Here is a 125,326-nt window from a genome sequence, read left to right on the forward strand (position 1 = left end):
CCATGAACAATGCCTAAAATATTAGCAATTGATAGATGGTCAACACTGATACATCCACATAAATCACATATTTATGTCATACAACTTATGAGTCTAAGTTACCTTTCATTTTCCCTTTTTCAACAGATAAGCATGCTAGCTCTATCATCATTTCCACAGATATGTATAAAAACTATATCTCACATTCAGATAAGCATAAAAGCTATATCCACATTCTCAACAGATATGTATAACAACAATATCCCACATTCACAGATAAGCATATAAGCTGTATCCACACTTCACAAAGATAAGCATATGAGCTCTATCTTCACTTCTCTAGACAAGCATATGAGCTGTGTCTACGGAGTTCATCCCCTATCTTCTCCCAATACTTATCCGGTTTAGAGGTACATCCCCTATCTTCCCCTAAACCGCGGAGTACATCCCCTATCTCCTCCTCTACACATAACGTATATAAACACATTGGTTCTATATACAATCACCCAATACATACAATTAATGTATTCTATCAACAATCAAGTTCCATGACACATTTCATTGATTAGTTTCAGTTTACCTAACCATCATACATTGTCTACAACAATCACGACTATCCTCCACCGATAGCCCAAAGCATTTATCTCTAAACAGAAAATAAATGCACAAATGGATATTCAATCAACATTTCATTTCCTCATTTCTCACCAATTAATTATCCCAATTAATTAATCAATGTAATTAGGCCATTTTCCATAATTACCATTTCAACCCTTAGGTCCCATTTTCATCAATGATTTAACATTCATTCAATTTCTCTATGCCAAACATGCATCCAGGTTTATTATGAATAAAACCCCAACTTTTGTAAAATTACGCAAAAGCCCCAAACTTTCACAAATTTACCAAACCAAGCCCAACATCTCAAAATACCAAAATTTAAAGACAAAATCCATAGAGAGGAGTAGGATATCCCTACCTCAAATTCGGAGTCCCAAGGGAGAAGACGACAAAACCCAACGTGCTCCAAAACCCGTGATTTTCAGATTAAAATGAAGCCCTCGACAATCAACAACTTTTTTGTAAAGGCCAAAGGTGAGTAAATCACTCCTACTAGATCAAAACCTATAGAGAAGGTAGAGTCTAGAGTGAGAGGCTCAACAATGGTGTTTTTGGAAAAGTATGAGAGAGAAGAGAAAGTGAAAAAGTGATTTGAAGAGTCACAAATTCGGGACTTTAACCCAGGTCTCCGCTCGAGCGTAAAACACCCCGCTCGAGCGGCCACTCACAGACTTCCGCTCGAGCGGCCAACCGCCCGCTCGAGCGCAGAATGCACTCGCCCAGCACTTTTGCAGAACCAGGCCTCCGCTCGAGCTCCTAACCCTACGCTCGAGCGGCCACTCACACAGATCCGTTCGAGCGGCCAACTCCACGCTCGAGCGTACAACACTGCACAACAAATACTGGATGGGTGTATTACCCGCTCGAGCGCCAACACCTCCGCTCGAGCATACAGGCCAAAAATCTGGGCAACTAGTTTTGGTTTCTAAACTCAACCAACCTGAAACAAATCCGCCCATCACATCCTATAACCCAAATACAGAGTAAAAAGGATGTAAACAAGATAATAATCAATGACCAACATCCACGGACACATGTCCGGATCTCTGTACAACAAGGATAAACCCGGGATCGCTATACATCCATTGCACCTTCTCTCATCTGGCAGTACGAGGAGGGATTTTTGTCAGGCAGCACCGGGTCAGGTAGTGAGCCGGAATCTAATTCCACCGAGTCTGTGGAGTCGAAATCAGGTTCCAGCTCGTCTGAGTCTGAGTTCGGTATTCCTGGGGGTGATAACCTGGATGCCACAGTCCTGTCTAGGTCATCTTTTTCTTTCTCTTTTGAGTCTGTTGTAACAGAAGAATTGGACGATTTGGAAATGCTTAATGATAATGAAGTGGCTGTGGCTTTTGATTACTTTTCTGTGCCTTTGATTTATTGCATTAATCAGGAATTTCAAAATTTTGATGAAAATGACGAGGAAGAAATTCCTCCGGTTTTACAACGTTTAATTGATCAAGAGCAGGAGAGATTTGTTAAACCCCTGGTTGATGAAATCACTACAGTTAATGTGGGTACTGAAGAGGACCCGCGGCTGGTCCAGATCGGGTCCACGTTGTCTTCGGAGGAGCGCGAGCACTTAGTCGCTTTATTAAAAGATTTCAAAGATGTTTTCGCGTGGTCCTACGAAGACATGCCTGGAATCGATCCTGAGATTGTATAGCATCGGATCCCTCTTGACCCCGAGGCCCGACTCGTTAAGCAGAAACTCAGAAGAATTCGCCCGGACTGGGCTCTCAAGATTAAGGAAGAGGTCACCAAATAAATCGACGCAGGGTTCCTGTTGGTATCTGAATACCCGACTTGGTTGGCCAACATAGTTCCAGTGCCGAAGAAGGATGGCAGGATTCGGGTATGCGTGGATTTCAGAGATTTAAACAGAGCCAGTCCAAAGGATGACTTTCCTCTACCGCATAGCGATGACTTGGTGGATTTTACTACGGGGCACGCATTGCTCTCATTCATGGATGGCTTCTCAGGCTACCACCAGATTGTGATGGCACCCGAAGATCAGGAAAAGACTGCTTTCACCACCCCGTGGGGGACTTATTGCTATAGGGTGATGCCATTTGGGTTGAAGAATGCTGGAGCTACATATCAACGGGCCGCAACCACGATATTGCATGACATGATCCACAAAGAGGTGGAGGTGTATGTGGGCGACATGATTGTCAAGTCCAAGGAAAGAGAGGGCCACTATACCGCCTTGCAAAAGTTCTTCCAAAGGATCAGAGAATTCCGGTTGCGGTTGAATCCTCAGAAGTGTACGCTTGGTGTTACAGCAGGGAAAATGCTGGGGTTCTTGATTACACAGAGAGGTATCGAAGTCGACCCTTCCAAAATCAAGGCCATCTTAGAAATGCCACCACCAAGGACTGAAAAGGAGGTGCGAGGCTTTCTGGGTAAAGTGCAATTCATAAGACGGTTTATCTCAAAATTAACCTTGACTTGTGAACCACTTTTTGGTCTTCTGAAGAAAGGAAAGAAATTCTAATGGGACGGTCGATGCCAAGCAGCTTTTGAACAAATTAAGCAATACTTACAAAACCCACCCGTGTTGTCACCGCCTGAGCCGGGAAAACCGTTGATTTTGTACCTTTCAGTGACTGAAACTACAATGGGCTGCATGCTTGCACAAGAGTCTGAGGACAAGGTAGAGCGAGCTATCTACTACCTGAGCAAGAAGATGTTGGATTACGAGACCCGCTACACTCCACTCGAGAAGGCTTGTTTGGCCTTGGTGTGGGCTACCAGGAAGCTGCGGCACTACCTGTTAGCTCACTCCGTAATGTTGGTTTCGAGATTAGATTCCATCAAATATCTCTTCGAGAAACCGGCACTTACGGGTAGGCTAGCTCGTTAGTTGCTTCTACTTTCCGAATTCGATTTGAAATATGTGACTCGTAAGTCAGTAAAGGGGAGAGTGGTAGCAGAGTTCCTGGCCGATCACCCAGTGGAAGGGGATGAAGTAGTTGAGTACTTATTCCCAGACGAGGCCATCCTGCATGTTGAAGAAGAATTTTGGACGATGTACTTTGACGGAGCGTCAAACCAATACGGATATGGGATAGGGGTGTTGCTAATAGCACTCGACAATTCCCGTATCCCTCTAGCATTTAAACTATGGTTCAAAGTCTTGAACAACGAAGCAGAATATGAAGCATGCATTGCTGGTTTAGAAGCAGCCCTAGAACTAGGGGCAAAATGGTTGGACGTCATCGGGGACTCGAACCTTGTTGTATCCCAAGTTAAGGGAAATTGGAAAGTCAAAGAAGAAAAGATGAGAATGTACCATCAGACCTTGGACTTGCTGATTCCTCGGTTTGAGAAGCTGAACTTCACTCACCTACTAAGAGAGAACAACAAGTTTGCAGATTCACTAGCAACTCTATCATCTATGATAGACATCCCTTTTGGAGTCCAGATGCGTCCGATCATCATTGACTAGAAATTTGTGCCAGCATACGAGCTGATCGCTGCCATAGATGAGGTTCAAGATGAGAACCTCTGGTATTACGATGTTTAGAACTTTTTGGAAAAAGAGACGTATCCACCAGGGGCAAATGCCAAAGATAAGAGGGCAATCAAAAGAATGACTGCTCAGTTCATCATATGCGGGGGTAAACTGTACAAGAGAGGTCATCTGGGAATGCACAAACTGTGTATTGATACCGAAGAATTGAAGCGCCTAATGGAGGCCATCCATGGAGGAGAGTGCGGAGCGCACATGAACGGGGTGATGCTAGCCCGGAAGATTCTCAAACAGGGTTACTACTGGTCCACCATGGAGGAGGATTGTATCGGCTTTGTTCGGTGATGCCACAAATGTCAGATCCATGCAAATCGTATGAATATTACGCCGTCGAAGCTGTACAATATGACTTCACCATGGCCATTTTCAGTTTGGGGAATCGATGTAATCAGGGCCGTCACTCCAAAGCGGTCGAATGGGCATGAGTTCATCCTGGTCGCGATAGACTATTTTACAAAGTGGGTTGAGGCCCAATCTTATACGGTGTTGAAGGCTTCACATGTTGCGAAGTTCATCAGGAACAACATCATCTGTCGTTATGGGGTCCCGAACGAGATCATTTCAGACAATGGTTCCCACTTCAAGAAGGAAGTGATTGACTTGTTAGAGAAATACAATATGACTTTTCATAAGTCGTCTACATATCTGCCGCAGACCAACGGAGCAGTTGAGGCCACCAACAAGAACATCAAGCATATTTTACAGAAGATGGTGGAAACCTACCGGGACTGGCCAGATAAGATGCCATTTGCTCTGTGGGGCTACTGGACGTCAATTAGAACTTCTACTGGGGTGACTTTGTACTCATTAGTTTATGGGATGGAAGCCGTTCTACCTATCGAAATTGAGGTTCCGTCATTGCGAGTACTGGCTGAATGTCAGATAGCCAAAGCAGATTGGCAGCAGAGCATATTCGAAGAACTCATGCTCGTTGATGAAAGAAGACTGAAAGCACTGTACCATGTTCAGGGTTATCAGCGTAGAATTGCCAGGGCTTTTAACAAGAAGGTTAAGTCCAGGAATTTGAAAGAAGGAGATTTGGTGCTCAAAGACAATCGAGCTCACATCCACGACCCTAGGGGCAAGTTCAGACCTAATTGGACTGGTCCTTACATCATCAAGTCTATCTGGTCGGGTGGAACTGTCATTCTCACAGCCGATCAATATGCGCAAGTTGAAAAAATATTACCCCTGAGAGGCTCGCTAGGCCGAAAACCCGAAAGGGCGACCTAGACAAAAGTTAGAGCACAAAAAATTAGGAATTATAAAAACTGAGCTCGCAAGGTTGAAAACTCCCAAAGGGCGGCCTTGGCAAAGGTTAGAAGGTAAAAGTTGAGGGTTAATACACGAGTGAACCTGAGCCGAACTATGTAAGGCTTGATTCCCATCTTTGGGATACGTAGGCAACTTCATCTTAAAGTCTAGCCATAAACACTTCCCCGATCAACTTTGTCCATTTGATCATCTCGGTCATCTTTGTTTATCCTGCATTCAAGAACTCGGTTGTGATCTCCAGTGCAGTGCTATTCAAACTAGGGGCAACTTTCCAGTTGCTGGAATCTGGGGTTATACATCTCAATGACAGATCTCAGGCGTGTCTAGTTCTGATCCATTTCGAAAATGGTTTTGAAAAGTTTTAATAAAAGTTGATTTTGTTCAAATTAATCTTTTTACAACTTAGACCATTTTTGGACCAAAGCGGAAAATTTTTAGTGCCCACAACCTTCAATTACATTGATTTCAGTACAGAGTTCTCTTGCTCTTGAATACAAATTGAAGTTGCTTTTTATTACATTCATAAAGAAAACTTGAAAGTTCTAATTAAAGCAAATAAATCAGGAGCATATTCAGGTGTTCCCGTGTCCTCTCCCAGAGTTGGTCGAAGCCTCTGATGCCAAGCTGGGCCCAATCTATGCCTCTTCATTAAGCCAGTCTATGCACTCATCAGACAAGGTGCAACTAAAAGTGGGAGCGGGGGTCAGAAGCTCTCTCGTCCTCCATCCCGTGGCATATCGAGCTAGCTATGCGCCTCGGACCGGAAATGCAGCTGGGTATTCTATCCACTCTTCCAGGAAAATCTGATCATGGCCGAACTGGCGCTGCAACAGGAAGGGAAAGTATAACACACAGTGAGTCAAGCCAATCAACTGAATCCCGGTTTGCTGGGACATGTTGTAGCTCATTGCCGGTAGATTGAGCCAAGGGTAACGCCAAGCAGTACGGTCTGCGGACAAACTGAACATCCAGTCGAACCACCACCCCTTATCAAGGGCATCGACTAGACGTTGTCGGAAGAAGTAGCCGCGAGCTGAGTATGTTGGGCAAGAGTCCACAACCCGCAATTTGTCCATCAACCATACTTGGGAAGGGATGAAAAATGAGAGAATGAAGAATAGAGAGGTGTACGTTGAGAGAAAAGTGAGAAAAGGGTTTTGTGAGGAAAATCGAGTCTGAGGGCCGAGTGATGTGAGTAATATATGTGAGGAAGGGTGGGAAACATTACCTGCAGCAGTAGTGGACTCCCCGTAAATCTGGTCGTCTCTCGGCGATGAAAAGCATCCAAGCCCATCAACGTCTCAGCTAGTGTCATGGCAATGCGGCTCTTGCCCTTCTTTAAGCCTTGGGCAACCTCGATCAACCGGACACTAGACCCTCCGAAGCCCGAGGCAAGCAAGAAATGTGACAACATGCGCAGGCAAAGGGCATGTTGCCGAAAACCTTGCCAATGATGATCACCGCAGACACCGACATTAGAAAAACGATGAATCAAGTTGAGGATATCTAATTCTCCATCACAAATCAGAGATCGAGCATCGTGCATAGTGAGGCCGCACATCTGTCCTACGGCTTGGACGTGGCCGAACCAGAGTTGAGGCAAGATTTCTTCATTACGCTTGGATTCCATCAAAGCTTGGAAATCCTCGTAAGTAGGACACATTTCCTGACCGCAAAAGCTAAAGACGTGTGTTATCGGATTCCAAAATCTTGCCGCGGCAAAGAGGAACGGCAAACGCAGCGGGGTACGACCCAACGTGAATAATGCATTTATGCCGAAACCCCAGAAATTCAGTTTTTTCGAGCCATCCAAGTGGGCAATCCAGTTTGAGAGATTTTGAACAAGGAACTCTTCCATTTGGTGCAAATCAGTGTTGAAATGAGCAAAACTACGAAGCTGGGGCTTTTGTAGAAGATAAGATGTGAGTGGAAGACAGGTGTCAACATTCTGGTGGTTCGTGCCATTTTTGGCCAATCGGCCAAAAAGAATGCCGACTGACCACCATTTTTGGCCGATCGGCTAGTAATGATGGTCGATGGCCATTTCTTGCGGCCGGTGGCATTTCCCTTTGGCCGGTGGCCTTCCCTCTTGTTCCCCTAGTTGTTTATGTGTTGAACATGCTGAGGACATGTAGCTGGTTCTACTTCAAGTGCCTTTCGGTGTTGATTTTGCGAAGTCGCGCCTGTTTACTTATTGAGTTGTTGTACATTTGTTTATCGAGTTGTATTCCGTCCTCTTTAAGTCTTTGTTTTGCTTATCGAGTCGTATTTACATTTGGTTACATTGTTAAGGCCTTTGTTTTGCTTATCGAGTTGTTCTGTCTTTAATCAGTTCACTACCTGATTATTACGATGCAAGTGCTTAATTTTCAAACAAAAGTTCAATCTCATTTACATTGTTGTGTAATGTGATGCGATGCGATGTGATGTATGAAATGTGCAAATGTAACACTTTTTCAACAAAAAGCTTGTTTCATTTCCATCATCTTTTCAAGTACATAGTTTTGAAGAAAACAAAAACCTGCCTGAGGTAGTGCAATGTGCTCAGACAACTAGCAAAAAGGAAAATAAAACAGAAAAGTAAAAAAGAGAGCAACAAATTGTCTGGACAGAGCAAAAAGAAAGAAAGGCAGCAAAGTCTGAATCAGCATCAGTCACATCAGGCCTGAGAGTCTATCCTCGTCCTCTTCCTAGACGAAGGCCTAGGAACATCACCGTCGGCTCCATGGTCTGAGTCTGTACCATCTCCGGTCCCCTCCTCGGACGTCTCTGCCTCTGCCTCTGCCTCTGCCTCTGACTCGGACTCATCATCGTTTGGAATCGGCACCCGTGAGCTGCTCCTAGGGAAAGTACGCCCTACTTTCGTGCGGGGGGTACTGTGGTCCCTCATCCTGCTCTCCCTGCTCCTCGGGCAGATACAAGCGGTCCTCCTGCGGCACCCCCTGCAGTCGGTATCTGGAATGGGGCCTGAAAAGGACAAATGGTAAATGCATCAGTTATGCTACGCAAAGCGGAGTATGAATGCCGAGTACAGTGTATGAGTACAGTGTATGAACGCCATGAGTAATGCTGTGAGCAATGTATGATTATAATGTGTCGGTGCCGTGAGTGTTGTGTATCAAGTGCCGTATTGATGGTACGATGCATTAGATCATGTATGGAACAGTTTTTACTACGTTTGGAACTGTGGTTGAAGGAACTCACCGGGATGCCATAGATGGTCAGTAGATTGATGCTCTGCTATAGCATCCCCATCACGGAGGCAATCAACTCCAGAGACTGGTGAGTGTACTCAGAAGAAGCCTGCAAGAGTGTTAGAAGCATCAGTATTCTGCGGAATATCAAGAGAAATGAAATGAAATGACTGTACAGGATGCAAAATGTAGTAGTATATACCGGGGGCAAGCCATAGAATCTGACTAGCTCGTGATCAGCCGAAGGAGGAGCGATGGGGATCTGGTACGTCTCCCCACCCTGCCTTCAGCATGTCATCATGGCAGGCAGCTCGGGCCACCCAGCTCCCCGCCCTCTCCGGGGCCCGCTCCTATCTCGGGCCTGAGGTGCCCGCGATGCTCCTGCTCTCACAGCTGGCGCCGCTGGTCTCTCTCTCTGAACTTAGCCAGCATCGGTTAGAGGCCGCATGATATAGGTCAGGATGAACTCCGTATAGTCGCCCTCGTCTACAAAGCGCTCATGGCTCCAGCCAATAGTGTAATCAGTCATCTCCGCTAAGGTATACCTCTCGGTGTCCCTCGCGTGGGTAGGAGGAGGTGCTGGAACCGGCTGCTCTAGCACGCCCAAGGTCTGCCGCAAGAAGCGCTCCCCAAAGTACCAGACACGGCAGACCGGGCCCTCTAACAAGACTTTGAATTGGGCAGTCTCCTGAGCGCCGGCATACCGCTCCCGAACTGCGATGGACAACGAGGCCCACGGCTACCAGGTGATCTGCAAATGGCAGGAAATACAGTTTGTTATCTGTTATTTAAAGTACATTGTAAAGCAAAGCCAATAAATTGAAATGTTTGACATACCTCGGCTGCAGTGATGGTGTCAAAGTAGCGGCAGTAGAACATGAAGGACTCCCGCGGCCTCCATTCGCATCTCACGTCAAAGCGGTGGGAAAATGGGACCATGGGGGGCATCTCCTCGTTCGGTACTAGGGCAAGCCTAGGAAAGTAGGCATACACCCACAACTACAGAACGTAACAGAGCAGACATGAGCAGGCTTATCAGATAAAGCAGTATACAGATAAAAGCAGAAATCAGAGAACAGTGTGCAGTGTATGGCGCAATGTATGCAGCGAGTGGTGCAGTGTGTGCAATGTACAATCAGTGTGAAACAGATTACGTGCGCGCAGTGTGTATGGTGTACAGATAATAAAAAGCAGAATTGGAAAGGTAAAAAGGGAATGTGTACCCCCCAGGCTCGCCAATAGCCTCCAAGTAACTGTCCGCTGCAGCGAGACGATGAGCTCATGTAACCATAGAGAGTGGCCAAGTCGGCACCACCCCAGTCGTAGCCGCGGATCTGCGTCACGTCCACGAGCGCGCTCAGTAAATAAAGGGGGACGGTGTTAGCCCGGTCGGTGAAAAGCGTGGTCCCCAGCAGAAAATGATAAAACCACGGACGTACTGCTCCTCCTCCTCTCGAGTAGTAGGGGTCTCGATCCGGAAGTGATCCTCGAACCACGATTACCTCACAAACCCTGGCCGGGCAAGGGCTGGCTGAGTGCCAAGCAAGTATACCTGAGCAGCGTCCCACTCCTCCATATCGGCATCAAAGGGGATCGGATCAGCCCCTACCGCGCTGCTAGTGAGCATCGATAAATCAAAGGGAGTCATCGTCATCTCCCCAGTGGCAGAAAGGTGGAAGGAGTCGGTGGTATCCAACCACCTCTCCACCAAGGCAGCAAGAAGAGGCCTGCTCGTAGTATGGCGCGAGAGTCCCATGCAAAAGGTACCAAAACCAGCCTGGTCAACAATTCGGCGGACTGCGTCGGGCAGCTCCATATACCATCCTCGGGCCATGACGTTCCCATACCCTCGGAAGGCATAGGAATCTCCCTGTGATAAAAAAAACAACGACAAACAAACAGTTGCGAAGCAATGTTAGAAATACAATGTATGAAAATGTTCAGAATTTTGGGAGAATGCAGTGTGTGTGCATGTGTCTGAATGCCTTCAGAATTTTGGAAAATGCAGTTTGCGCACATGTGTTCAAGTTTAAGCAAATAACGGGTGTAGGTGTGCTCACAGTGAACTACGGCATGTGGTGCATCGGTGTATCCAGGCCAAACAGTTAAAGAACAAAATCAACTATTGCAGTTATGTATTCTACGTTGCGGAAAATAAAACAGGGAAGAGTATACCTCAGAAGCGCCATGGGACAGATGTGACTCTGGCTCGTGCAGCAAAAGCTCCAGTGGAACGCGTCACTCATAGCTCCTGAAGTGACAGAGGCTGTCAGGAGGAAGCACGTGTATCGCCGGCCTGTAGGCCGCCAGATCGAATGGCCGTATGTTAAGAGGCAGAAGCTCGGCCTCAGGGTCCACATCCATCTCCGAAGGAGCCCCACTGACTGGAATGTCGTCTGCCATCTCAAGAATAGTATGAAAATGGCCGAAAGTGCGAAAAACAAGCAGAATGCAAAAAGTCAACTGAAAAGTCAACCCTGAGAGGGTGGAAAATGGGTGGAAAGGTCAGAGTGTGGGAAAGGGCACGAAGACCGAGGAAAACTTGGGAAAAATAAGCCCCAAGTGGTGGAAACCAAGAAAAAGTCACCGAAACCAAGATTTGTTCTGTTCGAAGTGTGTGAAATGGGGAGGGTTTCGCGAATCGAACGATGAAAAGGACCCGAAAACCAAGGAAAAGCACGGATTGAAGGTGGGAAAATCACCTAGAGAGAAGGGGGAAGGGTTTTCGAGCTTGGGCAAGTGAGAAAATAAGGGTTTGAAGCCTCATATTTAAAGACTCGTGGCCAATTGACAAAACTGCCCTGACACAGCCATTGTTGGCTAGTCGGCCACATTTTTAGCCAGTCGGCTAAATATTTGGCCGATGGTCCATTTTTGTGGCCGATGGATGGCCGGTGGCCTCTCCTGGTGGTCGATGCACCTCCTTAACCCTTGTCTGGGTCAGCTATGATGTTTGGGACCTCCATTCCTCAAGACAGTGCAAGAAAGTGCATTTTTGGAACTCAACCAGCCTCCGTTTTGACCTCGAACCGTGTCAACCGCGTGCGGTGCTCGGTACGTACAAGGTGTATCCTTTTTTGTATCCTTTTGTACCTTGCGAAAATCGAAAACTGCTTTGATGGCGTTGTGGTACAATGTTTTGTCTTGCTTTTGATAATTACGTGATCCTTGCATTGGTCTGCACATCTCTTATACGTTGTAGCACACACCATGCTTGCACTAACATGCACATTCCTCAGGTTGCATTTGTCTTACATCTCTCCATCCGCGTTATTCCGTATGTCTCAATGGCATCATCATATACCTCATCTCACATGCATTGTCGTGCATGTCTCAGTTCGTGCATTGTCGTGCATTCCAGTTAATGCATTGTCATGCATATTTCAGTTCGTGCATTGTCATGCATTCCAATTAATGCATTGTCGTGCATATCTCAGTTCATGCATTGTCATGCATTTCAGTTAATGCATTGTCATGCATCTCAGCTCATGCATTGTCATGCATCTCAGTACATGCATCGTCATGCATCCCCTCATACGTTGTACCCTCCTTACTATACACATTGTATGTGTTGTCGCATGTACTTTACTTATATGTGTTCAAGTTCCTTATTATACACATTGTATGCGTTGTCGCGTGTACTTTACTTACATGTGTTCAAGTTCCTTATTATACACATTGTATGCATTGTCGCGTGTACTTTACTTACATGTGTTCAAGTTTCTTATTATACACATTGTATGCGTTGTCGCGTGTACTTTACTTACATGTGTTCAAGTTCCTTCTTATACACATTGTATGCGTTGTCACGTGTACTTTACTTACATGTATTCAAGTTCCTTATTATACACATTGTATACGTTGTCGCGTGTACTTTACTCACATGTGTTCAAGTTTCTCTTACACACATTGTATGCGTTGTCGCGCATGCTTTACTTACATGTGTTTGTGCCCTTTTTGCATTATTATGTTTGTTTCAAATTGCATTGTTGTGCGTCCTACTCGGCTTGTGTTGTCACGCACCTTTCAATTGCATTGTTATGCATACTTCTAACAATGTTATACATGTTAACTTTTCTTTCTCTTTCAGGCACGATATTGTATGTACGGTTCATTTGAAGCTGGCGCAACCAGATGAACCGAACAGGTATTGTATTCTCCTCGTGAGACGTAGCGAGAATTGAATAATTCTCTTACATCCTTTCTGCATTATAATGTAGTTTGATTTTTGCTTGCTTAAAACTGTTGCATGTTATGCATCGTTACAGCTCTCTTTGCATAATCATAAGTTATGACTCGGCTTTGTGTATTGTTCTTGCATTTTGCCCCTGCCCTCGGGCACGTATCTGTATTTTGCATGCTTGTCTAAGTCTTCGGCCTTGTCAAAAATGGGTCGTCTCTGGGCTTTGACATTCACTCCCGTCATTTTATGACTTTCGAGCTCTGTCAAAGAAGGGCAACTGTAGACACCCAATTTTTGACCGTCCTCAAGACTTGGACATCATCGTCGGAACACTCGATGATCATCCATGATCGTGTTCGTTTTGAGTTCCCGAAGTACTCGGCTGCGCGCCTTGCCTTAGGATCTCTCAACCTGACTTTTTGTCTTTGGTTGTGCACCAAGGGCTTGTTTTTTGTGCTTCTGAGTGTGGGAAGTGGCTTGTTAGCCATCTCTGAAACCCATCGGCTATGGCATGATGCCATCGGCCATGCATTATTACTATCAGCCAAATGTTTGGCCGGCCAGCACCCTTTTGTAGTCGACTGGCCTTTGTTTTAGTCGATCGACCCCTTTTCTGGCCAAGACCTTTTCTTTGTCTTTTTCAGGCATTGTGGATGCCAGTTGTGCCAGCTGGTGAGCCCGAACTCTGCCCTCCATACACGTGTATGGAGGGATTTCATCCTTGAGCTTAACTTCCCTTGGAAGCTTTGAATTTGATTTTCTATAAGAGGAGGACCTCCTCTCCCTTTCCAGGGATTGAACAACTCTGAGATAGAACTTATATATCTATATCTCTCTATATAGTTGTGTGTGTAATAGTGTTCTAAAGGGGTTTTTGTTCTTAGTTTTGCACTAAGACACCTAGTGTTACACTTTACTTTGGTTGCTGAGGTTTTAAGGGGTTGAATTCAGATTTTTTAAGTTGGTTTTGATCAAAAAGAGGTGCTGGAGTTGGTGTTCTTGAAGTGTTCTTCAAGGGTGAGAACTTACCCTTTTATTCCCCATTTTTGCTTAAGGTTTTTGACCTATTTGCATATTGTTTCGAGCTTAGTGTATAACTGATAAAAGTTCTATATTTTCATGCTTGTTATAGTTGCTTAAGGTCATTTTGGTGTTGGGGGTTGTCTACCCCCTCTTAAGCCTTGTTTGACCCCTTTTGTGCCTTCCTCTTTGGGCTTTGGAACCCTTCGTGTATTGACCTTCTCACCACTAAAATCCACAGGATTTTCAATGGTGGAGAAGTGGTTTTGAGGTCTTGTATAAGGGAGGGACACCTCTCTCCCTTTATGACTCATTTGCTTACATTTAGGGCTCATAAAGGTAGCATGTTTGCATAGCTTTATTGAGCTCCATTTTACAGGGTATTTGGTGTTAATTTATCATGTTAGACCTCTGTTTCATGTTGGTTCGATGGCCTATTGTATGCATCATGCACTTGCTTTGTAATCCCCTCTATTTATTTTATTTTTATTTTTTTTGCGAGAATAAGTCATAAAATAAAAACAAAAAAACTTACACAAAATACAAGGGGCATACCCCAGGCCCTAACAGAACTATACATGTACCATGCATTTAGACCATCATGCTTGCATGTTTTAGCTTGACTTCATGAAGCTTTTAGCCATGTTGTGACATGTTTAAGTTCTGTTTGGTGTTGATTCAGTCATGTTTGCCATGTTTTGTATAGCCACCCTGTATCCTAGCTTGTTAGCTTTGAGTGTGTGAGTCATGAGCATGCTTTATTTGGGTTATTTCAGTGATTTGGAATCACTTATCATGCTATTTCAGTCCATGCTCCATGCTTATATGCTTGCATTTACCATCCTTCCAATGCTTTGAAGAGTTGTTCTTTTGTGCCTTAAAATAGGTCATTGTGCATGCCACTTTGTTTAAGTCCTTGGGCTGCCATATCAGTGGGTTTTGGGGCTCCTTTTGGCATATTATAGCTCTGTTTTTCTTTGAATAATCCATGCCATGTGTGGGTGAGGTAGTTGTAGTAGAATGCTCTCTTTGTGGCCTTGAATGCCCTTTGTTTTGCGCCCTCTTCTTAGCATGTTTTTGGCCTTGTTCCATGCATGTTTTAGCCTTATTTTGGTCTGCCCTGGGACTATTTTAAGTCATCTTGGCTCTTTGGGGCTTGGTTGATATGGCCATGCTTTGAACCCCTTTGTTAGTCTTGAGTTTTGGGCTTTGTTGCATGCCTTACTTGCATGGCTTGGTTGATTTGGTATCATCCTTTACACATTTTCAGAGCTTGTCATGCTTGTGATTTGTCCATATTTGTCTCTTCTTAATGTGCTTGAGAGTCGACTCTTTTCATGCCTAAATGTTGGACCTTCACATGTGCACGTTTGGGTGTGTGTTGTCCATCATTTCTTGGCACTTTGGCCACTGTTTTGGACACGGCTGAGGCCTATCCATCCTTAGTGTAAATCCATGGATCATGCATTTATGTATTGTTGTAGGCTTACCGCATTGTATGCTGTCGCATCCTTGTGGTTGGTATCATTGTTGCATGTCTATGACTTTGTGTATTCCCATATCTAGGTTGCATTGTAGTACTGCATACTCGTTGCATTGCCATGATGTTTGTATGTTAAGTTGCATCACATTGTATTTGACATGCTCATGTTATATTGCCTTACATTCCCATGTTGCATTGCATTGGTTACATGCTTTGTATTATATATGGCATACGTACATTGCATTATGTTTGGTTTGGGGTGTCAAACCAAACATGAGGAATGAGAGATGTTCATACTTGAAGTGACGAAATATACTTCAATCCTCGGTCATCGACACTCTTAATTCAACATGATAGAGTGTGTAGCATTCATTTGTTTTGTTGCATTCATTCATATTGACTTGCACACTTGACATCTTTGGCCATCATGCATCGAAATGCGTGATTGGTGGCCCGAGAGTCGAGAGCCATACTCCCTTAAGTTCTTAGTATGATAGGAAGGGTGGTCGTCCATATATTGTCTTGTAAATGCCTTGCCATGCACTGTTTGTCCTCTGCTGCAGCAAAACCAATGTTCTGTAGGAATAAATGGCCGGTCGGCCACTTTCAATGCCGGCCGACTACCAAAACCAAGCCGGTGATCCCATTTTTGGTCGATGACCATATTTCCATGGCCGGTGGTGTTTTCTCTTGGCCGGTGGCATCCTAAAGTGCTCAAGGAGTGGTTCAAAAGCAACCTTAAGATTTTCACAATTCTCAGAGGTGCCGAACAGTGCAAACAGAGGCAACATGTGGCATGGCAACGGGTTTCCGAGCAAGACGAATTGAGCATGCATCATCCAATCATTTCGAGGCGGAGCTGCGGTGGCCTTTTGAATTTCATACTTAGTTTATTTTGTAATTAATTTGTTAATTAATTAAGGGTCTATAATAATTAATTAGCTAGAGTAGTTAATTATTTATTTGGTTTGTATTATTCTTTAAGACCCTTCGTCGAGAGGACAAATTTGTAATAAGCGTGCGTGTGTGTGATGCATGTCTTCCAACCCCCATTTATTTCTCCCTTTTACTTACCTGCTTTCGTTGGTTAGTTTTAGGGCATGTTTCGATTAACATACTTATGCTTTGCATGTTTGCATTCATCTGTCTTGCATGCACCAGGCTCGGCGTATCATACTAACTGCATTGTATTTCAATTCCAAGTTGAATACATGTTATCTGTAGCATCTCATATGCCATCTTAGAATAGCCAAGCGTACTTCTAGTTGCATTTTGTATGTGTTGCATTAGGCATTCCTAACATAGCTAGGATCATGCATTGATTTCTAACATAGCTTTTGTTTTGGCTCGGAGTACTCGGTAAGTGTTTATGCTTTAGCATCCTTGCTTGTGTGTGAGTGACTGCCATGATAGTATGCTTGCCATGAGGCTAACTGCTTATATGATATAACTGCTTGAATGACTGTGGGTGAAGGTTGGATTATCTGAATTGGAACAATTCATTGAATGCAAGTTTTAAGCCCACTTGAGAGTGGCAAAATCATGTTTTTCTAAGCCCACTTGAGGGTGGCAAATCCACGTCTTAGCCTACTCGCGGGTAGCACCATCAAACCATTTTCAAATAAACAAACATGAAATATTTTGTTCCAACTTAGGCGATCCAGTCTATACTTGTGTGTTGTGCGCATCACATAGCAATTTTAGGCAAATAACCAGAATAAGAGCGCATATGTTTTCAAAACAAAATATCATGTTTAGTAGTGGCCGATCTTTGATCGGGCGAGTGGGGGTGCTCATAGCTAACCTTCCCCAATCGTACCCAAGTTCCCGAGCCGAGGCAACTTTGGTGATGATGGACACGTGGCCTTAGGCACGAGTCAGAGTTTCCTAAATTCCCCCAACAATAAAACATTTAGGTGGCGACTCTGTATCTGGCAAAGCAGTCCATGTTTGGTACTTCTTTCTAAAAATCAGTTTTTCAAAACGATTTGCCGGATTTAGACTCTTTGGTGATTTATCGGTCTTGCATTGCACTTTACGAGATCAGATTCAGAACCGTGACATTTGAGTCCTAACTGTAGTGAGCCTAATGAACAAAACGGGATTGTCCTGGGACACTCGGGGCGCGTCTACAGTGGGTTCCACTCATTCGGAAGCATTTGTTGGGATAGGCTGAAGCAAAACAAGGGGGAGGTGTAAGACTCGTCATGGTCGTGATCAAAGCCGTGACAAATCAAAAGATGGTTCTTTTTCAAAGAAAGACATTGAGTGCTATTATTGCCATAAGAAAGGGCACATGAAGCCAGAATGCCAAAATCTCAAGAATAAGAAGAAAAGGCGTGACAAAAGTGTAGATAAGACGCAAGAAGACACAACAGCCGGTACTACCAATGGTGATCTCATGGTCGTTTGTGAAGATGATTGTATCAATTTTGTGGGCCAAGAGAGCAAGTAGGTGATTGATTCTGGTGCTTCTTTTCATGTGACTTTTCGAGTTGATTTCTTCACTACCTACACCAAAGGAGATTATGGTTCTATTCAAATGGGTAATGAAGGTTTGTCCAAGATTATTGGCATGGGTGATGTTTACTTTGAAACAAATTTGGGCAGCAAGTTGTTGCTTAAAGATGTGAGGCATGTTCCCAACATTCGCCTCAATTTGATCTCTACTGAGAAACTAGATGATGAAGGCTTCAACAACAAATTTCGTGATGGAATATGGAAGCTCACAAAATGTTCTTTTATGGTGGCGAAGTGCAAGAAAACTCATACACTTTATTTGATGCAAGGAAAAATTTGTAAAGGTGTTGTCAATGCACTTGAAGATAATGCTTTTACCGAATTGTGGCACAAGCGGCTTGGGCACATGAGTGAAAAGGGGCTACAAGTTTTGTTCAAGAAAGAACTTCTACCCGGTTTGAAAGGTACACATCTTAAAACTTGTGTTCATTGTTTGGCGGGTAAACAACATAGAGTTTCTTTTCATAAAATGTTGCTTCTAGAAAAAAAAATGTTTTGGAGTTGATTCATTCAGATGTTTGTGGTCCTTTGAAAGTTAGAACACATAGTGGTGCACTTTATTTTGTTACTTTCATTGATGATTATTCAAGGAAAGTTTAGGCTTTTATACTAAAAACTAAAGATCAAGTTCTAGAAGTATTTAAGCATTTTCAGGCTATGGTTGAAAGAGAAACATGGCAGCAATTGAAGTGCATCCGATCAGACAATGGTGGTGAATACATTGGGCCATTTGATGAGTATTGCCGCAGCCAAGGTATTCTGCACCAAAAGACAGTTAAAAAGACTCCTCAACAAAATGACATTGCCGAGAGGATGAACTACACCATTGTGGAAAGAATAAGGTGTTTGCTTTCACAAGCTAAATTGCCAAGATCCTTTTGGGGTGAGGCAATGAGGATAGCGGTTGACATGATCAATTTGTCTCCTTCCTATCCTTTGAATGGTGATGTTCTAAAAAGAGTTTGGACCGGCAAAGATGTGTATTATGAGCACTTGAGAGTGTTTGGTTGCCGAGCTTTTGTTCACATTCCAAAGGATGAGAGGTCTAAGCTTGATAGCAAGTCAAGATAATGCATTTTTCTTGGCTATAGGCGTGATGAGTTTGGTTATAGATTGTGGGATCCGGTCAACAAAAAAGTCATTCGAAGCCGTGATGTTGTGTTTCTTGAAGACCAAACAACTGAAGACTTTGGCAAATGTGATCAACCGGAGCCAAAAACTAGTGATCTCATTGACATGAATCCATCTCCTTGATCTTCAGTTGATGATGAAAATGGAGGAGATATGCAGCCACCTATTGAAGATGTGGAGGATAATTCTAATGCTAATGAAGTTGAGCCCGAAATTAAGGAAGAGCATCCAACTCAAGAACCACTACCACAACTTGAGTTGAGGAAATCTACAAGGAACCGACAACCTTCAAGAAAGTATCCTCCCAATGAATTTGTGTTGATTTCTAATCAAAGGGAGCCCGAGAGCTACCAAGAAGCAATTAAGCACGCAAAGAAAAATAACTGGAAAAAGGCCATGGAAGAGGAGATGAATTCCTTACTTGAAAATCACACTTACGATTTAGTGAAGTTGCCTAAGGGGAGGAAAATTCTAAAAAATAAGTGGGTTTTCAAATTGAAGAATAATAATAAGAATCTGAGGTACAAAGCACGTCTTGTTGTGAAAGGTTTTAGGCAAAAGAAAGGTATTGATTTTCATGAGATTTTCTCGCCGTTTGTGAAGATGTCTTCTATTTGGGTTGTCCTTGGCATGGCTACAAGTATGAGCCTTGAAGTTGAACAACTTGATGTGAAGACTGCATTTCTTCATGGTGATCTTGAAGAAGAAATTTACATGGAACAACCAAAAGGTTCTGTCGAAAAAGGGAAAGAGAAATTTGTTTGCAAATTGAAGAAAAGTTTGTATGGTCTCAAGCAAGCCCCGCGGCAATGGTACAAAACATTTGACTCTTTCATGATGAATAATGGTTTTTCTAAAACCACTTTGGACCATTGTGTGTTTGTGAAAATTTTTCTGGATGGCAAATTTATTATTCTTTTGCTTTATGTTGATGGCATGTTAATTGTGGGTCAAGATTCTACCATGATTGACAGTTTGAAATTGGTGTTGAGCAAGTCTTTTGCTATGAAAGATTTGGGACCAGCAAAGCAAATACTTGGTATGAAAATTGTTCATGATCGCAAAGAGGGGCTGATTTGGTTATCTCAAGAAAACTAGATTGAGAAAGTTATTGAGAGGTTCAACATGGATAAAGCAAAGCCGGTTGGTTGTCCACTTGCGGGTCACTTCAAGCTTAGTTCGAATCAATGTCCTACAAGTGAGAAAGACAAAAAAGAGATGTTGAAAATTTCTTATGCTTCAGTAGTTGGTTCTTTAATGTACGTCATGGTTTGTACAAGGCCGGATATTGCTCACACCGTTGGTGTGGTGAGTCGTTTTCTCTCTAATCCGAGTAAAGAACATTGGGCAGCAGTTAAATGGAAGATATCTTCGAGGGACTTCAAAGGTGTGTTTGTGTTTTGGGGATGGTAAGCCGATGCTTGATGGGTTCACAGATTCTGACATGGCCGATGAGGTTGATTCTAGGAATTCTACTTCGGGGTATTTGATGGCTTTTGCAGGGGGAGCTGTGGCATGGCAATCAAAATTATAAAAATGTGTTACTCTCTCAACTACCGAAGCTGAATTTATTGCCATTACGGAAGCTTGCAAAGAAGAGTTATGGTTGAAGAAATTTTTGCAAGAATTGGGTTTGAAGCAAGAAAGGTGTGTGCTTTATTGTAATAGTCAAAGTGCTATTCACTTGAGCAAAAATTCTACTTTTCATTCGAGATCGAAACACATTTATGTGAGATACCATCGGATTCGTGATGTGTTAGATTCGAAATTGTTGCAACTCAAAAAGGTTCACACAGATGATAATATTTCGGAAATGTTGACTAAGACTTTGTCGAGGGACAAACATTTAAATTGTCGAACTTTGGCAGGTATGGTTGATGTCTCCACCTAAGTCGATAGGAGGAGAATTGTTGGGATATATCTCCTTATTGGAGTTTGAGACCCAATTGGTTTGTTAAAAGAATTTTAATTTGGTTTGGTTTAAGTATAATATATTTTATATATTATATCTAACTTTTGGAATCCTAATAGGTATTGGATATTCAATTTGGTAACAACTAGGATTTTATATAAAAAAATCCAAGACTCAACCATATATATATATATGGCTTTGTTTTTCCAAATACATAGAGGCAGCCGTTTGGCTTGGGAAAAAAGCAGCAGTTATATGATTTTGGCGATCCTCGAAGACAGTGCAGCAGTAATTCAATTTATTGAATCATAGTGTGTGTATTCACTTTTGGTGGCTAAGATTAGTCCAAGGTTCTTGACTGATTTGGTTCGTTATTTTTGGGTCTTCTATAAATCTGTTTCGAAGACTTTTGTTCATCTATTTGGTGAGGTCTTTCCTCTTATTTATTTGTGATTATTTGGAATTCACCTAAAAGTGATTTTGTGAGACCATTCGTGTCTCGGTTATAATCGTTTGGAAACTCTTTGGTTGATAGTGGAATCGGATTTTGATCCCGTGGGCGTACCTCACATTGAGGAAACCACATAAAATTCTTGTGTTGCCTTTGATTTAATTTTTCCGCATTAGTTTTTATTCCCATTGATTGATTTACTTGTGGGGAATCATATATTTTACCTAACATCTGAGGCGTACATATTTCACTAATCCATGGGCATTCATAGCTTTCTTGGTTGCCTTCATCGTTTTGGCATCCAAGTCGCACAACTCGTTCGTAATTTCCTTCGTTGAGGATTATTCCACTAGAATTACTTACTACTCCCATTTTAGGGCTTCTTAGTATTCGGTTATGAGTCAAAATGGTGTTGGTTATTATGAATATGTGGTCTTAATTGCAAAATATATGGTAGTGGTTGTTAAATATATGGTATTAATTGTGAGATGTGTTGTGTTCTCTTCTTGTACCATGATATCTCCATCAATAAAGTCTTTGCTAATAAATAAATAAAGTCTTTACTGCCATTTTTTTTTTTTTTTCTCTCGAAGGCAATGTAGACTGTTTGCCCATAGAATTTTTGAAACTCTGGACAAGCAACACAAAGGCAAAAGGCACAAGTAAAGCCAAAACAGCTAATGCTCAGAATGTCCTGAAATTTGGCCAATCCAATGTTTAGACCTTTGATTTCACAATTTTATTCTTTTCAGACTTCGTTTTATCTAATTTATGTAATTTTCATTATAGTTTTTAAATGTAAGCTTAACTCAAATCATCTCACTTTTGGTAATAATTTTAATGGTGTAAGACAGAGGACAATTCACTTTTGATATAACTAGTTTTTTACACGTTCTTTTGCACAGGTTGTATTCGAATTTTTTTTATTATAAAAGTGTAATATAAATAACTACAAATAATAAAAATTAAAAATTGAGAAATTGTGAAAATACGGTAAAATAATACAGTAAAATTATAAAAGTTCTTTCAAGTTTTAAAAATAAGTAGAAAAAATGACTTATCAAAATTGTGAGAAAATAAAACCTATGAAAAATGATTTCTATTACAATTTATATTCTTAGTTACAAAGAAAAAAAAAATTGATGAAAAATTGTACAAAACTTAGACAAATAATTTAAAATATACAATATCTATTAACCTATCAAAATAAAAATTAAAAAATTGCAAATCATTTTAAATAGACATCAATCATAAGTTTGCAAATCATTTTTTGGACCTAATTCCACAGAACTAATAGAGCAGGCCCAATAAGCTCAGAGCTTGGTTTGGGCCCTTTTTTTTTTTTTAACAAAAACCACAAAATCACAATTAGTATATGGACCTTAATGGATATCCAACACAGGCAAGTATCTCTTCAAGCTCTCGACGAGTCACTATGCATGTAGAAAGCGAATAACAGCAGAATTGTACAACAAAGAAAGTTACTATACTTTTACAATATGTTGATATCATATATAATACAAGAAGTAGTGCCTTTAATTGAAATGTTCTACAATTATGGCACGTGGCATACTCAAAGTTTGCCATGTGTCTTATTTATTTTGTTTTATTTTTATTATATTTTGGTTTTCTTTTAAGTTTGTTCAATAATAAATCTCTTCATGTATCATATATACACATAAAATCAAATTTTAATACTTTATAAAATATTGTAGTGCATTTTTTGAGTCTTTTTGCATGTGTTATGGGACAATTGTATCTTAAATTTTTTAAATAAATTAATTAACTTCAAGAGAAGAAAAAAAAAATAAAAAAGAGGGACCCTATTTTCAATTTGAATATGAATTCATTTTAAAAAATATTTATAAATACATAAAAAAAATTATTTTAATTATCAATGTATATAAAATTTTCCACGCGTGATTTTTTTTCCAAATCGACAATGAATTGCATTCTCCCCAACACCCCCCCCCCAAAAAAAAAAAAAAGCTTCAAAGATGAAAATATATATATATTCAAAAAATCGTTTTCATGGTAGATTTAAACTTAATATGATTGGGGGCTACACTTAAAATAAAGGTTATTTGGACCATAAATCTAAATTTGAAACTTTTGGAACAATTACTTCAAATTCTATTCATTTTTGTCAAAAATAACAATAAAAATTTTAAAGATTATATTACCTTTACCAATCTATGGATCAGTTCATCTATTTGTCCACTTTTCTACCTATTTGTCCACTTGTCCACCACTATTGCCCTACTATTGCCTACTGTTGCTGGTTGCTACCGGCAACTTTTTCTTCAACTTTTTTGACAAGTAGCCAATGACAATAAGATGCGATTGGTAATATTGCGTGAAAAAAAAAAAAGAAAAAGAAAAAGAAAAAAGAAAAAAGAAAGTAGAAATAGAACAAATACAAGAACAAAAATGGAAAAAAATTGTCTTTAAAATAATAATTTATATTTCATACGAATATATTTCATCAACCATATTTTTATAACATTAACTTCAAGGTTATGGATAAAAGGTTTTTAAAATCTAATACATCAGGTATCCTCACCATGAAATGCATGACTTTGAAATAAATTTGGTTCAAAATAACTGTTGTGTGCTTCAAAAGAATGAGGAAGAATTTCTTGGAGTTTGAAATGTTGCTTTAGAGTAACCGTCCAATGCTTGAAAAGATTGTACAAGAATCAAATAGGGTTGAATTCTTGCTTTAGAATAACTATCAAATGCTTGAACATATTGTGGAGGAATTCCTTATGTAAGTATTTCTCATGTTCCAAATCTTGTTTCCAAATAATGCTTGAAAGAATGAGGATTTTTTCTAAAAGATCTCTTGAAAGCTTGAATAGATTATGGATGAATTGCTTTAATTAGTTTTGAATGTTCATTAAGGGACATGTGACCTATTCAATTTATCGTGTTTGTCACCCAAAAAAAAAAAAAAAAAGATGTTTTATTTTTAAAAATACAATTGTCGTCCATTTTTTTTTTTTTTGTAACAAACGCAATAAGTCAAATCACAACAACATATAAGAGTTTTAGAGACTAAATATTTTGATCTTTAAAAGTAACGATTTCTATCGTCATGAGGATAGTTGCTAAAGGGTCGTCCCGAAAAGTGAAAAACAAGCTTTTAGTGAATTTTTTTTAAAAATGTCACTAATAAATATACTTTTAGGGACAAAATAATTTGGTCTCAAAATGGTTTATTTTTTGAGACAAAAAATTTGGTCCCAAAAGGATAATAATTCATCACTAATGCCTAATTTTGGTTGCTAAAAATATAATAATGACACTTTTCGCAACAAAAATATTTGGTTGCTAAAAGATAATTTTGTCTCTAAATTTAGTTTCTAAAACCTTAATTTTTTGTAGTGAATAGATCATAATTAACATGGCGACATTTTTTTGTGATAAAATACACAAGAATCCGACAAAATAAATAGTTCAGATCATTAAAACGGGATCCGTGGTGTGACTCAGAAGCCCAAACAACACCTTCCAATTCACATTTTGGCCTAGAGGGGATCTCTTCCTATAATAATTGCCAACCTTTGTTTTTTTCTTTTCGAATTTGGAAGGTTTGACCATAGAGTTTTTAGAACTCGTTGACAAACAAAGCAAAAGTAAAAATATACAGCACTAGTGGAGGCAAAACAACTAATGCTCGCATTGTCACGAAATTTGGCCAATCCAATGTTTAGGCCTTTGATTTCACAATTTTACTATTTCAAACTACGTTTTTTCTAATTTAATTAATTTTCATTATAATTTTTAAATTTAAGCTTATTTTTTTATTTTTTTTATTTTTATCAGAAAATTTGAGCTTAACTCAAATCATCTCATTTTTGGTAAACTTCACGCTAATATAAGTAATGGTACAAGTTTAAGGACAATTCACTTTTGATATAACATCAACATATTTTAGACGAGTATTAATTATTTTTACTATACGATTATGTTGTTGTTATTCATGTTTAACATGCATCAGAATCTTGTCGAGAGCTTCAATAGATCATGGAAGAATTGCTTGAGTTTTAAATATTTAGTTAGAATATGTTGGTCACAAATTTCCAGCAATGTGGGTATGCCAAAAATGGCTTAAACCTCAAGGCAAAACTTTTGTTGATTAAAGAAACAAATAGTTAAAAACCATCTGTTGGTGAAAATACTAAAAAAAAATATATTTGATAAATAATACAAAGAAAATAAGATACAAATAGACCAGGCCGAAGCACGAATATCTTATTTTTTTTAAGGAGATCAAGTCCATTGCAGTAGGAAAAACCCAAATACTGATGCAGCAGTCACTAAACTATGACTTGTCCCCTCCAGAATACAACAGCTCGACCACTTGTCGTATGGTTCAAGCCAACTCTGCACAAGATGGTGAACCCAAAGCTCTACCAAGAAAAAACACCCTTCTTTGGCCAGTAATCTCTCAAGTATAAAAAATAGTTGGTGTAGAAAAGAGTAAATGAGATGAACTATTTATAGACCACTAGAACCTTACAAATTACACCCAAAAAAAAAAAAAAAAAAAGATAATGACCATTAAACTAGAGAAAAATGAGAGTTTTCAAATATTAACTCACCACCAAGTCCATGAACTTTAATCTACATTCATGAACAAGACAAAAGGTCACCAAAAACAAATGAATCTCCATTTACCAAACAAAATGAGATTCATGAACAAGACAAAATAAGATTCATGAACAAAACAAAAAGTCATATTAAAAAATAAAAATAAATAAATAAATAAATAAAAGATATTAAAATAGTCCAACAATCTCCACTCATTTTAATATCAACAAGGACAAGAGAGATTACTAAATAAAGATAGACGAGTATGCATCATAAAGGTGTGCCTTGTATTGAACCTTCATTAGTGAAACAACAACCTCTACTCCAAAGTCAGTAGCGGTCTCAGACTTTAACTATGACTACTTAGGGGAAATAAAATATTACTGCTCACACATAATAATCCAGGTGTTGACATGAGCTTTTAATAGCCAGCACATTATGGCCCTGTGCCTATCCCAGCTTTCATGAGCATATTTGAAAATAAGCATTGTTTTCATAGAAAGCAGCCCCACTTTCATGCTCACATAGGTGAAATCTGTTAAGAATGTTCCTGTAGTTTACACACCCCACTCAATAGGAGCTACAAAATTTCATTAAGAGTATAAAAACTCAACCCTCCAACATTACAGGACAAATGCACTTACATCATAGGGATGAACAACAAAATATTAAGGAATACATTTTTTACAACCACCATATGATTCGTTCTCCCCATTGAACCTAGTTACAAGATCTCTGGTCCCTAGGTTGGGTGTCCTCATACATAGTTTATGATTTTATAAGCTTCAAACCCATCCCCCTCGATATATTCCAAACCCTATCTCTCGTCAAGGCCTTGGTTAACAGATCTGCAAGATTATCACAAGATTTTACATAATTCACAGTTATGATGTCATTACTCAAATAAGATCTCATATTACTGTGTTTCCTTCAAATAGATCTGGATTTATCATTATAAAAATGGTTGTTCACTACCAATAGCAGTAATGTTATCACAACGAATTAACATAGGAGAAATTGGTTTTCTCAAAAAGGGATTTCATGTAATAAATCTCTCAACCAATTCGCTTCTTCATATGCTGAAGCTAACGCTATAAGCTCAGCTTCTATTGTAGAATTAGCAATTATAGTCTACTTTTTAGATTTCCAACATATAGCACCATTACCCAAGGTAAAAATAAAACCCGAGGTAGAGAGAGAATCACCTGACAAAGTGTTCCAATAGCATCACTATATCCCTCAAGTACCGCAGGATACTTGTTATAAAACAAACCATAATTTTTGGTACCAAATAAATATCTGATAATTCTTCTCATGGCTAGCTAATGATCTCGACTTGGCTTGCTAGTAAATCTACTAAGTGCTCTAATAGCATATGCAATGTTCGGTCTAGTACAGTTAGTAGCATATCTCAAACTACTAATCATGCTAGCATATTCTTTTTGATTAATCACTTCGTTTTCATTTGTTACAACAGATAAATATATGCTTGCATCAAAAGGAGTAGCAACATGTTTACAGTCTAAAAAATTACATTTCTTTAAAATTTTCTTAACATAATGCGATTGATCAAGAAAAATGTCATCAGTAGTCTTGGTAATTTGAATTCCCAAAATAAAATTGGCTTCACCAAGATCTTTCATATCAAAGTGACTATTAAGCATATTTTTAGTCCCATTTATAATATGTAAATTAGAGTTGAAGATAAGTAGATCATCCACACATATGCTAATAATCACATGTGCATTCTCACAAGTTTTATAATATATGCACTTATCACATTCATTAGTCTTATAGTCATTCTTAAGCATGCAAGAATCAAATTTCTCATGTCACTGTTTAGGAACTTGTTTTAAACCATAAAGGGATTTAGTTAGCTTACACACCTTGCTTTTTGGCTAGGCTCCACAAAGCCCTTGGGTTGGTCCATGTAAATCTCCTTATCTATATCTCCTTTCAAAAATGCTGTTTCTATATCCATTTGATGAATTTTTAAATCATGAATTGCAGTTATAACACCCCAATTTTTATACCCAAATGATAATACGATAACCATGGTTTTTTAAAGTAAATCTGAAAATAAATCCCCACACTTGCATTACATGATACAAATAGTCTTCAGATGATAATACATTCACTTCAAATCAAAATAACATAAACAAATAGATACCCCAAAGGGTTTACAAGTTTCCAAGGCTTAGGCCTGGTTACACAAAATAGTTATTCAAACCCACACAAATACAGCCTTTGGCTTACAAACAGAGTTACAGCAAAATGAGAGTCTTGTGCTCTCAACACATATTTCCTCGCCTTTAGTTAGGCGGAATCATCACATCTTTTCCTGCACAAAAATCCCGTAGGGTGAGCATAAAGCCTAGTAGAAAATCCTTAACAAAGTATATACATTTTGTTCAAGTTTCAAGAGATGAATGCACATGCCATACTATGTCTTTTGCAAATAAATCATATCTTCATCTTTTGAAAACCATCATGCTCAATGATGCCATGAAATGTTCATTATTCAAAACTTAACAATTTAATTCAAAGGACGGTAAATACAACTCTGGTAATCCCTAGATCGGTGTCTGCAAGTAGACTATACTGTACTACCAAATTGTCGTTTTCCGTCTTTCACCTCGGACTCTCAGGCCAACTTATTCAATATCATCTACACCACCTATCAAGACTTGTCAACGTATTTACCCCAAAACCATTCCATGAAAACTTGTTTCTCAACATTATTTTCTCAATGCAAGTTTTCAAATCAACTTTCAAAGTTTAATGTAATCAAATGAATTGATATGTCAATTTCACAAGATGAATATAAATACTTTTATTCTAATTCATCATCCAAGGAATAACACAATTCCTTCTTCTCAAGTATCCTCAACAATTAGTCAATTCAAGACTATTTCAATGTTTCAAACAATAATTTCCAAAATGAACTACAATTCTCATATTCCAGGAAATTCATCATTTATATAAATATAAATAAGAAATTTTCCAAACATCCATTTATTTTGACACACAAAATAAATATAACAATATCATTCATGGATTTTCAATCTCTTTTAAAAATCTCCAATTTCTAGGTTTTCTCAGCAAAACTGTACAACTCAAATCTTTTGAAAGAAAACTTTCTAAAATCATCTTTTCTTTAATCAATGAAGATCAAAACCCATAAGATCATTTTAAAAAAACAAGAGACAAACCCACTTTCAAAAACGCTCAACTTCTTGAATCAACAATCAATTTTCAAAGCTATCGAATGATGATTTCGAAATCATCTAGGTCTTGCAAAAATATATATATAACTCAAAGAAAATCCCCATCTCAAGTTTTGAAGAAGAAATGAGATGAAACCCCCAACATCAACGGTGTCGAAACTCGATCTTCACCGCACACAACGAAGCCCTCGAGAAGTTAGCCAACTTTGATGAAAAAACTATGGCAGAACTCTAATAGATCTTGAGAAATCAAGGGTTTGATCCAATTTGGCATAGGAAAATATAGAGAGAAGGGAGAGGAAAGGGTTTTTAGAGAGAGAGAGAGACCTAACAAGAGTGAGATACACTCAGCCTAAAGAGAAGAAAAGACCATAATTTCGGACTCACCTACCACCACACATGCGACGCTTCTCCCGCACTTGCACTCCCGCACCTACATTTATTGCAGTAGCCAAACAAGCCCTCCCATGTTTTCCGCATGTGCGACTCAAGCAACTTCAAATGCATTTTGCATTTTTACTTCGGGGGCGCTGCCCTCGGACCCACCAAGGGGCGCTGCCAACATACTTAGCGAAGTGGCAAAACATGAAAAAATTAACTTCCGATACAACTCTGCAAAGCACAATTCGGGATTGGATTCACATCTAAAGGTTTGGAGACATTACCTATTCCAAACACACCACTATAACCCGATAATCAAAAATAAGGGAAATACAAGGGAAACTAAGATACGTAACACCGTTCAAAACTATAACAACCCAAGCCCAGAACACCACAAGAGATGGGTCAAAACCGGGATCGCTACAGCAGCCACTGTTATTAACAGTCTAATGGATGTAACTCTAGTAACCGGAGAAAAAGTATCAAAGAAATCAAGATCAATTTGTTGCTTAAAACTTTTAGCGACAAGCCTCGCTTTATATTTATATATAGTTCCATCCGGTTTAAGTTTTTTACGAAGGACCCATTTACACCCAATAGTTTTATAACTTGGAGGTAAATCCACTAGCTTTTATGTTTTATTTGAAAATAGTGAATATATCTCATCATTTATAGCCTCTCTCTAGAAAATAGCATCAGGTGATGATAAAACTTCTTGCACCATAAGAGGAATTTCTTCTACATTGTAAAGATAATAGTCAAGGCCAAAATATTTTTCAATTCTAGCTCGTTTACTCCTTTTTGGTTGGATTTGAAAAATTTCTTGTTCTTGAAAAACTTGAGATGGAGTAGAAGAGCTAGGCATGGATAAAATATTTTCAAAAATTATTTAACCCCCACTATTTCTAGATTTGAAAGGAAATTTATTTTCATGAAAAATAGCATCACCTAATTCAAAAATAATATTATTTTTCATATCAAAAAATCTATAAGCTGTACTAGGCAACGTATACCCAAGAAAAGCACAAGTGGTAGCTCGTTCACCCAATTTAGGTCGTTTAGGATCTGCAAGCCTCACAAAAGCTAAACAACCCCAAACCCTCAAATAACCTAGATTTGGTTTATGCCCCCGTCACAACTCATAAGGTACAATTTTAGTCTTTTTGTGCGGCACTCTATTTATCGCATGGCAAGCTGTCAAAATAGTCTCGCCCCAAAGATTTGAGGGAGCACTTGAATTAATAAGCATAGTGTTCGTCAAGTCAATTACCGTTCTATTTTTTCTTTCAACTACGCCATTAGATGAAGGTGAATATAGTGGAGTAGTTGTTGGAAAATTTGGTTTTTATAGGCTTATTTTGGGCCAACTTTGAGTCTAGTTTTGAGTGGGTCCCAAACGTCATTTGGGATGGGTCCGAAGAGGTGATGTGTTCCTTGCCGCATGGCAAGTCACACGGTGAAGACGGTTCATCAAAACCATTTCTGAGTGAATGGGAACTTGACATCGTTTTTGGGTTTGTGGAATAGACAATTAAAGAAGTAAATGTGGGTTTCCTTAATATGGGTTATCCCACATTGAAACTTAAAGATAACTTATGTTTTTATATAAGTTCTAGGTGATAACACTTGGGTTAGGCCCCAAGGTGCATCCCAAGTTTGTAGAAGAGAAGAGTTATGGACAAATTGAACATTGGCTTAAATAAAGGTTCAAAGCCAAATGCTACCTATCCTTTGCAGAATATTCCCAACTTCTGTACTGTCTATAATTAGATCATGTTGTTGCATTTTCTCTCCGTCAAATTCCATTCATATAGGGGATAGCCCAATTTTGAGTGGGACCCAAACATCTTTTGGGGTGCGTCTGAAGAGGCGATGTGTTCCTTGCAGTATGGCAAGTCACACGGTGAAGACGATTTGTCAAAACCATATATGAGTGAATGGGAACATGACGTCGTTTTCGGGTTCGTGGAATGGACAATTAAAGAAGATGGGAACATGACGTCGTTTTCGGGTTCGTGGAATGGACAATTAAAGAAGTAAATATAGGTTTCCTTGAAATGGGTTGTCCCATATTGAAACTTAAAGAGAACTTATGTGTGTATATAAGTTTTAGGTGACAACACTTGGGTTGGGCCCCAAGGGCACCCCAATTTGTAGAAGAAAAGAGTTATGGACAAATTGAACCTTGGCTCAAACCAGCACACTCGTCCGTCCGACCAAGCCGTGCCGGGCGCAGGTGTGGGTTATGGGTTAAGTCGGTTCTAACATTAATTTTTTAGACAAAATTTATTTGAATTTTTTCAAATTCTTGCATAAATTATTTGAATTTCAAATTGGAATTAATTCAAATTTGAATTCAAATTCCAATTTCAACACACTTCTAATGGAGAGATCTCAGATATGGTTTCTTCCTCAAACATTCTTTGGCCCATTCCATTAATGTCAATAATCATTATAATACTCCTCTCCTTGAATTTGTTCTTTCGAAAGTAACGTTATATAAACAAAATTTGTATATAAGAATTTCATTCAGTACGATATGTCACGTTCATATCTATACTCATTTGTACGTTAAAATGTCTATCATGGTTCGTAATTATAAGAATACTATTATCACATTATTCTGGTATTAAATTCTATTTGTATATCATTTTTTTCAGCTATAACATGTATTTTCTCAGTGCATTGTTCCATGTTTCTTTTCTTTAATGTAGTAACAAAAAAATAAAATATAAAAAAATTTAATTTTGTTTCCAACAATAAGAATCTCACTCTCTTAACAATTTAGGATTATAGAGTAACATTAAAAACCCGTAAAACATCCATGCTAGATGTAGCCCTGTGATAAACGTGGGTCTTATTATCCTTTAATAGTAGTGATAGAGAGCTCTAGTAGAGCAGCTTTACTGAGCTGGCAATGGCAAAAAAAAAAGACAAAACATAGTAATAAAGAAGACAAATTAGAACTCTTTTAGAACCTTTCTTTTAGTCCTTTAAAACAATTTTCATCCTTTAACTAGATTAATAACTAATATGCAATAGTTTAGTTGGTTTGTCAATATGGTCATTCCCTTCTGACCTACTTTTTATGGGTACTTTTCTCCCTTTTTGGCCTAAAGGAGGAGGAGGAGATAGGGGATTGGGGTTTTGATCTTGGGCCTAAACTTCGAACCTATTCCAGTCAACCCAACTTTATGATTTTTACTCTCTTCACTACAAAAAAAAAATTGCTTTTTTGCGACGGCAAAACGCCGTCGCAAATACCCTAAATGCCGTCTCAAAAGGTTTTTTGCGACAGTAAGTGGCTTTTTGCGACGGCAAGTGGGGGGTCGCAACAAAAGGGGTTGCAAAAGGGTTTTAGCGTTATGCCGTCGCCTTTTGTTTACAACGGCAAAATGCCTTTTTTGCGACGGAAAAATTCTATCGCAAATAACGGGTGAAAATCTGGGTTTTTTTTTAGACGGCACTGTGTTGCCGTCGCTAAAAGGGTTTTTTGCGACGGCAAAAACACCGTCACTAAAAGTTTATTTGAGACAGCAACTAATGTCGTCGCTAAAGGACTATTGGCGACGGCAATAACACCATCACTGAAGGCCCCACTTTTCAACCAATTCCCCTACCTTTTGCGACAGTAAAGCTGCCATCGCAAAAAACCCTGGTTCAATTTTCTTTTTGAGACGGTGTGTGTGCTGCCGTCAAAAAAAAAAACTGTATTAAAATTATTAAAAATATGAAAATAACCTGTATTAAATGAAAAATAACTTAAAAAAAATCGATAATTACATTGTAACGCCCTCATAAATAATACATAAAACCCAACAATTTCGACATGCATTGATATAAGAGAATAAAGCATTCTTCCATTCATCAGAGTATTCTTACAAAAGATATTACATGTTGATAACCAAAGTAAACGCCCTACGAGCTTACACCTTTCCAAGCCACCACTTGGATACAAAAAGTGAGTACTAACTCAAATACATATTAAGCCCTTGGCTTGAATTTACATGTAATATCAAAATAACAAAACAACCAAAAAGAGTCTTCAACTCCAAATCCTCCCAAGCTAAGTCCTTGGAAGTAGCATATCACCTGGACCTGAAAATGATATCCCATATAGGGTGAGCCAAAGCCCAGTAGAGATATACTAAACCAAATATAAGCAATGACTAAAATAATAGCATTTGATAGATGGCTAACACTTATAAACCAGTTATATCACAATACGGTTACATGACAATTATGTCCATGTTATGTTCCACTTTCCTTTATTCACAATGCAAATGAGTCTACAACTCATATCAAAAACACTTCCAATATTTCAATTTAATACACACATTTGTTGTATTAACATTTCAAGTGATACACGTAATTGCTGTATCCATGGAGTCCATCCCCCATCTCCTCCCACACAGGTTTGAGAGTCCATCCCCTATCTCCTCTCAAACCATGGAGTACATCCCCTATCTCCTCCCAAACCATATGCCTATACAATATATTTAACACTTGTTATACACAATAATCAATCAATACACACACTTGCTGTATTAATTCAACCGTCATATTCAATGACATATTCAATGTGATTAGTTTCAGTTTTCCCTAATCAACATACTGTGTCTACAACAATCAAGACTATCCTCCATCGATAGCCCAAAGCAGTTATTTCTAAACAGAAGATAAATGCATTAAACAAATATAATCTCAACAATTACTTCGGTGAGTGATAAATTAATTCAACTACACCATTCAATCCCATAATTTCCCAATTTCATGGATGTCAACTCAATTTCATATTTTCCCAAATTAATTATGCTAATTAATTTATTTCAATAATTAGGGCATTTTCCCCATTTTCTCAATATCAACACTAAGGTTCGATTTCACCATTTCAACAACAATATTACCATTTTTCCAAGGTCTCATACACCCATGGGTTTAAACATTTGAAAACCGCTCTTTATAAATTACAAAACCAAACCCTAACTTTTCCAAAATTACCCAACATCACCAACAAATCAAAATGATCAAAATTAAAGACCAAGCTCATAAGATGGAGTAGGGTATCCCTACCTCGAAATTAGAAGCTTAAAGGAGAAGGTGATGAAAACTCAAAGTGCTCCAAATTCACAAACTTTCAGATTAAAAGGAAGCCCTAGACACCCTCTACCTTTCTTACAAAGAGATTAGGGTAGGAACTCACTAGAAGCAGATCAATCCCTAGAGAGAAGGTAAGTGTAGAGAAAGAGAGAGAGAGAGAGAGAGAGAGAGAGCCGAATTCTAGGGTTTTGAAATCAAAAGGGATGAAAAAGTGAAATGTTCCCCGTTGCTACCTACTGATATAATACAGGCTCGCTTGAGCGAAGGATTGGTCGCTCGAGCGACCAGACACAAAGAACCCTCGCTCGAGCCAACAATTCGAAGCTTTAGGTCTGCAACCCAGAAGCATGCTCGAGCGAAAGAATGCTCGCTCGAGCGAAGAAACCCAAAACATAGACCTCGCTCGCTCGAGCGAAGGAAAGCTCATTCGAGTGAAGAACTGCACCCTTCAGATCCAGTACTAGACGCAGACGCAAGCTCGAGCGAAGGACTTCTCGCTCGAGCCACCAGACACAAAACTCAACTCTCACTCGAGCGAAGGAATCCTGGCTCGAGCGAAGGATCTAAAACAAAAAGCTCGCTCGAGCGACAAAAGCCTCGCTCAAGTAAAGAACCAAAATTCTGGGCAGCAGTCATTTGCTCCTAATCACACCCAACCTGAAACAATCCTGCCTAAAACATCCTATAACTCAAATACAAAGTATTGAAGGACGGAAATAAGATATAAACCACAACCGACATCCACGGAACCAAGTCCGGATACAACAACAAAAAGGAGAAAGAACCGGGATCGCTATAACCTCCCCCCTTAAGGAATTTCGTCCCCGAAATTAAGCACAAATTTTCAAAAGCAAGTTTGTCTCAATTTTTAACAATGTTACCAACCAACATTTCACAACATGACCCATTACCAGTCACCCTATCTCTATTCAAGAGGCAGTTTACAAGATATGTTCCAACATGCATTATCAACATGCATCTTTTTCAATTCCAATAATTTTCAATGTACATGGTTTACAATTCCATAACATATTCAATGCCAATAATACATTTGCATTTCTATAACACATTTAACATACACGATGCTAAAATAAACTTCCATTTTTTCAAGGGACATACAAAAATACCTCCATAAAATGAAACATATACAATGTTTTACAACTTAAGACATACACAATGCTCTTAAGGTTTATCAATACAGCAAAATATACAATATATGCTCAAACATCCACAAATAGATCCAGATATTTCTCTCGGACCTTCAACTCACACTCCTATGTGGCTTCCTCCACTCCGTGATGTTTCTACAAAACATTTACTAAGGGAATGGTCTTGCCTCGCAAGACTTGATCCCGCCTATCCAAGACCCGAACCGGTCTCTCCTCATACGAGGCATACTAACATGAAACACGTCATGCACTCCGGACAACTACGGCGGCAAAGCTAAACAGTAGGCAACCTCGTCAATCCTCTCAAGGATCTCAAAAGGACCAATAAACCGAGGGGACAACTTCCCACTCTTACCAAACCTCATCAAACCCCTCCTGGGTGATATTTTCAAGAAAACATGATCACCCACCTCAAATACCAACAATCTCCTCCTACAGTCGGCATAACTCTTTTGACAACTCTGGGCTGTAACAAGCCTCCTACAGAGTGTTACATACATAATAATATAAATACATACATAAACAAAAGTTGGCACACAATGAAAATTCATAATGTTGTTCCATTCATAACAATACATAAATAAAAATTCATAACAATAAAAATTATCCCACTACATAATATCGCATAACACATACATAATGTTGTTCACAAATCTAAATAACGTAAATCAAAACCAAAAGTTTTCGTCATGATTCTTTCATGGGTTACAAAAATAAAAGTTGGTCATAATCTTTGCACGCCCGCATTCCACAAGAAGCAAACTGCTACTCAGGAAATATTTGAAAATAACAAAATAAAAATAATTAATGACAATATAATGGTGTTAATATTTTAATTACAGAAAAACATAAAAAATTAACTACTATATAATTACAAAGATAGTTTAGTAAATAATTTTGGCTAGACAGAAATCCGGCCCTAACTCCCAAACCGAAAACCCGATTGGAGTCCCGTTTTCTCCCACAAGTCTCTCGTGCCTAGGCGGTCGTGTGTGTCAAGTTTCGTGCTCAACCGACGTCGTTTGGTCATTTTGGGGGGTCAACACCTCGAATTCAAGTTTTTTAAGGAACTAGTTTGCTTAGACCGAAATCCGGCTCTAACTCCCAAACTGGGAACCCGATTGGAGTCCGGTCTTCTCCCACAAGTCTCTCGTGCCTAGGCAGTCGTGTGTGCCAAGTTTCGTGCTAAATTGACGCCGTTTGGTGATTTTGGGGGGTCAACACCACGAATTCAAGTTTCTTAAAGAACTAGTTTGCCTAGACTGAAATACGGCTCTAACTCCCAAATCGGGAACCCGATTCCATCCCCGTCTTCTCCCACAAGTCTCTCATGCCTAGGCGGTCGTGTGTGACATGTTTCGTGCCAATCTGACCCCTTTTGGTGATTTTGGGGTATCAACACCTCAAATTCAAGTTTCTTAAAGAAATAGTTTGCCTAGACCAAAACACGACTCTAACTTCCAAACCGGGAACCCAATTGGAGTCCCGCCTTCTCCGACAAGTCTTTCATGTCTAGGCGGTCATGTGTGCCAAGTTTCGTGCCAATCCAACCCCGTTTGGTGATTTTGGGGCGTCAACACCTCGAATTCAAGTTTCTTAAGGAACTAGTTTACCTAGACCAAAATACGGCTCTAACTTACAAACCGGGAACCCGATTCGAGCCCCGTCTTCTCCCACAAGTCTCTCGTGCCTAGGCGGTCGTGTGTGCCAAGTTTCGTGCCAATCTGACCCCTTTTGGTGATTTTGGGGCGTCAACACCTCAAACTCAAGTTTCTTAAGGAACTAGTTTGCCTAGACCGAAATACGGTTCTAACTCTCAAACCGGGAACCCGATTGGAGTCCCATCTTCTCCCACAAGTCTTTCGTGCCTAGGCAGTCGTGTGTGCCAAGTTTCTTGCCAATCTAACCCCGTTTGGTATTTTGGGGCGTCAACACCTCAAATTCAAGTTTCTTAAGGAACTAATTTGCCTAGACCGAAATACGGCTCTAACTCACAAATCGAGAACCCGATTCGAGCCCTGTATTCTCCCACAAATCTCTTGTGCCTAGGCGGTCGTGTGTGCCAAGTTTCATGCCAATCCGACCTCGTTTGGTGATTTTGGGGCGTCAACACCTCGAATTCAAGTTTCTTAAGGAATTAGTTTGCCTAAATTGAAATCCAACTCTAACTCCCAATCCGGGAACCCGATTTGAGTCATGTCTTCTCCCACAAGTCTCTTAGCTTAAAATGCAAAGAATGCAAAGATACATTTTAACTTAGAATGTAAAGATACATTTTATACCTGATCTTCTGGTGGTGGTGTATTTGTTTGGTATTAATTCAAACAAAAAAATGTTTGAATTAATACCCTTTCTTGCTAATGCCAATAGAAAAACAAATGCCAAAATTTTTTTAAATCGCAAAGATAAAACATTTATCTTTTTAAATCACAAAGATAAAACATGTTTTTTAAATAAATGAATCCCCTCAATATAAAACTTTTTTAACTCGCAAAGACAAACATGTTTTTTTTATAAATAAATAAAAAATAATAAATCACGTGCTCACTACAACTGCTTAAGCTATGTTATTCATTGCATAGACTACTCCATGTTTCAGACTACTATATCTACAAACCATATATAGCCTTCATCATCATGAAATATAATCAACAAAAATGTAAATTGGTTTAACCATGACGTCATATTACCACCATGTCCTACTGCAGGTCAAATAATTGGGATTAAAGTTTGGTAAGTTGAGTTGAGTTATCTTGCCAATGCATATCAAGTTCACTACTGTCAAATGACAGCAATTATTTGTTAAAAACCATTTCTAGTTTCAATAATGTCAAATGACAACAACTATTTGTTATATTTCAAAATCTTATTTCCAATATGTTTTGTTAGATAGCCCGCATTTATTGATTTCTTATTACTTCACCCTAGTACCACCTTTCAAATAAATACTAGTACAACTATTTGGCCAGGTCCCATATTCCCATGTGTACCAAAAGTTGATGGTTAGACAATCCAATCACCAACACAAACACTCCCATGTGTACCAAAAGTTTGGTTAACATAGTAAATTCATATTCACGGGAAAAATACTAACTTCAAGGTGTGAAAAATCCCAGCTTGCCTCTTATCATCTCATCCAAAGTTATAGATGCATTATATGTACGGAAAACCTTTGCTGTGAGACCAAGCATGAGTTCCTTCAGATGAGCATTCAATTTATTGGTATCCAGATTGTCAAAAAGATCATCGCCGCCACTTTTTCCTGTAGAAAAATAAGGTCATGTGAGCATGTCTTTATCATGAAATGCAAAAAGAGATATTTTGATACAAAAGGCCACGCATCAACTAACCAGTTTGGAACTGCTGAATTCCCTTGAACACAGGAAGTTCAACTTCAACCTCATTTTGGTATCTAATTGAATCTTTACCAAGGAAGTCAAACTAGAAAACCAGAAAAGACAATGATTTGTTATTAATTGCAGTCAACGAAAAACCTTTGTATTGTTACATGTTTCTAATAGGTTCAAAATATTCCAAAAACTGATTCCAGTTTCACATCATGCAGCCCCCTTTTTAGTCATTTAAAACTTCAAAATCTCAATATAATAACCCACCAAACTCACAAATATTATTATAACCAAATCCAATTGTAAGTTAAGGTTTAAAACCTTTCTATCTGAGACATAAATGCCATTATACCTTCAGAATATTTGGAGGCATTGGTTCTACATTTTCTGCTTTCAATGTGCAGCAACAAACAGTATCAGTTTCATCATCATCCTGCAAGATCAAAACAATTGTATGAATAAAGGCTCCAAAACTTGTTTCGTTTTTTTTGTTATGTTTCTATTTACTTTCTGAGCAAGATCGCAGAGGACTCATCATATATACATAATACATGTGTTTATAAGAATGCATCTATATAAAGTAAATAAAACACTATTAGCATCTGTAAGATTATCTACATCACTATGTTTCCTCCACAGAGAAGGTTGTCCACCCCATCCAACAGAGTCTTAACCAATTCCCTGTTGTCAGATTCTCAACTATGCTTCTACATTGGGAGGAAAAAGAAAGAGGATGTTCCACGAACAAGAGAGTAAAAGATAAACATAAACATGATGAAAACAATTACATACACCATACCTTCTCATTGCCTGCCCTGAGAGCTAGTTTATCAATAAGATAGGTAGCAACTGCTATTTGCCGCCTTGTGATATCCTTACTGGCAAAATCTTTAGTATAAGCTGCTCTGATGCCTTGTATGTAGTCCTACAATCAAACAACGAATTATAGTTATAGCTAAAGGACGGGAAGTTACTACTACATTGTCTAACACAAATAGAAATGGCATTCATCAGATGTGTAGGTAAAATTTTATGTAAAGTACCTTCAACATCCATGATTTCTCATATAAACTATGTGAAATTGGATGCCTCTATTTGTCCCAACAATCCATAGTTGAAAACACAAAGCAGAATTTGCTAATTGTCTAACAGAAAAACACAAAGGTAGACACTGTGGTATTGGAGCCTGAAACACTGTTTGAAATACACATCCTGAGCTAAGATAGTTACTTTGTAATGCCCACTGATTCTCCACATGAGTTAATTTTCCAAATAGTCAAGTAATCAAGTAATTAAGTCTACTAGAGTTCGGACAGATAAAAAAAAGTGGGTTAAGGTTTAGAAGGAACCATTTTTACCTGAGGCTCACCTGGACATTCCAATGTAAGCATATCAAGGAAAATGAATCTTTTGTTATCTCTTTGTACAACTAAGTTGCAACCCTGTCACATCAACAACTTCAGATATTAGAATCACAGAAATATATTTCCATATATTAACTGAAATGTATCATTCATTTCACAAACTTACTATGAAAATTTGAAGACCACAACATTAATCAAAGATGAGGCGACTATAGGACATCAATGTATATTAATTGCAGTGGAGGACACTCAAGGTTATCAAAATAATCCACAGCATATTTCCAACATTTATTGTTTTTGAGATCTTAATTGAAACATTTATTATTTAATAGGAATGCTGGCAATTTTTTCTTGGTGTCACACACTCGAGCCCACACAACTTAATGCATTATAATTGAACAACTTTGATATAAAATGAAATAAGTTTCATATCAACTGAAGCTACATATACACCAGAAGCTTGACTCAACTAGTCAGCTACACTAGAGATTAGCAATTACAAAAGTGGAAAGATCAGTACCAAACTGAAAAATGCTAAAAAGATTAAATATCTTCATATTGCCAAATTTTTAGGTTTCACTCTGATAGTGCTAGTCGAAGTGTAGATGAACCATTTTACCATATAGCAGATGGAGAGCAGCATTATCCTATTCAACTATAAGATTATAAGAATCCCACAAGATATGCCAATACGATTAAAAGCCCAAGTCAGCTTAATCCTGGATGTAACAGTTTGAAACAAGTGCAGAGGCAGAGTTATCCATATAAACTATAAACACATACACAAATATTTGCAATCAGTGAAGTATCTGTCCATAAGTTGCCTTTATTGCGAAACATATAATTGAGTGCCTAATGGAATTTCGACATCACTAATCTCACAGAATTAAGATCATTGATCATTTTGCTTGCATACATATGATCCATTGACCACCAAAGTACCATTAAAATAACAAAATATATTATCTAAAATCAATTGTCCACTCCATTTTTCTAATGGCATATCTTTTACTTTCCAGTCTCTAAATCCAACAGTTCACCAACATCAGTGTGAGATAATCATACAAATCCTAACCCAAATATTCCCTAGCTTATCCTTGCCTCCAAATGTCTCCAGATGAGGCATTATTGGAAAAAAAAAATTCCCAACCACCAACTTCAACATCATCAACTCCAATAAGAACCCCACACGGCTAAACATAGTGACCAAAAAAAGAGTAGACATCAAAATCAGATATTACTTATATAGAACAAAAAATGGAGTAATCTATAGTGATCCCGGTTGCTCTTCCTTTGATTGTTGTATTTCGGACTTAGGTTCCGTGGAGTTGGTGGTTGTATATCTTGTTGTTATCCTTTAATTCCATGTGTTTGAGTTTTAGGATGTATTGGGCATGTTTTGAACAGGTTGGTTGAGCTTTAGTCCCATTCCTTGTTCCTAAGAATTTTGGTGGTATGCTCGAGCGGGTCCCTTTGCGCTCGAGCGGAGTTTGATTTTTGGTTGTCCGCTCGAGCGGGTCGTCTTGCACTCGAGCAAGGTTTACACACTCTCAGCATTTCGTGCCTCTACAAAACTTCTGCAGATGTGTTTTTCACGCTCGAGCAGGTCGCGCTCGAGCGGGTATCTTGGCGCTCGAGCAGATAGTTCATTGTCTGTAAAAGTACTAGAAAGGGGAAATCTACGCTCGAGCGGCTTTCCCTTTGCGCTCGAGCGGGTGTGTTTTGCAGTTGTGTCTTGGCGCTCGAGCGGGTACCTTCACGCTCGAACGGGTCCAGTTTTTGTGCTTGACGCTCGAGCGTCCTATTGTCCGCTCGAGCGGGTCATACGTATATCAGATATCAGTTGGGTGATTTTAAACCACATTTCAACTTCCACTCTCTCTCTTACTTTTCTAAAAAGCCATTTTTGAGAGCTTCTCTCACTACTTTCTCCCTTCTCTCTTAGGATTGATCTAGTAGGAGTGATTTTCTTCTTCCCTTGGGCCTTTGTAAAAAGTGTGGGGATCGTTGCGGCAACATTTTGATCCGAAAATCTTGGGATTTGGAGCATTTTCGTTTTCTTCATCACCTCCATTGAGTCTCATCTCTTGAGGTAGGGATTCCTACTCATCTCTATGGACTTTAACATAAATTTTGAGTATTTTGTACAAATGGTTTGATTTTGGAAGTTAGGGTTTCAAAATGTATAAAGAGGGGTTTAAATCTTTGAACCACAAATGTATATTATGGGTTTCAAAACAAGGCATTTGATACTGTTGATAATATTTGGACCTTTGAGTCAATATTGAGAAAAGGAGGAAAATACCATGTTTGGGTATATTTGGGTCATTAGTGTAAATAATGACAACTATTGTGGAGATATGAAATTGAGATAGAAATGTTGAAATTGGCTTAACATGAGATAGAATGGTGGAGGTGAATCGATTAATCACTCACTTTTGATAATTGTTAATCAGATTATCTGTTGATGCATTTATTATCTGTTTAGAAATAACTACTTTAGGCTATCGGTGGAGGATAGTCTTGATTGTTGTAGACAATGCATGATGATTAGGAAAACTAAAACTAATCTATTGGTTATACCATCAAATATGGTTGCGGGAATAATACATTAGATTTATGTATTGATTGATCGTGTATATGATATGTGTTTATATACATTGCGTTGTGTGGGAGGAGATAGGGGATGTACTCCACGGTTTAGGGGAAGATAGGGGATGGACTCCTAAACCGAATATTGGTTGGGAGGAGATAGGGGATGGACTCCATTGATACAGCACTAAAATGTGTATCACTTGTGAAGTATGGAAGTGTTTGAATTTGATATTGATACAGCACTAAAATGTGTATCATTTGTGAAGTATGGAAGTGTTTGAATTTGATATTGATACAACACTAATATATGTATCATTTGTGAATTATGGAAGTGTTTAATTTGATTTATTATCTCAATTGAAATAGAAGTATCGTTGATATGAGACGTAGTCTCATTTAAATCATTTGGTCAGCTTTTGAGCCATAGTTATGATTTGAGAATGGAATAAGAAATGGAAAAATGGAACGAAACATGGATACAATGGTTATGTAATTGAAACGGGTTATGAATTGAGTTATGCGAATTAAACATTTATCTAATGCCCATGTTTTAGTTATTGTTCATATTATGTTTAGCATATCTCTACTGGGCATCGGCTCACCCTATATGGGACATCATTTTCAGGTGCAGGTAGCATGCCACCTCCAAGGACGTAGCTTGGGAGGCTTGAGGCTGTTGGACTTTTGTTGTTTTTCTTTGTATTACATGTATATCAAGCCAATGGCTTATTTGTGTAGAGCTAGTACTCTCCTTTTTGTAACCAAGTGTTGGCTTGGAAAGTTGCAAGCCCGTAGGGCATTTACTTTTGTTGTCAACATGTAATACAGTCTGTAAGAATACTCTGATTTATGAAATGTGATATCTTCTTTTGTATCATGAATATCTGTTTACGAGTTTATTTTTGAGGGCGTTACAACTTGGTATCAGAGCGTATCGGGTTTGAATACTTTGGGTACGTGGGAAGTGATTAGTATCACAATGGGTTTGTCTCACTTGTTAGAGACTTATGTGTAATGTTATGTGCTTATGTGATAACATGCTTATGTGACTATATGGGTATGAGATTTGGTTTCTAGGATGTTGATTGGATTCTTGAGTTTCTATGAGTCTTGTTGGAAAAGCACTTGAGCAATGCTGTTTCTAACCGGAACTCTAGGGACGCCTCGGAACTATCATTATTCGGAAATGAAATTCGTAAGTGCTTATGTGATTATGTGCTTACGTGGAGCGAATTACACTTGTCCATGCATTAGGATGCGAGTATTGTAGCTTCGGCACAATTGTGAATGTGCTAATGTCTTCGTTACCTTTATTAGGACGTCAGGACGAGGACGGGGTGGTAGGCGTGGTAGGCAAGAGATGCCTATGCCGGAGGATGTTCTGGCATAGCAGGAGGGGGTTGGTCAGGCCAATGTGGCCGAGCCAGCAGGTCAGCAGGCTATGGGCCCCTTAGCCCGTGGGATAGCAGATGCTTTGAGGGAATCCATGGGCATTCTTAGAGCTGAGAATCCAGTTCAGGCCCAGGTTGTTGATGCAAGACCTTCCTTTCTGAAGAGGGAGTTCTTCCGGTCTAACCCGGATGAGTTTGTCGGGGATCTGAAGGAGCCACTTAAGGTGGACGAGTGGTTGGAACAAATGACAAAGACGTTTGAGATGCTTGGCATCGAAGACGGAGCATTGCAAGTGACCTTGGCATCTTTCCAGCGTAAGGGGGATACGGGTCAGTGGTGGAAGTTCATGAGAGGCCGTATTGGTGGCACATGGGAGGCTTTTGTGGATGCTTTCTAGGAGAAGTACTTATCTCCAGCTGTCAGGGAGAAGCTAAGAGATCAGTTTTGCCAGCTCAAGCAGCTGCGTTTGTCTTTGGCCGAGTTTGAGGCCACTTTTAGTCGTTTGTCCAGGTTTGCACCTGAGCTTGTGGCGTTCGAGGAACGCCGTTGCATTGAGTTTGAGCAGAAGTTGAGGTGCAGGCTCAAGATGAAAGTTGGAGGGTCTATGACTCGAGACTATGGGCGTCTTGTAGACGCCACGGCGCATATGGAGATTATGATGCAGGAGGAGGAGGAGGGGCAGAGAGGCTCCAAGAGAAGTCAGGACGGCCAGGGTGATGGTAGGAGACAGAGGGATTCCAACCCTCAGCAGTCTCAGAACAATTTTGTTAGATCTACCTTTCCAGTACCGAGTGCAAATTCTGGGAAAGGCAGTTAGGGAGAGGTGACCTGTTACAAATGTGGTCAGCTGGGCCACAAGTCTCCAGCTTGCCCACAGAGGGGAGAATGTCAGAGATCAACTTCTTCTTTGGCTCGACCTCAGGGCCAGAGTCAGGGTAGAGGTCAGCCACTGTCTTGCTATCAGTGTGGTCAGGCGGGGCACCTGAAGAGGTACTGCCCGCAGTTGAGTGCCGTTTCGGAGGCGTCTGGTTCTAGACAGACGCAGAGTATTCAGCCAACACAGTCAGTTCAGGCCTTGACGGCCAATCGGGGGGCTTCGTCGTCCCAGTCTGTGCAACAGTCCTTTGCTCCTAGAGGTGAGTAGGTAGATCAAAGGCCTTCAGGGCACGTGTATCCTATTACCGCGCAGGATCTTGTACCGGCTCCATCGGTTGTGAGAGGTACCTTATTGTTTTACAACTCGATTGCCAATGTGTTGATCGATACAGGTGCATCCCATTCTTTTATATCTGCTGCATTTGCATCTGTTTTGGGTTTGGAGTTAGCACAGTTAGCATCTCCTATTTGTGTTATATCACCTGTTGGGGGTAAGTTGATTTTGAGACAAGGATGCAGAGGTTGTGATATAGAGGTAGCAGATCGCCGACTTCCATTTCCTTTTGTAGTTATGCTTATGTCGGGTTTTGATGTTATCTTGGGCATGGACTGGCTATCGTCATACCAGGCTGTTATTGATTGTTACCGCCAGAGGGTCACAGTATGTACCTTGAGCGGGGATTGTTTCCATTTCTTGGGGGATCGGGTTGGTAGTGTGTTGCCGCCGGTGTATGATCCGCGAGGGCGGAGTAAGCTTAGTGGTCTTCTCGCTAGCCTTATGAGTAGTGAGTGTGATGAGACCGGGGTTGAGTTGCCGAGAGTGGTTTGCGAGTATTCGGATGTTTTTTCCGAGGATCTTGTCAGTTTGCCACCTCATCGAGAGATAAAGTTCTCTATTGATTTAGTGCCCAGCACAACGCCGATTTCTATGGCACCTTATCGTTTTGCCCCAGCCGAGTTAAGTGAGTTGACGATTCAGCTCCAGGAATTGCTAGATAAGGGTTTCATTCGCCCTAGTGTTTCGCCGTGGGGAGCACCGGCCCTCTTCGCAAAAAAGAAAGATGGTGCCTTGAGACTTTGTATTGATTACCGGAAATTGAATCGGGCTACGGTTAAGAATAAATACCCTATGCCCCGTATAGATGATCTGTTTGACCAGTTGAAAGGGGTCCCATTGTTTCTCTAAGATAGGCTTGAGATCGGGTTACCACCAATTGAGGGTCAGGGAAGAGGATATTCCGAATACGGCATTCCGTGCACGGTATGGCCATTATGAGTTCCTGGTGATGCCATTTGGGCTCACCAATGCACCGGCAGTGTTTATGGACTTGATGAACCGGATATTCCGGGAATTCTTAGATCGTTTTGTAGTCGTCTTCATCGACAACATTCTGATTTATTCATCTTCGGAGGAGGAGCACGAGGAACACTTGAGAGTGGTGCTTAAGTTGCTTAGAGCCCATAGGCTGTATGCCAAGTTTTGGAAATATGAGTTCTGGCTAGGAGAAGTCAAGTTCTTAGGCCATGTGGTTTCCAGGAAAGGAGTGTCTGTTGATACATCCAAGATAGAGGCAATGCAGGATTGGGCACAGCCTAAGAGTGTTTTTGAGATCCGCAGTTTTCTGGGATTAGCTGGGTATTAGCGCCGGTTTGTGAAGGATTTCTCCAGGCTAGCTTCACCGTTGACTAGATTGACACGGAAAGGGGTCAAATTTGTATGGAGTGAGACTTGCGAAAAGTCGTTCCAAGAGTTGAAGGTTAGATTGACCACCGCTCCGGTTTTAATTATTCCGGGGAGAGGTTTGGGTTATGCGGTTTATTGTGATGCCTCATAAAAGGGTTTGGGTTGTGTGTTGATGCACGAGGGGAAAGTGGTAGCCTATGGCTCATGTCAGTTGAAAATACACGAGAGGAATTACCCTACACACGACCTAGAGTTAGCAGTAGTGATCTTTGCCCTAAAGATTTGGAGGCACTACATTTATGGTGAGAGGTTCGAGGTGTTCTCGGACCATAAGAGTTTAAAGTACCTATTTACACAGAGAGACTTAAATTTGAGGCAGAGGAGGTGGATGGAGTTCATTGAGGACTACGACTTTGAGTTTCACTATCACCCGGGTAAGGCCAATGTTGTGGCCGATGCCCTTAGTAGGAAATCCATTAGTGATGTAGCTTGTATAGCCATCCGGGAGTGGGAGATGTTGGGTGCACTTGGGGAGTTTGATTTGCTTCTAGGCAAATCCGTTAAAGCTGCGGCTTTGTTTTCTGTTGTTGCGCAGCCTACACTTGTGACTCGAGTGTTAGAGACACAGAGAGGTGACCTTGAGATAGAATTCCTTCGAGAAGATCTCCAGTGGGAAGGCTGAGAAGGGTTTGTCTGTGTATCCCGACCGGAGTGTGAGATACTGAGACCGCTTGTTTGTACCGAAGTCTTGCCGAGAGGAGGTACTCCAAGAGTTTCACCATTTACGCCTTGCAGTGCATCCGGAAGGCACCAAGATGTATCGTGATTTGGGTCGCCAATTTTGGTGGTGGGGTATGAAGAGAGATGTGGCAGTTTTCGTATCGAAGTGTCTTATTTGTCAGCAAGTGTAGGCCGAGCATCAGAGGCCATCGGGTTTGTTATAACCCTTGCCTATTACCGAGTGGAAGTGGGAGCATTTCACTATGGACTTCGTTGTAGGTCTTCCAAGGGCTCAGCGGGGTAGTGATGCTGTTTGGGTGGTTGTAGATCGGTTGACTAAGTCAGCGCACTTTATTCCTATGTGCGTAAGAGATTCGGCAGATCATCTTGCCGACTTGTACATTCGGGACATAGTGAGGTTGCACGGGGTCCCAGTGTCGATCGTCTCTGATAGAGATCCTCGTTTTACTGCTAGGTTGTAGCAGAGTTTGCAGAGTGCCTTGGGTACTAGATTGACCTTTAGCACGGCTTATCATCCTCAGACTGACAGGCAGTCCGAGCGTACTATTCAGATCCTTGAGGATATGCTTCAAGTATGTGGAAGAGGCACTTGCCCTTGGTGGAGTTCACCTACAACAATAGTTTTCAGTCTAGTATCGGTATGGCACCGTTTGAGGCCTTGTATGGTCGACCGTGTAGGTGTCCGGTATGTTGGGCCGAGGTGGGTGATGCACCTTTGTTGGGCCCGGAGTTGGTGAAGGAAACGACGGAGAAAATTGAGCTTATCCGTAGAAGGCTTGTTACAGCCCAGAGTCGCCAAAAGAGTTATGCCAACCGTAGGAGGAGGCCTTTGGCATTCGAGACGGGTGATCATATTTTTCTGAAAATATCACCTAGACGGGGTTTGATAAGGTTTGGGAAGAGTGGGAAGTTATCCCTCTGTTTATCGGTCCCTTTGAGATCCTTGAGAGGATTGGGGAGGTTGCTTATCGTTTGGCCTTACTGCCGCAGTTATCCGAAGTACATGACGTATTTCATGTTAGTATGCTTCGGAAGTACGAGCCGAATCCATGGCACGTGTTGGATTGGACCGACTTAGAGGTAGATGAGGATGCCTCGTATGAGGAGAGACCAGTTCGGGTCTTGGATAGGCAGGAGCAAGTCTTATGAGGCAAGACCATCCCTTTGGTAAAGGTTTTGTGGAACATCACGGAGTGGAGGAAGCCACTTGAGAACGTGAGTTGGAGGTCCGTGAGAAATATCCGAACTTATTTGTTCATGTGTAATCATGTTTTGAAAATTTTGTAATATTGATAAACTTTAAGAGCATCGATTGTGTCTTAAGTTGTAGAACATGGTGTATGTTTTGAGTTTATGGAAATATAGTTTGGAACTTGCCTTATAATGGAAGTTGATTTTAACATTTTATATGTTGATGATGTTTCAGAAATGCAAATGTATTGTTGGCATTGAATATATTTTGAGATACATGTTGATAATGCATGTTGGAGATTATATGGAAGTTTGCCTCTTGAATAGAAAAGGAATGACCGATAATGGGTCAAGTTGTTGAATTTTGTATTGTAGTAATGTTGGTAATTGAGAAAACATGTTTTTGAAAAACTTGTACTTAATTTCGGGGACGAAATTCTTTAAGGGGGGGAGGTTATAGCGATCCCGGTTTCTCTTCCTTTGATTGTTGTATTCCGGACTTAGGTTCCGTGGAGTTGGTGGTTGTATATCTTGTTGTTATCCTTTAATTCTGTGTGTTTGAGTTTTTGGATGTGTTGGGCGTGTTTTGAGCAGGCTAGTTGAGCTTTAGTCCCAGTCCTTGTTGCCCAGAATTTTGGTGGTACGCTTGAGCGGGTCCCTTTGCGCTCGAGCGGAGTTTGATTTTTGGTTGTCCGCTCGAGCGGGTCTTCTTGCGCTCGAGCGGGGTTTACACACTCTCAGCATTTCGTGCCTTTGGAAAACTTCTGCAGGTGTGTTTTTCACGCTCGAACGGATTTTCTTACGATCGAGCGGGTATCTTGGCACTCAAGCAGATAGTTCATTGTCTGTAAAAGTACTGGAAGGGGGAAATCTATGCTTGAGTGGCTTTCCCTTTGCGCTCGAGCAGGTGTGTTTTGCAGTTGTGTCTTGGCGCTCGAGCGGGTACCTTCACGCTCGAGCGGGTCCAGTTTTTGTGCTTGACGCTCGAGCGTCCTATTCTCCGCTTGAGCGGGTCATACGTATATCAGATATCAGTTGGGTGATTTTAAACCATTTTTCAACTTCCACTCTCTCTCTTACCTTTCCGAAAAGCCATTTTTGAGAGCTTCTCTCACTACTTTCTCCCTTCTCTCTTAGGATTGATCTAGTAGGAGTGATTTTCTACCCTTGGGCCTTTGTAAAAAGTGTGGGGATCGTTGAGGGCTACATTTTGATCCGAGAATCTTGGGATTTGGAGCATTTTCGATTTCTTCATCACCTCCATTGAGTCTCATCTCTTGAGGTAGGGATTCATACTCATCTCTATGGACTTTAACATAAATTTTGAGTATTTTGTACAAATGGTTTGATTTTGGAAGTTAGGGTTTCAAAATGTATAAAGAGGGGTTTAAATCTTTGAACCACAAATGTGTATTATGGGTTTCAAAACAAGGCATTTGATACTGTTAATAATATTTGGACCTTTGGGTCAATATTAAGAAAAGGGAAAAAATACCACGTTTGGGTATATTTGGGTCATTAGTGTAAATAATGACAACTGTTGTGGAGATATCAAATTGAGATAGAAATGTTGAAATTGGCTTAACATGAGATAGAATGGTGGAGCGGAATCGATTAATCACTCACTTTTAATAACTGTTAATCAGATTATCTGTTGATGCATTTATTATCTGTTTAGAAATAACTGCTTTAAGCTATCGGTGGAGGATAGTCTTGATTGTTGTAGACAATGCATGATGATTAGGAAAACTAAAACTAATCTATTGGTTATACCATCAAATATGGTTGCGGGAATAATACATTAGATTTATGTATTGATTGATCGTGTATATGATATGTGTTTATATACATTGCGTTGTGTGGAAGGAGATAGGGAATGTACTCCACGGTTTAGGGGAAGATAGGGGATGGACTCCTAAACCGGATATTGGCTGAGAGGAGATAGGGGATGGACTCCATTGATACAACACTAAACTGTGTATCACTTGTGAAGTATGGAAGTGTTTGAATTTGATATTGATACAGCACTAAAATGTGTATCATTTGTGAAGTATGGAAGTGTTTGAATTTGATATTGATACAACATTAATATGTGTATCATTTGTGAATTATGGAAGTGTTTAATTTGAGTTATTATCTCAATTAAAATAGAAGTATCGTTGATATGAGACGTAGTCTCATTTAAATCGTTTGGTCAGGTTTTGAGCCATAGTTATGAATTGAGAATGGAATAAGAAATGGAAAAATGGAACGAAACATGGATACATTGGTCATGTAATTGAAACGGGTTATGAATTGAGTTATGCGAATTAAACATTTAACTAATGCCCATGTTTTAGTTATTGTTCATATTATGTTTAGCATATCTGTACTGGGCGTCGGCTCACCCTATATGGGACATCATTTTCAGGTGCAGGTAGCATGCCACCTCCAAGGACGTAGCTTGGGAGGCTTGAGGCTGCTGGACTTTTGTTGTTTTTCTTTGTATTACATGTATATCAAGCCAAGGGCTTATTTGTGTAGAGCTAGTACTCTCCTTTTTGTAACCAAGTGTTGGCTTGGAAAGTTGTAAACCCGTAGGGCATTTACTTTTGTTGTCAACATGTAATACAGTCTGTAAGAATACTCTGATTTATGAAATGCGATATCTTCTTTTGTATCATGAATATCTGTTTACTGGTTTATTTTTTAGGGCGTTACAACTTGGTATCAGAGCGTACCGGGTTTGAATACTTTGGGTACGTGGGAAGTGATTAGTATCACAATGGATTTGTCTCGCTTGTTAAAGACTTATGTGTAATGTTATGTGCTTATGTGATTACATGTTTATGTGACTATATGGGTATGAGATTTGGTTTCGAGGATGTTGATTGGATTCTTGAGTTTCTATGAGTCTTGTTGGAAAGGCACTTGATCAATGCTGTTTCTAACCGGAACTCTAGGGACGCCTCGGAACTATCATTATCCGGAAATGAAATTCGTAAGTGATTATGTGATTATGTGGTTACGTGGAGCGAATTACAGTTGTCCATGCATTAGGACGCGAGTATTATAGCTTCGGCACATTTGTGAATGTGCTAATGTCTTCGTTACCTTTATTAGGATGTCAGGACGAGGACGAGGTGGCAGGCGTGGTAGGCAAAAGATGCCTATGCCGGAGGATGTTCCGGCATAGTAAGAGGGGGTTGGTCAGGCCAATGTGGCCGAGCCAGCAGGTCAGCAGGCTATGGGCGCCTTAGCCCCTGGGATAGCAGATGCTTTGAGGGAATCTATGGGCATTCTCAGAGCTGAGAATCCAATTCAGGCCTAGGTTGTTGATGGGGGGCCTTCCTTTCTGAAGAGGGAGTTCTTCCGGTCTAATCTGGATGAGTTTGTCGGGCATCCAAAGGAGCCACTTAAGGTGGACGAGTGGTTGAAACAAATGACGAAGACGTTTGAGATGCTTGGCATCGAAGACGGAGCATTGAAAGTGACCTTGGCATCTTTCCAGCTTAAGGGGGATGCAGGTCAGTGGTGGAAGTTCATGAGAGGCCGTATTGGTGGTACATGGGAGGCTTTTGTGGATGCTTTTCAGGCAAAGTACTTATCTTCAACTGTCAGGGAGAAGCTGAGGGATCAGTTTTGCCAACTCAAGCAGCTGCGTTTGTCTGTGGCCGAGTTTGAGGCCACTTTTAGTCGTTTGTCCAGGTTTGCACCTGAGCTTGTGGCGTTCGAGGAACGCCGTTGCATTGAGTTTGAGCGGAAGTTGAGGCGCGGGCTCAAGATAAGAGTTGGAGGGTCTATGACTCAAGACTATAGGCATCTTGTAGATGCCGCGGCGCATATGGAGATTATGATACAGGAGGAGGAGGAGGGGCAGAGAGGCTCCAAAAGGAGTCAGGACGGCCAAGGTGATGGTAGGAGACAGAGGGGTTCCAACCCTCAGCAGTCTCAGAACGGTTTTGCTAGATCTACCTTTCCAGTGTCGAGTGCAAGTTCTGAGAAAGGCAGTCAGGAAGAGGTGACCTGTTACAAATGTGGTCAGCTGGGCCACAAGTCTCCAGCTTGCCTACAGAGGAGAGGAGGTTAGAGAGCAGCTTCTTCTTCGGCTCGACCTCAGTGCCAGAGTCAGGGCAGAGGTCAGCCACTGTCTTGCTATCAGTGTGGTCAGACGGGGCACCTGAAGAGGTACTGCCCGCAGTTGAGTGCCGCTTCGGGGGCGTCTAGTTCTAGACAGACGCAGAGTTTTCAGCCAGCACAGTCAGTTCAGGCCTCGACGGCCAATCGGGTGGCTTCGTCGTCCCAGTCTGTGCAGCAATCCTTTGCTCCTAGAGGTGAGCAGGTAGATCAAGGGCCTTCAGGGCGCGTGTATGCTGTTACCGTGCAGGATCTTGTACCGACTCCATCGGTTGTGAGAGGTACCTTCTTGTTTTGCAACTCGGTTGCCAATGTGTTGATCGATACGGGTGTATCCCATTCTTTTATATCTGCTGCATTTGCATCTATTTTGGGTTTGGAGTTAGCACAGTTAGTATCTCCTATTTGTGTTATATCACCTGTTGGGGGTGAGTTGATTTTGAGACAAGGATGTAGAGGTTGTGGTATAGAGGTAGCAGATCGCCGACTTCCATTTCCTTTTGTAGTTATGCCTATGTAGGATTTTGATGTTATCTTAGGTATGGACTGGCTATCGTCATACCGAGCTGTTATTGATTGTTACCGCCAGAGGGTCACAGTATGTACTTCGAGCGGGGATTCTTTCCATTTCTTGGGGGATCGGGTTGGTAGTGTGTCGCCACCGGTGTATGATCCGCGAAGGCGGAGTAAGCTTAGTGGTCTTCTCGCTAGCCTTATGAGTAGTGAGTGTGATGAGACCGGGGTTGAGTTGCCGAGAGTGGTTTGCGAGTATTCGGATGTTTTTCCCGAGGATCTTGTCAGTTTGCCACCTCATCGAGAGATAGAGTTCTCTATTGATTTAGTGCCTGGCACAACGCCGATTTCTATGGCACGTTACCGTTTTGCCCCAGCCGAGTTGAGTGAGTTGACGATTCAGCTCCAGGAATTACTAGATAAGGGCTTCATTCGCCCTAGTGTTTCGGCGTGGGGAGCGCCGGCCCTCTTCGCAAAAAAGAAAGATGGTGCCTTGAGACTTTGTATTGATTACCGAAAATTGAATCGGGCTACGGTTAAGAATAAATACCCTATGCCCTGTATAGATGATCTGTTTGACCAGTTAAAGGGGTCCCGTTGTTTCTCTAAGATAGGCTTGAGATCGGGTTACCGCCAGTTGAGGGTCACGGAAGAGGATATTCCGAAGACGGCATTCCGTACGCGGTATAGCCATTATGAGTTCCTGGTGATGCCATTTGGGCTCACCGATGCACCGGCAATGTTTATGGACTTGATGAACCGGATATTCCGGGAATTCTTAGATCGTTTTGTAGTCGTCTTCATCGACAACATTCTGATTTATTCATCTTCGGAGGAGGAGCACGAGGAACACTTGAGAGTGGTGCTTGAGTTGCTTAGAGCCCATAGGCTGTATGCCAAGTTTTGGAAATGTGAGTTCTGGCTAGGAGAAGTCAAGTTCTTAGGCCATGTGGTTTCCAGGGAAGGAGTGTCTGTTGATACATCCAAGATAGAGGCAGTGCAGGATTGGGCACAGCCTAAGAGTGTTTTTGAGATCCGCAGTTTTCTGGGATTAGCTGGGTATTACCGCCGGCTTGTGAAGGATTTCTCCAGGCTAGCTTCACCGTTGACTAGATTGACACGAAAAGGGGTCAAATTTATATGGAGTGAGACTTGCGAAAAGTCGTTCCAAGAGTTGAAGGTTAGATTGACCACCGCTCCGGTTTTGATTATTCCGGGGAGAGGTTTGGGTTATGCGATTTATTGTGATGCCTCACGAAAGGGTTTGGGTTGTGTGTTGATGCACGAGGGGAAAGTGGTAGCCTATGGCTCACGTCAGTTGAAAATACACGAGAGGAATTACCCTACACACGACCTAGAGTTAGCAGCAGTGATCTTTGCCCTAAACATTTGGAGGCACTACCTTTGTGGTGAGAGGTTCGAGGTGTTCTCGGACCATAAGAGTTTAAAGTACCTGTTTATACAGAGAGACTTGAATTTGAGGCAGAGGAGGTGGATGGAGTTCATTGAGGACTACGACTTTGAGTTGCACTATCACCCGGATAAGGCCAATGTTGTGGCCGATGCCCTTAGTAGGAAATCCATTAGTGATGTAGCTTGTATAGCCATCCGGGAGTGGGAGATGTTGGGTGCACTTGGGGAGTTTGATTTGCTTCTGGGCGAATCCGTTGAAGCCACGGCCTTATTTTCTGTTGTTGCGCAGCCTACACTTGTGACTCGAGTGTTAGAGGCACATAGAGGAGACCTTGAGATAGAATTCCTTCGAGAGAAGATCTCCAGTGGAAAGGCTGAGAAGGGTTTGTCTGTGTATCCCGACCGGAGTGTGAGATACCGAGACCGCTTGTTTGTACCAGAGTCTTGTCGAGAGGAAATACTTCGAGAGTTTCACCATTCACGCCTTGCAGTGCATCCGGGAGGCACCAAGATGTATCGTGATTTAGGTCGCCAATTTTGGTGGCGGGGTATGAAGAGAGATGTGGCAGTTTTCGTATCGAAGTGCCTTACTTGTCAACAAGTGAAGACCGAGCATCAGAGGCCAGCGGGTTTGTTACAACCCTTGCCTATTGCCGAGTGGAAGTGGGAGCATTTCACTATGGACTTCGTTGTAGGTCTTCTGAGGACTCAGCGAGGTAGTGATGCTGTTTGGGTGGTTGCAGACCGGTTGACTAAGTCAGTGCACTTTATTCCTATGCGCGTAAGAGATTCGGCAGATCATCTTGCCGACTTGTACATTCGGGACATAGTGAGGTTGCACGGGGTCCCAATGTCAATCATCTCTGATAGAGATCCTCGTTTTACTGCTAGGTTGTGGCAGAGTTTGCAGAGTGCCTTGGGTACTAGATTGACCTTTAGCATGGCTTATCATCCTCAGACTGACGGGCAGTCCGAGCGTACTATTCAGATCCTTGAAGATATGCTTTGAGGTTGTGTCCTTGACTTTAGTGGGACGTGGGAGAGGCACTTGCCCTTGGTGGAGTTCGCCTACAACAACAGTTTTCAGTCTAGTATCGGTATGGCACCGTTTGAGGCCTTGTATGGCCGACCGTGTAGGTCTCCGGTATGTTGGGCCAAGGTGGGTGATGCACCTTTGTTGGGCCCGAAGTTGGTGAGGGAAACGACGGAAAAAATTGAGCTTATCCGTAGAAGGCTTGTTACAGCCCAGAGTCGCCAAAAGAGTTATGCCGACCGTAGGAGGAGGCCTTTGGCATTTGAGACGGGTGATCATATTTTTTTGAAACTATCACCTACACGGGGTTTGATGAGGTTTGGGAAGAGTGGGAAGTTATCCCCTCGGTTTATCGGTCCCTTTGAGATCCTTAAGAGGATTTGGGAGGTTGCTTATCGTTTGGCCTTGCTGCCGCAGTTATCCGGAGTACATGACGTATTTCATGTTAGTATGCTTCGGAAGTATGAGCTGGATCCATCGCACGTGTTGGATTGGACCGACTTAGAGGTAGATGAAGATGCCTCGTATGAGAAGAGACCGGTTCGGGTCTTGGATAGGCGGGAGCAAGTCTTGCGAAGCAAGACCATCCCTTTAGTAAAGGTTTTGTGGAAACATCACGGAGTGGAGGAAGTCACTTGAGAACGTAAGTTGGAGATCCGTGAGAAATATTCGTACTTATTTGTTCATGTGTAATCATGTTTTGAAAATTTTGTAATATTGATAAACTTTAAGAGCATCGATTGTGTCTTAAGTTGTAGAACATGGTGTATGTTTTGAGTTTATGGAAATATAGTTTGGAACTTGCCTTATAATGGAAGTTGATTTTAACATTTTATATGTTGATGATGTTTCAGAAATGCAAATGTATTGTTGACATTGAATATATTTTGAGATACATGTTGATAATGCATGTTGGAGATTATATGGAAGTTTACCTCTTGAATAAAGAAGGAATGACCGAGAATCTCCGCTCGAGCGTCCTATTCTCCGCTCGAGCGGGTCATACGTATATCAGATATCAGCTGGGTGATTTTAAACCACTTTTCAACTTCCACTCTCTCTCTTACTTTTTCGAAAAGCCATTTTTGAGAGCTTCTCTCACTACTTTCTCCCTTCTCTCTTAGGATTGATCTAGTACGAGTGATTTCCTATCCTTGGGCCTTTGTAAAAAGTGTGGGGATCATTGAGGGCTACATTTTGATCCGAGAATCTTGGGATTTGGAGCATTTTCAATTTCTTCATCACCTCCATTGAGTCTCATCTCTTGAGGTAGGGATTCATACTCATCTCTATGGACTTTAACATAAATTTTGAGTATTTTGTACAAATGGTTTGATTTTGGAAGTTAGGGTTTCAAAATGTATAAAGAGTGGTTTAAATCTTTGAACCACAAATGTGTATTATGGGTTTCAAAACAAGGTATTTGATACTGTTGATAATATTTGGACCTTTGGGTCAATATTGAGAAAAATAAGAAAAATACCACGTTTGGATATATTTGGGTCATTTGTGTAAATAATGACAACTGTTGTGAAGATATGAAATTGAGATAGAAATGTTGAAATTGGCTTACCATGAGATAGAATGGTGGAACTGAATCGATTAATCACTCACTTTTGATAATTGTTAATCAGATTATCTGTTGATGCATTTATTATCTGTTTAGAAATAACTACTTTGAGCTATCGGTGGAGGATAGTCTTGATTGTTGTAGACAATGCATGATGATTAGGAAAAACTAAAACTAATCTATTGGTTATACCATCGAATATGGTTGCGGGAATAATACATTAGATTTATGTATTGATTGATCGTGTATATGATATGTGTTTATATACATTGCATTGTGTATGAGGAGATAGGGGATGTACTCCACGGTTTAGGGGAAGATAGGGGATGGACTCCTAAACCGGATATTGTTTGGGAGGAGATAAGGGATGGATTCCATTGATACAACACTAAAATGTGTATCACTTGTGAAGTATGGAAGTGTTTGAATTTGATATTGATACAACACTAAAATGTGTATCATTTGTGAAGTATAGAAGTGTTTGAATTTGATATTGATACAGCGCTAATATGTGTATCATTTGTGAATTATGGAAGTGTTTAATTTGATTTATTATCTCAATTGAAATAGAAGTATCGTTGATATGAGACGTAGTCTCATTTAAATCGTTTGGCCAGGTTCTGAGCCATAGTTATGAATTGAGAATGGAATAAGAAATGTAAAAATGGAACGAAACGTGGATACATTGGTCATGTAATTGAAATGGGTTATGAATTGAGTTATGCGAATTAAACATTTATCTAATGCCCATGTTTTAGTTATTATTCATATTATGTTTAACATATCTCTACTGGGCATCGGCTCACCCTATATGGAACATCATTTTCAGGTGCAGGTAGCATGTCACCTCCAAGGACGTAGCTTGGGAGGCTTGAGGCTGTTGGACTTTTGTTGTTTTCTTTGTATTACATGTATATCAAGCCAAGGGCTTATTTGTGTAGAGCTAGTACTCTTCTTTTTGTAACCAAGTGTTGGCTTGGAAAGTTGTAAGCCCGTAGGGCATTTACTTTTGTTGTCAACATGTAATACAGTCTGTAAGAATACTCTGATTTATGAAATGTGACATCTTCTTTTGTATCATAAATATCTGTTTACGGGTTTATTTTTTAGGGCGTTTCATAATCAGATATTACAGTTTTGAATCATAGCAATAAGAGAAACGCCCCTGATCTCTATACAAGATGAGTGACCAAAATAAATCACTGTGGGCTTCTGAGAGAGAGAGAGCATACGTACTGATTGAGCTCAGAGAGAGAGATCGTAACACGTCGTCGCCGCACCACCGCTAGCCGTAGTCGCTCATTGAGAGAGATATCGTTGGTGAACACTCGCTGTCATCGCTGTGATCGTCGATGAACTCAAACATCGCTAGCCGTCACCGTCATCGCTCGTCGAGAGACGAAGAGAGATCGTCGTCAAACTCATCTCTGGGGATTTAGAGATCTTGGGGATTTAGGGATTTAGGGATTTGGGGGCTTTTGAGGGAGAATGGTGTTAAGGATTTTGGGGGTTTTGAGGGAGAATGATGTTAGGGATTTTAGGGAATTTGATCGAGTGTCATTTCAGCTGAAGAAGGGAGATGAAATTTCAGACTATTTGCGACGGCATGGCAAAACTGTCACAAATGATCAAATCCATTTATAAAACGACGTCGTTTTATTAAGGGTTTTTTTTTTGCTACAGAGCATTCCCGTCACAAATGTCCACTATTTGCGACGGTAAATTTCACCCATGTCAAAAAATATATTTTTTGCGACGGCGTGTCGTCGCTAATACTTCTGTATCTAAGTGACTTTTTGTTCTGTGCTTATTAGCGATGGGGAAACTGTCGTTGCATAAAACAGTATTTGAGACAGCTTCATATGCCGTCGCAAAAGACCACTTTTTGCGACGGCATACACGCCGTTGCAAAAAGTTCCGTGTTATTTGCCCACTTTTCTTGTAGTGCTTATAGTTGCAATACCGTAACAAATTTGTGAGGTGGTTCATTCGCAAAAGACCACTTTTTAGATACTATTCATTGAAAGAATAGAAAATAAAAGATTTTTTGAAATAAAATAGAGTTAGAATAGAAGTTTGTAATAGAAGTCTAATGGATAGTGTATTTAAAGAGATAGCTATATAAAATAAAAAATAAATTTTAAATTATAATTTAACAAAAAAATTGTTGAGTCTTATTTTTTTTAATAAAAATGCCGATTATCCAACCAATTTTATGCCTAATCAAAGGCAGACCCAAGTCCCTTATATAGCTTACAATCTTCTTGACATAGTCCAAGAATCAACCTTTTTTTTTTTTAGAAATGTTAGAGATCATGAAAATTTTGTCATGAAAAGAATCATGAAAAAATTGTGACCCTTAGATTACATTGATTAGTGTGTGGTACTTTATTGTAAGTGTAATCCAAAGGTCATAAATCTTTCATGACCATTTTCATGAAAGACTTTTCATGATACCTAGCATTGCTGTTTTTTTTACTTATTGGCCGAAGGTTGCCATGTTCCAATCCACTCTTCAAGAGTTTTAAACCCCAAAACCCATTCAATTTAAGAAGCAAGAGAAATGTTCGGGACCCCTTTTTTGGGGGGTTTTATAATCTCCAATTTGATCTTGGCCTTTGATGTGTGGAGGTCCACTTATAAATGTATTAGTCTCACATTATGAGTGGTTGGAATGAGAAAATGGGGGTTGTGGGAATCTTTTTTGTGTGGGGTTTCTATCACAATTATACATCCCCACTGCACATTCCACCCTTGTTAAAAGCATCTTTAAAAGCATCTTTAAAAGCCTTTGAAATTGATTGAAATCTATTAAAAGCATCCTTAACAAAGTTTTTAAAAGACGGCAGTTCATTGTTATAACTAGTCTCATTTTATTTAATTTGTTATAACAGATTAGTTAACACAATATTTATTTTAATATTAAGAGAGACTCTTTAAATAGTTTGTTTAAATGAATTGATAAAATAAAAAGCAACATTAAAATATATGAAAAAAAAAAAGGCTAGCTAAACAAAGAGTGTACTTTTTTCTTTTTTCTTTTTTAAATGAAAAGTAGTTTTGAATTTTCTCTTAGTGACATGAATTTATCATCTCTATTATGCATCTCATGGGTCATTCCTCTCTATATATACAAGGGATATCACAGCACGAAGTTGCAGTGAGAGCCTGAGAGAGAGAGAGAGAGAGAGATCATGGAAGCAAAACAAAGCACCATCTCAATTTTTATGTTCCCATGGCTAGCACATGGTCACATCTCACCCTACTTAGAGCTAGCCAAAAAGCTCTCAACAAGAAACTTCAAGATCTACCTATGTTCCACCCCAGTCAACCTCACTTCCATCAAAAGAAAACTCTCTGAAAAGTACTCGAACTCAATCCAACTAATTGAACTCCATGTACCACCATTGCCTGACCTCCCTCCGCCGTACCACACTACCAAAGACCTCCCTCCCCACCTCATGCCCACCCTCAAAAAGGCCTTCGACTCCGCCGAACCCATCTTCTCTCTCCTCCTCAAAACCCACAAACCAGACCTCCTCATCTATGATTTTCTTCAACCTTGGGCTCCGGTGGTCGCCGCCGAGTATGGTATTCCGGCGGTGGACTTCATCACTAGCAGCGCCACCATGACCGCCTTCATGCACCACCTCTATAAAGACCCACTTATCACTTTTCCTTTTCCCTTGATTTATCTTCGTGATTATGACAAAGTAGAAGTATCCCATTTGCTCAACCCTTCGAAAAACCTCGACAAGGACAAGACTCGCTGTTTCGAGTGCCTTGATCGATCATCGGAGATTGTTCTGATCAAAACTTTTAAAGAAGTTGAAGGAAAGTACATTGATTATCTCTCTGGTTTGGTTGGGAAGAAGATTGTGCCTGTCCCTCTTGTCCAAGACTGTGTCGACGACAACGATGAGAGCGGGATTATTGGGTGGCTGAACAAGAAGGAGCGGCAGTCCACAGTGTTTGTTTGTTTTGGCACCGAGTATTTTCTATCGGAGGATGAGATTGAAGAGATAGCTTATGGGTTGGAGCTTTCTGGTGTTAATTTTGTATGGGTTGTGAGGTTTTCAATGGGAGCAAATACAAGTGTTGAGAAGGCAATGCCTAGAGGGTTCGTTGAGAGCGTAGGAGAGAGAGGCATGGTGGTGGAAGGCTGGGCTCCTCAAGTGAAGATTTTGCTGCACCCAAGCATTGGTGGTTTTGTGAGTCACTGTGGATGGAGCTCAGTGATGGAGGGAATGAAGTTTGGAAGTCCAATCATAGCCATACCAATGCATCTTGATCAGCCTGTAAATGCTAGGTTGGTGGAGGAGATAGGGGTTGGCATGGAGGCTGTGAGGGACAAGAATGGGATGCTTGATCGAAAAAATGTGGCTAAGGTGATTCAAAAAGTGGTGGTTGAAGATGGTGGGGAGGCGGTGAGGAGCAAAGCAATGGAGTTGAGTGAAACCCTAAGTATCAAAGGGGATGAGGATATAGATGGGGTGGTGGAGGAGTTGGTGAGGCTTTATAACCAGAAAAAGAGTAAAGAGTAATCTGTTGGTACTGTTAGAATTCAAGTTTAGATGTTTTTTTAGTTTTCAGTAAGTTATATTAGTTTTCATGGTTAGTATTTAGTTTTTAGGTCAAGAGGTCGCATAAAGGGCACGTCATATGCGATATAAGTTAGTGCTATTAATTTTTTTTCCCATCCCATATGTGATTAGGCTTTAACAAAGAAAAAGGTGTCAAGAATTGTCAATCTTATTTATCTTGCATGCCCAAATATTTAATAAAAATTTGATCTTTTGTTATTGATTTTGACTTTATTTCATTTTATTTTTGTTTATTGGTTTGGTAAACAGCCACTTCTGCCATAAGGGTTGTGAATTATATGTACACATGTATGTGAAATTTGGTAGATAAAGTAAATCAATATATCATGTACAAATTAATTTCCAACAACACAATTATTTTATTTTCACCCTCTCTTGTAATTCCATCAGCTTATTCTATAACAACTTGTTAAATTCTAGGAAAATTTTATAATGCACAACTTATCATATGTCCTAATTAAATCTTTATTTTAATTTTTTTGATTTTTTAATTTTTTAACTAAAATTGTTTTTTTTTTTTTTTCAAATACACCCCTTAGTCAAATATAGAGTATAAATGGATAATTGATTTGAATGGACGCTAGAGATGGCTAAGGGACAAGTTTGTCATTTTCCGTATTTACCTTGCATCTTCCCAGGTAGAGGACAAATAATATAATTTATTATCAAATAGTGATTTATAATTAATGAAAATCAAAAGATGTAAGATGAAAAAGAAATTAATGAAAACGAATAATAAGTATAATATTTTGTGTTTTAATTTTATCATTTAAAAAAAACTAAATGATATATATTATATAAATATATTTAATAAATATAAATGGGGTAAGAAAACCCAACATGGTCGAGTCGGGAAATGTAACGTTATGACCTTTTGTACTTTATTTTCATAAATTTTCTAATTATTTAATTTTTAACACAAAATTAATAGAAAGATGCTCAACGAGTTTGCTACTTTGTCTTTTGTTGTAGCCTTAATAATAGACGACGACGATACGGGGAAAAATGATTATTAAAAAGATAAAAATAAATTACACTTTCTACTTTAATATTTTAGGCTAAACTACAGTTGTTTTTTTTAATTTTTAAAAAAATATAGGTAATTTTATAATTTTAATATAATTATATTGGTTTTTTTATGGTTTTAATAATAATTAGGTTATTTTTTATCAATAATTTGTTAGTCGCATGAATAAAAAATAAAATATTGGTATATTTTCAATTAAAATTTATATTTATCTTTATTTATTTTAATGTATTTATCATGTTTTAGTTTCAGTCACTTTAATATCATTAAAAAATGTCAATATAATTATATAAAGAGCCGTGTTACCGACCCCCAGTGGGGCGACCCCCACTGACAACCCCCAGTGAGGTGTCGCCTCCCCATTGGCTGAAAAAAAAAATAATAATTTTTTTTTTTGCACCAATCACACGCGACCCCCAGTACCTCCACTGGGGGTCAGAGGCTTTTTCCTTATATAAAACATATAAGGGTAATTGTATTATTTTTCAAACCTCAAAGACTATATTAAAATTTATTTTGGTCTTTACTTTTTTTAATTTTAATCGTCAATCTCTTATACTTTTGTCCGTTCACAATATAACCCTTTTATTAATTTAATATTAAATTATTTAATAAAAATTGTCATATAACTCTCATATGATATCTTTTTCATAATAAAAACATAATTTATTTATTTTTCTTTTCTATTTCTCAATTATAACTCCATCATTTTTTCATAATCATTTTTTTCTACATTACTTACGGCTACTGCCCTTCATTATTATCGCCACCCACATCCCTTCACCACCTGCCTTGTATTATTTATCACTACATTTCTTTTGCCCAACAATTTTACTCTTTACTATTAACTAATGCCATCCATAGGTGGTGGAGAAATGACGAAACAGATTGAATAAAAAGTGATGTAGTTACAATATAAGAAAAAAGTTAAAGTTCATAGATATAACAAAATAAGAAATAAAAAGGAAATTGTATTTTTTACCTAAAAATACCTTATATTAGGGTCATATGACAATTTCTACTAACTAATTAACAAAATGACTAAAATAAAATTAGATAGGAAATGTAAGGGTATAAAGTGTAATTTACCGTATTGTGTTATCCATACTCCCCAAAATAGCTCCTTTGTTAGAGCTTCCGGATTCCAATTGTGAGAAGTGTGTGTGTGAGAGAGAGAGAGAGAGAGAGGACAGCATCGATAAGTCGAGAACAAAAAAACATACAGAGAGCAAAGAGTGATGGTGGGGGAGATGTCAAAAGGACTAGTGGCGACTCAGACACAGAACCCAGTAGCTTAATTACAAGCCAAGTTCAAGGAATTGGAGGCAGGGTTCAAAGCATGGTTGGCCATGCAGTCGTTGCCAATAGAGGCCGGCGTCGTCATCGCCACAAGCGCCGCCTATGGCGCCGCCATAGGTGCTTTCATGGGCAACCTCACCAACGACGTCTCTTCTTCTTTCCCCACTCCTCCTCCTAATGCTACCTCTATGAATCCCCAAGCCATGGCCTCTCTCCAGCAAGCCCAGGTTTTTTTTCCATCCTCACCCTTACCCTCCTAATTACTCATATATTACTTATTTTTCATGCATACCTATATATGTGTTTTTCTATTGCTGGCTTCACAAATTAGGTTTTGTGCCAAATTACGGTTTTTTTTTTTTTTTTTTTGGGAGGGGGGTTGGTTCACTGTTAATCTCAGATTATTTGGTTGAATTGGATGTGCATCCGTGTTTGTTGTTTTCTTATGGGATTAGGTGTCTGACTTTTTTTGGAATTTAATATTTTGTTGGACGAACTAGATAATAATAAATATTTAAAAACCTGTTTTACCCTTATAATTTAAAATTTATAAGTTAACAAGGCTAAAAACTTTTAATTTATAAGGCCATAATTTATTATTTATTATTCTTAATTAAATTAAATTTATAATTTATAATTTATATTTTTTATTTAATATATAATTTTAAATGAACAACACTAAAAAAATAATTTTATTTAATATATAATTTTAATTTTTTTAAAAATTTAATTTATAAGGTCATAATTTTTAATTTAATTAAATTTATAATTTATAATTTATATTTTTTATTTAATATATAATTATTAATTAACAACACTAAAAAAATAATTTATAAATGTTCAAAAGATTATTTTATTCTTTTTTAATTGTTTACTAAGTAATAACATGACGATAAAATAGACATTTCACACATTAGTCCCATATGATACTAATTCTATGGAAATAATCACACCCCCGCCCTAGGATTGTTTAGTCCCTCATATGAGGGATATGGAATCTAGCGGACTAAAATTGTACCAAACGATAGGCATCTCCCTCCATTGAATAAGCAATCCGAATAATAAATAACCCCCCCTAATCCCTTGAATCAAACACACCCTACAATGCTTGAAAACTTGAGTAAAAGCTTACTCAAAATTTTACTCATTTGAATAAAAATTTGAGTAAAAGCTTTATTTGGTGTAAACCACCCAGTGGACATATTCAGATTTAAGTAACAGATTCAGTAAAAGAAAAAAAAAATTAATAGATAATAACAGAGAAAAAAAAGTAACAAGATAATCAAAGCTGATACCCATCCTCACTAGGAGGATTAACAAGCCAAGGACAGCAAGTTCCCAAGTTTGACTTCCCGCCCCATGTAAAAGATTCAGTAATTGGAGAGTGGTAAATTTGAGAGCTACTAAATAGCCTTGAAAATTTTGATTAAACATTTGATTTGGGTAAAATTTTGAGTAAAACTCAATTTGGTATAAGTTTGGGACAATGGGTGGAGGGTGTTGTGAGTGATTTTTACCCAAATTTAAATTTGATATAGGTTTAAGTCAGGGATTGGAGATGCTAAGTGCTAGATTGATTTGCTGATTATATAATTTGGGGTCCTGTGCTTGTATCTGTTAAAATAGAGCAAACTTGGTTTTTGGTTGCTTGTTTTATGGGTCATGATAAGGATATTTCTATTTATCTGTTCATTTGTTGAAGAATCATTTAGGGCTTTGTTTGGTTTTATTTGGAATTGTATCTCATTTTGAATGTGGAATGGATGCTTCTATTAGTCGAATTGAGAACTTTTAGGTATTCTAATCTAAGCATACATACCCTGAATAAGTTGACATGTAGTGCAAACCTTTGGAAGTGGAATTAGGGCCTCTGGTTCTTATTCTAACATCTTGTTTCGGGCAACCCAAACTCAGTTTTTTGATGATGCAACTACTGTTTAATGTAAAAACTTACTTGTTGTGTAATTAACAAATAGTTTATTTTGTTTATAGGCCCTAGCAGGGGTCCTTTTGTACAAGCACGCAATTTTGCTGTCATGACAGGTGTCAATGCCAGTATATCACGTGTCATGAAAATAATAAGAGAGAAGGAGGATGTGCAGTCTAGGTAAGCTTATTTGAACCTTTTCTTTCCACCCTATTGTTTAGGATGTTTTTGGCTTATAGCTTATTCTTCAAAAGTTTTATGTAAAATAGTGGAAATAAAAATGATTGTAATCATCTATTTGCATATTGGTGGAAGATGTGGTTGGTTATTACTATTCATATTCAATGATTGATGCTAGGGAAAATGTTTTGATTTTCAAAAAGAATACATGAGAATACCAAAAAAATAAAAAATAAAAATAGATCTTTTTATAAAGAAGAATAATAGAAATTGTAATGGTCTGGTATCTAATATATGAATTTTCTTGCAAATAATAGATACTGAAGTGCACTGCCAAATTTGTTTAATCACATTATTGCAATATTTCATAAGATATGGGCATTAATCTACCTAAAAAATATTCATCCAAAAAAAATCAACCTAAAAAATAATTAACAATTATCGTATCCTTGATTGTCATAACATCATCAGTATTTGGCTCCTTAATATTTGGATATTAATCATTGGGATTATTGCATTGCAATTTTTTTTTTTTTTTTTTTTTTTTTTTTTTTTTTTTTTTTTTTTTTTTTTTTGTATTACATGATGAAGGACATCTATATTTGTTTTGGGCTTAAAGCTTATTCTTTATGTTTTTATAGTATGTGCCAACCATTTAAAAGGAGTGATTCTAACGTAAAATGGTAGTTAAAAGTAGTCATCTATCTGTATAATGGTGGAAGATGTGGTTACTACTATTGAAATTCATTTATTGATTGTAGGTAAAAAGTTGTCACAAAGCAACTCTAACCCTTTTTGTTTCCCTTGCAGATTCTTACTTGTAAATACAATATATAGCAGTGTCTCTTTCCTGTAACTGATTATCAACCTTGGTTTTAAATAATAGTATTCGATCAGTTCATATCAAATAGTATTGGTCAAAATATTGACATTGCAATTTCAAAATTTCGATTTATTTAGAACCCTACTACTAACCCATTCCTGAAAAAGAACAGGGCATTGGAATTTGGAACCATAACCCACTTTTCTCTACCCCAAAATGTTTATATAACATCACAATGGATGCTCTTGATGTTCTTTCTTGTCAAATCATTCCCAAATAACTCATTTGCCTCCACATTTACTGTCACTAACAATTGCCCACAAACAATCTGGCCTGGAGCACTTGTCGGTTTAGGGACACTGCAACTTTCGACAACAGGGTTCAAATTGGACTCTGGCCAAAGTGTCAAAATTTCAGCATTTCCAGGGTGGTCAGGTTGGATATGGGCAAGGACAGGGTGCAAATTTGATGAGTCAGGGATGGGTATGTGCCAAACAGTGGATTGGGGTGGGAGGCTGGAGTGTGATGGCGTTGGAGCCGCACCACCTGCGTCTCTCTTTGAGATCACGATGGGCAACGTTGCCAATGAGAAAGACTTCTATGATGTCAGCATTGTGGATGGTTATAATCTTCCTCATTGTTGCCCCACCGGATGTGTTTCAGACCTCAACACAGGTAATTAAAGATTTTTTATTTTTTATTTTTTCGTAAAAAAGTAGGATCTGGTGATTAGAGCGTGAAAACTCTTCCTGGGCATGACAATAGGAGCTCTTATATACTGGAAGTCGGACAAAAGTGGCCTAGATGGGCCTGAAAACATAGGATTTGCTGGGGATATATGCAAGTGCTCCCTAAATAGAGGCCAAGTCAAAGTCTGATCCCAATCCCATGGTTAGATTGGCCTAGATGAACCTGAAAACGTAGGATTGTTGGGGATATATGCAAGTGCTCCCTATATAGAGGCTAAGTCAAAGTCTAATCCCAATCCCATGGTTAGATTAATTATTCAATCTCCTTGGCACACTATGTTGACGGTGTGCTTGTCCAATAGTAAGGGTATAACTTTGCTTGACCACACACAAAAAATAAAAAAATAAAAAAATAAAAATGGGGGGGGGGGGGGGGCGGCAAATCACAAAACATTGTTTAGGCACAACTATGTAGTGTTATGAGAAGATTGAATAATTTCTGCTACCACAATTATAGTGGCATGGAGCAACGCCTCAGGCTTAATGGGCATGAATCTTATGCTTCAAACAACTATGTATAGACTTTCGACCTCCTTTCCTCCAAACCACCTGACCACCATCCTCAAATGTGTCACAAATTGTGAAACACTTAATTAGGATCGGTGGGACACAAAAATAGAGAAGAATAAAAAATATAAATTGTAAATCACACACATACTACAATGCAATATAGGGTTACATTTGCAGTCACTATGATTCATGGTTGTCTTGTTGATGATGCTCAAGTAGTACTGTTGTAAATAAAAACTTTGCAGGTTGCCCAAAAGAGCTTCAGGTGGTCGATGGGGACAATAGTGGAGTAGGAATGGTTGGATGCAGGAGTGCATGTGAGGCATTTGGGCTAGACCAATATTGTTGCAGTGGGGAGTTTGCTAACCCAACTACTTGCAGACCCTCTTCTTATTCCACCATGTTCAAGACTGCTTGTTCGAGAGCTTATAACTATGCATTTGATGATGGTACCAGCACTTTCACTTGCAAGGCTTCCGATTATACCATCATCTTTTGCCCTAATCTTGCTTTTGGGTACGTAAATCTTCAGGTTTTTTTAAAAAATGTTTGAAATTTGAACCTATCTTATAAATTTAAACTTGGTAGGGTGCACTACAATGAATTTGATCCACTAATAATATTATAATAACCACATTTATGCATTATCATATGATATGTTTGTACTGTGTGGGTGAAAGACAGTGGCATGTCTCGTTAAACCAATGTAATAGTAAATATAATTTGATACATAAATACTATCGTCATAACATTATTTTTGATCCACACATTTCAAATTCTAAATGATTATTTTTTTTTTTTTGGAGTTAATTACTACTTCAAAAGTTATAATCAACCATTACACTTTCTAAATTTTTTTTCCTTCCTAGTAGGGCAAAATTTATCTTGGCATGAATGCAGGAAGAAGAGATCAAATAGTGTAATACCAATACCTACTCCACTAATGGTCCAATTTCAACACACTATTAATAGAGAGATCTCAGACATGGTTTCTTCCTCAAACATTCTTTGGCCCATTCCATTAATGTCAATAATCATTATAATATTTGTTCTTACAAAAATAATGTTATATAAACAGAATTTGTATATAAAAATTTCATTTAGTATGATATATCACATTTATATTTATACTCATTTATAAGTTTAAATGTCTATCATGATTCGTAATTATAAGAATACTATTATCACATTATTCTGGTCTTAAATTTTATTTGTATATCATTTTTCTCAATTAAAACACGTATTTTCTTAGTGCATTGTTCCAAGATTCTTTTCTTCAATGCAGTAACCAAAAAATATATATATATTGAATTTTTAATTTTGTTTCCAACAATAAGAATCTCACTCTCTTAACAATTGAGGATTATAGAGTAACATTAAAAACCCGTAAAACATCTATGCTAGATTTACTTATGTGATAAACGTGAATCTTATTATTTTTTAAATAGATTAATAAATGATATGCATCAGTGTAGTTGGTCAATCAATATGGTGGGTGTTTGGAAAATTGTTATTTTAGTAGGTTATTTTAGTTTTTGGTTATTTTGGTAGGCTAAATTTTGTATTTGGGAAGATCATTGAATTTTTTTATGGTTAGATGTGATATTTGTGAGAGAAAAAATAAAATGATTATGGATTTGATGTGACATTTTACCTTATTAACTATTTTAAGCTATTTTATCTTTTTCTAAGTTCTAGCCCAAAAAAAAAAAAAAAAAAAAAAAAAAAAAAAAAAAAAACTAACTTGCCAAACACCCCATGGTCATTCCCTTCTGACATACTTTTTATGGGCAATTTTCCCCCTTTTAGGCCTAAAGGAGGAGATAGGGGATTGGGTTTTTGATCTTGGGCCTAAACTTCGGGCCTATTCCAGTCACCCCAACCTTATGATTTTTACTGTCCTGTAGCTCCAGATACCTTAACAAATTTGTTGACGTAGTTCATTGGCTATTTAATAATTTAACATTTTTTTTTTTTTTTGATAAATTTAGCTCCACTTTTTGACTTTTTTTTTGGGGTACTATTCATTGAAAGAATAGATAGTAAAAGATTTTTTTTAATAAAATAGTCATAATAGAAGTTTGTAATAGAAGTCTAATGGATGGTGTATTTAAAGAGATAGCTATATAAAAAATATAAGAAAAAATTTTAATTATAATTTAACAAAAAATTTGTTGAGTCTTATTTTTTGTATAAAGGATGCCAATTATCCAACCAATCTTATGCCTAATCAAAGGCAGACCCAAGTCTCTTATAGCTTAGAAATCTTCTTGACATAGTCCAAGAATCAACCTTTTTTTTTACTTCTTGGCCAAAGGTGTCCGAGCATAGTTGCTTTGTTCCAGTTCACTCTTTAATGCTACGTTTGGTTAAGAGATTTAGGGAGGGATTTGAAAAGGAAAAGAAAAAATATGTGTAAAATTAGGTATATTTTATTTACATTTCACTTAATTTTTTCCTTTCCCTTTTCAAATCTCTCCTCAAATTTTCTAACCAAACACAACATTAAAGTTTTAAACTCCAAAACCCATTCCATTTTTGGAGCAAATACATTCCCACTGCACATTCCACCCTTCCTTGTTGCAACAAATGAGGATACCATGGAAACTTATTGGAATCTATTAAAAGCCTTTAACAATTTTTTTAAAAGAAGGCAGTTGATTATTATAACTATTCTCATTTTATTTAATTTGTTATAACAGATTAGTTAATACAATAATTATTTTAATAATAAGATAGACTCTTTAAATAGTTTGTTCGGATGAATTGGTAAAATAGAGAGTAATGTAAAAATATATGAAATAAAAAAAAAATGACTAGATAAACAAAGTGTACTTTTTTTCTTTTCTTTTTTTTAAAAATATTTTAGCTAGTTAAAAATAAAAAGTGGTTTTGAAGTTTCTCCTAGCTCAATTTGTAGGAAGTGGATTTGAATAAAATTTCAAAATCCACTCAGCGTAGCACCTTTGAAACATATTTCCACAGCTCGTGACTATTGAAGGAATGACTTTCGATAATTTTATCAAACATAAAAATAAAAAATAAAAAAGTTTTCAAAAGAATTTTTATACTTGGGAAGGATTTTGAAAAGTGGCTCCAAACAAAACCTATAGATTTTCAAGCCATAATTGGTATCTTATTAAAAAGGCATAGTAGAAATTCCTAGGAAAATTACTCTTTTTTTTAAGTGTTAATAATTACATCAGAAGATGGGAATGTGAACTGTTATTTACGGAAAAAATATGGAATTTGAAAGGCAACCGTGACAAATCTTACCAAAAATAGACACAGATCTTTTGTCTCCATTTTCAAACACACTCCAATTCACGATTAAAAATTAATTAGTTGTGCCAATTCTTCATTAAAAATTAGTTACTTCTGACATATCGTGTGACATGATCCCACTCCAATATTAAGCATTAAAGATCCGATTATTACCGTGGGAAATTTTTAAGCTTCGAATTCTGTTAAAGATTCACAATGGTAGAAATGATTTCATTCATTTTTGGGAATTTTGTGCTTGTTTTTATTCATGTTCCTTTATTTTTTTCATAACTTTAGGGGGGGAAATTAAGTTAAGTTCACATCAAACATAAAAAATTCATAATTGCCGCCATGATTTTTTTTTAACTTAATGATTTTGTGCATGCTCTTTTAATTTTCTCCCTTACAGATATATATAAATGAATTTTTTATTTAATACACAAAAATATGGGTTCCACTAAACATTTGTGTCTAATAGAAAAAATCATATGAAAAATCTGTTTTTTCTTTTATTTTAGGGTTTAGGGTTTGTACAATCATTCCAAAAATAATATTAAAGAATATAGAGACCCGATTATTCCTATGAGAATTTTTGGAGCTTAAAATTCCATTTGGAAGGAAAAATAAGAAGCATGGTGTATTGATAAAGAAAGGTTAAATATACATACTAACATTCCATTTTTCTTTTTAACCCAATAAAATCCATGAGTTGATTTTCTCCTTGCTTGTAGGGGGACTCACTACAAGAAAAAACACATTTGGCGACTAAATTTTTAGTCGCCAAAAGTCGGTTTTTAAGTTTTCCCGACTAAATTTTTTAGTTGCCGGTTTGGTCGCCGGAAGACGGTCGGGAAAAGTATTGGTGACTAAAAAACTTTTAGTCGCCAAAAGCTCATTCGTGAAAAAAAAAAAATTACACTCACTAGCTTCTCATCTGCTCTTGTAGAGATTCAAACCATCAATCTCTCACACCATAAATCTTATGCAACACACTCTTTCCACTACGCCTCTATAACACCATATGATTATATATGGAACGAATATTATTTATATAGTACATAGACCCGTATTAATATAAATATATATATATAAAGATAATTATTTTTTATTGAACATAATTTATGTAAAAATAAATTATTTACTAGAAAAAAAAGAGAGACCACTTTTGGCGACTAAATATAATTTTAGTCACCAATTCTATACTTTTGGCTACTAATTATTTTTTAGTCGTTAAAAAATTTAAATCCCACGCTAAAATTACCACTTTTGGCGACTAAACTTCTTTTTAGTCATCAAAAAGCTTCACTTTTGGCTACTAAATTATTTTTAATCGCCAAAAAGCCTTACTTTTGGCTACCAAAATTTTTTTAGTCGGTAAAAGCCTCACTTTTGGCTACCAAACATCTTTTTAGTCGCTCAATGCCTCACTTTTGGCTACTAAATTTGTTTTAGTAGCCAAAAAGCCTTACTTTTGGCTACTAAAATTTTTTTAGTCTGTAAAAGCCATATATCGGCGACCAAACAGATTTTTAGTCGCCAAAACCTATACTTTTGGCTACTAAATTTTTTAGTCGCCAAAAACTTTACTTTTGACTACTAATACTTTTTTTGTCGCCAAAACCTATACTTTCAGCGACCAAAGGTGCTTTTTTAATCGCTACAGAGGCTTTTTCTTGTAGTGACTATCAATGAAAAAACGGAAATCAAACTTAACAAATTAAGCCAATTTTAATTACCATTTATTGTCTTGTTGATCTTTTCCATGGTTACTTGATTATTGTTCCTTAAACGTAGAAAGTTTCAAAAAAATTGCTATGTCTTTTTGTCCCAAAATAGCTACAACCTTTAAATAATGTAGGAATCTCAATATATGAAAATCTTCAAACATAATTGAAGAGTTTTCAGTGTTCAAAGACAAGAAATACAAAGATTTGAAAATCAAAGGATTTGAGAACAGAAGATCTCAGGTGGAGCTTATGGGTTGGAGCTACAACCTTTAAGCCATGTTGATATAGCTTATGGGTTGGAGCTTTCAGCTTTCTGGTATTCCAAGGCTATCGGTGGTGACCACCGGGCTCCAACATGCATTATCAACATGAATATATTATGGGTTGGAGCTTTCAGCTTTCTGGTATTCCAAGGCTATTGGCGGCAACCACCGGAGCCCAAGGCTAAAGAAAATCATAGATGAGGAGGTATGGTTTGTGAGTTTTGAGGAGGAGAGAGAAGTTGGGGTCGACGAAGTCGAAGGCCTTTTTGAGGGTGGGCATGAGGTGGGGAGGAAGGTCTTTGGTGGTGTGGTACGGCGGAGGGAGGTCAGGCAATGGTGGTACATGGAGTTCAATTAGTTGGATTGAGTTTGAGTACTTTTCAGAGAGTTTTCTTTTGATGGAAGTGAGGTTGACTGGGGTGGAACATAGGTAGATCTTGAAGTTTCTTGTTGAGAGCTTTTTGGCCAGCTCTAAGTAGGGTGAGATGTGGCCATGTGCTAGCCATAGGAACATAAAAATTGAGATGGTGCTTTGTTTTGCTTCCATGATCTCTCTCTCTCTCTCTCTCTCCCTCAAGGCTCTTACTGCAACTTTGTGTTGTGATATCCCTTGTATATATAGAGAGGAATGACCCGTGAGATGTATAATAGAGATGATAAATTCATGTCACAGATATGAGTGCCTAGTTTGGTTTGTTTTTGAGAAATAAATTTTGAATTTTTTTTTGAAAATTTTATTTGGTTTAGTGATTTTGGAAATTGTTTTTCCAAAATCATTTTCTATCTCCTACACATCAATCAATCACTTTTTTCTCTCTGTTCTCGCCTTTTCAATCATTTTTTCTCTCTCGCATACATCTATTCAACTACAACAAAATATCAAATCATTCCAAACTCCTATACTCCAAAACTATTTCCAAAATATACAACCAAACAAATCAAAAAAATTTCTAAACTCTTTCCCAATTTTTTTTTTTTTTTTTTTTGAAAATTTATCTCTTAAAATCAAACCAAACACACCCGAGATCTTCTGTTCTCAAATCCTTTGATTTTCAAATCTTTGTATTTTCTTGTCTTTGAACACTGAAAACTCTTCAATTATGTTTGAAGATTTTCATATATTGAGATTCCTACATTATTTAAAGGTTGTAGCTATTTTGGGACAAAAAGACAAGCAATTTTTTTGAAACTTTTTACGTTTAAGGAACAATAATCAAGTAACCATGGAAAAGATCAACAAGACAATAAATGGTAATTAAAATTGGCTTAATTTGTTGAGTTTGATTTCTGTTTTTTCATTGATAGTCACTACAAGAAAAAGCCTTTGTAGCGATTAAAAAAGCACCTTTGGTTGCTGAAAGTATAGGTTTTGGCGACTAAAAAAGTATTAGTAGCCAAAAGTAAAGATTTTTGGCGACTAAAAAAATTTAGTAGCCAAAAGTATAGGTTTTGGCGACAAAATCTGTTTAGTGGCCGATATAAGGCTTTTACCGACCAAAAAAAATTTAGTAGCCAAAAGTAAGGCTTTTTGGCTACTAAAAAAAATTTAGTAGCCAAAAATGAGGCATTGGGCAACTAAAAAGATGTTTGGTCACCAAAAGTGAGGCTTTTACCGACTGAAAAAATTTTGGTAACCAAAAGTAAGGCTTTTTGGCGATTAAAAATAATTTAGTAGGGCTATGAAGTATTAGCGACAGCACTGTGTACCGTCGCAAAAAATATTTTTTTTGAGACGGGTGAAATTTACCGTCGCAAATAGTGGACATTTCTGACGGAAATGCTCTGTCGCAAAAAAAAAGCCCTTAATAAAACGACGTCGTTTTATAAATGGATTTGATCATTTGTGACGGTTTTGCCACGCCGTCGCAAATAGTCTAAAATTTCATCTCCCTCCTTCAGCCGAAATGGCGCTCGATCAAATTCCCTAAAATCCCCAAAATCCCTAACACCATTCTCCCTCAAAACCCCCCAAATCCCTAAATCCCCAAAATCCCTAAATCCCCAGAGATGAGTTCGATGAAGATCTCTCTTCGTCTCTCGACGAGCAATGACGGTGACGGCTAGCGGTGTTCGAGTTCACCGACGATCACAGCGACGACGGCGAGTGTTCACCAACGATATCTCTCTCGATGAGCGACGACGGTTAGCGGTGGTGCGGCGACGGTGTATTACGATCTCTCTCTCTCTGAGCTCAATCAGTACGTATGCTCTCTCTCTCTCTTTCGGAAGCCCACAGTAATTTATTTTGGTCACTCATCTTGTATAGAGATCAAGTGCGTTTCTCTCATTGCTATGATTCAAAACTGTAATATCTGATTACTCCATTTTTTGTTCTATATAAGTAATATCTGATTTTGATGTCTACTCTTTTTTTGGTCACTATGTTTAGCCGTGTGGGGTTCTTATTGGAGTCGATGATGTTGAAGTTGGTGGTTGGGAATTTTTTTTTTTTTCAATAATGCCTCATCTGGAGACATTTGGAGGCAAGGATGAGCTAGGGAATATTTGGGTTAGGATTTGTATGATTATCTCACACTGATGTTGGTGAACTGTTGGATTTAGAGACTGGAAAGTAAGAGATATGCCATTAGAAAAATGGAGTGGACAATTGATTTTAGATAATATATTTTGTTATTTTAATGATACTTTGGTGGTCAATGGATCATATGTATGCAAGCAAAATGATCAATGATCTTAATTCTGTGAGATTAGTGATGTCGAAATTCCATTAGGCACTCAGTTATATGTTTTGCAATAAAGGCAACTTATGGGCAGATGCTTCACTGATTGCAAATATTTGTGTATGTGTTTATAGTTTATATGGATAACTCTGCCCCTGCACTTGTTTCAAACTGTTACATCCAGGATTAAGCTGACTTGGGCTTTTAATCGTATTGGCATATCTTGTGGGATTCTTATAATCGTATAGTTGAATAGGCTAATGCTGCTCTCCATCTGCTATATGGTAAAATGGTTCATCTACACTTCGACTAGCACTATCAGAGTGAAACCTAAAAACTTGGCAATATGTAGATATTTAATCTTTTTAGCATTTTTCAGTTTGGTACTGATCTTTCCACTTTGGTAATTGCTAATCTCTAGTGTAGCTAACTAGTTGATTCAAGCTTCTGGTGTATATGTAGCTTCAGTTGATATGAAACTTATTTTCATTTTATATCAAAGTTGTTCAATTATAATGCATTAAGTTGTGTGCGCTTGAGTGTGTGACACCAAGAAAAAATTGCCAGCATTCCTATTAAATAATAAATGTTTCAATTAGGATCTCAAAAACAATAAATGTTGGAAATATGCTGTGGATTATTTTGATAACCTTGAGTGTCCTCCACTGCAATTAATATACATTGATGTCCTACAGTCGCCTCATCTTTGATTAATGTTGTGGTCTTCAAATTTTCATAGTCAGTTTGTGAAATGAATGATACATTTCAGTTAATATATGGAAATATATTTCTGTGATTCTAATATCTGAAGTTATTGATGTGACACGGTTGCAACTTAGTTGTACAAAGAGATAACAAAAGATTCCTTTTCCTTGATATACTTACATTGGAATGTCCAGGTGAGCCTCAGGTAAAAATGGTTCCTTCTAAACCTTAACCCACTTTTTTTTATCTGTCCAAACTCTGGTAGACTTAATTACGTGATTACTTGACTATTTGGAAAATTAACTCACGTGAAGAATCAGTGGGCATTACAAAGTAACCATCTTAGCTCAAGATGTGTATTTCAAACAATGTTTCAGGCTCCAACACCACAGTGTCTACCTTTGTGTTTTTCTGTTAGACAATTAGCAAATTCTGCTTTGTGTTTTCAGCTATGGATTGTTGGGACAAATAGAGGCATCCAATTTCACATAGTTTATATGAGAAATCATGGATGTTGAAGGTACTTTACATAAAATTTTACCTACACATCTGATGAATGCCATTTCTATTTGTGTTAGACAATGTAGTAGTAACTTCCCGTCCCTTAGCTAAAACTATAATTCGTTGTTTGATTGTAGGACTACATACAAGGCATCAGAGCAGCTTATACTAAAGATTTTTCCAGTAAGGATATCACAAGGCGGCAAATAGCAGTTGCCACCTATCTTATTGATAAACTAGCTCTCTGGGCAGGCAATGAGAAGGTATGGTATATATAACTGTTTTCATCATGTTTATGTTTATCTTTTACTCTCTTGTTCGTGGAACATCCTCTTTCTTTTTCCTCCCAATGTAGAAGCATAGTTGAGAATCTGACAACAGGTAATTGGTTAAGACTCTGTTGGATGGGGTGGACAACCTTCTCTGTGGAGGAAACATAGTGATGCGGATCATCTTACAGATGCTAATAGTGTTTTATTTACTTTATATAGATTCATGCTTTAATGTATAAACACATGTATTATGTATATATGATGAGTCCACTGCGATCTTGCTCAGAAAGTAAATAGAAACATAACAAAAAAAATGAAACAAGTTTTGGAGCCTTTATTCATATAATTGTTTCGATCTTGCAGGATGATGATGAAGCTGATACCGTTTGTTGCTGCACATTGAAAGTAGAAAATGTAGAACCAATGCCTCCAAATATTCTGAAGGTATAATGGCGTTTATGTCTCAGATAACAAGGTTTTAAACCTTAACTTACAATTGGATTTGGTTATAATAATATTTGTGAGTTTGGTGGGTTATTATATTGAGATTTTGAAGTTTAAATGACTAAAAAGGGGACTGCATGATATGAAACTGGAATCAGTTTCTGGAATATTTTGAACCTATTAGAAATATGTAACAATACAAAGGTTTTTCGTCGACTGCAATTAATAACAAATCAATATCTTTTCTGGTTTTTTAGTTTGACTTCCTTGGTAAAGATTCAATTAGATACCAAAATGAGGTTGAAGTTGAACTTCCTGTGTTAAAGGCAATTCAGCAGTTCTAAACTGGTTAGTGGATGCGTGGCCTTTTGTATCAAAATATCTCTTTCTGCATTTCATGATAAAGACATGCTCACATGACCTTATTTTTCTACAGGAAAAAGTGGCGGCGATGATCTTTTTGACAAGCTGGATACCAATAAACTGAATGCTCATCTGAAGGAACTCATGCCTGGTCTCACAGAAAAGGTTTTCCGTACATATAATGCATCTATAACTTTGGATGAGATGGTAAGAGGCAAGCTGGGATTTTTCACACCTTGAAGTTAGTATTTTTCCTGTGAATATGAATTTACTATGTTAACCAAACTTTTGGTACACATGGGAGTGTTTGTGTTGGTGATTGGATTGTCTGACCATCAACTTTTGGTACACATGGGAATATGGGACCCGGCCAAATAGTTGTACTGGTGCTTATTTGAAAGGTGGTACTAGGGTGAAGTAATAAAAAATCAATAAATATGGGCTATCTAACAAAACATATTGGAAATAAGATTTTGAAATATAACAAATAGTTGTTGTCATTTGACATTATTGAAAGTAGAAATGGTTTTTAACAAATAATTGCTGTCATTTGACAGTAATGAACTTGATATGCATTGGCAAGATAACTCAACTCAACTTACGAAACTTTAATCCCAATTATTTGACCTGCAGTAGGACACGGTGGTAATATGACGTCATGGTTAAACCAATTTACATTTTTGTTGATTATATTTCATGATGATAAAGGCTATATATGGTTTGTAGATATAGTAGTTTGAAACATGGAGTAGTCTATGCAATGAATAACATAACTTAAGCAGTTGTAGTGAGCACGTGATTTATTATTTTTTATTTATTTATAAAAAACCATGTTTATCTTTGCGATTTAAAAAGATAATGTTTTATCTTTGCGATTTAAAAAAATTTTGGCATTTGTTTTTCTGTTGGCATTAGCAAGAAAGGGTATTAATTCAAACATTTTTTTGTTTGAATTAATACCAAACAAACACACCACCACCAGAAGATCAGGTATAAAATGTATCTTTACATTCTAAGCTAAAATGTATCTTTGCATTCTTTGCATTTTAAGCTAAGAGACTTGTGGGAGAAGACAGGACTCAAATCGGGTTCCCGGATTGGGAGTTAGAGTTGGATTTCACTTTAGGCAAACTAATTCCTTAAAAAACTTGAATTCGAGGTGTTGACGCCCCAAAATCACCAAACGGGGTCGGATTGGCACGAAACTTGGCACACACGACCGTCTAGGCACAAGAGACTTGTGGGAGAAGACGTGGCTCAAATCGACTGGACAAAAAGCCTTGAGACTAAAGAAATGTGGAAAAGGTTGAATACCAAGCCCTTGGGGCTTGTTTCAGGCCATAAAGAGATTTGTGAAGCTTACAAACAAGATGAGGAGAAGAGGCATCAATGAAGCCTTGAGGCTAGTACATATAGACTTCCTCCTCAAGAACACCATGGAGAACAGCATTTAAGATATCAAGTTGCTTAATGGGCCATTGGAAATTAAAAGCTAAGGTTAAAATAACTCTAACAGTTGGCTGTTTGGCCACAGGACTAAATGTCTCATGAAAATCAATGCCCTCAGTTTAAAGAAAACCCTTAGCAACCAAACAAGCCTTACATCTAGCAATAGTGCCATCTGAATTCTTCTTGATTCTGTCCACCCATTTGGAACCAATAATAGATTTACCAGGTGGTAATGGCACAAGAGACCAAGTAGCCTATCTTTGTAAGGCTTGAAACTCATCCAGCATGGCAGCTTGCCATTGTGGAGAAGGAGCTGCTTCTGTGTAAGAAGATGGTTCAAAATCAATGGATGCTAAGAAACAAGTGGAGACTGGCTTGGTCTTTGATCTAGTAAGCATAGGATGATTATTTTGTGAAGATAAACTGAGAAGCAAATCTATAGAAATAGAGGAAATAGGGATAGGAGAAGAAAAAAATTGGAAAAATGGAGACAGGTGCTGTAGAAAGAAAAGGAACAGGTGCTACAACAGAGACAGATATAGGAACTGCAAAAGGATGTGTTGTAGGTACTGCAGAAGTAATAGTTGTAGGAACTGCAAAAGTGGCAGTTGTAGGTATTGCGAAGGTAGGCACTGTAGGGACTGTAGTAGGTACTGCAGAAGTTGTAGTTGTAGGACTAGTTGGAGGCCAGAAGAAAATGTGAAGTTGAAGTAAAGTAGGAGCTGAAACAATGGCACAAAGTGAAGAGTCCTGAAAAGGAAAAGTGGTTTCATCAAAGAGAACATGTCTAAAAACATAAATTTGACCAATGGACACATCAAGACATCTATAGCCCTTTGTAGCAGGCTGATAGCCAAGAAAAACACAAGAAATTGATCTTTGTTGAAGTTTATGAGTGGTATAGTGTCGAAGCTAAGGGTAGCACCTATAGCCAAAAACCTTCAAAAATTTATAATTAGGAGATTGTTTAAACAATACTTCAAAAGGAGTGAGATTGTCAAGCTTGGATGTAGGATGTCGGTTAATGAGAAAGACAGGAGTGGCAAGAGCATCAAACCAAAATTGGATGGGAAGAAATGACTGATACATGAGAGTGATAGTGGTTTTAATCAAGTGCCTATGCTTTCTCTCAGCTACTCCATTTTAAGCAGGGGTATGCGGACAAGTGAGCTAATGTTCAATACCCTTAGTTGTAAGAAAATTCTGAAATTTAGAAGCCAAATATTCTCCCCCATTATCACTTCTCAAAATTTTAAGTTTGGTGTGAAACTGTGTTTCCACAAAAGACTTAAAGTCAACAAACATGGAGAAAACTTCACCCTGTATGACAGAGGAAATAACCATGTAAATTTGCTAAAGTCATCAATGAAAAGAACATAGTATTTATAGTTTGATACTAAAGCAGCAAATGGTCCCCATACATCAGAATGGATAAGAGCTAAAGGTTGATTTATAGATGAATTTGAAAGACTAAATGGCAACCTATGACTCTTAGACACACAACAATGTGTGCACAATTTATTTAAGGTAACAACAGTAGCCATAGTAGGTAAATGATGCTGAGAAACAAGAAAATGCAACTTCTTGGATGAAGGATGTCCAAATCTAGAATGCCAAAGAGAATCACGATGAGTAGGAGCAATAGTGGAACAATGAAGACAGACAGGTGTAGCAGGCAATGAAAAAGTAGCTGCTGGTATATGATAAAGACCATTAGAATGACATCCTTTATATAGAACCTTCTTGGTAACCTTGTCCTGTATTACAAAGGAATCAACATCAAAAGTAATGGTGCACTTGTTGTCAGCAATAAATTGGTGAACAGACAAAAGATTGGAAGAGATAGATGGAACATGTAACAAATTGTCAAGTGTGAAAGGCATAGTTGGGGTAGGAAGAATGCCATTACCAGTATGATAAATAGGCAAGGTGGAACCATCTCCCACAGTGACTTGATCAGAACCATGATAAGGTTGGTAAGTACTCAAATTGTTAAGATCATTAGTAAAATGAGTTGTAGCAACAGAATCTAAGAACCAAGTAGAACTATCTGAAGCAATAGTAGGGGAATAATGAACAGAACTGGTGGATGAGGATGCAACATAAGCCCTGGGATGAGATCTAGATACAGAAGAAGAAGAAGTTGAAGGTGCTTGAAAAGTTACATCTAGTCTATGCCAACATTCCAAAGCTGAATGATTAGGTTTTCCACAGATTTGACATAACAAAGATCCAACAGAAGACTGACATGGAGACTGAGAAGATCCAACAGAGGACTGATGTGGAGACTGATATTGATAAGATATTCTGCCTCCACCTTTGTTCTGAGAAAATTTGTTGCCAGTGCCATTATTATGTCCATTATTTCGACCTCTATATGAACCATGGCCTCTATATCCCCCTCTTTAAGATCCTCTGAAACCTCTATAATTCCCTCAGGTAGCAGCATAAGCAAAAGGAATATCAATGCTTGTGTTTGCTTAAGAGAGGTTTCAACATGAATGGATTCTGAGTACAGTAGAGCAGATAAAGCAGCAATAGAGATAGGATCAGATCTAGCTCGAATAGTAGTTTTGAAAGCATTATATTCATCAGGTAAACCATTTAAGGTGAGCAAAACCAAATCCTCATCTTCAATTGGTGAACCAGCCAAACTCAACTGATCAGACACAACCTTGATTTGATTCAAATTGTCTTCCATAGTAAGATTTTTCTTTGTAATATGATTGAGTTTGTTCTTCAACTGATGTATATGAGATCGAGAAAGAGATGTAAATCGAATAGCTAGTGTATTCCATACCTCTGAACTTGTACCATAGTGCAAAACAGAAGTAAAGATAGATAATGAAAGTGTAGTAGTAATATAACTCAACAAATGTGCATCAATGGTGATCCAATGATTATATGCAGGATTTGGAGTAGGATTACCATTCACATCATTAATTGTGGAAGAAGGACAGAATTCGGAACCATCAAGAAAGCCTACAAGCTTTGTAGCTCTTAGTATATTCTGAAATTGACTCTTCCAAATGATATAATTCGTGGAATCAAGCTTGGTTGGAACAAATGAGTTCAGATTGGAAATAAGAAGATTGAGATTGGGAGGTAACACAGAAATATTTGAAGGACCTGTAGAAGATGTTGGATCTGCCATTAGTACAGCAGCAGCTTCTTGCAGGTTTGCCACCATTATTGTATCTTGTTGAAGATACAATGCTCGGAGGAGCTTGTTAGGCTCTGATACCATAAAAGGATCTGAAGAAGATCATCTTTTTATTCAATGAATCAATCAATACAACTGTGTCTCTTTTATACAATCACTATAACTGCCTAACTCAATACATCAACTAATTAACTATGGTTATGTTTACATAACTGCCTAACGGAATCATCTAACTATCACAAGTGGATTGTAACCGCCTCAACTTCATACACGTGCTCATCCCTTGAGTATTAGCAACAGATGGCTTAACTAACTCCTTGAGCTATAGCTGAGGCTTAATCTGCAACTGGTGTAACTCTTGTGACTCTATTGGCTTAAGTTGTAGCTTATCAAAGAACTCTAGCCTAGCTTAGCAGCTAAAAAATATTAAAAAAAACAAAAGATATGCAAGTCATATATATATGTATTTGCAAAAGATATACTTCATGAATAAGATTGTCAAAATTATATATATCATCATAGCAATAAGAGTATCAAAATTATGTCAGCAGTGGACAAGGTAAAGCAAAGAAATATAAATAGAACAGAAAATATAGAATTAAAAGAGCAAATTGAATTGATTTTAGCTTACCTGTTCCTCTCCTTTTGCTTTTGTTGTCTCTTCCCATCACTTTCACCACCACCATTGAGAGGAACAAGGCTTCCCACCCACATCTTCTCTTGACACAATTCGTGTCTGCCACGAATCATAACTTTCTTGACCGTCTTCCGTTATGGGTCATACCAAAGAAGCCCTTATGTGTCGTGTTCCAATAGTTTTTCCCCACCATTTACCTCATATTCGAGGAAGGCCTAACCACACCTGGTTGTGTAATTGAAACTAACTTAGGTCCAAGATTCCTTCACTCCACAATCTTTCATCACCCATAAGTGAACACCAACTATGAAATAGTAGCAAAACACTGATAGGCATCCCTCCAAGCCCGGAACAGTCATATAAAAATTCATATCTGAATATGGGGTTGTAGCAAATCCATATTCCTCACCACCAAGATCAAAACCAACAATGAATGGACCTGGTCACGATAACCCAATGCAAAGCACCACTGGCTAGTACTAGTACACCACCTTCTTGATTCAAATTAGGATATAATTAGGGAACTTGTCAGCCCTGTGTCATGAATTCGATTTCAAACTATAAACCGTAACTTCATAATCAAAATTAATCATCATCACTAGCAGCACTATTTTATATACCTAGCTAGGTTTTGGTACTCAATAGACGCCTAAGGCAATTTTCATGGATTTTCAAGCAGATGGGTTCCACAAAACAACGGTGTCAAACGCATTGGGACAAAAGAACACCATACCTGCATACATCGCACTGGGTGGTGATCAAACTGTACAGTCTCTACAACGCCATCAAACGAAATCAAAATCGACCGAATAGAAGTAGTTGTTGTAGTCTCTCATATTGGTCTTGGTTTCGATAGATAATTTCAGATACAACCTAGTGAAATCTCAACTGTCGATTAGGGCACCCCCAATGCGCAGACAAGGATCTGAATCGAAGCAATCAAAAGAGTATGTGGCGGAAAAGTATAAGATTGGATGAATTAAGGTTCGGATTACGAATTAGCGAAGCAGAGAATGTAGATTTGGGTTCCTTGCCGTTTATACAAGCATGTTTATGCGTTTGACAAGTTTTGTTTCGTGCTACTCAAGGCGTTTTTATTGTTGTTATTATTATTATTTAGAAAATTAATGGAAAGTCCATTCTAAATATTATTTGTTTGAGAAGCGGGTTGATTTTTTGGTCTTTTGATTTTTTGATTTTTTTAGCCTGAGGTTAAAAAGTCTCGTTTGGGAAGGATTTTTGGCTTTTTTGACTTTTGTGAGAAAAAGAATGTAATGATTATGAGTTAAATGTGATATTTTGCCTTATTAGGCTAAAAAGCCTATTTTGTTTTTTTGTAACTAAAATAGCCCGAATCCTTCTTCCCAAATGAAGGTTTTAGATCCAAGTAAAAATTTTATTTGGTGATAAAGATATGTCAAAAAAATTTGCCAATCTTGGAAAAGTTGTCGAAAAAGTTTCCCATAATGGCGGTGGCGGCTAGCAACAATAGGTGGTGGTGGTAAGATAGAGAAATTTGTAATATTCAACAAATAAAATGTTGAATAAGTACCCTGTGTTATATTTTAACAAATAGTTAGGCGTCTTTTGGGTAATGTCAAAAGTCAATTTATTGATTTATTTGAATCTGGTGGTATTACATGCATCAATTAGTGTATTAACTAGTGTACCAATATTAGTTATGACATTATTATTGACCTCACTCATTATACAAATTACAAATACCAAAAACCTCTTAAATTATACCACATTATCAATTGATACACTAGTTAGTACACTAATTGGTGCATATAACATTATTCATTTGGATCACACCATCTATTTACCTTTTGCACATTTATTCATAATAAGTAAAAAAAGTCAATTTTTTTAACATTTCCCAAAACAACTCTTAGTTTGGTGAATTTCAACAAATAGATAAATAAGGTGATTTTAAGAGATATGTTGATTTTATTTTAGTACATAATTGTCATTTTAGATAAATTGTGTTCTTTTAACTCAAAGATATTAGAGTCAAAATATTCAAAAATGGACTTATGGCTTGAGTGTCATTTTTTTTGAACTTTGCGAGTGATTTATAATTTCAAAATTTATAAAGTAAAAATGATTTAAATAAATTGAAATTTTGATTATTTAATTTTTTTTTAAAAATGATTTTAGTATATATTTATTTTTCTATCGACAAAAAATAACTTTAACATTTAAATTATTAATTTTTAACTTCTCAAAAAGAGTAATTCTATTTACATAACCGAAAGAGTTCATTATATCATATGTTTTCAAAATTATTTTATTATACTTTTATTCCTTTTTAATATAATTATTTTTTTAAAAAAAAAAACTCTAACCTTAATTTCTCATTACAACTATCTTTTCACCATCATATCTACTAGCTACTACCCTTAAATGTCACCAATGACCCCATTTTCCATCCTCAGCGAGCCTCTTTGCAACTTTTGCCACCTCTAACTCCAAATCTTACCAGTTTTTCCCAACAGTGACCCCTTTTGTCACCCATCATCACCTCTACCCCATTGCGACCTAGCCATGCTGTTCACCTCTCTCCCATCGTGCTTCTCAAACCCTACCCCCATCACGAATCAGCCCTACTGTCTCTATCGCCGCAAACGAAAGAGAGAGAGATTTGAAAAAGAAAAAAAAAAGGAAAAGAAAAGGAAAATATGAAAAGGGATGCGTTGCTTAGATGTGACAAGGAGGGTAATCACCAGTGCAGGAGGGGCTAGGGTTGGAATTAATTAGACTCACTTTATTTCTTCAAAGTATCATAATCAACCACTTCCTTCCATTTGACATTTAAGGCCGCTAATATAATAATAGAATAATACATATTTAATATATATATATATATATATATATGTATCATTTGTGGTATTTGATATTATAAATATCATAACTAAATTAATTGTTCGAGTCCCCATTGCCTCTCAATGTAGCACCCTTGCATTCCCTTAGTCTGACTTGCTGAATCAAAGGCTGGGGAAGTCTTACTCAGGGTGGGGTCTGGCTAAACCCATGCCACCCTTTCTCTTCTTTTTTTCTACCAAAAAAAAAAAAAATTCAATCAATGAAAAAAATTAACAATTTTTGTTGTTCTATATCATACCGATTGACTGCATCAGTAAAATATTCAAACTTATCTAGTGATCCGTATATGTTATTGTGACAACCCTCATCTCTGATTAGTGTTAAACTATGATTGAGCAGGATAAGTAATTGATCGGACTGAAATTCTGAACTGATTGCATAAGTATGTTGCTTTAATTGCATTTCTATCTGTTTGCCATTAAATGATCTGTTCATGTTTTAAGTTTTGAACTGCGAATTGAAAGGCTTATCGGCGACCGATTCAGAAATTGATTGGTATTTTATGCTAATTAGAATTTATGTGATTTTATGGTAGATTTAATTTGAACTTGATTTTGAGTGAGTAAATTAGATTAAATAATGTTAAACTATTGAATCAAAACTAATTACACTTTTGCCATACTAGTGGGCCACTTTGTTGATACATGTCTAGAGCTCAGTTCATTTTTGTTACACCATTTCTTCATCCACTTAGAGACCCAAACCGTGAGAGAGAAGAGGGTAAGAGAAGAATTGAGTTCAACAAGAATTTGACTTGGAGAATTATGAGGAATTGAAGAGGACTTGCAAAATTGAGCTTCCATACCTTGAAATTCAAGACCTAGGTAGGATATTCATCCTTTGGTTTATGTATTTAAGTTGTTACTTGCATGGTCCATGGTAAATTGGTGATTAGAGTCTAGAATTGGCTCAAAGTGTTGTATTGAGTAGCTATAGTTGCATGCATGCCCATGTCATTGAGTTTTGAGGTCTTTTCTATGAAAATTTCTACATGCACGTTCATGTTTTTGTTATAGTCGATGAATTCACCATGATTTTAAGCTCAATCTTACATTTAGTCATGTTTTAGAGCATTGGAATTCATGTGAACTCATGCATGTTGAGTTCTTGCATTATTCTTGAAGTTCTTTGAAATTGTGTTCAATTAACTTACCCTTGGGCTTGATTTTACAAAATGATCTTTGAAACATGTTGTATTATGGGTTTCTAAATGTTTTCCAGAAAATTAGCCCAAAAGAATCGAGTTTGAAGCTTTTAAAGTTGAGTTTTGGGCTTGAGGATCCATCTGGAAATTCCGAATTTTGGATCCACGCTCAAGCGACGGACTTCACGCTCGAGCGTACACTCTGAGTACATGCACTTCCGCTCGAGCGTAGGAAGTCACTCTCGAGCGTGAAATGCATATGCCGAGAAGTTCATGTGTTTTGCAGTCCGCTCGAGTGAGAGAATTGACGCTCGAGCGAGGGTCTGAGTCTCACGCTCGAACGGAGGTCGAGTGTCCATCATGCGTGAAAATCGTGTTATGATGGTTCTAATACTTGGAACCAATACTGTATACTATTATGATGGCCATCAACTGACTGTTCGGTCTGTTAAGACCTACTGTATTGTTTTGCTATTAGATATACCACTTATAACTGCTATGGTTTCTAAATGACTGATATGACTGATTAATTACTGAAAGGACATTCATTCTTAACCTCTTTATACAATTGTTATTCACTGGGCTTTAGCTCACTGTTTATATCTATATGTAGGTGTCCAGGCACCGGACCGGAGCTAGGAGCGTCGAGTTAAGCTCCCGTTTTGTCAAGCCAATCTTTGTGCCTCACTCGAGGTTCCAAGCCTGTCCAAGCTAAGACTGCTTTTAGGGTGTTAGAGATTTCCCCATCTGTCTCTGTTTTGTAACAAATGTTAAGTTTTGACTGTACAGTTATGGCATAGGGATTTGGTCTCTAACCTGGATGTTTGTGTATATGATGAATGTATATATGTTCGATTATGAATGTGACTTGTTCATAAAAGTCTTTTTGCATTCAGAATTCCACAGCTCATTGGACATCTTTCATTTATTGTTTTGGCTTCCGCCAGCCCCTTACTCTGTATTACTGTCTTTACTATTAAGCAGGCCTTTGATAATCACGGATTATTGGCTGGTTACGATGCTAAATCCATAGGAGCAGGTTTGGGTCGTGACAGAGTGGTATCAGAGCGATACTAAAGCACGAGTTATACCGCACACACGTGTCCAAATGAGCTATAGGATGTCCTAGAAAAGTGAATAGGGCATTGCATGAGCATTGAAAAAGTGTGTGTGGCCATGACATGAATATATGTGCTAATGTGTTTGAGTAAGCAATTTCCTATGTTTATGATTACTGTGTTGCATATAGTGAAATGGACAATGCAAGGAATGCCGATGAAACGGAATCAGCTGATGCCAGAATGGCAAGGTTAGAAAGAACAGTTGAACTGTTGACCGAAGCTTTAAGACAACAACAGAACCAACAGCCCCCACCTCCTCCAGTACAACCCGAACAGAATGTTAATGATGATATCATTACTCTGACACAGAAGTTCAGCAAAATGAAACCACCATCATTCCAAAGAGGCCTTGAACCATTAAAGGCCAAAGCATGGGTTCTAGAAACTGAGAAATTATTTGAAGTGTTTCTGTGTTCGGAGGCACACAAGGTATTACTGGCTACCTTCACTTTACAAGAAGAAGCCAGACGGTGGTGGATACTCGTTCGTGACACCAACAATGCTATGACTTGGGCTCAATTTAAAGAAGCCTTCTTCGAAAAGTACTTCCCTCAGTGTGTCAAGGATCGAAAAGTAACGGAATTTGAGCAATTGAAACAGGGCACCATGTCAGTAGCGGAGTATGAATCTAAGTTCACTGAACTCGCCAGATATGCACCACACATGGTGGACACCGATTATAAAAAGGCCAGGAAGTTTGAATGCGGGCTCAATGTAGAAATACTTGATCGAATCAATGTCCTAAAGTTACTTAAATATGTGGATGTTCTTGACCGAGCAATAATAGCTGGATCGAATATCGAAGCATTAAAACAGACTGAAACACCCATGACCGAGTGGTGCAGTAAGAGACGGGGCTTCAAGTTTAAGAAAAGCCGGAACAATTCATTGAATAAAAAGCAGAACACAGGGTCAACAAACAGCTCTAGTCAGGGAAGTGGTTCCATACCACCCTGCTCTGAATGTGGGAAGAGGCATAAGGGAGTTTGCTATAAAATTTCTGGTGCTTGTTATAGGTGTGGCAAGGTGGGCCACATGGTCAAAGATTGCCCTTCCACGTCTCAAGGCAATAGTAAAGCTACAGCTAGTGCCGCAGCATCAACTGCTCCACCGAAACCCAATCCCAAAACTACTGGAAATGAGCCTTTAAGGCAAGGCCGGGTGTTTGCACTTGTACCGGGAGATGTGCAGAACACTGAGACAGTTGTGTCAGGTATACTCTCAATTTGTGCTCAAAATGCTTATGTTATGATTGATTCGGAGTCTACGCATTCATATGTCTCACATGCTTTTTCACGGAAATTAAATAGACCACTGGAACCCATGAACTATTTGTTAGCTGTATCTTCACCCGTTGGGGGGCCCATGACTTGTGCTTATATGTATCCTGCATGTGAGATTGTTGTTGGAGATGTATATTTATATTGACTTACTGCCTTTGAACATTGATCATTTTGATGTAATTTTAGGAATGGACTGGTTAACAAAATATCATGCTACCATAGACTATGTAACGAAACAAGTTGTTTTCCGTTCACCTGGTTTACCTGAATTTGTGTTTAGCAGAGTTGGAGTAGTACGTCCCCCATACCTGATTTCATCCATGAAAGCATTTAAACTAATTAGAAATGGGTGTAAAGGGTATCTATGTTGCATATTGACTGTACCTACTGATACTAAAGCTGATATGGATAGTATTCCTATAGTCAGAGAATTCCCAAATGTTTTTCCAGATGATTTGCTAGGGGATTTGATTGATAGGGAGATTGAGTTCACCATTGAAGTGTTACTGGGTACACAGCCAGTTTCCAAAGCTCCTTACAGAATGGCACCTACTGAATTGAAGGAATTAAAAGTTCAACTGCAAGAATTGCTGGATAAGAAGTTTATCAGGCCACGTACTTCACCGTGGGGCACACCAATTTTATTTGTGAAAAAGAAAGACGGCTCACTGAGACTCTGCATTGACTACCGCGAACTGAACAAGGTAACAGTGAAAAACAAATACCCATTACCTCGTATTGATGATTTATTTGACCAGTTACAGGGTGCCCAGGTTTTCTCAAAAATTGGCCTTAGGTTTGGATATCACCAGTTGAAGGTGAAAACAGAGGACATTAAAAAGACTGCCTTTCGAACGAGATACGGACATTATGAATTTCTTGTTATGCCTTTCGGAGTTACCAATGCGCCTGCCGCATTTATGGACCTTATGAATAGAATTTTTAAACCGTTCCTAGATGAATTTGTAGTTGTCTTCATAGATGGCATTTTAATTTATTCCAAAAGTAAAGAAGAACATGAACATCATTTGAGAATTGCCTTACAGACCTTAAGAGAACAGAAACTGTATGCAAAACTGACAAAGTGTGAATTCTGGCTTGATAATGTTATGTTTTTGGGACATGTGATTAGTAAGGATGGCATTACAGTTGACCCACAAAAAACCGAAGCAGTAATGAATTGGCCTAGACCAACAAATGTTACTGAAGTTCAGAGTTTCTTGGGCTTAGCTGGGTACTATAGAAGGTTTGTGAAAGATTTTTCCAAAATTACCTTACCATTGACCCAGTTGACTCAAAAGGGAATATCATTCGACTGGACCGATCAGAGAGAATCAGCTTTCCAAGAATTAAAGACTCGACTTGTGACTGCACCGGTTCTCACCTTACCCTCAGGTACGGATGGATTTACTATTTTTAGTGATGCTTCTTATAAGGGTTTGGGATGTGTATTGATGCAGAATGGTAGAGTTATTGCGTATGCTTCCCGACAACTAAGGCCACAATTTGAAACTTTCCATCCATCCGGGGAATACAAAAATGTACCAAGACTTGAAACTGAATTTCTGGTGGCCGGGAATGAAGAAAGAAATTGCCGAGTTTGTATCAAAATGCTTACATTGCCAATAAGTCAAAGCTAAACATCAACGACCTGCAGACTTACTTCAGCCCTTACCAATACCGGAGTGAAAATGCGAACATATTACTATGGATTTTATTGTTGGATTGCCTCGCTCCAGTAAAGGTATGGACTCAATTTGGGTTATTGTTGATAGATTGACTAAATCTGCTCACTTCTTACCTGTCACAACAATCTATAATGCGGACAAATTGGCTACAATTTATATTGATGAGATTGTTAGACTGCATAGAGTGCCTGTATCTATTGTTTCTGATAGGGATTCGAAGTTTACATCGAGATTTTGGCAAAGTCTTCAAACAGCAATGGGTACTGAATTGAAACTGAGTAGTGCCTACCATCCTCAGACAGATGGCCAGTTAGAAAGGACCATCCAGACTCTGGAGGATTTACTGCGTATGTGTGTTCTTGATTTCCAAGGAAATTGGGAAACTCATTTACCTTTAGCCGAGTTTGCCTACAACAATAGCTTTCACTCGAGCATTGGTATGGCGCCTTTCGAGGATTTATATGACAGGAAATGCCGATCTCCTATTTGCTGGGCAGAAATTGGAGATGGGCCTTTGCTTGGGCCCGAGATTGTACAGGAAACTACAGAAAAGGTGAAACTGATTCAGCAAAGATTGAAAACCGCACAAACCCGACAGAAAAGTTATGCGGATGTCCGGAGGCGAGACAGGGAATATGAAGTGGGTGATCATGTTTTTGTTAAAGTGACACCGATGAAGGGCCAGACCTGTTTTGGGGTCAAGGGTAAGCTGGCACCGAGGTATGTTGGGCCGTATGAGATCATTGAAAAGATTAATCCAGTGGCGTATCAAATAGCGCTTCCTCCTAAAATGGAGCATATGCATAATGTTTTCCATATTTCAATGTTGAGGGATTATCTTCAAGATCCCTTCCATGTTATTGAGCCTACCCGTGTAGTGCTAAGTGATGACTACACTTATGAAGAACGGCCTATTTAGATTGTAAACCGACGAATCAAGAAGTTGAGGAATAAGGAGATCCCATTAGTGAAAGTGGACTGGCAAAACCATGGTGGCATTTATGCCACTTGGGAAAGGGAAGATGATATGATGAGGAGATATCCTGAACTGTTCCCCCTGGATCTAGTATTCTTCCGTAATGAAAGTAATCCGAGTTTGGAGGACCAAACTCTTTTAAGGGGAGAAGACTGTGACAATCCTCATCTCTAATTAGTGTTAGACTGTGATTGAGCAGGATAAGTAATTGATCGAACTGAAATTCTGAACTGATTGCGTGAGTATGTTGCTTTAATTGCATTTCTATCTGTTTGCCATTAAATGATCTGTTCGTGTTTTAAGTTTCGAACTGCGAATTGAAAGGCTTATCGGCGACCGATTCAGAAATTGATTGGTATTTTATGCTAATTAGAATTTATGTGATTTTATGGTAGATTTAATTTGAACTTGATTTTGAGTGAGTAAATTAGATTAAATAATGTTAAACTATTGAATCAAAGCTAATTACACTTTTGCCATACTAGTGGGCCACTTTGTTGATACATGTCTGGAGCTTAGTTCATTTTTGTTACACCATTTCTTCATCCACTTAGAGACCCAACCGTGAGAGAGAAGAGGGTAAGAGAAGAATTGAGTTTAACAAGAATTTGACTTGGAGAATTAGGAGGAATTGAAGAGGACTTGCAAAATTGAGCTTCCATACCTTGAAATTCAAGACCTAGGTAGGATATTCATCCTTTGGTTTATGTATTTAAGTTGTTACTTGCATGGTCCATGGTAAATTGGTGATTAGAGTCTAGAATTAGCTCAAAGTGTTGTATTGAGTAGCTATGGTTGCATGCATGTCCATGTCATTGAGTTTTGAGGTCTTTTCTATGAAAATTTCTACATGCATGTTCATGTTTTTGTTATAGTCCATGAATTCACCATGATTTTGAGCTCAATCTTACATTTAGTCATGTTTTAAAGCATTGGAATTCATGTGAACTCATGCATGTTGAGTTCTTGCATTATTCTTGAAGTTCTTTGAAATTGTGTTCAATTAACTTACCCTTGGGCTTGATTTTACAAAATGATCTTTGAAACATGTTGTATTATGGGTTTCTAAATGTTTTCTAGAAAATTAGCCTAAAAGAATCGAGTTTGAAGCTTTTAAAGTTGAGTTTTGTGCTTGAGGATCCATCTGGAAATTCCAGATTTTGGATCCACGCTCGAGCGAAGGACTTCACGCTCGAGCGTACACTATGAGTACATGCACTTCCGCTCGAGCGTAGGAAGTCACGCTCGAGCGTGAAATGCATATGCCGAGAAGTTCATGTGTTTTGCAGTCCGCTCGAGTGAGAGAATTGACGCTCGAGCGAGGGTCTGAGTCTCATGCTCGAGCGGAGGTCGAGCGTCCATCATGCGTGAAAATCATGCATCCAGTACTTTTTCATGTGTTTGCAGTCCGAGCAAGGAAAGTCACGCTCGAGTGGAGCTCCTTTGTCTATATGTCCGCTTGAGCGTAGAAAGCCACACTCGAGCGAGACCCCTGTTTCAGCAAAATCTTGAAAAGTGTTTTAAAGTACATCTTTACATCCTCATTCCATCCTAGGCATTCCTAGGCCGAGTTTAAGGCATCTTAATGAGGATAATGTTATAGAACCACACCAAGTCAAGTTAAGGGGCCAAGTTATTAATCCCTAGTGTGTAATTTAGTGTGTGTTCGTTTTGTTACTGTGTAAGGTTGGCATCCGAGGACGCTCATTAACCTGTCTGTAACCCAGTGCTCTGTGAGTAACAATGTTGTAAAGATATGTTCAATTATGATTATTTCTAAACGATCAATCGTACTGCTTTCTGAAGTAATACTGTTTACTAAATGAATGCATGTCCTATTTATGAACTGTACTCGTGGCATCCATAGCAACTTACTGTTACTGTACTGCTACTGTCACAGAGATCTCTGTCGGTTCTAATACTTGGAACCAATACTGTATACTGTTATGATGGCTATCAACTGACTGTTCGGTCTGTTAAGACCTACTGTACTATTTTGCTATTGGATGTACCACTTATAATTGCTATGGTTTCTACATGACTGATATGACTGATTAATTACTAAAAGGACATTCATTCTAAACCTCTTTACACAGCTGTTATTCACTGGGCTTTAGCTCACTGTCTATATCTATATGTAGGTGTCCAAGCACCGGACCGGAGCTAGAAGCGTCGAGTTAAGCTCCTGTTTTGTCAAGCCAACCTTTGTGCCTGACTCGAGGTTCCAAGCCTGTCCAAGCTAAGGCTGCTTTTGGGGTGTTAGAGATTCCCCCTTCTGTCTCCGTTTTGTAACAAATGTTTAGTCTTGACTGTACAGTTATGGCATAGGGATTTGGTCCCTAACCTGGATATTTGTGTATATGATGAATGTATATATGTTCAATTATGAATGTGACTTGTTCATAAAAGTCTTTTTGCATTCAGAATTCCACAGCTCATTGGACATCTTTCATTTACTGTTTTGGCTTCCGCCAGCCCCTTACTCTATATTACTGTCTTTACTGTTAAGCAGGCCTTTGGTAATCACGGATTACTGGCCGGTTACGATGCTAAACCCATAGGGGCGGGTTTGTGTCGTGACAGTTATACATGTCATCAATGATTGTTGGTATGTTAGAATAGTAGAGAGAGAGAGAGAGAGAGAGGAAATAATATGTATTGTAATCAAGGAATTGTATTGAATAGAAGGCCTGTATATATAGGTCCTACTAGAAATCTAACTATGAGAAATAGTATCCTATAAGAGACCTTATAGACCTAACTATGGCAATACCTAATATATCTAAGAAATCAATACCTAATATATGTATGAATATATACCATATATACATTAAAATCCCCCCTCAAACTCAAGGAGAATAAACATCTTGAGTTTGGAGAGAGAAACTAAGGCCTCGTTTGGGAACAAGCTAATTTAGTAACTTGCTAATTTAGTAACTTTTTGACTATTTGGCTAAAATATGAGCTAAAAAAAACTAGTATGTTTGGGATGACTTTTTGACTTTTTACGAAAAGATGTGCAAAAAGTAGAGAGAAAAGAGAATCTTTGACTTTTTGATATAGGTTGTTGGATTTTTGGCTAATTTAGTAACTTTTTAGCTTTTTAGCTAAAAGAGAGGGTTCCCAAATGAGGCCTAAAACATGAAATAAAACTAAATAAAATAAGAGATAAATAGATTGCAAAATCCGAACAAGAGCGCAAGGGCGCTTGAAATAGATCATAGGCTGGAACTAAAGTCGGGAAACAGTTTATGGTCGTGTCGGACCATTGTAGGAACTAGCTGAAACAAATGCCAAGACAATTTAAGGTCGTGTCGAACCGATATAGAAATTGGCTAGAACTAATACCGAGAGACAATTTATGGTCGTGTTAAACCATTGTAGGAACTGGCTAAAACTAATGCCAGGATAGTTTAAGGCTATGTTGGACTGTTGGAGAAACTGGCTGGAACTAATGCCGGGATAGTTTAAAGTCATGTCGAACCGTTGTAGGAGCTAACCAGAATCAATGTTAGGACAGTTTAAGGTCATGCCGGATCGATGTAGAGAACTGGATGTTGAACCAGCAAGCGTGGCAGACACATAACTTATGACGTGGTGCTGAACGATGATGACAACAGATGACTGAGTGTGCCAGAGGGCGGCTTGGATTGTGCGCCAAAGGGCGCGGCTTGGGTTGTGCGCCAGAGGGGGCAGCTTGGATTGTGCACCAGAGGGGGCAACTTGGATTGTGCGCCAGAAAAGGCAGCTTGCGTGGTGCATCAAAGGGGGCGGCTTGGGTGGTGCGCCGAAGGAGGCGGCTTGGGTAGTTTGCATAGTATATAACCATACTCACAATGATATAGGTATAATACCCCCCTCCAGCTCAAATAGTTTTGAAGATAAAAACCTATTTGAGGTTGAAACAAAGAGAAAGACAAAATAGAGTAGTAGTACCCAAAAAAAAATATAATAGAAATATTTAGAATAGAAATATACACCATACATACATTAATAGTATGCAAACGAATTTAATGAGGCCATTCGAAGAACTGGGGCACGAAAAGAATCCTCATAGTCCACAAATTATTCTCCATCAAACGATTTCTAGAAAACTTAACTTTTCTTTGAAACCCAAGCGTCTCCACCACCTAATGAATTAAAAATTTTAATCATTTGAATATTTGGACTAAATTAAGTAATGTTATACATTGACAAATCTACTTCACTAGTTGCCCAAAAATGAATAATGAAAAGTTGCACTAGGGTAGATTGCACAGAATAGAGAGAGATGTGGGGCCTACAAAACTCTTCGGCTCACACTTCGCTCTATGCTTTGTACAAACTTTCTATGAATTAGATTCTTTTTAAACTAATTTATTCCTAATAATAGACAACAAAAAAATAATATTAGGGCTCTCATTAATAAATAAGCGTAGAACTTACCCTCGTTTTGTTTGGATAAAAAATATTTTTTTATATTTGTTAGTAGTAATGGAACGAAGATAGACGTGGAGGTAGTAGTATGGTGATGGGGCAACGGCAGCAGTGATGGCGACGATAATAGTGATGGTGGTGGTGACTATGGTGATGGTGGTGTGATGATGGTGGCATAGTGGTGAGGCGACAGTGATAGTAACAGTGACCAGAGTAATGGTGGAGGTATGAGCGGTGGTGGTGGTGTGAAGACATTGATAAAATTTTAGTCCGAGAAACTTTTAAAGTAAAAAATATTTTCTGCTCAAATAGGTTTGTTTTTCATTAACCATTAAAAATATTTTTCGTTGACTTTCGTTTTTCATTGTACTAAACATAAAAAATATTTTTGTTTTTCATTGAAAATATAAAAATATTTTTCGCCCAAACAATCGAAATGTTATTATCTTTGTATTTTGATGGTAAGAAATTTTGTAAATATTTGTTTATGCTTATCATTTTCTTGATCATAATCATCATCATCTTTGATCCATTGAAGTAACCATTTGTGTCAGAGTAAAGCTTAATTTGATAATTCTTGGACTTCTTGCTGGTGTATTGATTGCACTAGATTGTAATCTAAGTTTTGTAATTTACACAAAAGAGAAAAAGAAAGGGCGGAGAAATAGGCCAATGGATCAAATAATGAACATTTTATGTTTAGTTAGTTTTCAATGGCTGGCCAAATATAGCTAGCATAAGAGACAGAAATCTATATAATAAGGGAAGAAGGTTTTTGAATATTTGATGGGACTTCTGTTTATTTGTCAAAGTATGAACCGTTAGATTGGTTCAATCCCATGGTTGAAAATGTTTCCCTCACTTGGACATTTCAATGGTTCAGGTTTTTTTGGGTGAATATCAAATGGTTGAGATCAGTTTCCCTTTTAGCTTTTAGATTTTCACATATTTACACAGACATCTTCTCTCTCTCTCTCTCTCTCTCTCTCTCTCTCTCTCTCTCTCTCTCTCTCACTCATTTTGATTTCAAAATCATTTGAAGCTCCGCTCTCTCACACCTCTTCCTCTTCATCTTTCTCTTCCTCTTCCCACCACATATCTTCCTCTTTCCACCAAGCTTTCTCTCTCCGGTGGTGATTAGCTCTAACAGAATATAGCCTCGGTGGTGATATCCGGAATATAGCTCCATCTGCCTCAATCTCTGTCTCCTCTCTTCCTACACAACTCCAAGGTAGAAAGCTATCCTCCATGTTGTTTGTTGTTGTTTTTTTTAGGTGGTGTAAGAATCTAGGGTTTCCCCCCTCTTCTATTTCCGGAATATTGCTCCATCTGCCTCAATAGGGGTGGAAGAATCTAGGGTTTCTCCCCCTTCTATTTGGGTTTTGAAAATAGGGGTGGAAGTTGTAATGATTAACCCTAATGAAATCTAGAAAACCTAATATGTTGTTCTAGAATTGGGTATTATGAATTTCTTTTGTATACATAAAATTGGTTTAAAGTTGTATGTAAATGCTAGGTTTTGAATTTCTAGAATTTGTATACTCAACTTCTGTTTCAGTTGGTCGCTCTGTGTTTTCGTCCTCTGTACAAAACCCAAAAAGGAAAAGAATTTAAAGAGAAAAAACAAAGACAACCCATTTTTTGCTGATTACCAAACGGAGGTTCGGACTCAGTCGTATTGCTCCTTTTTATATTTCTTTTAAATTTTTTATTTCATGTTGTTGATTATTAGTTGAACATTGAAAAAGCTTTTACACCCTCTGTTTGTTCCAACAGAAAGTAGTAGTTGCTAGAAAAAAACCCAATTCTTTGGATGGTTGCTTTTATCAGTTCTTCATATTTCTTCTATTACTTCAATTGGGTATGTGGGAATTTGAGTTTTCTTGGAATATTTTTTTCTGGGTATACTTTGATTATTATGCATTCATGAGGAGGTAAAAATTAAATCAATATAATCAAGGGTTTAGATCCAGAGGCTTCAATTGTTTATGGGTCATTTACATTGGGCTCCATAGTAAAACGCACAAAACTGATGACAATGTTGAGATTGTTAAGAGTGAACACATTTAAGGTTAATTGTGAAATTGATTTTTGATTTGCCATAACAACTACTGTTTGAACAACAACATGAATTGTGATTACTATTCCTGAAAATTAGATTGGAATTGGAATCAGCTTTTCATCAAACAATGCTCTGCATTTTGTGGATGTATGTAGATAATTACAATTTTTTTCGTTAATCATTTTTGAAAGAAAATTAAATTTTTACGAATTTACATAGTAAATATTTTTATAAAAATACGTAATTTTAATATAAATTCATATACTTACATAAATTTTTATGAATTTATTCATTCTTACTTATATAAATTTATAAAAATTTACGTAATTTTATATAAAATTACATATAAATGTATTACACAAAGAAATATTTCCTCATTTTGAATTGTAGGGTGCTTGGAACCATGGTAAAAGTCATAATTTTTTTTAACTTTTATTAAAATTATATCAAAAACATTAATTTTTAGTCGGTCTTGCGGACACAAATTTAAAAATTCCAAAAAATAAACTATTAAGAAATTCAATTACTTTGAATTTTTTTTTTTTTTGGGCCTTTCTAGACTTCTTTTCAAACTTTTTTTTTTAAAAAAATTATTTTTTCAATCCATCTAATCCAATAAAATTCAAAATCCTAAAGCTTATTTACATTTTTCTTTAAATTCAGTAACGACACAAAATAAGTCCAAAAAAAAGAAGAAGAAAAAAATCTTATAAAATGCTAAAGACAGCCATGAGGCTGTAAATAGTGTTGACGTGTGTAAAACTTGAATGTACCATGGCTTTGCTCTTCTTCTGCTCTATCCTGTTCATCGGTCCTAATTTCCCTTTTCATTGGAGGCCGTAATGACGACGATGACCCTACTCTTCTTCCAAGATTTATAGAGAGTTTGTGCTATTATTAGAGGAGAGAGAGAGTGAGAGAGAGGGATTGATATTTATAAACAAAAAAAACTATACATATATATGTATCTATTTTTATATATTAAATAGGGAATTTTAGAGGGAGAAATGTTGGGTCTGGAGCGGTAGCTAATATGGAGAAGGATTTTGATTCAATGCTAAGGATTGAGAGCAATTCTTCCAATGGAGGGAACATATCCAGATCTAAGAGTTTGAGATTTATGCATGTATATAATCATAGATTATGTATACGTATAGATGTTAGAATTTCTCTTTCTTTATTTTATTACACGTAACTTCTTGGAAATCACCATTTTTACCTAACATGAGTAGATGATACAGATGGAAATCACCATTCTTGGAAATCACCATTTTGAGAATTGTTTAGTACTGATTTATTTTAATAACACCATTTTGAGAATTGTTTAGTAGTGATTTATTAGTAACACCATTTTTACCTACCTTCTTGGAAATTACCATTTTGAGCTTCTCGCGAGGTTGTTTTTCTTTTTGATTATTTGTTTTTATTGATTGATTAATAACATATTTTGTATAAGCTAATTTTTTATTATTATTAATAGTTAGTATAGAGTACGTGTGTGCTCAAATTGTGAGATGGGTTTTTATATTTGGTTAAACATTCTAGAGAGTAATTGAGGGAGTTATTGACTTCTTTCAGTTAGCAATGGGTTTAGTTCTGAGTTTTTGAATTTTGCTTCGAAGCTCTTGCAGGTTTGATGATCTTCACAATCTTCTCTTTGTTATGTTTCTTTTTCATTTTTTATTTATGTAGGTTTCAATTTATTTGGATTGGAGTTTCTAAACCTTAAACTAATATGTATTTGTTTTTCTTCGGCCTCATATAATTTATTTAGCAATGGGTTTGCTTTTCCTTAAATGGGTTTTGTTAGCAATGGGTTTGATTCTCAAATATATATCAGTTAGCAATGGGTTTTGTTTTTCTTTGGATCACCTATAATTTATTTGGATTGGTGTTTCTAAACCTTAAACCTTAAACTAATTGTGAGATGGGTTTTTGTTTTTCTACTGCACTGAAGGAAAAGCAGCAGCAGCAGCAGCAGATGCCCAGCTTTTTGGCCTCCTCTCCAATCTCCTCCAGCAGGTATGATTCCTGACATATATAATATCCTTATCTATGTATTTGTACCGTTTTTGTTTGGTAGATATGAAACTATAGAAGTGGCAAAACATGTGTAATGATTAAGTTCTAATTATTTCTCAATCTTTGATGAGATCTGTCATCTTGGTATTTGAATTTGATAGATTAGGTGATCTGGGTTTTCTCTTTTATTTATCATTGAGTTGGGTTTCAATTGTTAGGGTTAGATTCTCATTCTCAATGTTCCTTTTGCTGCCATTTTATTGTTATAATCCAGAGGCTTCAATGTTATTTTACATTGTTTATGGTTCATTTACATTGGGCTCCATACTGTTATTATTAGAATTCCATTCTCCCAAACCCACAATTTTATTAATTAAACTCAACTCATCTCAATCTAATACATTTCATCCAAGCACCAAGAACTACATTAGTTTTTGAACTGGTTGTGGTGACCATTGAGTGTAGAACACCATTTAATGTACACTGGTTAGTTTTTATTTTGTTGTACACTGGTTAGTTTTTCCAATTTTCTGTACAACACCATTGACTGTTTTTTTATTACCACTGCTAGTTTTTTAGTTTGTTGTACACGGGTGATCCTCCTGTTGTTATCATAGCAACCGCAAACCTATGGTGATCCTCCTGTTAAAATTAGAATTGGGTTATTGGGTTTTGATTAAAATTAGAATTTTCTTTGATTAGAATTAGAATTAGAATTATTTGATTCAATTTCAGTTTTTCTGTTATTGGGTTTTGTGAATTTTCTTTTTGTCCGATGCTGCTCTCCAGTTCTCCAGTCCTCGATTTTTGCATCTCGAACTTTGCTCGCAAGGTAACCTTCATCATCTTCTGAATTTTTTGGATCTATCTTTGCGCCTTCTTCCAAGGTATTCATTCCATTTTCCCACCACTTCGAATTGTGTTGATTGTGGACATTTGACGAGTTTTTTGCATTTTCTTTGAATTATTTGATTCAATTTTAGTTTCTTTGCATTTTCTCTGAATTTTTTTAATGGGCATTAGTTTTTTTGTTTCAATGGGTTCAAGGTTCTAAGACAAATTAGATCTAATTTGATATAAATGGTGTTTTTTTTTAATATAGAAACTGGGCAAACCCTTTTTCCATTGGATTGATAATAGTTTATTACTTGAGTCTTTCCGCTCACAATTAATTGGAATAAGTTTTTTTTTTTTTTGTGTCTTTTTATAAAAAAGACAAACTAATTTCATGACTCAGAAATTTTACCAAGTTTTTCTACTAAACTACCAACTAAATTAAGCCTTAGAAAACATAGGCTTGCACCCTCTTTACAATTGGTTTTGACAGACTGTCTGTGAGTCCTTCATATTGGTTTGAAATTTTAGGAAATTACGAGACATGAGCATCTTGAAGGAGTTGGAAAAATTTGTTCTTTACCTGCTCACAAAACTTTTGCTTTATTGTTGAATATAAACTGTGTTCACACCAATTGTTTTCAGTTCTCCTTGCAATATCTGTTCCATAAATGAAAAATAATACATGGAAGTGAAAGGTATGCATTCCTTTTAAGCACTAAATTGTACAGATTCAGTCAGTTTGTCTGTTTTTTTTTTTTTTTTTTGCCAGCAAATAACAACCACTTTCTATAATAGGAATGCACTTACAAATACTTGGTAGCATGGGATTTGTTACATTTGAGAGGGACACAAATGCCTTGAGAGCCAGAAAAGTATTGATACCTAGAATAATAAACTCTAATTCCCTCTCAAAACAAGAATGAAATCAGAATCCAGAAAAGCCCATAGTGTTGCAATAAAAAATAAAGAATAAAAAGACATCCAAAGGGATTGCCCCCATTTTGGTCTAATAATAACCCAAACCCCTGCACCATCAATGGGGGCAATTTTGGCCACATTATTCTCCAAAATTGATGGGACTAAACTGATATAATAAATGGCTTTGGATTTTTGGAAGAAAATAAATGGGGTTTTTTAAGTTGTATTGATTTGTAAATGATGGGAGAATTAAGTTAGTTAGAGTTTGTTGTTGAATTACCAAGCGAAGGGTTTGCTTTTTGAATTTTATTTTATTAAATTTTTTCTTAAGAACACGTCTTTCTTAAATTCCCTCTAACCTTATGTGATCAATTAAAGGAAGTTCCAAAAAGAAAGATTCGAAAAAAAATAAAATCCAAAGAAAATATTGATTGATTTTTATAAATTAATATTTTTATCAATCATTAATTTGTATTTGTGTTGATAATGTGTTGTGTTTGTTCGTACTGTTTGCATTGGGTAACCAATTATTATTTTGCAACAATGTATGTGTTTGGTTTGAATTGGGTAGTCTCTTTTAATTATTATATTGGCTTTTTTTCTATTTTACAGGTGGATGAATACTACAAGCGAATGATAATATTGACTACCTTTTTACAAGTCTACATTTCTTCAGGTTCAAGTTTTTCTTATCTCTCTAATGATTTTGTATTTATTGTTGTATAAACCAAACGTGCACTTCTTTGATTGATGAGTGTTGAAAGAGGGGCAATCTCGAGTGAGCAACAATCTCGAGGGCAGAATTTACGCTATTTTTGGTTTTATCGTTGACAAACTTTGAAAATGATTGACGTTGTAGAAACTTATACAGATTTGGTTTGGTTTGAGAGGTAAACATTTGAAGGTGTTTGTAATTTAGATTTTGATCAAGAATACTATTTTCGTATTGGCATGGTGTGCTCCAAAGGGAGAACACCATTTTGTTGTTCCTTTTATTTTAAGTTGTGTTTATAATAAAGGGGATCCCCTTGCTCAAATGTATGTTATCTATTCATTTTTTTTATGTCATGGTAAAACAGATTAGGTATGCTTGATTCTCAGTGTTCCTAGCTTAGGAGAGAATGACATATGAAAATTATTCAAAAAAAATATTATTTACACCGTGCCTTTAGGCACGAGCATACACTAGTACATAGTTATTTGGAGAAGTAATGTTAAGAATCTCAAATGTTTTATTTATATTTTTACTAAATGTCTTATATGGATGTGGGAGAGCTCGTTGAAAGTGCAAAAAGTTAGAATGACCAACTATTTTACTTAAGAACATCTCCAACAATTTAGGCGTCGTTTGGGAACCTGAGGTTCAGGCTATTATAGCCTAAAATGAGAAATAAGCAAAAAAAGGCCCTGTTCACAGTTTTTCAAAAAAAAAAATAGGCTGCAACCCGGACAGTGTAGGCTGTCACAGCCTGAAAACATCATTTCAACGACTAAATTACCATTTTACCCCTTTATATCAATTTAAAAATAATTTTAGGGACAAATTTGTCATTTTAAAATCAAACATAATTTCAACACACTTTTCCATACAACAACTCAACTAAAAATTCATCTCATCTTCCCAAACACAAAAACTAAAATAGCCAATTAAAATAGCCAAAAAGCCTCTAAAATAGCCACTTCCCAAACGAGGCCATAATAATTAAATGTCAAAATGCTATATTTTAGCAATAATGCAAATGCAATTTTCTCTATTATTCTTACAAAATTGTCAAATAGAAATGCTTTATAGCTCAACAATGCAATTGTGCCACAATGCTAAAATATAGCAATATTTTTCGCTAGTCATTGGAGAGATGGAGCTTCATGCTATTTTTTGACAGTAGGAAGTCTTTTACCAAACTATTGGACAAGCTCTAACCTAATATTGAAATTGCTCTCAAGTAAGAAAAAATTGCATTCAGTGGATATACAACAAATACTATACATTTCAAGCAATGGAAATGCTATGAATAAAGGCTTGTTTAAATGAAGTAAGGTCACTTAACTATGTTAACTATGTTCTGCTTCTCACTTTGGATATGTTACTTGTTCTGTTTGTCTTTTGGTGCTGTTGGTTGTTCTTCTTTGCTTATTCACTCTTCTTGTTATGTACTTCACACTCTTATTATGCTCTCTTCATGTTGTATGTACTTCGTACTCTTCTATACTTTAATCAAGGTTTATTCCTTTGAAGACATCCAATAAAATTGAAATGATAATGCCATAAGCAACTTTGGCTGCCATTATTGATTTCTTGGTCATATTTTGCACCCAATAAGCTTGAAAACATTCAAGATTCACTATATTTAATCTTTATCAGGTGAACAATTTTGTCCAGAAACTACAATCCTCTAGGTGATGGTATACACAAGCAAATCAAGGCTGCACCTGATGCAGTGCCTGCAGATGCACAGAGCGAGCACCGCGGCACAAAGCAAACATAAAATAACTGGCTACAAAATGAAGCAAAACATGCAAGGACTAGCAACAAAATGAAGCAAACTTACAAAAGCCTAGCAACAAACATTCTAAATTAGTTATGCTCAAAATCAAGCTTCTTATGCATAATTCAATATCTTATCTTAGCAAGAAAAAAACAAAAGAACAAAGAAAGAAAACTAATATCCATTTGTGAATGTTGCCCATGGGTGGGTTTAGGTTGTGTTGTGAGTTATGTTTTAGCCATCAACCTCTGTACATACCATGGTGCAAACAATACACAATCAAACATAAATATCGTAGTTGGATAATTTACAAAAATAAAATGAAATGGACTCACTATTTGGACTTCTTGAGAACAATTAATAATTCGAAGTTACACGATAACCAACCAAAATCAAATCAAATTAAGTCTTGTGTCCCAATCAAGTGAAGTTAGTCATGTGAATCTTTTTTCGCTTTTCAACGCAATCAAGGGTATATGCCAGGTTAGACTAAATGAATTCATATCTTTTTTTCACTTACACGCATATTCATATTGAGATTCATGTTCATACGAGATTTTATGAGAACTTTTACGTGTTGACTGTGAGGCTACCTTAAACACAATCCTCCTTTATAAACAATAAGCCCAACGTAGGCAAAGTTCGAAATTAAACAATAACTAATTTGAAAAGAAAAGAAAAATCAAATACAGCAACCATCATGGGTACGCGAGAACCTTATCCACTGGATACAACATTTTGTATATAGTCCATACATATAATGCTATACAAACTGCTCCATTATTGCATGACACATCAATTAATATAAAAAATTTAAAAAATTGTAAAATATGTTAGTTGCATAACATTTTCCATAACATTTTCCATATATATAAACAATGAGAAATGGAGACACACAAATGGGCAGAATCCAAGTATTTCACAATTATGTAATCTTGATTACACATGAAAGCAATTCAAGAAGACAAAAATTAAAAACCCATCTTCTTCTTCTTTTTCTTTTTTTTTGGATCTATAACAATAGACATTTTAAAAAAAAAAAAAAAAAGAGAGAGAGAATTGGGGGTTTTAGATAGGGAGGACCTTCTTGACAATCTCATCACTGAGGGCAGCAATCTGAGAATCAAGAGACTTAATAGTCTCCTCCTTCTGCTTCTCCAAGCTTGCCAGAGCCTCCTGAAGCTCCGCCTCCAACTTCTTCCTCTCCTCCGCCAGCTTCTGCTCCACCTCCATCGTCGTCTCTTTCTTCATCTTGTTCAGCGCCGCCGATATCTCCGCCCTCGCCGCCCTCATCACGGCAGCCGCCTGCTCCTCCAGCTGTTTCACCTCCGCCGACGTGTCCTTCACGCTTCCCAGCTTCTCCTTGATGGCCGCGTCACGCTGGTCCATGAAATTCCCAAGAGGAGTGTAATACACCTTGTCGAGCGCAAACATCAGGAACAGGAACTCCGCCATCATGATTGGGAGGGTTAGGTCGAAGTCGAAGAGGGCCGCCTTCTCGATCACTTCGGCCAAGGAGGGAGGTGCGGCGGCGAGAGAGGCGGCGATAATGGCGGTCATGGATTTGAGGGAGGTCGAATTTGTGAGGGATTTGAGTTGGGTTTTGGGGAATTTGGGGAGGGAGTTTTGGGGAAGTTGGAGTCTGGGTTTTTGGGGGAGGAAGGGGGAGGAATAAGAGGAGGAGGGGATTAGGGTTTTGGAGGAGGCCATGATCATGTTGGCCATGGCTAATTTGTTTGCGTTTGTATTTGTATTATTGCAATGGAGGGGAGGTAGTAGGAGTTGTCTGGTTTGTGAGTGAATTTTGGGGGGAAAGAGAGTGGAGTGATTATTGATGAGGGAGGAAGGGAGGGGACACTATCAATACCTATCTCATTCTGTGCCACACAAAGTGATTTGAAGTTGTGATCATACAAAACCATTGGAGGGACTTGACTTGGAGAGTGGCTCTATTTTTTTAAAAAATAAAAAAAATAAATAATAAATAAATAATAAAAAATAAAATTCCTGATGATTATTGATAGTCGGATAAAACAAACAAATCAAGGGTGCGACAATGCAATTTTAAAGTTAAATGAGGGGTGTGAAATAAATTAATAAATGTATTGTAAGCTTTCATTTATTTATATGAGAGGAAAAATTCATGTTGGGAAAATAAAGGATAACTTCTCTAATAGCATCTCTAATTGTTTATCAAATTTTTTACTAAATTTCAGTTAAAAAAGACTCATTTTCTCATTTTGATACAGACTGCTCCAACGGTGGGCATCAAAACAGGGGTCGACCGGCCGGTGGACCGGTAAGGCATATATTTTTTTTTTACCTCTTTGAACCTTTTGACCTGTTTGAACCAAAATTTTTGTAAGGGAACCGGTGGACCGATTGGTCAACCGGCTGGTCGACCCGTTGGTCTCCCCAACGATCACGCACAGTGAAATGGTGAAAGCTGCTGCCTGTTCTCACTTTGATGAATTTTTTGGTGAATTCTCAATTTGATACCGATTTGGTGCAACCGTTGAAGTACCAAACAGTGACTTTTTTACCAAAATTCAAATTTGATGTCAAGTTTAGTGAATCATTGGAGATGGTCTAATATTGTTACGTATTTAACTTTGATATTATTTACATAAGGATAAATTATCAATACGTCATAATAGTTGGACTTAATTTCAATCAAGTCCTATTGAAAATAAGTTTTGATATAATTGTCGTTAAAAAAAATTTTTTGCGACAATTTTTTATATTTGTCGTTAAAAAGTGACAATTAGTGACTTTTTTTGATAATATTTATAAAATATCGTTAAAACTTACAATTAGTGACTTTTTTATGATAAATTTTTTCTATAGGGCCTATTAGACAATAAGTTTACTTATTAAGACTTGCACGTAAGTACCCCTTTATATGAAGTGATTGTCGTTTTATATTGTCTTTCAAATGTGTTTCTTATCATATTGTGGCATTTTTTTTTTTTTGTCTACTTGTAAAAGGTAATTTAAGGCCTCGTTTGAGAACAGACTTTTTTAGTAACATTTTGATTTTTTGACTAAAATATGATGTAAAAAAAACTAGTATGTTTAAGATGACTTTTTGACTTTTTATGAAAAATGTGACTTTTCAGTATAAATTGTTGGTTTTTTGATTTTTTAGTGACTTTTTAACTTTTTGACTAAAAAAATCACTTACCAAACGAAATGCATATTAAGGCCTCGTCTGAGCACAAACTTTTTAAACAATATTTTAATTTTTTGATTAAAATATGATGTAAAAAAAAATTATTATGTTTAGGATGATTTTTAAATTTTTTACAAAAAGATGTATAAAAAGTAGAGATAAAAGAAAATCTTTAACTTTTTGATATAGATTGTTAGCTTTTTTATTTTTTTAGTGATTTTTGGATTTTTTTTTTTTTTGCCAAAATCATCACTTGCCAAATGAGGCCTAAAGCATCGTTTGGTTTTAGATTTCTTCTAAGTTATAATACAAAGTATAAGAATCATACATAGCTTGTTGACTTTCCACCCATCTGGATTGAGACTCACCCAAAACTCCCCTGGACACAAACCACTGTCGCCTGCATGAGGCACAACGGACCATCATCATCATCAATGATATTATCCAGGTACCAGAACAAAAATGAATGCATTCACTAGACATGAATTTTGAGTAGCCAAACATGGAACCATCTAGAATAATCTCTAGTACGAGTAATGTTACATACAAAACAGAATTATGATACAGAATGATATAGCCTTTTATTGTAAACTAAAACACCCATTATTGAAGTTTGTAAACTAAAATACTACTACCACATCATTCCAGATTAATTTTCTGTATAAAAAATCCATTTGCACACCATTTTCATTCTATTAGTTAGCTCTACAAGGGCATATTTGACAACTTGTGATGATCAGAAGGTTACATATTTTTGAGCTTCGATGAGACCTGAACCTGAATTGAAGTTTAAAATCCTTTCAACTAACCAATTCAGTTGACTGAAGTTTAGTGCAACTATGTATGCAGATCACTAGACCTCTTCCGAAGGATCTGTTTGGGACTTGAGCTTGTTACTACTATAAAGCCGTACGATACTTCTGAAACTTCCCAAGAAATCATCTGTCCATCGTGACGAAAAAGAGCTACCTTTTACTTTCCTTCTTGGGTTCCCCAGTCTACGGTATGCGAACCACCGTCCAAATAACTGAGATAACTTCGATTCATAGCTGCTCATGATATCCTCGTTCCTGTCATCATAATGCTGGGGTGGTGAATTTTCTTGATCATCACTACTGTCATCTTTTTCATCTTTCTGTCCCCCCTCTAAGCGGGCATCTGATCTGCATGATGACTCACGACCTCAAAATTAGTCACAATATAATTGTTTACAGTCCCAACAAGAATACTGATGGCCAATAGATAACAACAAAAAGGAAATGCTGTATAAATATAATTAATGACTACAATTTTATGTAAACTTGGCAGCATATACAATAGGTAATAACTACAAAATGGAAGGATACATAGGGAACATTACATCTTGAGTTGCTCCAAAGCAAACAATCTATCTTTTGGTGGCCGGCTCCTTATTAGATTGTAGTTAACTGAGACGTGCCGGACAAAATGAAGCTGCACATACCATAATAACTATTAGCTACCAACAAACATCATGCATAAAATGGAAATGGTGGGGTTGATATCCATGAATCCTTAAATAAAAAGTACTGAATAGCAAAAATATGCTGTAGTTTTCAACTCTACCGCCACATTAAATGTCAATGTCAAGTCAAACAGAAGTAACTCTCTTAAAGGTCAAGCAGAACTATACTACTTGAATCACTGAAAGTTCATATTTTTATGTATGGAAAAGGACCATATATGGCTCTAGCACCTCTAGGCTGGTTCCATTAAAGAGTATCTCTGGTGGTTATTATTATTATTAGATAATTATTATTACTATTGTTGTTGCTGTTTGTTTTTTGATAAGCTAAATTATCTCTGGTCATTTATCTCTCTTTATTTTTTTCTTTTTTTTTTTTGTGTGCGTGTGATTAATTTCAAGAATGACATGGCTATTTTTAATAATATCAGTTTGAACTTCAATTATTGAATTTTTCCATAAATAAATTGAACAGAACACCCCTTTGCATTTTAAAATCTGATAATGTTTAAAAATATGAGAAAGGTTCTCTTAAAACTTATTACAATTCTCTTGATATTGTTTATTCGGTGCTGCATAATATGACATTAGACATTCAACTTGAGGTAGCTAGACCTTTTAACGCATTAAAATAGGCTCTTACTTAAAAAGCACAGATATGGAGACATGTCACGACAGGCACATGTCGAAACAATGATTTTCAAAAAACGCAAGACAAGACACGTGGGGGACACATAAAAGAAGAGGAATTAATGTCCATGCTAAGATCAAAATGCTAAAAGTATTTATTAAAATGATAAAGTAGGGGGAATTCATGTAAACTTGGGTGAAAACCTTCCAATCTCATTGGCAAGAAAAGAAGAAGACTCTTTCATTGAAATGGCCACACTATGTCCATGATAAGATCAAAATGGAACAGGCAAACTCAATTGGTTCTGAAAGTAGTTTTAGATCAAAATATAAGTTTCAAACCATGTTAGCAATTGAAAACAAAATTCTACATAAAAATTGACTGAAATATGAGAAGCAAGATTATTTGGAGTTCCAGCAGAACCATTCTTATTAGCAGAGATGCAGAATACAAGTCTAAGAATATGCTATGCATGCAAAAAAGCATATAAAAATTCCTATATGATGCAGAAGTGCATATAATGGTACAAGATATCAGTTGAAGCAATATGTGATAGATCACCCTGTAAGAAAAAACATCAAAGGAAAGCAAAATCATAACCTGATCTCCATCACTGATCCCATAATTGCTGATAGGTTCACTGTCAGCAAGTAGCTTCCAACCGTCATAGCTTAAGCAAAAATGCCCCCAAACATGTGACCTCCATGAACACATTCATATTAATAATCAAAGTCAGTCTTGTACATGCACAAAATTATTTGAACAATCAATTCAGTAGATTATATCAATTCTCTTGCAAACAAAACCAATTTGAAAAATATAGCCTAGATAATTATGACTAACATTACCATTTTAATTTCACATTGGGAGAACAGAAAAACAAATAAGACAATTTACAATTACCCTATTATCAACTGAAGCAGCCATGGGCTACATACATTATTGTGGTGTCAATTGACCCCACTAGATTTGGGAACACCATTGAAAGAAACAAATTATTTATATTTTTAGGTGAAATTGAACCTGATGATTTATAAAAATTGAACCCACTGCAAATGGTGAAAATGAAATTTTAAAAAGTTTTAGTCTACTTGCTTGGGTACGTAGAATCCATCTCTTTGTTTTTACAATAGGGACTACAATGGTGCCAAGAGCATTTTTAGCCATGAAAGCCATAAAAATTCAGTTGCATAATCAAATGAGAGATCCATGAATGAATGATTATTGGAAATGAAGTATTTGATAGCATTGATAATAAGACAGTCATGCAACGATCAAAATGAGTACAAAAAAATAAAATAAAAAATAGTACAGACTTGTTATACAAATAATGTGGCTTGTTGTGCTTCCTTTGTTTCAAAACATAATGCCCATCCTTATCATCATAATTTACAAGTATATCACTGTTACATCATTTTGAAAACAAATTATGTATAAAAGTTTTGGTAGTTAAACATTTTCAAAATATGAAAACTCATTGATGCAATGTGAGAATTTATGTTTCTTCATTTTTTGTGTGAAAACATTAGTATCTTTGCTTATTTTTTATTTTAGGATTTTTTTTTTTTCAATTATCATTGTCAAATTGTTGAAAATAGATATTGATAAGAGTGAACAATTATAAGATATTATTCACCTCACTGAATTTTTTTAATTTTTAATTTCTAGTTTTTTTTTTTTTTTTTTTTTTTTTGGAGCCACCACTAGAAGCAACCAATAATATTAAAAACAGCCTGAGAAATTGAACACAAAAATACCATAAGAGGCATTCAAGTGGCCCCGTGGAAAATGAATGGCTCCATTGTAGTTTCATACCATTTTAAGGTACACATGCAATTGCGCAGAACACGTCCACACCAAAAATTGGGGTCACCAATACAAACTAATTCTATCCCTTGACTTTTAGAATTTAATCCTCCTATTTCACATGTTCATAGCTTATTGTAATGGATGTGCTCATACTACATACATTCAAAACAATGTGATGATTCAATTCTTGTGGCAACAGCCAACCACGCCCTAGTTTTCTTCCTAATTCAATGACAAAAGAATTCAAACTAATACTATCCCTTGAATTTTAGATTTTAGAATTTGATCCTCCTATTTCACATGTTCATAGCTTATTGTTCAATTTTTGTGGCAACAAACAACTACGCCATAGTTTTCTTTCTAATGCAATGCGTCAAAAAATGAATTGAGTGCTAAATTCGCAATGACAATACCATGAAATCTTGCCAGGTCCTTTCCTCGGCCTATGACTGAATACCTCCTCCACCGCCATCTTCAACTCGGCCACCCTTGCCGTCTTCGCAATCTCAACATCTGCATAATCAGCCACATTTCAATCAATTCAATACACATACATACATACATACATATATATATATATATATATATGTATATGTATAGAGAGAGAGAGAGAGAGAGAGAGAGAGAGAGAGAGATACCAAAGGAGGAGCCATCGAGTTTGAGAATGGCGAGATTGAGAGGCTGCTGAGGAAGCTCATCGTATGAAAAGCTCTTTCTGGAGAGGCCACCACCAATGCGCAAATGAGGAGAGATAGGGACTCCACAACACGAAGAACCACGACGATGTTGACGACGACGACGTTGATTCTGCGAATCGAACGAAACCCTAGGGAGAGAATCGTCGTCGTACGCAAGGATTTGCATGAGTACGACTCTAGAATTGATGATCAAATCAACCCATGGCTAGGTTAAAAAGAAAGGATTTCTTATGGAGATTCACGATGGATAACAACAGGGCATTGTGGTTTTTGCAATGGAGATTTAAGGGGACCTGTAATTTTGAGCTTTCAATCGGGAGGGTTTCTATCTAGAGAGAGAGAATCATAAGCCAATTCTCTCTCTCTTCCTCTGGGTTTTTTTTTTTTTTTTGGAAGAGATGACAGTTGTTTTTGGGTTGGAGGGAAAATGAATACAATGGCGGCGCTGAACGTTTCAGTTACACCTGGGCCATTGCAAAGGCGGGACCGACCCAATTGTTGGCCCTTTTTTTACATCTTCGGAATTAAATATTAAAAAGTACAATTGATTCATAAATTTAAATTTAAATTTTATTTAATTAAAAGTCTAAATGTTAAAATACATTATCCAAAAAGATAAGTTTAAATAAAATGATGAAAATATCTATTTATATATATATAGATACACGATCCTAATCACACACACTCTTTCTCTACTCTCTGTCATCGCCAATCCCTGCCATTCATCCCTCATAAGAGCTCCGTCATTTTTGTCGTTTCACCACCGTCAAAGTGAAATCTTTGTTGCTGCCTCTAACTCCCATTACCTTGCCACCGTCTCTAGCGACAATTTCGCGACCTCCTTCCAACAGTACCGCTCTCACTTTATTTCACCGCCGCTGCCATCTCCATCATCAGCGTCATTGGAGTCACCGGAGATATGACCACTCGTAGATTCGACTACTCTTCTAGATCTGCATCCACCTCTTGATCCGCTTAGTGTACCCAAACCACTTCTGACTATGTACTTGATTACTTGAACATCCATCACTTTTTTGAAGTATTGGTAAGTCGTGTCGTCATCAGAAGTGTTTTGAAACACCGTCACAGTGGTGTCGTGAAACCACGACATGGCGTCGATGAAGACTATGCGGTAGATCAAGTCAGATCCAATTCAGATCGCATCTAGAGTTAGGTATGTTCATTCTCTGTCATCTCTCTTGTGTCAACATGCACTATACATAGAATAAAGAACTCTCTCTCTCTCTCTCTCTCTCTATTGATCTATATGAATGTATGTATATAATATATATATATATATATAGATATGTATCTCTTTCTCTACAACAACAACGAGATTGTATCAAAATCTAAGACAAAATAGGGTTAAGTTTGGAATTGAGATGGGGATAGAAGAGAAATTTATCTGAAACAAGCACTAGTTGTAGTCGATGTGGAGAAAGAGAGAAAAGGGTTAGGGTTTTGTAGTTATTTTTGCTTATATTTTATTTATTTTTGTTTTGTTCTTCTTTGTTGCATATAAAATTAGTGATGATAAAGTTTGTTCTTCAATTATTGAACAGATTTAAAAAAAATCCGATCTACATTTTTTTTAGTTGATTGTTGTTGTCGTTGTTCTAGTGGTGAATGAACAGATTAAAAAAAATGAACAGATATATCTGTGTATCCACTGGATTATATTTGAGTATTGGTGATGGAAAATTTGAACAGATGGGGAGAAAGAACAATAGAGTGAGAAAAAGAAGTGGAGAGAGAAACAGATAGAGAGAGAAAATAGAAATAGAGAGAAATGTCATTGTTGCTGATGATAATTGCAACAGATATATTTTTTCTTTTTTTTTCAATAGATAGATAGAGAGAGAGAGAGAGAGAGACAACAAATAAAATTTGAACAGATAAGGGAAAAATGAACAGATGGTCAAAAAATTTGAACAAATTGTCAAAAAATTTGAACATATAAATATAAATTTGAACAGATAATTCAAATTTTTCAATAGATAGATAATGGGTAAAATTGTAAACAAGATGTCCTCCAAAACCAATAAAATGACTTCTTACCAAATTATTTCGAAAATAGTGAACCTCTCGCTAATAAAAAATATTCATTAGACTTAATACTTTAAGCAATTGTTAGATTGGACTTTTCAACAATTGTCTCTATTAAAAATATCAAGAAAATTTATTAGAAAGTCCAATTTGAGGAACTTGTTTAGTGATAGGTCCTATAATAGTTTAAGAACTCCTACTTATTTAGAATTGTGTCATTTTTTTTGAATTTTGAGGTTTTTTATGACCTTATTCCCCCTAAGTTAATAGATTCATATTCATTTCGTGATATTCCAATAGTGCAAAATTTGTATAACAGCCACTCCTTTAATTAAGTGTTAAATTACGTAATTTGCCTTGCTTATGGGTTTATTATTCCTAATTGTATGTCATGTGTTATATGTATCATTTGTTAATTGTGCTATGTGTTCGTGGTAGTGAATTAGTGGAAAAGATAGATGGAAATGGGTAATAAACCTGTCTGAATCAGTGAACCATAAGATTAAAATTAAATATTTGAAATAGGCAATTAGAGCCTGATTCACAGTAGTACGTTTTAATTTAGTGTTAATTAAGAGATTTATGATGAGAATTGAATTATTAACTTGGACTTGGGAAGAGAATTAGGAAAATCCAAACAAGACTTAACTCAAGTCAACAAAAGAGGTAAATAATGAGAGATAGTGGTTGGTGTAGAGACAACTTGAGAGAGAGCCTTAAGAGTAGAAGAAAGACAGAGAAAAAGGAGGAGTAGAAGAGCTTAATCCAAATCTTCACTAATTCATCCATCTAAGGTAAAAAACGTTCCTCTAATTTCAAGAATTGAAATTGTTTGCCTATGGAATCATAGAAATTTAGATGAATTGATAAGTTGGGGTAAAATATAGTGATAATAGGAACCCTAAAGTGAAGAAATGAAAATAGTCTACTCTTATCCTTGTAATACATGGCATCATCACTTGCATCTTGCATGAAATTTGGGATTTGAAAAGTAAATTGCAAGAGTTTTTACTTTGACACTCAAGTTTGCATACATTAAAAACTGTATACATCTAAGGTTCGTGATTTTGTGGTATTCTTTGAGGCTTGAGCCTTGCTTACTTGTTTGAAGTTGAAAGTAATTAATTCCTTTGACTTTGAAGTGTTTTTTGAGCCTCCTTTTGTGTAAATGAGATTGGGTTTTGAATGGGGGAAAAACTCCATATTCAGCAGAAATTCGAACTGATTTTTCACCTAGACCGCTTGAGCGGCCTGAGCCACCGCTCGAGCGGCCAAGCTTGGTTTGGCCAAATTTGCACACTGAAGTTCGCCAGCACGTGCGGCCTAGGCCACCGCACGAGCGGCCAGACCACCACATGTGCGGCTAGGGCCACCGCATGTGGGGCCAACAGGGCCAGCCCAGATTGATTTTTCTTATGATTTCTCTGACTTCCGGGCCTCCAATTGCATGGTTTTCCACTGTTTTTCATATGCATGTGCATGGGATGAATTTAAAACGAAGCGAAAGAATAAAAAGGATCGAGTTAAATGATTAATAACAAGTAAGTAATGGAGAAGTTAATGGCTAATTGAATATTGAACCATTATGCTTTCATATGCCTACGTAGGTCAAACACCGCATCCTAGTTAAGTGCTACATGGGACTAACGATGAGTGACAGTGTAGTAAAACTATGCTTGAATTATAATTCTTTTCGATTGTTATTGTTTACTGAATACGTAAACCTACTCCATATAATATACTCACGTGGCCCATACTCAAGGGTAAAAATACTGCGGTCTTTATTCACGTGGCCCGTACCTGGAGGTAATAATACTGTGGCATATCTCTACGTGGCCCTCACCCAAAGGTAATAATACCGTGGTCTATGTTCATGTGGCCCTTGCCCAAGAGTAAGAATATCGCGGCCTATGTTCGCGTGGCCTTTGCCCGGGGGTAACAGTACCATGGCCAGATACGTATGAGATATCGAGTTATATGAACCTGATTTGAAGAACTGGTATATGAACCCGTGGTTTCACGTGATTGCTATGTTTAACGAACATGTTACTGCTATATGACTTGATTTTACCGTTCAAATGGATATTATTTCTAACCTTCTTTTTTTAACACATTGTTATTTACTGGGATTTGGCTCACAGTTTATGTCTGTCATGTAGGTGATCCAGCTCAAGAGAGAAGTTAAGGGCGTCAACCTACTTTTTAGTTTGTCAAGCCAACCGTAGTGCCTCATTTCGGGGTTTCTTTTGGGTCTAACTCTAAGAATCTTGGGTGAATATGAATTTACCTTTTTGTAAAGTGATCAAGTGACTTGTAGCAAAATGTTTTTGGTCTTATGCTTGTTTGGGTAATGTGTTTGCTTTTGGTACATGTATATGATGTGATAAGGTATGGGATGATTGCACAGTGATGTATATAAGGGGTGTTTATTCATTTTAGTTCATAGCTCATTGGACGATGTTGTGTGATTTTTTTGGCTTTCGCCAGCCTTTTACTATTTATTTTTCAGTAAGCCTTTGATAATTGCGGATTACTGGCCGGCTACGTCTCTAATCCCGTGGGGCAGGGGTTGGGTCGTGACAATTTGTAACTTTTGACCAGGCTGCTGTGGAATGGTTAAACAAATACGCGGGATTCGTGTATCAATATCTCCATTTCTAACTGTGAAGACTAACAACGATTGTGAGGCTTTAAGTATCGATTGTTGTTGGGTTGTATTAATTTTAGTCTATGGAAGTGTTTATCAAAGAATTATTGAAGGTATGTATCATATCTCTTTCCATGATTGACAAAATACTTCGTTTTTGAGGGTTTGTGTTTTTTGAATATGGGCTCTGTGTGTTTGTCGACGAATATGTCTTAAAAATGTTAATTAAACATAGCCATGTTACATTTTGGGCGGATTAAATGTGAAATGTGTTTTGTCCAAACTAGTAATGTGATTACAAAAACACTTTAGTGTACTTTTTCGAAATATGACATGTGTAATGTGATTTTATTTTCAAAATAGACATGTTACATTCTCTGTGAATTAAACATGGAATGTGATTTGTTAAAACCAGTAATGTGATTACAAAAATCTTTTAGTTACTTTTTTGAAATGTGACATATGAAATATGATTTGATTTCCAAAATAGGCATATTATATACTTTTTTGAAACGTGACATGTGAAATGTGATTTGATTTCCAAAATGAGCATGCTTTATACTTTTTTGAAAAGTGACATTTTCAAAATGGTCATGTTACATTTTTGAGTGAATTGAATGTGGAATTGATTTGTCCAAACTAATAATGTAATTATAAAAACTCTTTAGTGTATTTTTTTAAAGTGTGACATGAAATGCAGTAAACATTATATAGTATGAATGTTCACATTATTGATGAAATATATGATGAATGTCACATTTTAATTTGAACAATTTAAAAATGTATATTGTTTGAATATGTGAAGTTTATGCTTATAGTTTTTGCGTTACATTTTTAAGTGCGAATATTTACATTTACAACTTTATGCTTTCTAAAATTTTATACATTTTATTTATGAAAAGTGTGAATTTTTACATTTGTAGGTATTATTACATATTTAAACAATTCAAACAAATAATCATTATTAACTTTTTGAATAAAGTTTTTAATATAATTTTGTATTCCTAATTAGTGCCGTCTATCTATAAAATCTCTAGATTTTACTTCATTTATCATTTTCAAATTTTTATTGTAGTATCTATTTTTATGCTTTAATTATATCCATTTATGTAACTAATGGCAAATGAGTCATTTTATATAAAACTTAATAAGTTATAAGAATTTTCATAAGACTAAACGGGATTTTCTAATAAATATCCCAAAATAAATAGAAAAGTAATATATATGTAAAATAGTGGTATCTATTTATTTTCAGTGGTGATATACGCACCAAATGATATATTAATTAGTGTACTAAATATATTATGACATTACCACTCTAAAATTATAGACCCCACCCATCATACAAACTACAAAGACTCAACACTTCTAAAATTATGTCAAATCATCCACTAATATACTAATTAATATACCAATTGATGCGTATAAATTTATTCATTTATTTCAAACCAAAACTTTTATCAAAGTAATTTATTATTTTAAAAATGTCACTGTTATATTATTATTGTAAAAAAAAATTGTAAAATTTTCATTTGTAAATTATTTCTTAATATTATATTCAACTAGCAATATGATGTAATTAAAATAAAAGACGAATTATACTAATGGTCTCTATAGTTTGGGTTTCGTGTCATTTTGATCTCTGACTTTTCAATTATGACACATTTAACCTTAAATTTTAAATCTTATTCCAAATAATGACAATTAAAGATACCCTCGCTCAATTTCAAGAGCAAAGTCGTCTATATAAGATTCAAAATTCCATTGAGCGTATTTTTAATTGTTCTTATTTAGAATAAAATTCAAAATTCAAGATTAAATGTGTTACAATTAAAAAGTTAAGGATCAAAATAATATGAATCTAAACTATAAAGACTGTTAATGTAATTTCCTAAAATAAAATAGCAATAAGAGTAAGGATCATAACACAATTATTAGGAGTTGGCTTAGTTCACCACTCGGGATTCCTTTTCCTCTTCCCTTCCCTGGACCAAATAAAAAATCAAGGAATAACTGATGTTATTTTCGGACGAAAAATGTATATACTTAAATTTATAATAATAATTTGTACATAACCCTAAAATATTATTAGAAGTTTACATTAATAAGATTCTCTAACTTGCAACAAAAATATTTTGTTTTTCAAAAACAGTTTTAACTTTTAAATTCACTTCATCTTAATATATTTAAAATGTAAAATATTTATACAAAAATTTTTAAAAATTCAATGAATATAACAAAACATAAAAATATATTCAATTTAAAAAAAATATATAAAATTTTTAGTATGAAAACTTCAAAATAGTTTTGCAAATAGTCCAATTAGAAGGGTTGAAGGCCCATTTTCACATCAAAATATTCTACTTGGCACTAGCACAAGTTTTAGATGCGAAAATAATCTAGAAGTCCTATTTAAAAGAGAAGAAATTTATTTAGTCCTACAATCTTTTGGATGCTCTCAAAAGTCCACTATATATTTTTATTTTTCATTATTTTCTATACATTCATTCTTTTCTGTATTTTTCTTTTTCATTATTCTCTATGCATTCGTTCTTCTCTACTTTTTTCTTTTCTTGATTTCCGACGATCAACAACCACGCCTTACTTTTTCTCTTTCTCTTATATTGTCACTGGCAACCGAGACCACCATTGATTGGGGTTTGTCGACAACCACCGACCACCGACTCCTTACTTCACCCTCACTAACAGTGAATGAGACAAGTTTTCAGCGAAGAAGAGTAGATCTATATCAGATTTAAATAGATCTATATGAGATCCGACTAGATGTAAACTAAAAATAATTGTCGGAGTACAATTTTCTCTATATATCTGTTTCTTTCCTTCGATCTCTCAATTTTTTTAATAATCTTTTTGGGTGAATATTTTTCTACATTTTCTTTGCCACACACTTCTATTTTCTCTGTTTTATTGGAGAAATTTTTTAAATTCTGAATAAGTTGTTTTCAAGTTTTAATTACAGACGGTGAAACCTGTAAAATTTTACAACTTCAATTTTTTTGGTACTGAAATGAATCATGTTTTAAAACTATAAAATTTTACAGTTTCATAATATTCTTTAGAATTGTAAAATTTTACAGTTTCATAAGATGTTTTCCAGTTTGATTAATAAGGATAAACGCTTAATAGAATCATACTTTGAAACTGTAATATTTTACAGTTTCAAAATTCGCTTTTCAATTTGATCAATATTGGAATTTATTTGCTTAAACCCTACAAAAATTAAAAATAATATATATTTTATCCCATTGTTGTTATATTTGTTTTTTCTTTTCTTTTAATTTATCAATTTTTAGCACATTTTGCTATATTTTTTCACCATGATTTTTGCATTTATTTTTTTCGACAATATTCTAAACATTTCGGTAAGTCTTTGCCTATGTTCTTGACATTCAACGAACATTTTGGACATTTTAACGACTTCCAGTGACGTTCAAAACACTTCGACGAATTTCCAGCCATACTCCGACGACTTTCCTGTGATGTTGAACATTTCGGTGAGTCTTCAGTGACCGTCTGACAGAAGTCTATCGATAGTGGAATGTAACAGTGTTTTTAAATTTATATATAATTTTTTTTATAACAATTAAAAATATAAAAAACTAATTAGTACAAGTATTTTATTTTGAAATTAGATAAATTTTAAAATTTATATATAAGACTTATTAGAAGTACCTTTTTAGATGGACAATACACCAACCCAACATGTGCAAATATTGGCCCAATTGAAGCCCATCCCAATTATAGGATAATCTCAGGTTCTCTATGCTATTGCAAAACTTATATTTATTACCAAAATCCTAATCCTGCTTATGAGCTACTCAACAACACGGTCGGTGCAGTGATTAAAGTATACGATTCTTAAGTAATTCATGTTTATTGGTTCAAAATTGAGCCTCAAGAATTATTTCCCATTGTACGGGGGCGAAATGTCCTCTGCTTTCCGTACTCCTTGTACTCTGAGCTTCTCTTGACGGCGTCTACTTGGCAACACAGAAACAGTGAGCTGCCCGGCGGTGATGTGCCAGATAGACCCTCCGACGATCAAATCAATTCACTTGAGAAAGAGGAAGAAGACTGAGAGGGAGAGAGTATTCTCTTTTGGGAAGAAGTTGCATACCTCTAACGTTCGTCCTCCTTCCTATTTCAAGGCTGGCCATGCAGCCTCAAGATTGTGCGCACACTACCTCTGCTGTCCTTCCCAAGACAGGTGGCAATACTCGCCTCTCACCACCTTACGTATGTAAAGGCTTAGTCCTCCCAACAGTACACGCAGAACTGCCTAACGGTATTGAGGCATGGGTGGAGCAGATGTCCCTTCCCTCGTGCCATTGGCCCAGGTAGCACACCTGACCGCAGTACCACAACCGGTCTATCTCCCACGAAGAACTATCGCTACAGGCGCTTAACCGCGTTATGCCCCACCGGACTGCCCCTTGGCAAAGGGGCGGCGGGGTGATGCCCATGGACCGGGCTGGAGTTGACCGGTTCGTCGTGGCATACCGGTCGCGAGGCATGCCGGCCCCCGTCCGTTCTACCTTCTTCCGAGGTTCTCAAGAATCTGCCCATCTCGGTTCACCAGTTAGAGACGTACCAAGCCTCGCTTGCCCATAGTTTAGCCCGAGCTATCCGTAGCCCGGTCTCGCCACTTGGCTGTGCGCACTGCCGGATATTTGCGAGTCGCAACTCGGCAAGGCTTAGTCCACGCCGGTCAGCCGGTCTTTAAGACCGAGCAAAATAGATCCGTGTCGTCTTAGCTCGGCCGTACTAACGGCGCAAATCTCCCCTCTCACCCATCCACTCCTCTTCCATTGTCTCGGTCCCTCCCTCTCTCTCTCACAAATCGTAATTCTATATATTATTATGAAAATTTAGATTAGGTTTAATTATCTGTGATCACGATAGTTGTAATTGTGAATTTGACAATGATCAATAAATAAAGAAAAGAGTAGCGTGTAGTCGTGAGTGGTGTGTGGTAGAAAGAGGTTAAGAAAATATAATGATGGAAAGTGCGATTATGGGTGATTTTAAGGTGTTATAGAGATGAGAAATTTGAGACGAAAAAAATTAAGCAACGCTCAAAGATTAGCTTAGTTATATTTCACATCACTGTCATTGTTTATGTTTTTTTTAGAGCAAATCATTGGATTTAAGTGTTAAATAAGGAGGATTTACGTGTAGGTCCTAGTAAGTGGGTTTATTGTCCAATAAGTTCTATGATAGTTAGTGACATTTTTCATTAGACACTATTAAAAAAAAACGTCACTAATTATTAATTTCCAGCAACAATATGAAAATTTCACAACTTTTAGCGACAATTTAAAAAATTCATCACAGAAATACGTCACTAATTGTAAGTTTTAGCAACAATTTATAAAAATCATGACAAAAAAAGTCACTAATTGTTAATTTTTAGTGATATATGTAAAAAATTGTCACAAAAAAATTATTTTTAGCAACAATTTTATCAAGACTTATTTTCAATAAGACTTGATGAAAATTAAATTTAATTATTAAGATCTATTGATAATTTGCTCATATTTTTTTATTTAATTATCAACTTTTGAATTACGGCTTTTGAATTACAGTGACTTATTGCACTTTTGAGCGTACTTTTCTCCAAAGTAATAATATTTTTGCCATCAATTGTACTTTTAAATATTTTTGAAGGAATCTAGATCCTCGGCCGCCCTTCTCGGCAGCCGTTCCCAGCAGCCCCCCAAAACGACGTCGTTTTGGGGGTTTTTTCGTTTTTTTTTTTTTTTTTTTTTTCGCAGAACCAGAGGGGAGGGGAAGAAGAGAGAGAGGAAGGGAGGGGAGGGGGTCCGGATTCACCGAAGACTCGCCGTCGCAGGTCGTCGAGCTCGCCAGCCGTCCGATCGTCGCCTCGCCTCCGCCTCCGGCCCGCCTCCGCCTCCTCCTCCTCCTCCCCCGGTGATTATGGCCCCCTCCAGTCCGACCCACCGGCGGCTCCCTCTTCTTCTCCCCTCCCCCTCTCTCTCTTCTTCCCCTCCCCTCCCCTCCCCTCTAGTTCTGCTCGAACGAGGAAGAAGAAAGAAAAAAAAAAAATCAGAAAACCCCCAAAACGACGTCGTTTTGGAGGGCTACTAATCCGGACTCTTTTTGAAGGGTCAACTGTTTAAAACTTCATTATTTATATAAAAAATAATAATTATAGAATATAGGGACTTGTAGAAAAAGTTGGTTAGGAAATTTTAATTAAATTGTAAAAGTGCACTTTTTTTTAGGTAAAAAATGCCTAGTGTTAAGTTCCAATATATTAAAGAAAGTGTCCATATTTTCTCAATTTTTTTGGTCGAACACATCATTGAAAAGTCAAGAAGATGCATCAAACTGTATATAATAGAAAATTGTTAAAAATAACTATTGGGGATATTAGAGTTTTTTTAAAAAAAATATTCCAAAAAAAAAAAACCTAATTAGAGAATTGTTTCACTTTTCAAACTATTTAGGAAAGTAACCTACTTTTTGAAATCACATTTTCAAAATGTAATTTTGAAATTGAAATTGCATCTTGAACATGCAATTCAAAAATGCTTTAGATCACTAATTAGTGGTGGTATTAGTGATGGTAAATTAGTGGTCTATAGCATTGCTCACATGCAATTTCACCTTAAAATCGCAAGTTGAAAATGATGACATCGTGAAATTACATATTCAAAATGCGATTTTAAAAGCAGGTTAGTTTTCCAAATAGTTTAAAAAACGGGCCAATTCTCTAAATAGTTTCTTTTTTTGGAATATTAAAAAAAAAACTCGAGG

General features: G+C 37.3%; 3 protein-coding genes, 1 long non-coding RNA gene and 2 pseudogenes across 12 annotated transcripts; 3 read left to right on the forward strand and 3 right to left on the reverse strand.

Annotated features, from left to right (window-relative positions):
* Positions 1–38,872: 38,872 nt before the first annotated feature.
* LOC114262368 (DNA topoisomerase 1 pseudogene) lies at positions 38,873–39,592 on the reverse strand (annotated as a pseudogene). The gene is made up of 3 exons (XR_014347821.1): positions 39,477–39,592; positions 39,128–39,218; positions 38,873–39,039 (listed from the first exon to the last, which is right to left on the reverse strand). The product of XR_014347821.1 is annotated as a DNA topoisomerase 1 pseudogene (transcript).
* Positions 39,593–60,806: 21,214 nt separating this feature from the next.
* LOC114258920 (UDP-glucosyltransferase 29 pseudogene) lies at positions 60,807–62,246 on the forward strand (annotated as a pseudogene).
* A 2,106-nt stretch (positions 62,247–64,352) lies between these two features.
* LOC114301714 (DNA topoisomerase 1-like) lies at positions 64,353–79,768 on the forward strand. Of its 8 annotated transcripts, none has more exons than XM_082901461.1 (7): positions 64,353–64,769; positions 66,535–66,649; positions 67,460–68,147; positions 68,977–69,247; positions 78,508–78,588; positions 78,846–78,936; positions 79,025–79,072. In XM_082901461.1, the coding sequence occupies exons 3-5, from the start codon at positions 67,712–67,714 to the stop codon at positions 78,545–78,547; spliced, it is 747 nt and encodes a 248-aa protein (XP_082757587.1). In that variant the 5' UTR covers positions 64,353–64,769; positions 66,535–66,649; positions 67,460–67,711; the 3' UTR covers positions 78,548–78,588; positions 78,846–78,936; positions 79,025–79,072. The 8 variants fall into 8 exon arrangements, with proteins under 8 accessions (XP_082757587.1, XP_082757589.1, XP_082757586.1 ...); XM_082901463.1 differs by having other exon boundaries at positions 67,827–68,147; XM_082901464.1 differs by having other exon boundaries at positions 64,358–64,769; positions 66,586–66,649; positions 67,827–68,147.
* Positions 79,769–98,784: 19,016 nt separating this feature from the next.
* Positions 98,785–103,721, forward strand: LOC145805965 (uncharacterized). Its single transcript, XR_014348324.1, has 3 exons — positions 98,785–98,945; positions 101,734–101,798; positions 102,588–103,721. It is a non-coding gene; the product is annotated as an uncharacterized LOC145805965 (long non-coding RNA).
* A 3,165-nt stretch (positions 103,722–106,886) lies between these two features.
* On the reverse strand, positions 106,887–107,961 carry PDE334 (ATPase, F0 complex, subunit B/B', bacterial/chloroplast). The gene has a single exon (XM_028252991.2). It carries the CDS (start codon positions 107,762–107,764, stop codon positions 107,108–107,110), a length of 657 nt encoding a protein of 218 aa, XP_028108792.2. The 5' UTR covers positions 107,765–107,961; the 3' UTR covers positions 106,887–107,107.
* A 1,736-nt stretch (positions 107,962–109,697) lies between these two features.
* On the reverse strand, positions 109,698–114,298 carry LOC114307578 (uncharacterized). Its single transcript, XM_028252975.2, has 5 exons — positions 113,773–114,298; positions 113,548–113,647; positions 111,926–112,025; positions 110,572–110,663; positions 109,698–110,374 (listed from the first exon to the last, which is right to left on the reverse strand). Exons 1-5 carry the CDS (start codon positions 113,996–113,998, stop codon positions 110,065–110,067), a joined length of 828 nt encoding a protein of 275 aa, XP_028108776.1. The 5' UTR covers positions 113,999–114,298; the 3' UTR covers positions 109,698–110,064.
* Between the last annotated feature and the right edge of the window lie 11,028 nt (positions 114,299–125,326).

This window comes from Camellia sinensis, chromosome 13 (assembly GCF_055761805.1).
Source record: "Camellia sinensis isolate YWXY chromosome 13, ASM5576180v1, whole genome shotgun sequence".
NCBI classification, from domain to species: Eukaryota; Viridiplantae; Streptophyta; class Magnoliopsida; order Ericales; family Theaceae; genus Camellia; species Camellia sinensis.

Bases quoted from the DNA above. Each gene is read 5' to 3' on its own strand.
- LOC114301714 (XM_082901461.1), top strand. From the start codon at position 67,712: ATGCTCTTGATGTTCTTTCTTGTCAAATCATTCCCAAATAACTCATTT. The intron at 68,148-68,976 runs GTAATTAAAGAT...AAAACTTTGCAG, and splicing joins TGTTTCAGACCTCAACACAG to GTTGCCCAAAAGAGCTTCAG. The intron at 69,248-78,507 runs GTACGTAAATCT...TCGATCTTGCAG, and splicing joins TGCCCTAATCTTGCTTTTGG to GATGATGATGAAGCTGATAC.
- PDE334 (XM_028252991.2), bottom strand. From the start codon at position 107,764: ATGGCCAACATGATCATGGCCTCCTCCAAAACCCTAATCCCCTCCTCC.
- LOC114307578 (XM_028252975.2), bottom strand. From the start codon at position 113,998: ATGCAAATCCTTGCGTACGACGACGATTCTCTCCCTAGGGTTTCGTTC. The intron at 112,026-113,547 runs GTATTGTCATTG...GTGTTCATGGAG, and splicing joins GGACCTGGCAAGATTTCATG to GTCACATGTTTGGGGGCATT. The intron at 110,664-111,925 runs GTTATGATTTTG...TGGTATGTGCAG, and splicing joins GGATCAGTGATGGAGATCAG to CTTCATTTTGTCCGGCACGT.